A 144,179-nucleotide genomic window follows, 5' to 3' on the forward strand; every position below is an offset into this window, starting at 1 on the left:
ATCTAAAATCACGGTTAGATTTGGCATATCAAAGAACCCCAATAATTCAATTTTTGATGAAATCAAACAAAGTTTAATTTTGGACCCTTTTGACCTCAATATGAACCAATTTGATAGCGGGCCCACAAAATAAAAAATCTAAATACATGGTAAGATTCAGCATATCAAAGAACCCCATATATTCAATTTTTGTTGAAATCAAACAAAGTTTAATTTTGGACCCCAATTTGGACCAACTTGAAAACTGGGCCAAAAATCTAAAATCTAAATACATGTTTAGATTCAGCATATCAAAGAACCCCATATATTCAATTTTTGTTGAAATCAAACAAAGTTTAATTTTGGACCCCAACTTGGACCAACTTGAAAACTGGTCCCATAATAAAAAATCTAAACACATGTTTAGATTCAGCATATCAAAGAACCCCAAAAATTCAATTTTTGTTAAAATCAAACTAAGTTTAATTTTGGACCCTTTGGACCTTAATGTAGACCAATTTAAAAAACGGGACCCAAAATAAAAAATCTAAATACACAGTTAGATTTGGCATATCAAAGAACCCCAATAATTAAATTTTTGATGAAATCAAACAAAGTTTAATTTTGGACCCTTTTGACCTCAATATGAACCAATTTGATAGCGGGCCCACAAATAAAAAATCTAAATACATGGTAAGATTCAGCATATCAAAGAACCCCATATATTCAATTTTTGTTGAAATCAAACAAAGTTTAATTTTGGACCCCAATTTGGACCAACTTGAAAACTGGGCCAAAAATCTAAAATCTAAATACATGTTTAGATTCAGCATATCAAAGAACCCCATATATTCAATTTTTGTTGAAATCAAACAAAGTTTAATTTTGGACCCCAACTTGGACCAACTTGAAAACTGGGCCCATAATCAAAAATCTAAACACATGTTTAGATTCAGCATATCAAAGAACCCCAAGAATTCAATTTTTGTTAAAATCAAACTAAGTTTAATTTTGGACCCTTTGGACCTTAATGTAGACCAATTTAAAAACGGGACCCAAAATTAAAAATCTAAATACACGGTTAGATTTGGCATATCAAAGAACCCCAATAATTCAATTTTTGATGAAATCAAACAAAGTTTAATTTTGGACCCTTTTGACCTCAATATGAACCAATTTGATAGCGGGTCCACAAATAAAAAATCTAAATACATGGTTAGATTCAGCATATCAAAGAACCCCAAGAATTCAATTTTTGATGAAATCAAACAAAGTTTAATTTTGGACCCTTTTGACCTCAATGTGGACAAAGTTGATAACGGGGCCCAAAAATCAAAAATCTAAATACATGGTTAGATTCAGCATATCAAAGAACCCCATATATTCAATTTTTGTTGAAATCAAACAAAGTTTAATTTTGGACCCCGATTTGGACCAACTTGAAAACTGGGCCCATAATCAAAAATCTAAATACATGTTTAGATTCAGCATATCAAAGTACCCTAAAGATTCAATTTTTGTTAAAATCAAACTAAGTTTAATTTTGGACCCTTTGGACCTTAATGTAGACCAATTTGAAAACAGAACCAAAAATTAAGAATCTAAATACACGGTTAGATTCGGCATATCAAAGAACCCCAATAATTCAATTTTTGATGAAATCAAACAAAGTTAAATTTTGGACCCTTTGGACCTCAATGTGGACCAATTTAAAAACGGGGCCCAAAATCCAAAAACTTAATACACGGTTAGATTCAGCATATTAAAGAACCCCAAGAATTCAAGAATAAAACCCCATTGAAATTGATCAAGAAATAAGCAATTTATACGAAGTATCTTCTTTTGCACAATACTGTAAAATTGAATATTTCTGGCTATTGTGCAATACTGTACAATTGACAATTTCTTGCTATTGCGCAATATTGTACTATTGGATATTTCTTGCTATTGCGCAATACTGTGCAATTGAAGATTTCTTGCTATTGCGCAATACTGTGCAATTGAAGATTTCTTGCAATTGTGCAATACTGTGCAATTGAAAATTTCTTGCTATTGCACAATACTTATTATATAATAATTTACACATCCTGTTTGGTGTGTATCTCCTACCATATCATTATTATTTGCTTTTAAATATTAATCAGAAATAACCAACTTAAAATGGAAAATTTTAAAAGAAAAATAAAAAGGAAAAAAAGAAAAAAAAGAAAAAAAAAGAAAAAAAAAAAAATTCCCCCCCCAAATTTTTTGAACCCCCTTATGATTCATCACCCCCAAACTCAATCCCAGCCTTCCCTTTGTGGTATGGTACCTTGCAGTACAATTTCAGAGAGATCCATACACTTGAACACAAGTTATTGTCTGGAAACTAGAAAAATGCTTATTTTTGGCCCCTTTTTGGCCCCCAATTCCTAAACGTTTCGGGCAATTACCCCCAAACTCAATTCCAGCTTTCCCTTTGTGATATGGAACCTTGTAGTACAATTTCAGAAATATCCAAACACTTACACACAAGTTATTGTCATGAAACTAGAAAAATGCTTGTTTTTTGCCCCTTTTTTGGCCCCTAATTCCTAAAATTTTGAGGCAATTACCCCCAAAATCAATTACAGCCTTCCCTTTGTGATATGGAACCTTGTGGTACAATGTCAGAGAGATCCATACACTTACACACAAGTTATTGTCTGGAAGTTACAAAAATGCTTATTTTTGGCCCCTTTTTGGCCCCTAATTCCTTAACTGTTGGTACCATAACCCCCAAAATCAATCCCCACCTTCCTTTCGTGGTATTGAACCTTATGGTAAAATTTCATGGAGATCCATTCACTTAAACTAAAGTTAGAGTGCGAAAACCAATGTGTCTTCGGACGACGCCAGACGACGACGACGACGACGACGACGACGACGACGACGACAACGACGACGACGACGACGACGACGACGCCAACGTCATACCAATATACGACCAAAAAATTTTCAATTTTTGCGGTCGTATAAAAATTACAAGTTAAAACCGTACATGCAATATTTTGACTCTGAAGGATTAACAATTTGACCTGCATTTTAATTGTGTATTAAAAACAAAAGTTATATAGTTTCCTGGTTCTTTTCATTGAAATGTGTAGTGCAACATATGTGTGTGGAGGAGGGGCAAGAAATGTGAGGAACAAGAACTTTTTTTTTTTGTAATAATTCAAAAAGAAATAAGTTGTAAAATAAATACGTTACGATGAGGCAGATTTCAGGGAATTTTGAAAAGGATTTTTTTTTTTAACTCTCTTTCAGGAATTTATTGCTTGAAGGATTTTGGAATGGACATTGTCCCTTTCGTCCCTCTGTTGTTTCAATCACAGGTTTTCGCGACACCTTATCTAGCTTTATTCTACAAAAACATCATGAAAATAAGTATTACATATGGAAGACTACAGCTATTTTTGAAAAAATTATTTTTATGATAGTTTTTTAAGGGAAACCCAATTTCATCTCTGCATACAAAATTCGAGGTTAAAATTCAAGAAATTTCAAAAATTACAAAAATAAAAAATTGTTTTACTTGTTAATCCTTCATACATTAAAAAAATAAATAACGAAATTTCCTGAATGAAAACTGACTATTTCCTATAGCTTACTAAAACCAGCAGTCCAATTGAAAAAAAATGCTATCTATTTTGCTAATTAAGCTTTATATATGCTGTAAATTCAATGAATAGGTCAATTGACGCTCAAATATATCTATAAAAAATCTCTTTATGTAGAGTAAATTTTCTGTATACTAAAAAATCCAACAAAGGCAATAGGGGAAAAAACAGGAAAAATAGTTGACCTTTTATAAAATATTGCATATGTATATGTTCTAAATTGAAACAACCTTCATAGGCAGTTCTTAAAAATTTTACAATAATTTGATAACATTACTAAAGAGCAAGTTAAATAAATTATCTGTTTCTCATCATAGCTAATACTTTCAAATCTACAGGGATGTGTAGATGTTTAAATAATGTTTGTGTGGGTTTTTCAGTTTGTATTTTTTTTGCTGTTGATTTTTTAAGTTGGAGGGGTTTTGGATGGATATTTTTTAAACAACTTAATTCCGTTTAAGATTGTCATAAAACTCAAACTGACCATAATTTTAGACTGAAATATCTTCCTCTAACAAAAGTTAAAACTGAATGGAAATCCAACTACTGTGAATTCAGTAATTATTGAGATGTTTTTATTAATGCAAAAAAATGCAACAGTATCAAGTTGTAATAATAAAAACTTGCATTCATAATTTCAGTTGTGATTTTCATTAATAAAATTTTTGCAATCACAATAACTAGATTTTGCAATTTGCCAGAGGTCAAGAATTTGCAATATTAAATGCCAAATTAATTTCTGAATTTCAGTACTTAAATGAATTTAGATTAACATGTTTATCTCCTACATCAATATTATAATACACACTGACAGCAGCTGATTTTTTCTATTTTTTCCATGCCAAACAACTAAAACAATTATTCTAAAGGCCTGAAAAAATAAATCCTTTTTGAAGTAGGCACTGTATTCACAGTAAGACAATGTAGTTTGTTTCATAATTTGTATTCTCAATGTAGTGTGTTTCATAATTTGTATTCTCAATATATTTGACATCTTACATATAATTTGCTATTTTCCTTCTTCATATATATATACTATTGTCAGCTAACAATCCTATAAATACAACCAAAAAAAATATTGAACACATTTTGAAGATTCAAAGTACAAAACTATAAGATACCATATTTCTAAACGTAATTTTGAGATCAACATGTACTGTGCAGAGGGGAAATATTTTGCTGTAGACATAATTCAAAATTTGCACCAATCAAATTAAAAGAAATTCTTCACTTCACGCCATAGCTTCTGTTTCTTCATCTGGATGTTTGTTGTCATGGTAATGATAGTCTGTACAAGTTTCAGTGTTTACATATGTACTTTGAATGTCTGTTGTATGCTGTCCCTGCTTCATTTGTTGTTCCAATACATTAATCATTTCATTTATTTCATGGACAAGTTCTGAAAATTTGGGACGATCATTTGGGTTAAATGACCAACACTTTGACATCATTTTATATCTGCAAAAAATAATTGGTTGATGATTACCACATAAGTACATATTCTTCTTGAAGTTAATAAACAATAATATTATTCTAATAAAACGTATTTATACTGATGCCGCAAAACAGTCAATGACATTGCTGTATACTTTAAAAACTAATAGGAAAGCAGTAAAAAAGTACCAATAGCCCTTTGAATATTCTGACTATAGTTATCATTTCATAGTCACAGACTTTTCAATATTTTTTAGTAATAATTTTTTATCCTTGGCCACTTCTCAATAGAACAGGTATATACTGTAAACCAACTAATTTTCGCGAGTAGAAAAATTATGCAAATATAAATCGTCGCGAATATGTAAAACTTGGATTTTTCCTTATTTATCTACATCAAGTTAATTTGAGAATTGCGAAATTAAATCGCCGCAAAATGGGTTAGAAAGGGTTAAACGTGAAATAAAGCAGCTGCGAAAATAAGTTTGTTTACAGTATTCTATGAAAAGTTATCTCATTTAATATATAGTCTGTTCATATTGTTATCGCTGATGCTCAGGATAAAATTAGAATATGATTTCCAACAAATCTATGGTTTCCATGAATTATTTCTTAAATAGCTTTACATGAGTTTTACCAAAACTACTCAAGTTTTTATATGCATTAGTTGTTACCTTCCATACCTGTTAGAATTGCAATCAGAGAAGAGGTTGTATGAATTCATAAAGTAAACATGAACCATCTTTGAAGTGATTTGTTCCTTCCATCCCCCACCCCCAGGACAATAAATAAACATCAGCAACTATAAACAATAGCTTTTGCCAGATGTAGGCCTATATTTATAGAAATTCAAGAGTTGGCTGACATAAAAAACCCTATAATTCATATAACTTAATAAAAGGTTATTTCTGTGTAATGTTCACTAGTTCCTATTACATGTAATTTCAATCTGAAATGCTGGTTTGTCTGGTTTCATGCAAAAAAGTGAAACAAAGTGTAATTTTCTTCAACACAATTTTTCTAGCACATATCTCTCTCCCCTTTTAAAGATTTGCTTTTAATGAAGTGTTTTGTAGACCGTTGTTTGTCTTTTTGGTTATTTTTGGCTGTTGGTTTCTCTTTAAGTAATGAATTTTATCTTCCCCATCTCTTTTTTTGGTCATCAAATTTCTTTTGCTTGTGAGGCTTCTTTTCAGAATTGTTAATGCCCCCAGCAACAACATTTTTACTGGCCTTGGCTGTAGGTAGGACTTCTGATTAATCATGAAGTATCATGGTTGCATAAACAATATTTAAGAATGAACAATTTACTTTAAAAAAAAAAGCAAATCAAAGGTAATACTTACAAGATATCAGGACAAAACGGTGGTTGTGGCATTCGTCTACCCTTCTTTATGTATCGTAGAACATCCCAGTTATCTACCTCTGGGTATGGGTTAACTCCCCTTGTCATTAACTCCCACAGTACAACACCAAAGGACCACTGAAATGGTACAGGTCTTATTAACTGTTATTAATAGCAAAAATCATTAACAAAGTATATAACAGATAATGGAGTGAATGATTTTACCTTAACAGACTTGGTCATGTGTTCTGTTCACAGTTCTATACAATATGATTAAGATATCTATGGAGTTCGTTCAGATCTTGTGTCTTTTATTTGTATTCTAATGATGATAAAGGATGGATTGTAAAATACAGTATTTACTATTGAGACTCATTTGGAAACTTTTAAATAAATAACCAAAAAATCTTGCAAAAATCACTTAGAAAAAGATAGGATATAAAACAAGCTAACATTTAAAAAAAAATTAATGTTCAAAAGGTCAGACAGACTATAATACTGATGAATAATGACTCAGTGTTCTCCCCAGGATTTTTTGATAGCGCTGTGGTAAGCGCTTGATTTTTGACTATTCTCAGTAACTTTGTCACAGTGCGCGGTTTGTTTGTAATGGGTTTGTTATGATGTTTTTATAGAACATGCTGCTGATGTTTGCTCTTGTCATGTTGTTCTGATGAAGTTGCCCATTTGTTTGTAAATGCTACTGTTTGAAAATAGATGAAGAATCATTTTTTTATTTCAATTGTAAATTCAGATAATCCATAGGACTTTGAAATCTTAGCAATAAAGGTCTATAAATATACCTTTAGCAGGTCAATAAATATACCTTTAGCAGGTCTATAATTATACCTTTAGCAGGTCTATAAATATACCTTTAGCAGGTCTATAAATAAACCTTTAGCAGGTCTATAAATAAACCTTTAGCAGGTCTATAAATACACCTTTAGCAGGTCAATAAATATACCTTTATTGACAAGATATCAAAGTCCAGCTGTAGATAATCGAACAAAAATAAATACAGAAATAAATTTTATTCATTATCATGTTTTAACTGTGGCATACATTTACCATTCTCATTGTCTGTGTACAAAACCCAAGGAAAAGTATTTTTCCATGAAGGGTTAACACCAGACTAGCAATGTGAAGATTTTTTAATAGGTGAACCTGTAGAAGTAGAACATGTAGGACCCACAACCACGTCATTGTCAGTTTCTGTGTTGGGTTTTGTAACACACTGGAGCAGTGTACTATTAACCTTACGACGTTTGACAGGAGTTGACATTTTGGAACATTGTGATTTCTCATTTTTCTGATCACCATGTTATTACATTCGTATGGCTTCACCGAAATTGGACATTTAGAAAAGAGAATTTCTCAAGTCTAGTATCAGCTTAGGGTTTGTTTTTCTAAACATATCCTCCTAATTGTTTTCAAATGGTAAAATTCATTACAGTAGTTTTGCTGATTAAACAATTATTAGTTGGATTAGGTGATAATACTTCAAACATGTGCACATTGAAGCCAATTTGATCGGTCTTTAAAAAAATTGTTTAATCAAAGTTCGTAAAACAAGTCTGTGAGTGTTGTCAGTAAATGCGGTCAATTTATTTCATATTATTCCATACATATTGGCTTCTTTAGATTCTTTTTAAAAAAAAAAATGGATGACAATGTTGATTTCTTTGTTTATATGCGCTCAGTTCAATAGAACAGCGGAGATTTGCGATAGTGCTGAATATCTCAGCGCTAAAACAGCCTGGGGAGAACAATGATGACTGTTAAAAGTACTTTTCTAACAAATGGAAATTTTCTTTTCTGAAAACTCACCACATCAGACTGAGAACTATAATGTCCTTTCTCCAAACATTCTGGAGCCATCCATTTTACTGGCAATTTAGTTTTCTTGTTCTCACTAGCATAATAATCCTTAGCATAGATATCACGAGACAAACCAAAATCTCCTACCACAGCACGAAAATTTTCATCCAGCCTACAATGCCAAATATTCATTTCATTAAAAACAATAATTCACATTATGTAAATTGAAATGTCAAACTTGGAGTTCTCATGCATAAATTCCCATTGATGTTTTGGTAGCTGTTGATACAATTTGTCGTTTGTTTGCTGTCTCATTTAACTAAGAATCAAAGGCATATGCATCAAAATCCCATCCTGCTTTCTTTTTATGCTGAGAAAAACAGATTGAAAATTTTATTAAACCTGTACCTTGGAGAGAGCACCCAAAATATGTTGAATGTAATACATTTAATAACTTTTTTACCACTATTTGATAAACTTTAAGTCAACAAGGGTAACATCCATCCAATAGTAAATTCTTTAAAATTGACAAATTCCAAATGATAAATTTTGAGTGAATTACCAGATCATGAAAATTAGTAGGTTGTACTAAAGTTGAGGTTACAACTCCCTCGGGCAAAGTTGAAATTAGTTGGTTTTGGAGGTTCAGTTTAGGATTCAAATGTTTGTGCAAGCAAATGTTTCAATTTGCCTTCCACAATTTTGTTTTGTTTTCAAGCAAAATTTCTTCAGAAACATGTATAGAAACCATGAAAATAGATTCGTATTGTTTTCATTGCTGTCAAAATTATCACAGTAACAGTGTCTGTTTCATAATTTATTAGACTAGAAAAAACTGCATCTTTTTCCAGAGGCAGTCCAAATTTCACCCTGGTAAACATAAACTAATTAATTGAACATTTATAATGCTTCTTGTCAGTACGTACATTCAAAAGGGAAGAAATATATGTTACACAAGTTATAGATAATTTGAGACACATGACCTAAAAGCCTGTTTACCAGATTCTAGATCACCCTGTATCTAATTAGAAGGAAAGCATTCAATCTGATCCCCATGTTTTGACAGTGCCACACTCTCTGCAAGAAGAAGAGCCCTTAAAATATCTTCTTTTGAGAACTGTAAACCAAACTCTCTGCCAAAACCCAATATATTCTCTTTTTATAGTGGCAGTCCAAATTGTCTACCCTTCATGCAGATCAATGCTGAACCTACCTTCTTGTAAATTTTTAATTTATTTTCATTTAAGTTAACATGAAATATTTCCCAATGGACATTAAGTAAACATAATCAATAAATCTAAACATCTCATTGGTTATCATACCACATCTTCTTATTTTTAAAAAGATGTATCTAAAAATAAGAAGATGTTGTATGATTGCCAATGAGACAACTTCACCAGAGACCAAATGACGTAGAAGCAGGCAACTATAGGTCACTGTACAGCCTGCGACAATGAGCAAAACCCATACCGCATTGCAAATATTTGTCTACTTACATACAATTTCTAGCAGCCAGATCTCTGTGTACAAACTTACACCCTGATAGGTACTCCATACCTCTAGCTATATCTATTCCAAACAGGATCAGATCTTTAATAGTTGGATTCTATAAAAGAGGAGACATTAATAAAATCAATGAGCAGAAATTATCCAATAATAATAAAATTACATTGTAATATGGATTAGGTAAATTATTAGTTTTGAAAAGAAATAAGGGTGCCCTCTACAATTACAATAACAAACATGGTGGAACATAAACAAACATCGTGAAACCAGATAAAGAGGGCAAAATGACTCAACGGTGAGCTGAATGCAGGAAGACTTTGAAATTGCAAAAGTGCAAATTTAAGATTTTAACAAATCATTTTTGAAACTTGGATACATTTTGTAAGTAACAATTGAATCTTATAATAAAATAGTGTAAAAGAATATAGGTTGTTTTGTCAGTAAAAATGTTCACAGTATTTTGGTTTAATGTGCTTAATAAGTGTGCATGTGGTCCATTATGATATGTCCAGGTATTTATGAGTGATTGATCATGTGGTCAGTTATGGTACAATTTCCTTGAGCCCTATACTTACATTTTCTTCCTTTCTGATGTATGATAACAAATCTCCATGCGTCATAAATGGTAAAATAACCAGAGGCATGTCATCCATGCCAAAACATATCCCTGTTAAAGTCAACACATTGGGATTGTGGAAATCTTTCATTCTTAAAGCCTCCTCAATAAAGCTATCTACATCTAACTGTCTTGGGTCATCTTCTGTTACAGATTAAAAATGAAAAAGTGAAACACTAGTCAAGTAAAATGAACAAGTGTCATTCATAAGAAAGTTTGTATCATATCAAAAATATTTACACAAAATCTTCATAATATTACACAAATATGTACAGAACTTGTTTTTAGCAATAAAAATGCATCAATTTCATCTTCACACACAATGCTCATCCAAATTACCTGGCAAGTATTCTATTTTCTTTCATATCAAAGGTAACTACTTACAAAAAATAAAGAAACATCTGAAGAGGACTTAGTTTTCTAATAAATTTCTTTTTTTTGTGTAATAAAGTTAGAAAATAGTGTATGGACTCCTCAACAGAAAAATTTTGGCAAAAGTACAGAAACAAATTCAATATAAGGTGAAAATTTTGTCAAACTGTGCACCAATTTAACCTCATTTGCAGTTATATGTTATGACTGAAAGAAAATCTTACGATGAAGTGTTTTCACTGCTACTAGCTGTGATCCTTTGACATTAGGTACTTCTAAGTAGCCTCGATATACACAACCAAAATGTCCTAAAAAATGAATAAAAATACAAAATACAAAAATATATTTCACATTACACTTATATCAATGTTTCTGGTATAAAAAAGCTTTCAAGAATAATGCCATTATTTCTTGATTTCTTTTTTTAAGATTTTTTAGGATTTGAGCATGTAATAGGGTTTTTCTTTTTATAATAGCTTCAATCCCTTTATTATTGTTCTCTTTAATGATAAGAAGTTTTAACAATATACATCAATAAAACAAACAAAGGTAAAAGAAGACAACAGTAGCGGTCATATAATTTTCTTAGAGAACAGGAGAAGATTTACGCTGCATACTTCTCAAAATTCATGTATAAAATAATGCACATTTTGTGTGTATGTTTTTGTGTCTCTCAATCTTCGTGTGTTGCTGTGTCACTATCATATAATTCTAATGATGTATGTTATTTGGGTTATAGATCTATAAACTTGTTTCATGATGTCACAACTGTTAATTCCTACACTGGTAAAAAAAACTTCTGTAAGTGTGGATGACATTTTTATCGTGACATAATTCAAAGTGCATTTAATTACAATCATAACTACATTGTAATAAAGGTTAATTCAACAGAGTTTATTTGCCATCAACTCAAAATGAAAGCCTAATTAAACAGATACATGAAGGTAAATACCTTTTCCAATGATTTCACCAAGTGTCAACCATTCTCTCTCTATGAGAAGATTTTTATCCTTTAATACCAACAGTGTGTCATCATCCAACAAAATGGGATTTCTACCCTCAGCTCCATTTGGTAATTCTCCTGACATTCTCTGTTCAGCATAAGCTGTTATTACAAACAAGTAAAATTAAGTTGCAAACATATTTATGTACATCAAATTAGTCAATTAAACATTCACTCATTTATATTTTTGAATTTAGTGATGCATCTTTGCTTTTAGACCTTCAAATTTACAGAAAAACTGTAAAAACTGCCAAAATAGCCATGTTTTGAGATCTCATTATTAACACTTACATATGACCAACAGCCTTACCCTGTAACACATTTGGCTACTTAACATGTATGTTGATGTAAGTTAAATATATTTTTGCGTAAAGTTGTTGCACAAATTTAATTTCATCAAAACTTATACTCAGCTCAGGTTCTAACTACCTCAAGCAAAGTTGACTTTTAATAATTCTGGCTATTCTTTTTAGATTTGTTTTGGTCAAATAGCTCCCAAAGTATATAGGCATTTATACATCCTCTGCTTTAAAATATTTGCCTTTGGGCATTACTTAAGAAGGTACACCAGAAAAGTGCTTCAGAAACACAAAATTTGGTGTTATTTTCACTATGACATCACAATGATATAATAAATAATATTTCTTCCCTTTTGTGACCAGACAATATAATCCTTTATTTTTTCAGGATTTTTTTTCCTTGTTTCTTGTTCATTCAAACATGTCATACAGAAAGAGTGTTGTACACTGTCCCAGGTTGAGGGCTCATAAACATGTTTAACCCTGTCACATTCTATATTTTCCTGTTATAAGTCAGGAGCCTGTAATTCAGTGGTTGCTGTTGGTTCATGTTTGCCATAGTCGTTTTTCTTAAATTGAATTGTTATAAATTAGGCCATTAGTTTTCTCATTTGAATTGTTTCACATTTTTCATGTCAGGGCTTTTAATAGCGGACTATACTGCATGGATTTTTCTCATTGTTGAAGGTCATAGGGTGGCCTACAATTGCTTATATCCACTTCATTTGAACTCTGGGGGATAGTTGTCTCAATGGCAATCATACCACATCTCCTTATTTTTATATTACCCTTTACAATGAATATCATATCATCAAATATAAATTATTCTATTACTGAATTTTAATACATGTACATAAATTTCAAAGTAAAGCATACTCATAAAAAATATTCCATATAATAGAAAATTTATGAAAATTGTCAATATTCTTTTTAATTAGTTTGTTTAATCATCTGTTACAAATTATTACCTCAATAGCTTGACAGAGGAGAAGAAAAATATTTCTCTAATTCTTACATGATTTATCATTTTCCTGACCTGTTGATTATTTTTATTTTTAATCAACGTGTGGTACGTTTGATCTCAATTCTTCATTGGTCAAAATTTGATTATGACATCAAATTTCCTTGCTTTCCTCTGAATTTTTTATTGTGATGTCATGAAAAAAGGCAACTATGCCTGATGATGTCACATAGAAAGAACACATCATTTTTGCAGATCATTTGAAAAGAAGGATTGAGTTTGTCTGCATATCGTTAATAATCATTAAGAGAAAGAGATTCCACCACCAAATCTTGTGCAATATAATATTTATACACTTTCGACAGTTAGATTTTAAATATCTAAAATGCTTGTTAAGCCTCGCGTTTTAAATTTGAAAATTTAACTGTCTCGAGAGGATAAATATCATATCACACTTGATACAGTGGTAGAATCTATATATATACATTTCTGTATTAGTATCTTTTTCATATTTTTTTAATGAATTAGTAATACTTATTAGTTTAAATCCATTTGAAATTTAAAATAAAAAATAAAGGCCAGTAACCTAGAAAATATTGCATGCATTTGTAAATTAATTCATAGAAGGAAAGACAAGAATTTGATATTAGAAAGGGGGATAACTGTACCTTTATTTTCAGACAAACTGTCTATATCATCAGTTACTTTAATTTTAACATCAGATATTTTTTCCGATACTTTTATCTTAGTGGTTTCTGAAAACATCATGATTTTGATTTAAAGTTTATATTTTATTTTTTTTTTATTTCAATCATTTAGCAGGGATCATATAATCTACTACTGTGTATTCATTATTATTCATGGGATACCAGTTTTTGTGGATTCACTATTATTCAAGGGATACCATTTTTTGTGGATTCATTATTATTCATGGGATACCAGTTTTTGTGGATTCATTTTAATAAAGTAAAAAATTTCATATAGGCTTGTGTACAGGCTTTGGCAAATTAGAAAAGAAAATATCCACGAAATATAATTTTTCCTCAATCCACAATAAATTGGTACCCATGAAAAGAAATGAATCTACAGTATCTTAATTTTGGAGGACATTTTTTTAAAGTGAAATTGAACAGTGTCAAGACATAATTTTGATACAAAACTATAAAACCTACAATTTTTTTTTCAAAGAGATACAAATGCCAAATTCAATAATGTAAAATGTGTTTTTCAAATTCTTCTTCAAGTTATTGCTTTTAAATTCTTTTTTTGTACTTTTAATCCTCTATCAAATTAATAAATCAACTGTACTTTTTGTTGAAATTAAAATATATTCTTCAATGAAACTTTTTGGAATAGAAATCAGATATAAAAAAATTGTGAATATTTATTCATATAAATCTGCAATTTACTTCTTTTATTTTTTCAACATGAGATATAATTTTGTTTTTAAAGGCATTAAAAACTGACCATTTTGGGCATTTTCCATATCAAACACTCTTTGTCCTGCAGAGTCCAGTCCAGTAAATGCCACTTCTCGTCCTGCAGCATATTGAGCCCCATGTTTATCTGGAGACTGTTTAAAAGGTCCAATTTCATTGCGTTTCAATATATATACAAGAACTATAATGCAGAGAACGACTAACGCTAAAATTACAGCCATGGCGATGATTCCTGGTGACATGGCTGAGGATATTTCCTGCTTGTAAATTAATTCTCCTATGTCATAAGTCATGTACCCAACTTTTACCTAATGATAAAAACAAACAAATGTCATATATCAAATGTTATTTTCATTCAGAGTTACATGTCAAAAATCCATTCTTTAATATTTTGCTAGATTTTCAAAATTTGTCATACCTCTCACATCCATTGTCTTGAGAACATCAACAATAAGTAATGGATTTTGTAATTTTTCAAATTAAAACCACAAACCTTCAGATGGAATACTGTGGATTCATTATTATTCGTGGGATACTAATTTTAGTGGATTTCATGGGTAAAGATGAACAAAGTACAAATTTTCTATATGCATGTATGCACTTTGCAAAACCACAAATTCAAAGATCCACAAAAATACAAGTTTTCCTCAATCCAGGAAAATTGGTACCTACGAAAAATAAATGAATCAGTTTCAAATGTTTTATAGGAAATCAAATTTTTCTCAGTATTTAAAACAAAGATTAAAATCTTTTCACCATTTCTTTACCTTATACAAAATAATTCTAAAAATTACATTTAAAGTTTTTGCATGGTTAGTGTGACACATGGTCATAATATCCAATGAAAGAATTCCCCTTCAAGTGATTTACCTACCTTGAGCACTGCAACCACAGTCTACATGTGGACTAAAATAATTTAATGATCTTTTGGAAATCAGTACATGTACTTCTGACCTCAGACTCAAAGTACATACTCGTACTGTTACCCACATTCTTTATTTCAGACAAAGAATAGTTAAATTTGGCATACAGTACTATATATGAACCATAATAGGTAAATCTCTGCAACCAGTACTACTGTTTTCTTACTACCTACCTCTACTCTTTCCTTATAACAAACAAATAATGGTATATCTTTGGGTACACAGTACAATCTACCACATCCTTCAATCCTCTACATGAATTGACAATGGGTCATCTACTACTGACCTCAGACTACCTACCTCTACTGTTCTCCTGGGTTCATTATCACCAACTGATGATGGTTTATCTTTGGGTGTACAGTACAATACAGTTGCCCTCATAACAGTCACTTCACATACACTGTTACCAATGGTAACAGTCACATCTTTTGTTGTCACACCATAATGCAAGTGTTCACCCTGTAATTTAACAATGGCATTAATTTCACATACCACAAGTTTATGCAACAAAAGGCTAAGTTTTTGCATTTTTATAATAAATAAAATGTTTTGGCTGTTTTACTTAGTTTTATCATACCTGTTAACTGTCAAATTTAACTATTTATATTTAGAATTGAACTTATTTTTAATTTAATGATTTTTCTGTATTTAAAGACTAATATACCTTAATTTCCAGCCTCTCCTCTGTAATCAAAAAGTATCTGATATGTTCATCTTCAGTGAATGGAAGAAACACAGGATTAAGGAAATATTGCATGTATGACATGGACAGAGGTAGTTGTTTGACTGACTGAATGCCATCCATTATGAAACTTAAATAGACTGATTTGTAGCCACAACAGGGCAAATTGGTCTCCAGGACATCTTTTATACTTGGTGCAGGACATAACAAAGTTGTCCCATCTCGAGAAGAGTTGTAACAAGCCTGAAAAATATTTTAAATGTATTAAAAAGAGTCTGAAATGGTCACCTTTTGCATTTAACTGTGATGGATATTAGTAGACATGTCTGAACAAGAAATGAGCTGTCATATTGACAGCAAACCAGGTTTTCTGTATTTTGAAGATAACAATCATTGAATGTTTTCTAATGTATGGCATTACAGGCTTGTTTGACCTGCCGCTTTTTGTGTCTATTTCCATTCTATCAAGGTTCATATGTCCTGAACAGTAAAAGTGAAAATAATCAATATTCAACTTGACCTCTATTTTGTCATTCATAACCACATATTAATATTTGGAAAGCATTGGCTGAAAAGTTCAAGAGTTATTACATGGAAACGACATCAAGTGTAATTTTCCAATCTATCCAATCTATCAAGGAACATAACTCCTGAACTGTAAAAATTGTAAATCGTCAATATCAAACATGACCTCCATTTTATCATCAGTAACAACATTTAAAATTTTAAAAGCGTTTGTTGAATGGTTTATAAATTATTGCACAGAAATTGCCATCTATCAAGGACTGTAACTCTTGTTGAAAAGTTCATAAACAGGAAAATGACATAAAGTGCTATTTTCTGATCTATCAAGGACCATATTACTCCTGAATGGTAAAACCCAAATCATAATTATCAAACTTACCCTCTGTAATAACATATTAAAATTTCAAAAGGATTGGTTGAATGGTTGATAAGTAATTCAGTGTTCCATCCTGCACAAAATAGAGGACAACACATCCTTAATACCTATTCCCATGCCATTCTGTTCTTTAAAGCCAAAAATGCACCCTTCTGCAGATTCAAAATTATACTTTTCAAATTGTCTTACAGCTTTTCTAGTAAAACTGTTACCTGATTGTGTAAACACTACAATCAACTGACATTGATATAAAAATACAAATAAAGATAGAATTTAGCAGTTTATCACCTGTGTTGATGATTGGCTTTTACTTATAAGGTGATTAATGATAATTGAAAATATACTACATATTTAATACAAGATGAAAATATCCACTTGTGTTCCTTTCATAACTACATATTAAATCATACCTAGGTGATCAAACAACTTTAAATTAAGCATTTTTGACAAAATTTTACATCAATGGGCTGTTGATGCATTACGAAATTTTGTTTTCAGACAAAATAATTTAATGGGTTAATGACCCATTAATATAAAATTTATCAAAAATGCTTAAAATTGTTAAATTATATAGGTACAATTTCTGTGGTAAGAACATATATCAGGTCATTTACAATAACCAACAATGCCCTAATTATTTGGTTGATTGCGACAAAGTGCCTTATCAGTCAACTAGACCTTACTGCCTCGAGATTCAAGCTTGAACATTGCTATTGAATGGAAACTGTTGGTAGCGAACCATCACTGTCCCCTACCCCCCATACTTCCCTTTTTAAAAAAATTAAAACCTATGGAAAACTGTTTAAAAATCAACTTTTAAATGACAAGAAGACATTTATAGTTTTTAATTGTATAATATATTTACCACTGGAACAGTTTGCTTGTTGTTATTATTAACTACTAGTGTAGCTATGATCATTGGTTCTGATATAATGTGAAGATTAGTTCCAGTTACTGTCACAGTTGTTCCTCCACTGAAAAAAGAAAGATCTCATAAGTTTGTCATTTGTTATTGTATATGTTCCTGCCCATATGAGTATTTGGACCATACACGTATGGTCGACCATACACGTATGGTCATGACGTAATATAGGTATAAGCATATACTCATATGGTCCGGTTAATTAATACGATGAACTTTTAAAAGATACTTTTACTGTAAATTGCATAAGTATGACCCTTCAAGGTGTCACAAATTAAGAGTCTTTAAAATGAAATTATGACTCTTTTATTCATATGTTAATTTATTGTTTCGTATACATGTACATGATTAAAGAAATAAAGGGAATTTTACTCACAAGTTAAATTTATAGTTAATTCATTTTTACATCATCAAAATCGATTGTTCTCTACGAAACACTATATGTCGACTTAGAAAATATCTAAATCTATAACTGTTAAACAATAAGTAAACTGTTTTACTCATAGGCAATTTGGGCATTGAACTTCTTGTTTTAATTATTATTTTGGTGTTTAACTTTGTTTTTAGTTAAATTTAATTTCTTAAATATTTCAAATTATTTTTAGTGCTACGTGCATTTGTGAATTAATATGTTGTTCGGTCACTCGTTGAATAAAATATATGTGTGATTCCAATTACAATCTGAAAAATAGAAATAGGGTCAGTAGGCCAGCATTTTAAAAAAAAATAATTTTAAATCGGGAAAAAAATTGTGTATTCACAGAGCCCAACTCCGGTATTATACATGTCCCTACTGGAGGTTCACCATTTTCTATATGTTTGGTTTTAAAATAAACAGACATGTTATGTTTTAGTTAATTTTGTTGAATTCTGTTACGAATTTTTTGCATTTTTAGCCGTAGTGGATACTTCTAATGGAAATTCAGATGACAGGAGTATGTGAATTTGATTATTAAAATTCACCTTCCACAAAATGGGATCTTTCAAAATTTATTTTTCAGAATTGGAAAAAAAAGTTCTAGATTTTGGTGGTTTACACAAGGATCGGTCGGGTCCACACATATATTTTTATTTGGCCTTAAGAAATGAAACCACTGGAAATAAACTGGATATGCCGTACCCCTGTATAGATTTATGTGGTCCAATTGATGTGACAGTTGAGTCTTCCATGAATCGGTAACTTTTATTAAACTGGTATGTAAATCCATCTATGTCCAATCTTATTGACACATCATACACTGGACTTGGACTGTTGGTCTCCCTCTTCCTCCTACGTTTGCTGTACACTAACTTAGGTGTCAGACATGTCAAACTGGTACCCTGTGATCCTCCACTGCAAGCATAAAATATAACCTTTAAAGGGGTTGTAAAGTCATTGCGAAAAAAGAACTTTTTGTTTATTCAAATTGAACTTGGCTACAGCCTTGGATATTCATTAATATATAACATTGCTTTTCTCTGTTACCAATATAATCTTGTTAGTCTATGTCAACATTATCCACAACTTTATTTAGACCTGATTGATTTATAGCTTGACACATTGCAGACACATGTTGAAGACTACAGTTGACCTCTAGTGTGTAGTTGGGTTGCTGTGTCATTAAAATTAATATAGAGCAAACACATCCCCTTTATTCATAATCAAGATACTAAAATAACCTTGAGGAATATCCCATCGTCATGACTGTTAAGTTATCAAGTGATGATATATTCAATATGATGTCATAATTTATTATTATCTAAATGTACTGCAAATTCAGAATTGATTGATTCACACACAAAAAAACTTGCAGTTTAAGTTGTGATAACATTATTTTCATGCAACATTTCTGAAATCGCAATAATCAGCCTAGCATTTTTGTCCAAGCAAATATTCCGAATCTACAGTGGTTAATTATATTTGAAATATCAACAAGTTTAAATAGGCATAATTCTCTACCGAGTCCAACCTAGTATTTTTCTGTTGATGTTAACTGCATGAAGTTCAGACCAGCCATCGTATAACACATAGAATTGAACCATCGTCATAAATCTGAACATGTTTTAATTTACATCAGTGGCACCTGATATGGGTTATACTTTATCAGCAAAACGTACAAAATGAATTTATATCTAGTTTTAAAGCTTATTATAGGGTATAGATTTGCTCATTGTTAAAAGCCATACAGTGAGTTGTTCATATTCTTGTTTTTTTTCTTTTTGGTGATATTTTCTTTATCAGAAATCATATCACATCTTCTTATTTTCATATCAACATGTGGCATATTTGTCTTGGCCATTCCTTACAGGAATATAGGCATAATGGTTTAATAGATATCTTGCAATCAGTCCTCAGTCACTATGCTGTACAGACCTTGGTTCAATGACACATTTTTGTCCCGCCACCTGAACAGAATGTTTTGCTCCGACATTCAGATTCTTTCCAGATATCACTAACTTGGTCCCTCCAGATAAAGGCCCATACTTTGGTGTGAAATCAAGGACTTCTGGAGACTGCAAAATAAATTTCAAAATCACACATCATACATCATTTATTTCATACTCATAGGAGTAAGTTCGGTATGGGACTTTTTTTGCCTTCAATATTAAGTCCATTTTTTCAAGATAAAAAAAGTTTCAAGTTGATAAAAAGACATGTAAGAATGGAATATAGAACTATTCTTTTCGACTATTTTCATAAGGCTTTGACATTTTCACCCAAATAGACCAAAAACCCAAGATTTTGGTGAAATTTAAATCTAGGCTTCAGAAATATAATGGGCAAGGTTTTGACAAACAAAATATTCAGGTCAGATATGTAATTTTTTATAATGAACAAAATGTCAAAAGATCTTAATTGTCAATCATTTGCCCTGTAGGTTTCTGGTCGCAAAACTTCATGAATGATTTTGGCACATCAACGTCAATGTGGCGTCATACAAAATGAAAACTTTCGAACTGAAGTTATAACAATATTTCAACTGTGGATTTGACAGTAAATTTTAGCAAATGAAAACATTGTTCCACAAAATTGCTGGTTTGAAAAAAAGAATAATTTTTCAATCTTTATTACTTGATTTACAATAACATTTCATGTATACAATGGGAAGTGCGATATAGTACAAGCAATTTGATTGGATGATGGAAAAAATACTCTTGTCTAATCAGATTCTACAATAGATTGGATCTAACTGGCTGTCTATGAACTAAGTGTAGTAGTCAGCAGAGAACCAGCTTAATTCCTATCATATAAGAAAACACATCACTGAATCCAAAATATAACATTTAAATATAAATCAAAGTTATCAGACAATTCAAGAATTAATTCCAAATTAAATTTATTCACATTATAATGCAGTTGATTCATTATATTATATTGGAACATAGAAAATGACAGAATTTTGTAAGTATATCTTCTTTAATTATATTTCTAAATAGTTATTTAAAAGTAAAGATCAATGATCATGTTTTCAAGCCAGAGATAACACAATTTATATCTATCTATATCTGTTTTGTTTGTATCTGTTGTTTCAAGAATGAAACATCAGTTTGTGTGAGCACGTTTTATGTAACTAGAAAATCAAATGAAAGCAGGCAGTCAACTGTTCACTGGCATAAGATAAATACCAAATCAAATGTAAGCAGGCAGTCAACTGATCACTGGAATAATGGTTCATACCAAATCAAATGTAAGTAGGCAGTAAACTGATCACTGGAATAAAGTTCATACCCAATAATATGTAGGCAGGCAGCCAACTGATCACTGGCATAAGGTAAATACCCAATCAAATGTAAACAGGCAGTCAACTGATCACTGGAATAAGGTTCATACCCAATAATATGTAGGCAGGCAGCCAACTGATCACTGGCATAAGGTTAATACCCAATCAAATGTAAACAGGCAGTCAACTGATCACTGGAATAAGGTTCATACCCAATAATATGTAGGCAGGCAGCCAACTGATCACTGGCATAAGGTTAATACCCAATCAAATGTAAACAGGCAGTCAACTGATCACTGGAATAAGGTTCATACCCAATAATATGTAGGCAGGCAGCCAACTGATCACTGGCATAAGGTTAATACCCAATCAAATGTAAACAGGCAGTCAACTGATCACTGGAATAAGGTTCATACCCAATAATATGTAGGCAGGCAGCCAACTGATCACTGGCATAAGGTTAATACCCAATCAAATGTAAACAGGCAGTCAACTGATCACTGGCATAAGGATAAATGTAAGCAGAAAAGCAATGGATTAGTGCTGGACCAAGAACCTTATTACCTTTACCATGCAAAAATGACTTAAAATGATCATTTTAAAATGTTAAAAATCTTACATAATATAATTATGTAAGAAAAAATAGATGTATAATAACAACTTTTATCCAAGATATATTACCATATAAGAGAATATCAAATCAGGTGATGTGTATTCTCCATTTATCTGATAGGGTCTGTTGTTGCTATCATTAACTATAACCTTGACTTGTCCTTCACCTTCAACAGCCATCTTCTGAGTAGTACATGTAATTCTGAATTCACAAAGTAATATTTTAAGTATATAAAGAAAAAAAATCATCATTATATTCTTAAAAACCAAAACGGAATTGATTATTAGTGATTAGTATTAGCTGATGAAAGCATGAAGCTAAAACTCAAATCTTAATCATTTGATAGGTTTGACTAGGTTAATCCAGAAAAGAACTTCGAAGGCATGAAATTTTAACGTGTTGTTTTAATTTTTTCTCACACTCTGCTGAAGGCCATACAAACAAGACAAAATAACAAAGACTGTAAACTTACATCTTATTTGATTACCACATACTGAAAAGTGTTGAAAAAATAATAATTTTTGTCCGAAAATGAATTCAGGGTTGATAACAGATCTTTTAAGTCTATGTTAAACTAAACCACAAAGTGTCTATATTTATGATCTAAATCTTGACATACAGTTTAGACATTTATCTACTATTTAAAGACTGTATGTTAACCTCTAGATGCCCTTTTCTGTTTATTCACATGTGTTGTTTGAATGCTGTTTTATTGATATAAATCCTAAATCTTTTCATCAACTCGTAATTATATATAATGTCTTTGTAAAACATTGTTGATATTAAAAAAATATATGAGAATCAAATAATGTTAAAGCAGAAAATTTGGCCAGATATATATTAAAATGTTTGTCCCTGTTTGAAATATTCTACAGATTTAAAAATAATAAAATTCTGTCATATTATTTCCAGTGCTTAATGAATTATCCTAAGTTCATATATTTTTTTTGCTTCAATCATGACTTTAAAACCAATTTGACCCTCATAAAATTAAAAGTTACTATAATAAAAAGCTTTGCTTTACTTCCCTCAAGTTTTTGTCAATGTCTTGAAACTTACTTTGTTGATGTTATTGTTGTTGTTGTAACCTGGCAGATATCTTTTCCAATAGTTATTTCCCTTACTTCAGCAAACATCGTACCAAAATTTTGTCCTTCCAATGTCAGCAGTGTTCCACCATTAGTAGGTCCAGAAATGGGGGAAATCTGAGAAAAAAAAAGTATAGATAAATTTATAAGCCATATACATATACAGGAAAAAAATAGACAGATTCAAACTGAATATAGATATGCAGCATTTCTAACAGCTTGTTTATAGTCTAAGGTAATATATTTTACTTTTATATTTCAAGTCTTGACTTTCTCCTTTGGCATCTGTATTTTGCATAATTATGGAAAGACAGACAACTATCAGGAAAGGTAAAACTTGGGAGTGTTACCATCAAAATTTCATAGAATGTATCCATTGTATATACAGAGTTCTCACTATTAAAGGTGAGTCCATGAGTCCTGGTCTTATGAAAATCTGTCTGGACTCATCATTTTCAAAACTGGTGAGACTAAAGATGCATCAAGATTGTAAAATGTTTTATCAACAGAGCACAAATATCATTTTTTGACAAAAGTTTAAAAATAATCAAAACTTGATGTTTTTTCCTAGCTAGGGGACTGACAAAATAAATGATATAGCAATAACATTTCATCTTCTCACTGTTGGTCTTGACGTATACTCTACATATCTTTTTATTCATAAATACTTCATCTACAAAGGTGGACAATTATATTCTTACTTAATCTTTGCTGTGAAGCACACCATTTGCCACACCCATCATAAGGTTCAAAGTTCAAAACCATTAAAGTGCTAAAATTTAAGGATACTTATTTTATCTATAAGAAGAGGAAATCAGCTTTGTTATTTGTTACTTTAACTCTTACATCAACCACAGCTCTTGAGGGTCAAAACAAATACACTTCTAACAGGTCATATGAACTTACTTTATTTATTATTGGAGGACAACTTTGTCCTGACCATTCAGAGCTACAACTTTGTTGTGAGGTACACTTGTTTCCACACCAGCCACAACCTAGAGGATCAACACCAACACACTGCTCACAGGTTGTATGTACTTCACATGCATCTAGCGGAAACTTTGTCACCTGTAATTATATTACAGGTCAATGTGATATACTAATTTGCATTCAATCGATGAACTTTATATACAGGTTTTTCGCAATTTGTCGCTACCTAATCGTGGCATCTGCACTAACACTGTAACAAATGTTTAGGACTTTTTTCCTGAGATACCTTTGAGATAAAGAAGGAACTGTGTTAGAAAAAGTTCTAAAGCAAAAGCATCTTGCTAAATAATAAATACCCAGTGAAATTCTACACAATAAAATAATCTATCTAATAGAAAAGATATGGAAGATTCTAAACTCATTAATCAAAGGGAAAGGCCATGGCAAAAAAAAGAACACAAAACACTGCAGAGAACAAGAATGTGTCCATAGTACACGGATGCCCCACTCGCACTAACATTTTCTATGTTCAGTGGACCGTGAAACTGGGGTCAAAACTCTAATTTGGCATTAAAATTAGAAAGATCATATCATAGGGAACATGTGTACTAAGTTTCAAGTTGATTGGACTTCAACTTCATCAAAAACTACCTTGACCAAAAACTTTAACCTGAAGCGGGACAGACGGACGGACGGACGAACGTACGAACCAACATACGCACAGACCAGAAAACATAATACCCCTACTACTATCCTAGGTGGGGCATAAAAAGACTGAACAACATTAACTCCAACAAAAACTGGTAGTGATCTCAAGTGCTCTGGAAGGGGGAAACAGATCCTGTTCCAAACGAAAACAATCTGTTATTAAGAATTTACAATCATAATGTTCATCCATATATTTGACAAAATCCCATGTATTAAACAATTAATTACCATTCAATAGTTATTAGAAGATTTAGTTAAGCATCTTCTACAGAGGTCTCTATGACTCACTCATTGCTAATATCAAAGCCTACTGTGGAATAGAACCTTGACAATATTAGTGATTTAGATCGAGGCCTCATAAAATTAAAGGAAAAACAAATACAATGGCATGATTCAATAGATATAATTGATCAACCAGCAATGCTAACCATTAATGGGGAATAGGATACCGATAATAAACTTATCTTTAATTAAAGAACCTTAGTGAGCGCGCTCACATACCCCACGTCCCCACATTGTCACTGGAGAAATAAAATAACTGTAAGAAAAAAAAATTGAATCATAATTTCCTGTCGATATGCACATCTACATAGTATGTCCTTATTATCTACAAAGTTTCATGAAATTCTGTTGTGTGGTTTCAGAGGAGTTGCAATGACAAACTGTTGCAGAGGTATATTGAAGCAAATAAGTTCAAAGGGGTGTAACTCCTAGAAAAAAAATTGAATCATAATTTCCTGTCTATATGCACATCTACCTAGTATGTCCTTATTATCTACAAAGTTTCATGAAATTCTGTAGTGTGGTTTCAGAGGAGTTGCGATGACAAACTGTTGCAGAGGTATATTGAAGCAAATAAGTTCAAAGGGGCGTAACTCCTGGAAAAACAATTGAATCGTAATTTCCTGTCGATATGCACATCTACGTAGTATGTCCTTATTATCTACAAAGTTTCATGAAATTTTGTTGTGTGGTTTCAGAGGAGTTGAGATGACAAACTGTTGCAGTAGTACATTAAAGTAAATAAGTTCAAAGGGGCGTAACTCCTAGAAAAAAAAAATTGAATCGTAATTTCCAGTCGATATGCACAACTACATAGTATGTCCTTATTATCTAAAAAGGTTTCGTGAAATTCTGTTGTGTGGTTTGAGAGGAGTTGCGATGACAAGAAACAGGACTGACGGACTGACAGACTGACGGACGGACAGACGGACTGACGGACAGACAGACGGACGGACGGATGGATGGACAGACAGACGGTCGGGTCAAAAACATTATACCCTCTGCAACTCGTTGCGTGGGGTATAATAAACATTGCTTGTATTATCTTCAATAAGCTGTTATTCACCTCCTTCATTATTTTATGTATTACCTGAACAAAATACATTTCACCTACATAAAATGTGTTCCCCCTTTTTTTAACACGATACACATTAAAACTCTACATGGGATTATTAAGCAATATGACCTGTGTTTTATCAAAAGCTGTAAGACCACGAACAGTTGAAAATTCCAAAATAACTATCGGTATACAACAGTGCTTGTATTTGCCCTTTTTTTCTTGAATGCACTCTTGAAATTAATTTGAATTGAGCTTTTAAAGACATATCCGGTATTTACCTGAGTATTTGACAATAAATAAACACTGGTCCCTGACGAATCAGTCTGTGATCCAGGCTCAATCTTAACTTTTCTGTCCTTTGTTATATCATATGTCATGTATGGAGATGGAAGGCTTGCTGCTGCTTTCTTCACTAAAACCTACAAAGGTCATAATGAACAAGCATTCTGAGAGTATTGCATGGCAATACATAGTCCCCTACCGGGTAAAAATTCATTATACTGGAACAAAATGCTAACTTGTTCTATAACTTGTCATGGTGTAAACAAAAAGTAAATATCATGCCAATATCTTCAAGCATGACTAAAAACAGTGTTGAAAACTGATTATATGAGTGAATTTTTCAAGTCCAAGGACCATAACTCTGCACAAAATTATTAGACTGAAACAAAAATTTGAACTTGATCTGTAACTTGTCATGATAAAACTATATACCAATTATCAATCAATATCTTATAAGCATGATGAAAAAAACATTAGATATGATTAATAGTTCTTTAGAGTTAGATATGATGTAATACAGTGTATATCTATTTTCAAATTATAATCAGATTTTATTAATAGTTCCAAATATTTTTTTCTTTCATTTGTCACAAACTAATATAGATTTATAACTTATCTATAAAATGACAACAACTTTTATCTACACAATGTAATGTATTGAAATATATACATTAAAAAAAATAGATTATTATCTAATTAAAGGATTTCTCTTCATAATTTTTTTTATATATATAGCATTCAGAAAATTAGTTAATACTAAATAACAAACAAACCTGTCAAATAATTCCTCAAATAATTTAACAAAGAATTACTTTTAAAAAATGAGTTATCTCCCTTTGTACAGAAATATGGTTTAACATAGTATTCTAACATTAGATATGGTCCAGAGTTATGGTCCATAACTCTGGACTAAATCATCAAACCTGAACAAAATTTCGAACTTGATCTATAACTTGTCATGATAAAACTATATACCAAATATCAAATCAATATCTTCAACAACGAAGAAAAAAAGTGGGGAAAGCTGATTTGCCGGACTGACGGATGGACAGACAAACGGACAGACGGATGGCATGCAAACCTAAAGTCCCCTTCGACTTCATCGGTAGGGGACGAATAATGAACATTGCTTGTAGTGTATGCCCTTATATTTTACAGATATGGGTTTTTTGCTTGTAAGAGAACAAACATGCTTAACCCCACCACATTCTTCATGTGCCTGTCCCAAGTCAGGAGCCTGTAGTTCAGTGGTTGTTGGTTCATATCTGTCACATTTGTTTTTCTTAAACGTTTTTTGATAAATTAGGCCGTTAGTTTTCTCAATTGAATTGTTTTATATTTTTCATGTTGGGGCCTTTTATAGTTGACTATACAGTATGGGGTTTTCTCATTGTTGAAGGCTATGGTTGCCTATAATTGCTTACATCCACTTCATTTGAACTTAGGTGGATAGTTGTCTCATTGGCAATCATACCAAATCTCCTTATTTTTATATTGAATAATCAAACCATTACAGTTTCTTCCATTTGATGTTCTTTCTCTGAAAATAATTTTAGGAGGACAAAATGATATTGATATTACCAAAACATATGGATATTGACAAATAAAGCACACTAATATGGACAAAGCATATCAATATTGACAGAAGAACAAAACTAAAATAAATCAGTTTTTGATCATTCCTACCTTTAACCTTAAACATTTCTAATATAGTTGATATATTGTAATCATACTTTAAGTTGGGTTCTAACTAGCACCATAGTTCCAGATTAAAGGTAGCAACTCTTTAAACACAGAACTTCTTTTTTTCAAATATAAGAAAAAATAAAAAATCATTTTAAAATTCAAAGAGTTCACTCAACAAATAGAACCATATATATCCTAGTTAGGAGGTTATGCAATCTACATGCAAATACTTGTTTTAAGTTTAATTTGTTGGTCTAAATTCTTTCTTTTCTGCATTTTATTATAACCACTTTGTTTTCAATAGCAAACACTATTTGTTATATAATTAATTCAATCTCTACATTTAGAAATGATGCTTTGCGATAAATACCTTCATGAGATAACCTTCATCAGTACCTAGTACTGCTATATTCTGTACATTCTGTTGTATTACATTTACAGTAGACAGGATAGACTTTGCCTCATGGTAAATGGCTGAATATTTCAAGGTTTGTCTGCCTCTGACATCTAAATTGGTACTTTCCTGAATACCATTCAAATTCTTTTTTCCTCCACAAAAGTTACTCAGATCTTGTCCAGTCTAAATCATTCAAGAATTGATAATATAATTACAAGTTACTTAGTCAATTTATAACAAATAAAAAAACAGAGTTCCAATGTCCCCCGCGTTGCACATATTTTATCTATCCAAAGCAATAACTAAAAAAAGTACTTTTTTTTTTGGTTCTTTAAAAGAATTTATAAATATCTTTAATATATTAGAGAAATGAAGGCTTCAGAGCATAAAAGCCTTGTTCATTGATAAATTATTTATTTTTACTATGTACATTGTATTGTGTGCGATTTTGTCCCATGTACATTTACTCCATATCCTTTCATTTTCTTTTCAGAGCAAATGCAATATGATTTCTATTATAATTAATTTTTCCAAGGGGCATAACTCGTTAAAAATATTTGATCAGCACTAATTTCGAAAGTGTCAAAGACATTGCTGATATAAACCTATGATATAAGTTTCATAAAATTCTGCTAAGAATTGTACATATGAGAGCACTAAAAATGCAATTTTCCGTATAATCAATATTTCTAAGGGGCATAACTCTTTTAAAAATAATTGATTGGCACTGATTTTCCAACTCAACAAAAACATTGGTGATATAAACCTATAATATAAGTTTCATAAAAATCTGGCAAGTATTGTACACATAAGAGTGCTCATAAGGTAATTTTCCATATAATTAATATTTCCAAGGGGCATAACTTTTTCAAAAATAATTGATCAGCACTGATTCTCGAACTCATCAAAGACATCGCTGATATAAACCTATGACAACATGTATGATATAAGTTTCATAAAATTCTGGCAAGAATTGTAAACATTAGAGCGCTAACGATGCAATTTTCCATTTAATCTATATTTCCAAGGGACATATCGCACAAACGGACGGACGGAGGGACGCCCGGTATTTTCATGTCCCCCGCAACACGTTTTGCGGGTAACAAAAAAAAACAACCTTATATGGTGGCATCTGACCTACATGTAAGTGACTTTATCACTGACATTTACTTGCTGTGAGCAACACAATAGTGTCACTAATGGAACAGGATCTGCCTACCCTCCCATAAATGACACCTGAGTTCATCCCCCTCCCCAGTTTTTGGTGGGGTAACTGTTGTTCAATCCTAAGTTTACTGTGTAGTGATTTGTAGACTGCTGTTTGTCTTTTCATCATTTCTAATTATTGACCATGCTTAATACATGTATGTTCTATGGTCCAGGGTTTTCACTAATACGAGTCCACATTTTTATGGTGGGTCCAAAGATGCATCAAGATTGTAAAATGTTGTATCATATAACCATGTACATATATCATCATTTTAAAGCATTAGTTTAAAAATAATCTAAATCTCATGTCATGTCCTTGCTGTATTTTGTCATGGAGACTGAAATAATATATTATATAGCAATAAAATTTCTTCTTTGCACTGTTGGACTTGCCATGGCCATAAATGATGAGTCCCTGGACCTGTCTTCAAAAATTTCTAGTGAGAACCCTGAGTTCTGCCTCTATTTAAGTTTAAGTAATGGAAACAGTTGTTGATGGGTTTTTGCTCTCCATACTTACATCTCTTGCACATGATCTTGCCTCTGTCAGACTTTTTCCAACAAACCAAGCAACCTCATTCCCAAGTCCACTGGTAAAACAGTCTTTTTGTAACTGTTCAAATAGCTCTGTAATTTTGTTAAAGTCAAAAGTACACAAAACTGACCCTTGACTTTTATCAGGAGAAGGATTAAGTTCATCCTGTTTTCCAAAAGTTATGTATAAATACTTTTCGAATGGCAAATATCCATAATCAGAAAGTATTGCACTGGTTGCTATGTGATAAGTTTTGTCTCCATGGTTACACTCAATTGGGAGTTCTGTGTAGGAAGAATATTTTGTGTCATCTTGGCAAATTTTTATTATTTTTGTTACAAATTTATTGTTCTCAACTTCAAAGGCTGTTGGATCATTCATCTGAACTGAGATGAAATATGTGTAGCCACTATTTTCAAATCCATAGATATAGTAGGAACGAAATTTATACTGTAGTGATGGGTCAACATTCATAAATGAAGAGGATGTAGTAGAATTTAGAAAATAATCCATATTCCATGGGTTCGAGGAATATTTTACCTCTCGACTTGAAATTATTGCTGGTGTAAACTGTAAGGACTGATTGGCTGTCCCCATGGCAACATAGAGTAAACGATTGTCGGAACTTTCCAACTTACTATGAGTTGACCCAAAAAAGGCATAAGAATTTGAGTAAGAACTACCACTGACACTTCCGACAATATTATTTGTTGCTTTCATCGGGTTCAATGTTTTGTTCATTGCCCCAATGTCACTTAATGAGTATGCCGAACATAAGCCATGGTTTGCAGTCCCACAAGCTAAAATGTATTCCTTTGGTTCATTGATAGCCAGAACATGTATTTTATTATCAGTTAACTCCCTTTGATAGCTACATGGAGCAGGCAGTGGGTAACACATTGAATTGTCCAAAATTGGTCCAACTGCTACTTCACTAATCACAGATAAATTACTGTAAAGCTGAAGAAGAATATTGTTTCCGCCTACATACAAATATCCTGATCTTTTATCGATTGTAATTTTCCCGAGAGGTCCATTATTCTGATCGACATTGTATGTCTGGAATATACCCGTAACAACTAAAAATGAGCAAAAAAGCGGTAAGAATACTGTAATCAGTTTCTCAAACATGGCTAGAACTATGAGGTCTTGACATCAGAAACAGCAGTTGGTGGCTACATGACGGTTATTTGTGATACCTGTAATTAAAATAAAAGATTTAATATCTAACCTACAGTACATAAAAGTATGTGATTCAGTTGAAAATCACTATAGCAACCTGGTGTTGACTTTGAGACATGGCTGTTGCTAATGTTTTTGTATTGCAATAACATCGGTTAATAACCCTATTATAATACCTATTGGATATACAGAGATTTTTCAGTGAAACACCAGCAATCACCAGCATCCACAGTGTGGGGTACTTATATACACAGCCATGTCTGATTGGAATAATGTGATTAAATCTGATGCATAGTGTAGGTTAAGTTCTATGCTTTCTGGAAGTTAAAGAACCCTTGTTACAACTCTCTGAGAGGTCCATATATAGGTGGCCTACTAAAAGGCAAATTTCTGTGCCTATCAAACCTACTTTCATTTACCATGTTGAGTGGTACAGTACTACATTTTCAAATAAAGAAAAGACCATCATACCTTATCCTAGACAAAAAACCTCAGCATCAAAACAGACATGCATGATATTGTGAAATGGTCTATTCTAATTTTGGATTTTTATGCATATCTATCGATACACCAAATCTTGATGGCTGAAACAGGGCACAACAGAAAAGATAACAGAAGGGGTAATAGGGTGATCTAACTGAATTATATTTTATATACTTTTATACAAGCAGTCAAGACTGCATTACATACTCCAACAAAACCTATTTTAATAATTTTTGACACATTTTTATACAGTCGTATCTCTTAGACTACATAAATTCTATAATAGGATAGATGGCCTGTCTCTTGTTTTTCAATGGAAGCACAGCCAATTAAAACTAACTGTAAATTACTCCTTGTAAAAAATAATGTAAAACAGATATAAATTTCATACCAATTTATATCATTTGAAATAATTAAAATGACAAATAATTTGTTTAAAGAAAATTTCATGCATTTCCAGTTAGATCTTCTACAAAAAAAAATGTACTACTGGTTAGACAAAGAAGATTTTTTTCTATTTTTTGTATATACCATGCTACTGCATAAATTTAGTACATTTCCCTTTCAAACTATATTCAAACTTAGAGTATTAGGTTAATTGTAATAAATGTTGAAGTTGAAATTTCAAAGAAATCTAGATTCAACTTATAATTTAAAATTTACTTATAAATGGCAAAAAAAAAATGTTTTTTTCTTTTCTTACCTCATATTAAGCCCTTGTAATTATGATTATGTCACAGTTTATCCTAAGACATTCCTTTACGTATATGTCAAGGGGTTCAAGTGCCTCGTCACACTGAATCGGAAGCTTAACAATTATCCTTTTATTTACTTATGTACAGATTTATATTATTACTTTTGTGTTTGATTGCTTGTTTCCTTTGTTTAGTACTTATTTTCAAGCCGACTGAAGCAACTTAAAAGATAAAGGAGTAAAAGTTTATCTGAGATGGGGTTCTTGTTGTGAAAAAATTCTAAATTATTAGAATAAATTTATATTTAAGTTGAACTAATTAATTACATCAGTTAAAATAAATTGATATCCTTTTTAACTTTGTTGAACTTATCAAATTAGGTTTGGATATTATTTTAAATTCACATAATATTACATTTATTATTATTTTTTCCATTTGAAAACTTTAATTGCAAATTAGATTCAATTAGAAATTTGACTAAAATGAGTCGTCTCATAGGGGTCTCATAAATGACATCTGTTTAAGTATAAAGTCTTTGGGTCTTACAATTAATTCAATCAGAACAGTTTTCTAACAAGGTTTTTTTGTCAATTTTGACCACACATGACCTCACTTAGAAGTACTGTGGATTCATTTATTTTTGTGGATACCAATTCTTCGTGGATAGAGAAAATTGAAGTTCGTGTATATTTGATTTCGTGGTTCTGCCAAAGTCTCTATACAGACCCATAATTTTTTTTAACTTCGTTGGACATTTAAAATCGGTGTTTACCTGTATACCCGCGAAATCCACAAAAATTGGTGTACCACGAATAATAATGAATCCACAGTATAAACTTACTCCATGGTTATATAAAATATATCCAAAAGTTATTTTATAAAAGTTTGTCATTTCTAGTGAGTAAAAAATAAAACAAATTTATTTGATACCATGAAAACCACAGCCAGACTCACTAATTTTGTTTACATGTATACCTATATACCATTAATAATACAAGGAGTTAATGATATATATAGGTAAAAAAAAATCAGAAACATGTGGTGGTGATGAAAACACTCAGTTAGTTTAATAGTCTCATATCTATAATTTATTAGCGACCAACATTTTTCATATATAGTGGTGCATTGTGAATTAATTGTGTATTGTAGCTTAAATTGCCTCTTATGATTTGCTGATTTTGTGTACTGATAAATGATCATAATGATGGGAGATCACTAATCAAAAAAAAAATTAAAGTCAGAAATTTTATATTAAAATCAATATTGTAGAAATTCAGAAATTTTGGCAATACATTTTTATTATTGTAAAAAATTTTGACAGCTTAGGTTTTTGTATGCAGCATTTCATTTAAATTTCAATAATTAATTTCATTTTCATTGTTCAACAATCGAAAAAAAAACATATAAATGCAAAAATTTCTCAAAATTACAATATTTATATTCAGTTTTCATGCTGATTTAGTTTTTAATTTTTGTCCGTGGTTATATCAACAAAAAAGAGGTGAAAGATACCAAAGGGACATTCAAACTCATAAGTGGAAAATAAACTGAAAACGCCAAGGCTAAAAAAGAAAAAACATTCAGACAAACAACAATACACAAAACACATTATAGAAATCTAAAGACTGAGCAACATTATGAGCCCACCAAAAACTGGGGGTGATTTCAGGTGCTCCTAAATAAATAAGAATATTCTGTAAAAAAAATCATCAAATCAAGGTTGTATAGTAAGAACCTTCTTACTATACAAAACCTTGATCAAATTAATTTATTATGAAAGTGTACAAGAGGATTATCTAGTCATAACTATAAATCACTGTTTGTAAAGTGTCAAATCTTAATCACTATCAACCATAAAATTTCATATGACCAAACTCTGTGTCCAGATGATGTTCACACCTAAAATTGCTTGTAATAAATAACAAATCATAACTGCCATTAATCGATAATATAAGACATACATGTATCAGTATGTCATGTGCAGAGTGTTGCCCCTCCTTTTGCCAATTGCATGGCAAATACTGATACTACAAATAAATTCATTTCAAATTGTTCATTTTAATGAGGCTTATAACATTTACTTTTTTTTAAATAAGTTACTACATGTACAGTATATTATTGAAATAACCATCTCCTTTTCTCTGATACATTGAAAAACCTTAACTTTAAGGGACAAAAACAGAGTCCTTAATTGCCACTCATTCTCTTTCAAAATAAGTTCCTATTGCTACAGTAAACATCAAAGCTAATTAACAAATATACAAGTCAAAAGTTCACATCAAAGTTAATTTAAGAAGTATTCTATATATATACATGTATAAGATGAAAAAAATTACCTGTTCTCTGTACGTGTTATTATTAAATTGTCCATTAACATTATGAAATTTAATGATAAATAATAGATTCCTCATATTTTTCAATTATGCATGTTTTTGTACAACTGTCTTGTGACTGTTTACATGCATAGTCCATTTCAAGTACGAGAAAATGATTAATTTAAAAATTTTCTCCATATTTTAGACATGTCAATCTATGCCTCATAAAACAACGCCTTCAGGTATAAATAAAACGATTACATGGTCAATCACGTATATTAAATAAGCATTTTTACCTGAGCAGGTAATCGTTACACATATAAACATCTTCAATTTCTGATAAATGATTATTATCATTTAAGAATTAAACAAACATTCTAGCCAATATTCAGTTGACTTTTCCAAGTCTAAATATATAACTGATCATAACTGTAACCTTTGTTTCATAGGTTATAATAATTGCTATATTCAATGTTGAAAAGCAGCATATTTATAACTGCATAAAATTTCATGATTAAAGTTAAAGTTTATTTTGAAAATCAAATATGTCAAACATGTTTTAATCCCCAGGATACATGTATATTGCACTTAACCTGTCACAATATAGCTGTTTTTGCGCTGACCAGATGTTAAACAATCATCAATTATAAATCAATCATTGTACTTAAATTTGCATGTGTATTTATGAAGATCACTGATTCTTACTATGTTTTATCTTATGTTTGTAACTATATTGTCCTCTTGTACCCCTGTATGTGCATATCTGAGGTTATGAATAAAATCTTGAATCTTGATTATAAGATTTCATAATTATCTAACTCTTGTCATCTGCATTTTCAATATGACCTGCAGTGTAGTACCTATAAGCATGAAAAGTGACTATTTCCTGATTTTATACAAGTGTATGATTCATCCCAAAATTTTGCTTTTTTTCTTTACACAATTGAGTGGCAAAACCATGTGAAGGTTAACTGCTAAATTTTCAAAAGTCATGATCTTCATCAGGGGTGGATCCAGGATTTTAGGTTAGGGGGGTGCAAACTTAAATTTTCGCAGAGCGGAGCAAGGCGGAAATTTTTTTGAGGTAAAATTATCGAAATATTCTTCTAGAGTGGGTGGACAACCCATGCTTTGCAAATTTATGGGGGTGCCCCCGCCTGTATCCACCCCTATTCATATACCTAAGATTTGAAAAGTTACAATACATATTCTTCTTATGACTTAAATTAGTATTATTTGACAATTATTTTAAAAGCATTTACAAAATACTTTAGTAATGTTCATTTCTCCCTATTAGCAATTCTTATCTAAACATTAAATAAAGGGTAAATTCTAACATTTACGTATTTCCCCTTTTTTATATAATCATTGAAGAAAATGAGTATCTTCAAGAGAACCTCAGAATAAAATGTCATGAATATGAATAAATTGAAAATCAAGAGTTATAAAAAAAGAAATGTGTGATCAACTTCAATGATACAGCAATGCAACAATGCAACAATACAAAGAGGCAAGTGAATCAACAATATGTCAAGCTTTAATTCACCTGGAATGTTGAAAAAATGTGAATAAATTAAACAGAGATAATCAAAGATTGGTCATCAACACTAAATCCCCTTATTGACAAGAACATTTAGATTTCACCAAAGACAACTGATGAGGTTCCTGACCTGGAGGCAGGCACAGATGGTAGTACATATTGTTCACATAAAAAATACTAAATCATATGATATCACTGTATTCCCTGATAGGGTGAAAACAAAGCTGTCAACTTAAGGTTTTAAAAATTTTATAAGAATGTAACTTAAAAAATTCATAATCTATGTCTCAATAAGGCAAATTAAGGTATTTACTATTAAGGGGGTGAATGACAACCTTGACTACCAATGAGGGCCTCCCACATTAGGTAAAGCTAATACTGAACAGAGAGATCAAAATCAAGGAGATTTGATACTAGGTTTATATATTACATGTATATGGCAAGCTTAAGGTAATGATTTGACCTGATAAAGATGTTTGTGCTCTTTAAATAATGTGCCCTTTTTTAAGTGTTAAAACCTGTATTTGTACATATAATTATATGTCAAGCCAAGAACCCCAAAAAGAATCTTTTCCTGTCTGTCCTACATTTTAACTTCAAAGGGCATACCTATAAAATAGTAAAAACAATTTGAACTTTAATCTGTTCTACCTTTGAACCCTTTTTTATTTGTTAAGCAGACTTGTAACATTTCAAAAAATTTTATATCAAACTTTTGCATGAACAATTCAAAGTTACTATCTTCAAATTAAAAAAATTTCCACTTAGTATTTAAGTCTTTAAAAATAAAGTAAAATTGCAAAGAAAAAATCAAACTCAATGAATTTTCTATAGGTATAATATTATAATATATGTACTTATGTCAATGTCATTATAGCTTTATATCGCCACAAAATAAAGATACATGTACTTGAAACTTGCTTTTATCTATATAAAAATAAGGAGATGTGGTATGATTACCAATGAGACAACTATCCACCCATGTCAATTATAAAAGTTATTGTATTAAACTGATGTTTAAATCATGCCTTCCTTGTAAAATCAAATCAGCCTGCTAAACTTTTAAATTTAATGAAGCATTGAAATTTGAAAGCGTTAACTTGCATAGCTTGCACACATACGTTAATAAAAATTAAACAAGAGATTTACCATTTTGAACTGCAATTATAGTCCATTAGAGTGATATGCAGACCTACAGACTTTTCATAACTAAAACTAAAACAATAGAAATTTACCTCAATTAAAATGCTATTATAGTCCATTTAAGCCAAATACACACTTATGAATTTTTTCTCCAACAAAATACAACAAATTTGATGTCATTTAAGTATGATTATAGTCCATTAGACATGTTAGAGTGATTCAGCCTTGTTTCAGTGTGGTACACAGGAAATCTTCTGTAATAATCCTCAACATCACAATAATTATATGTTACTATCACATACATCCACTAAATAGTCTGAACTTAGACTGACTTTTTTAATGGCCTCTTCATTGCGTTTAGGTTGCTCAATGATTTTAGATGTGGTGTGCACTAACCGATAGACTGAATTTTTCAATTGCCTTACTCTTTATTTTTCAAGGTGATGCTAAATGGTTTAGATGAGCTACATGTATGAATGTAAAGATTTCACTAATGGTCACTTTTTCCTCTATAATTGGCCTTTTTCATGAAAAAGTTTATAAACTTTTCAACAACTACTAATTTCTGGAATTTAGTATATGTATAATCCAGCCGTTATTCAAAAATACATACAAGAAGATAAAGTTTACACTAAAAAAATTTCTGAAGATTCTTAGTTTTCTTTATGCTGTTTAAACTGGAGCAGGCTAAACTTGTATTTAACTGTTGACTGTTTTGGCACAGTAAAATGAACCTTTTTAAAACTCATGATTCAAGTGGGGTGTAAAATAGTTTTTTCTTTGAAAAGGAAAGAATATGTAAAATTGAAAAAAAAATAAAGGCTTTGGTGAATGAATATAGGGAAGGAAGGAAAGAAAGACTTGGAATATTTTTATAATGGCCTTATATTTAAAATTCTGAATGTTACAGTAAAATAATGTTACATAATGGTTGAACATGATTTTTTATTGCTGAACCAATACTTTTGGAGATGTATATAGCTATTTGTCCTACTGGTATATTGATTTTGTTTCAAAATGAACTATGTTTGTATAAAATAATTACATCATTATCACATTACCATGTGTAATTATGATAATCTAAACAATGTTATTTCATATAACAGCAGTTATTACATGGGACTGAACTTATTTTTGAAGTTTTGTTTACATGTTTCATATTACGTATACATGTACAAAAATGCACTACAACACCATGATAAAACTTACAACCACAAAAATATAAGTGTTTATTAAAGGAGTATGTATGTTAATAATTGCCCCTACTTCTAACTGAAATTTCAAATTTCATTTCAAATCGTTAATAAAATGCTTCGCTGGGCGCAGCTTGATACGACCGCAGAGGTCAAACCCTGAACAGTTGGGGCAAGTATGGACACAACATTTAAGCTTGATACAGCTCTGAATTTAGATTGTGATTAAATATTTGACACAGCATAGGTTTCTGACACAGAAAGAATGTGGTCTAAGAACTTCAATTTTTTTAATTTACCTATTATGGTCCAATGTCCAAAATCAAAATACATGGTTAGATTCAGCATATCAAAGAACCCCATATATTCAATTTTTGTTGAAATCAAACAAAGTTTAATTCTGGACCCCAACTTTGACAAACTTGAAAACTGGTCCCATAATCAAAAATCTAAACACATGTTTAGTTTCAGCATATCAAAGTACCCCAAGAATTCAATTTTTGTTAAAATCAAACTTTGTTTAATTTTGGACCCTTTGGACCTTAATGTAGACCAATTTAAAAAACGGGACCCAAAATTAAAAATCTAAAAACACGGTTAGATTTGGCATATCAAAGAACCCCAATAATTCAATTTTTTATGAAATCAAACAAAGTTTAATTTTGGACCCTTTTGACCTCAATATGAACCAATTTGATAGCGGGCCCACAAATAAAAAATCTAAATACATGGTAAGATTCAGCATATCATAGAACCCCATATATTCAATTTTTGTTGAAATCAAACAAAAAAAGTTTAATTTTGGACCCCAATTTGGACCAACTTGAAAACTGGGCCAAAAATCTAAAATCTAAATACATGTTTAGATTCAGCATATCAAAGAACCCCATAAATTTAATTTTTGTTGAAATCAAACAAAGTTTAATTTTGGACCCCAACTTGGACCAACTTGAAAACTGGGCCCATTATCAAAAATCTAAATACATGTTTAGATTCAGCATATCAAAGAACCCCAAGAATTCAATTTTTGTTAAAATCAAACTAAGTTTAATTTTGGACCCTTTTGACCTCAATGTGGACAAAGTTGATAACGGGGCCCAAAAATCAAAAATCTAAATACATGGTTAGATTCAGCATATCAAAGAACCCCATATATTCAATTTTTGTTGAAATCAAACAAAATTTTATTTTGGACCCTTTTGACCTCAATATGAACCAATTTGATAGCGGGGTCCACAAATAAAAAATCTAAATACATGGTTAGATTCAGCATATCAAAGAACCCCATAAATTCAATTTTTGTTGAAATCAAACAAAGTTTAATTTTGGACCCCAACTTGGACCAACATGAAAACTGGGCCCATTATCAAAAATCTAAATACATGTTTAGATTCAGCATATCAAAGAACCCCAAGAATTCAATTTTTGTTAAAATCAAACTAAGTTTAATTTTGGACCCTTTTGACCTCAATGTGGACAAAGTTGATAACGGGGCCCAAAAATCAAAAATCTAAATACATGGTTAGATTCAGCATATCAAAGAACCCCATATATTCAATTTTTGTTGAAATCAAACAAAGTTTAATTTTGGACCCTTTTGACCTCAATATGAACCAATTTGATAGTGGGGTCCACAAATAAAAAATCTAAATACATGGTTAGATTCAGCATATCAAAGAACCCCATATATTCAATTTTTGTTGAAATCAAACAAAGTTTAATTTTGGACCCCAATTTGGACCTACTTGAAAACTGGGCCAAAAATCTAAAATCTAAATACATGTTTAGATTCAGCATATCAAAGAACCCCATATATTCAATTTTTGTTAAAATCAAACAAAGTTTAATTTTGGACCCTTTGGACCTTAATGTAGACCAATTTGAAAACTGGACCCAAAATTAAAAATCTAAATACACGGTTAGATTCGGCATAACAAATAAATAAATGTGGTCAAAGATTTTACAAATCTAATGCGCCATACTGTGCAATTAAAGATTACTTCTTGAAATTTTTCAATATTTGAAATTTGAAAAAAAAATAATATTTGAAGAATAATTCTTTTTAATTTCTGAAATCTGAAATGAGAAAAAATTGACCCCCCACAATTTTTTTTTAAACCCCCCCCCCCCCCCCCCCCCCCTCTCCCCCTTTTTTCCCCCAAAAAAATTCTTTCCCTCAAGATATGGTCATAATCTCAATTCAAATTTCCAATGGAGTTTGCAACCATAATTACCCATTTAAATTTACCATAGTCCTAACTTAATCTATTTTATAATAGAATTTAAAATATAGTGTCAAATCTTTCATATGGATTTTTTTGTAAAAAAAAAAGATGCAACATTTGCAGATTTTTTTACTGGTCTTCCTTTATAAATATGCATTTCTTTAAACATAATTTAAAAGCAATGTAAGGGAAGTAACCAAAACGTTGTATTTGGATTACCTCCCTTACACTGTTTTAAATTATCTTAATTGTTCATTAACCATTACTTTATACATAATTTAAAAGCAGTGTAAGGGAGATAATTTCAATGATGTATTTGATTTATCTCCCTTACACTGCTTTAAATTATGTTTTGTACTAAAGTATTTGTCCATTAACCAGGACAACCTTGTTTTTCCCCCTTTTTTGCCCCTAATTCTTAAACGATTTGAGCCATAACCCCCCAAAGCAAATCCTAACCATCCCTTTGTGGTATGGAAACTTGTAGTATAATTTCAGAGAGATCCATACACCGTTCCACAGTTATTGTCTGGAAACTAGAAAATGCTTATTTTTTGCCCCTTTTTGACCCCTAATTCCTTAACTGTTGGTTCCATAACCCCCAAAATCAATCCCCACCTTCCTTTTGTGGTATTGAACCTTATGGCAAAATTTCATAGAGATCCATTTACTTAAACTAAAGTTAGAGTGCGAGTGTTTATATTTTCTATGTATATACAAATATCGTGATTTTCCATTCAAAGAAAAAATTGATAAATTAATTTCACTATTTGATTTCATACAAAAGTGATACATGTGATACTTCACTCATGTCCAATGGGAGTTATTTGGTCGCTCGTTGATTATTTTTCTATATTTGAATTCTTGGATAATGTATCGTGGTTAAGACAATAACTAGATAGCAAAAAGATCTTAGTTTCAAATTAACATCTTAAATGATGGATGTTAAAATTAATTCAAATTTAATTTTTCAACCTGGCAATTTGTTCAAATTTTATTTACAGTATCAAAATAAGAAGATGTTGTATGATTGCCAATGAGACAACTATTCAACAGTTTGATGAGGATGCCAATTTCCTTGGTTTTAGGATTGAAAAAAAAACATTGTGCAGGTGCTCAGAAAAAAATAAGTGGGTTGTTTTTTATAACAAATTACCTGTCTGGCTTTTATATGTAGTTAATGTCAAACACTGCACGCTAAGATGCCTAAATATGGTTGAAATTCAGAAGATTTAAACAACTTTCACCAAATTCTCTATTTTTGGCCTATTTAAAAAAGAAACTGTCAAAGCTTTTACCTATTAAATCATGGTATTTAAATGGTCTATTTACATGATTTAGGGTCATTTAAAATCTAGGCATTTCCTTTTCCTTTTTTAATCTTTTAAGTTTAAGATATTCAAGATTCAATCATTTTGATTCTTTAATGAAATTTATAATTTGTTAGGAAAATGTGTATGAACAAGTTACAAGCAGACATACAAATGTATAATTAAGTACAAAATGTACTTGTGACCTGAAGCCTTTCAAATCTTTTTCTTGAAATCTGATGTTTTAAATATCTAAATCTGCAAGATAAATGTATGCTGTAATTGACAAAAATAAATAAGATAATGTTTTACACCAAATAGACAGCAACCTAACAATACAGAAATATCAAAAGGCATCTTTCATTTCATCAATTGCTGTTAATAAAATCTAAAACTCTAAAGAAACTTTAAAAGGTCTATTGAAAAAAATGGACAGAGATATGATTTTGATTTAAGACAAATGTACATGTATGGTCATTGCATATAGTGCTCAAACTTTCTGTATTCATATATATATGCATTGTCGCAGTCTGTACGTATTCATTGATTAAATCTTAATATTTTCCAAATCCTACATGGACATTTCTAGAGAAAATAAATGTGGATAGTGTCCACATGTGGACACAGATGATGCCCCCGCTTGCATATCATATAGTTATAAAGGAACATAACTGAAGAACAGTAAAAGTGACGCTACCCAAATTTGAACTTGATCTGAGTTTTGTGGTAATAAGCATTGTGTGTAAGTCTCATAACATTTGGTTGAGGCAAACTTAAGTACAGAAACTAAAAATTCAGCAATTTTTCTATTTGTAAACACGCATAACTCTAGAACGGTTGTGTATAAGTTTTATAACATTTGGTTGAGACAAACTAAAAAATTCAGCAATTTTTATGTTTATTAAGGGACATAACTCAAGAATGGTAAAAGTGTCGCCACCAAATTTCGTACTTAATCTGTATTATGTAGTAATAAGCATTGTGTATAAGTTTCATAACATTTGGTTGAGTCAAACTAAAGTTGGAAAACGGAAACAAAAAATTTGTACTTGATCTTAGTTTTGTGGTAATGAATATTGTGTATAGGTTTCATAATGTTTGGTTTGGGCAAACTTAAGTTACAAAATGGAAACTAAAAATTTTGCAATCTTTCGATTTATAAAGGGGCATAACTCAATAATGATTAAAGTGACACTACCCAAATTCAACTTGATCTGTGTTTCATCAGTGGAAGTCAAAATTAAACATTGCATTGTATAAAGCATTGATTGTAGTTGATTCAACTATAATCATGGACAAAGGAAGATAACTCCAAAATAAAAATTACTTGATATTTAGAAGAAAATAAAAATTTTGTAATTTTTCCATTTATAAAGGGGGCATAACTCTAGAACGGTATAAGTGACGCAACCAAAATTCAAACTTGATCTGTGTTTTGTGGTAATAAGCATTGTGTATAAGTTTCATAACATTTGGTTGAAACAAACTTAAGTTACAGAACGGTAACTAAAAATTTTGTAATTTTTCCATTTATAAAGGGGCATAACTCTAGAACGGTTTAAATGACGCCACCAAAATTCAACCTTGATCTGTGTTTTATGGTAATAAGCATTGTGTATAAGTTTCATAACATTTGGTTGAGGCAAACTCAAGTTAGAGAACGGAAACCAATTTTGGGACGTACGGACGGACGTACGGACGTACGTACGTACGTAAGGTACGTTCAGACGGACAAGGGTAAAACTTAATGCCCCCACCGCTACGGCGGGGGCATAAAAATAGTAATTTGCATTTTTAAACATTCAGGTTATGATATTAAAGGTTTCCCATTTGCCTTGGACAAGTGAAAGTCGTTCTCGGGCAAATAAAAGCTGCAGTGTACTAGTCCTATGTCAGAGCTAGTAATAAATAAAAGTTGAAAACACAGAAAAAAAGGTCATCAGCCTCACTTATTTCTCTTTTTATCAATTAATCATCATCCCAATCAGCCCTGACAATACTGAAATTCATGGTTTTTTTTTTTAGAAGACCCTGTATTCCCTTTTCTATCTTAGCTAATTCAATAATATTTGCCAATCAAAGTATGAATCAGTCATGTCAGTTGTTCACTTATTTTGATGGACCAATCATATGACATCTAGCTATTTTAGGAAAACGAGTAAGGAATGGGAGAAACAATAATATTAGTCCCAAATCACCTTCATCTACCAGTAATCAATTTTCAAATCTCAAACAAATGTAAAATTAAGGTAATAGAAAAAACATATAAACAAATTTAATGATGTCTCTCTAGTTCAGCATGTGTTCTGTCGCTAATTTACTGTTTTTTGGGGATAAAAAAATATGTCCATTTTTCATTTATTCATACACAATATTATGCATATCAAAACAGAATCAGTATTGTGCTGTACTTGAGAACATGGCAGCTTTCGCTGGACAACTTTTTAGTGGTATTTCTGTGATGTGTCCGCTTATCCCCCAAAAGGGTTTAGGTTTCCTTCATATTACTCACAAGAGATCAAAAGTGAATTCATTGCTCTAATAACATAATATTGTTCAATTATTTGAAACAAATGAAGTGATATAAAAATGTTTTATCTTTAATAAGACATTTTAACAAAAACAAAAGATTTCCAGGTCTGACAATACAGAATTTCATACAAATCATTTGATTAAACTAAAAACTGACATTTTCTTGAAATCTGATGTTTTCAAAATCTAAATTTCCTTGATAATTTTTTTTTATAATCAACAAAAGCTACTAGTGTCTTTGATGAGTGTATATTTAGTGAGATAGAAGGTATCCTTGGTTATGTTAACTTAATAGACCACTTTCGAGTTCGTTGCATTTCCATCAAAACTTTGGTTTTAGTGAACATCATTCGTGCAATTAGGGGCATCGTCACTTCCTTCCCATGTTGACCGAGCGGTTGAAAAATATGATGCTATATTGCACGAATTATTTGGCAATAAATTCTTATAACAGCACGGCTGTCATAAGGGAATTGTGATTAAGTACCTACGGAACAAACATTATTTCTAGTTTATCCTGCATAACGATGATCACGAAGAGGCTTGATGAACTTTAATAGTGCAGGGATACAGGCGATCCCCTCTATCTCGTAAATGACGTAATAAAGGCACACATAATTGACGAACTTTTTCGGTGAAGGACATAACTTGAAAGTGGCCTATTATATAAATTACTGAACAGTTGTACCAGTTAAGTCTACCAGGAGTGTACCACTCCAAGTCTGCTCTATCATAAGTAATGAGGTGGAAATGTAGCCCTGTTGGGAGAGTGGCAGACACTGGCTCATGTTACCTTCTCCATACATGTGATGGACTGTGAAACTCAAATCAGGAGATTGGGAAATTTTGGTCAGGAGATTAGGACTCAGATCAGGAGGTTTTTTGTCGACATAAATTTTGTCGTAAATGTAACCGTGTGATGTAGAAATTGTCTTTTAAAGTGTTTTATTCTTCAACTTTCCATCCGAAAGGTAATATGTTTATAGTACCCTTGTACTATTAAATTTTCTTTTTAACTTTATTCAATCTAACATTCTGTTTTTCATACATTCTTTAATTTCATTTTTTTTTCTTTTGTTTTGTCTTTGTTCTATACAACAATCACTGCAGAAGGAACATTCCTTCTTGCTATTTAACATGCTTATACCGGTGACTGGTATAGAATATGGAGGATTTTAACAACCTCAATTGGCTATCCAGCTCTTATACGGTCGGCAAAAACTATTGTAAAACGTCATACTTATTAAATAAATTTCAATTTAAGCCTTGAAAAGAAGTATAGAACCCTCAAATAATTTTCAAATTATTATTTTTTTATTTGTCCAAAGACATTTAAAATCATTTTATTACCATCCTTTTATGATTATTTTGTTCAATTTATATTTCATTCATATTCTTTTAACAATTTACATTATTTAAAGAAAAATAACTTTAAACAGAATAAAACAAGGGAAGTAGCCCAAAATTTATTTCAAATACTTTTAAATACACAGTTTTTATTACACAACGGCAGTTAGCCTGAGGTAAAAATCGCTGATTACCAGTATGTTTGACACCCAAGCTGGCAAGTGAAGCCATATAATTATGCATGTTTTTTGATTTACAGGTAAAATTTAACCTCAGGTAATGTCAGTTACACCGGATATGGCGGCTGAAAGTTTTCATACATGAAATATTTCATACACTGGATTTTTTTCTCTTCAACGGGAGGAGACCCCTGAAAACAGGATTATTGTACTCCCGTCGGGAGGTTTACATGTATGCTTCTCTATCAACAGATCAAGTCTATGGTCAGAACATGTAATTACAACGCAAATAAATTAATAAGGTACAGCTTGCAAACTCTTATATTCCACCAGACCAACAGAGAAAAAACAATATTCTTCATGTGTACTTTCACTTTGAAAATAAAAACGTTTGACGTATTTTCACACATTTTATAACTACGGACTAATGTTCAGTTACGTTTTTGCGTTTCACCTTTTGTACTGACTCCAAACAAACTGTCAATATTTTACCTTTTTTCGTTTTTGAAGGTGTCTTAGAACTTTTTTTAGTTTTGGAGATGATTGCGGTTTGTTTACATGTGTTACTCATACCGGAAATTCCAGTCGAGAAAAGTTACATGTTTGTGTAAGGTTTGGCACTATTTTTACCTGTTAATTATGATTGTATTTGAGTTTACTGTATTTTCTTTTCTTCGGAATTTAGATGGTTACTTTGTATCAGGTCTAAATCTTCAAAAACTTGCTGTCACTGAAAAATGCAGATCTATGTCAGGTGTGTTGCATACCTGAAGAATTCTAATAAACGAAAAAGTACGGTGACAGTATAAATTTCCGTCTTCAGTCAAAAGTAAAATAACAAAAATACCGAAGTCACTGAACTCAAAGGAAAATTTATAAAACGGAAAGTCCCCTTTCAAATGGTAAAATCAAAAGCTCAAACACATCAAACGAATGGAAAACAACTGTCATATTCCTGACTTGGTATAGGCATTTCCGTATGTAGAACATTGTGGATTAAACCTGGTTTTAAGCTAGTTAAACCTTTCACTTGTATGACAGTCGCATAAAATTCCATTATATTGACAACAATGTGTGAACAAACTTGACAAACAGACCTAATAGGTAAAAATGTCAAAAATAGGAGTACAGCAGTCAACATTGTGTAATAATCTTAATCACTAGTAAAAAAAAACCAAACAAACATGTCAACAAAGAAAAACAAAATGACATATATATAACGTTAGACAAAGCTTATAAGCAAAACGAAAGACAGGAATACAAAAAATGACAATAGCACAACAACACAAAGTCAATGGCGGGATGTATGAGTACCGAGCCACGCCAAAAGCATATTACCAAAAATGGACTAAACAGTAATAGTAAATAATTTACAAAGACAAATAAAAGAACACTATAACACGTAATTAAGATGAAAACAACTTCAGTACCAAGAATCTATTCTTCACAGAGGCGGATTCAGGGGGGGCAGGGTGCCCGCCCCCCTTTTGTGGGAAAAAAATGGCTGATTATTAAGGGAGCACTGAAGCATGACTAGAGCGGGCCACTCTTATGGCAGTCAGTTCTCTCCCCCCCCCCCCCCCCCCCCCTTTATGAAAATTTCGAGATCCGCCCCTGCTTCAATATGAAAATAAGAAGATGTGGTATGATTGTCAATGAGACAACTATCCACAAGAGACCAAATGACACAGAAATTAACAACTATAGGTCACCGCACGGCCTTCAACAATGAGCAAAGCCCATACCGCATAGTCAGCTATAAAAGGCCCCGAAATGACAAATGTAAAACAATTCAAACGAGAAAACTAACGGCTTAATTCATGTACATAATTATGAACGAAAACAAATATGTTTCACAGCAAAAAACGACAACCACTGAATTACAGGCTCCTGACTTGGCCGGACAGGCACATAAAAAATGTGGTGGGGTTAAACTAGTTTGTTGGCGCCAAACCCTCCCCTAACCTGGGACAGTGGTGTAACAGTACAACATAAGAACAAACTATAAAAATCAGTTGAAAAAGGCTTAACTCATTAGATGGATACAAATAGAAATACATCTAACGAAAACACAGAGTGGACGTGGACGTGCAATGCCAAGATACGGGTATCGACAGATTGTAGAGCCATGAATGTGCATAAAAAAATTATGCATATAAAAATAAAATTTAGTTTGATTTTAATTTACTGATAACAAAATCAATATTAATACCAATAAAAACAATATTCAAAGATCTAATTACAGTGTTGAATTGGTAACCTTTTAGGATAAGTTTATATAATTCTTATATGATTTGCATATTAGAGAAAACGTTGATATGATTGGTCGAGAGAACTTCGGGTAGTTGTTCTTGACGTTGTTTATTTTTCGATAGACGACGTTGACCGAACTTCTTTTTGTAACCAATGTAAACAAGATGGCGGCGATAATAACACAAATCTGTCTCGACGTTAAAACATTTATTTTCATTTCGCATTAATCGTTAAATTGAATAATAACACAAAACATTCATTTGAATGATAATAAGAGTTTTAATTGTTATTTTTTTTTCAGATTGCAAATTTCAAGTAGTACATATTTTTGCGTTAACCAACAAATATATTCATGCGCTAGGCCAATTCAATGACACAAATATACAATTTACGTGTGATAGAGGTTACGAGTGTGGAAAAATAAATTCCTTATCTCCGATTTTAAAGAATTATAAGGATTAAACGCATTTTTAAAGGAATTTATTGGTGTATAAACTGGACCAAATCACTCACAAACATATCATAAAAGTCCTTCGGACTTTTATTTGATTGTGAGTGAATTGGTCGAGTTTATACACCAATAAATTCCTTTAAAAAGGCGTTTAATCCTATATTAAAGGATCGATAAGTTTACCCGGATCGTTTCCAAATTTCCGGGCTCGGTAAACAACATCTCCGTAAAATGAGGATGTGTTATCCCGTTTGAAATAAGTTTTCTACAGGTACAACCAAACTTCAAAAAACCAAATCTTTATATCTATGGAAGAATTTAGTAAAGGTTTTAAGTAATTTGTGGTAACGAAATCCCTGCCTTCATAATTTACCAGTAATACATGCATAGATTACGTTCTTTGAAATCCGAAACGTTACAACAGACACGGACATAGCGAACGAGTTGTGATATATAAACACCGTAAGATGGTGCCAAAGGAACATCACGACCATCATGTATTATTTGTGAAGTTGATACGGAATATTTAAGGTCTTGGTATCTTCTAATGAACTTTTTTAGAAAAAGAACGAGACGTTCTTTGACATAACCCTGGTTCATCAGCTTTCTGCTCAGACACTGGTGACGTTTTATACAGTCTGAGTAGCTCTTGAATACCGAATGAGTTGGGACATGTATATCCCATATGCAGGTGAAGTTGGTATATTGCTACTAAGGTGAGGGAAATTGATAATTTCAAAATAAAAATCATCTCGTTTGTCATAGATTCTGGTACTGAGATGACCGCTTATGTCTAATTCGAGATATTTCGTATTTCTTCTCTCTGCGTTTTTATATGCAGCAATGTCCAGTTGGAATGGGGACGTTGATCTCGATGTGTCGTGTGGAGAGAGTGTCATGGAACAGAAGTTTCTTCATAATATCAGTTACAAGTGATATAGATATTCCCGAATATTATTTCTACTGGAACAAATATTACAGTATTTGTTCCTAACGGAATAAAGGGTATAGAATATTTGTTCCTAACGGAATAAAGGGTATAAAATATTTATTCCAACAGGAACAGATATAATGGCATTGTGTATGACAAAGTTTCCGGGGGCGGAACAAATGTAAACGTTCGGTGACACCACATTCTGTGCAAATTACAGAACCCTTGCAACAACTCTTCAGTACGGGTCCAGGAGGACTATAAATGAGGTTCTGGTGGGGTTTACAGAATAGAGAATTTTTATTTCATTAATGAAATGCACATTTATACCCCGAGGGGTTGGTGGCATATAAACAATACAATACAAATATATACACAGTTATAAAATATTAAACATCATATATACCGGTAAAGTAAACAAAATTGTAATGATACTTATGCAGGTGTTGTGTCCACTCTCCTCAGTGCACATGACTTTTTAATGAACAGAACGGCAGTAAGCTGCATATTATCAAATAAAGATAGAAGTAATTGTAATCTCTCTTTTTCCGATAATTTTAAAAATCCTGGAAAGATATCAATTATGTCTTTTTCTAGCTGTTTTCGAAAATATTCACAATGCTACAACTGAAGTGTAGTCATTTTTGTCTCAACTGACATTTGCTGTCAACTTCTAGTTCAAAGTTAAGGTGCATGTGAAAGATAAACCAACTACATCTGTAATATCCTGTATTTTAACTTCAATAAGATAGATGCGATCACCATAGTCACCAAACTGAGATTTGTATTGTTAGAATCAATATATTATCATATTAAATATATCGCATAGAATAAAACTAGCTTAATTCTTGTTATTGCAACACCCAATCCGTATAGTCAGCCACAAAAGACCCTAACATAATAATTCAAAATGTGAAACAATCCGAACGACAAACAACAGCCTGATTTATGACCAAAAAAAATCAACGAAGACCAAGTATGACAGATAGTCTGAAGGATTTATTCCCCGAATGAGTTAAAAATCATTTACTGAGTAAACATTTGACAGTGCTAAAACAAAATTATATTAGCTGAGTCTTTTTACTTAAAATGGCACAAATTTATAGAAAAACGGAACAACCGTTCTTTCCAAAGAACAATACTATTATTTTTGAGTTTTAGAAAAGTTAGTAGGCTTGAAAAAAAGGTTTTCATTGCCTACTAACTTCTCAGCAAATCAGGTTAGGGTTGTTTTGGTTAAAAAATTTGCTGCATTTTTCATGAATCTGTGCTATGTATAAAATGTGTATTACAATTTTGTTAACACTAGAAAAGTATCACTTATTTGGGGAACTATTCCCCATTTGATGGGTTGTCCACAACCTGTTAAACTTCGATTAAACTTCAAGTTCTGGAAAATACGACAATTCGAAGATTTTTTACCAAAAGTAAACGAAATGACTCCAACTGAAAACAACATGGGTTCACAAGAAAAAATAATTTGCTACTTTATTCTACAATTTATGGAATAATGTGTCTAAAATATACTCTTGATTGTCGTTACAATAGTAATTTACGATTATCTAAATTTTGTGTCAAAACAATCTCACTCTTTAACTTCGAATATCTCGAATGTTTACTTTGGATGACCTTTATATTTGTGTGACAGATTACCGTGGATAAGTTAAGTTTGTCGATGTTACAATAATGTTTTAATAGACTGATCTTATCAATGGATTAAACGTACGTTACACAACGCTTACGCTCTGGTTTTCCCCCTACTTATCTATGTAAGAAGATAGCTATGACAAACTCTAAACTTAATAGATAGCCAATTCGAAGTGCAAGAATATACAGCTTTGACAAACTCTCAACAAAAATGACAGCCAATGCAAAGTGTAAGAACATAGCTTTGGCAAACTCTTAACTTAATAGACAGCCAATTACTAGTAACAGGAAGCGTAAGCAAACAGCTTTGGCAAATCTTTCAACTTAATAGACCGACAATACAAAGTGTAAGCTTTGACAAAACTGTCAACGTAAAAGACAGCCAATACGAATTGTGAGAAGACAGTTTTGAGAAACTCGTAACTTAATAGACAGCCAATACAAAGTGTAAGAAGACAGTTTTGACAAACTCGTAACTTAATAGACAGCCAATAAGAAGTGTAAGAAGACAGCTTTGACAAACTCGTAACTTAATAGACAGCCAATACGAAGTGTAAGAAGACAGTATTGACATACACATAACTTAATAGACAACCAATACGAAGTGTAAGAAGACAGTTTTGACAAACTCGTAACTTAATAGACAGCCAATACGAAGTGTAAGAAGACAGTATTAACAAACTCGTAACTTAGTAGACAGCCAATACGACGTGTAAGAAGACAGCTTTGAAAAACTCGTAACTAAATGCACATCCAATACGAAGTGCAAGAAGACAGCTTTGACAAAAATCTCAACTTAATAGACAGCCAATACGAAGTGTAAGAAAACAGCTTTGATAAAAATCCCAACTAAATAGACATCCAATACAAAGTGTAAGAAGACAGCTTTGCCAAAGCTCTCAATTTAATAGACAGTCAATACGAAGTGTAAGATAGAAGACAGCTTTGAAAATTCTTAACTGAACAGACGGCCACTAGCTTACATCTATTTCACTTTCAGACTTTACATATACTTACTCTTATTTCGAATTCAGTGTGCAACATATTACAAATTAATTAATGACTCACCAATTTCACAAGTTCTTCAATAGCAATAGAAAAAAAATAGAATGTATAACTAGGGTCCAAAATAGTCTTAGAACCGGTCAGCTGCAGATATTTTACAGTCAATGAATAGATTTTAAAAATTTCAGTTGTTGACAAAAATCCTCTGCAGCAAAATCTAATTAATGCAATTGCAAAAATTTTATGAACTAAAATTACTACTTTTAATGCGAGTTTTTATCATTGTGAACCTGATGCTGTTGCATTTTTAACATTAATCAAAACATAGCAATTATTTCTAAATTTACGGTATTTATTTGATAATATGAGAAAGGGACCTTGGTGGCTGACTTGTGGATGTAGCTGGTTGTCTTCTATAGATCACTGTACCCTTTCACTGGTTTAGGGTGATTTTGAACACGGCTTTGTGAAGCACAAAAAAGGTGCACTTGACTTGAAGCTGTATGTTATAAAGATAGATACCTGCCAAAGGCACAGTTTCCTTCAAACAGCAATGAAATTATAAAATTGACATGTATAGAAGACAGTTGTATTAAACAACTATCAATCATTTAAAAAAAGAGAAAACAAGATTTACAAACTCATAACAATTTATTAAAATAATATACATGTATAAATAAAACTTCTCTAAACAATTTTATGACAATACATATGATTTTATCACATGTGCTTTAAAAAAAATTAAAACAAAGTATCATAAACTCAACAATTATATAGTTTTTTTTTTAATTGTTTAAAAACTAACTGACACCTCTAGGCCAGAATTCAAATATTAGATTTTCTGTATTTTTTTAATGTTCCCTTTTGCCTTCTTCAACAGCTGGTACATCTTACCCTTTACAGACACATAGTTCAACTCTGTTTTCTTTAATTATCCACTGACACCAGAAAAAAGTCAAATGAAAGACAAAAAGGAAGACCTCCTTATGAAAAGGAAATTGAAAATTAAATCTAAAAAGTTTGATTAAAATCTAAAAATTGTATAATTTTGACCTTAATTAGGTGTTATGAAAGTATTCTTTCCTTTGATTACACATCTACCCTTCACAACAGTGAAAAACTTTTAACTTATAAATACAAATGTATTTATGTAACTTAAGTTTCAGTATTCAATACTGAAATCTTACCACAAAGATAAAACAAGCATGCCACAAATCAGAATTAAAAAGTAACAAACTGAAAACGGTTTTCTGCCAGCATTACTCCCAAAGCCATAACATTTAAGCACTTTTATTTTGATTGAATCATTCACAAAAAACTCTTTACTGACAGACAAATCAACAAACTTGATCACAATCTCTAAAACAGATATCTGAATTATTCCTTTAAATAAACTTCTAACTCAAATATCTTGATTTTTTAACAATCACCAATGCAAAGATGATAACCAGCTTGATACACCACTTTTGAAAATATGATTGAAAAAGTTCATTATGCTTTATCTGATTAACTACCTGAACTGTTCTCCTGGATTGCCACTAATGTCTGTTGTCAGATATTTTATTGAGCCACATAAAATCAAGCTTTATAAAATATATTTCAATCACTAAAAACAATAGGCAATTATTCAAATTTTACCATTTAGATGAGATGTTAAAAAGTGCAATCCCAAACTTTAATCTGAAATAAGATAATGAACTTTCAATGGTATTTTTCAGTGATGTGTATATGAAGAAGTTTACCATCCAGCGTATAGAACTGCAGTAATGCAAGAATAACAATCCTCCCTTTTGGGTCAATATATATAGATTGTCTTCATTGATGACAAAATGATAAAATGTAAGCGATACAATTTTCGTAATAAATCAAACCTGTGTGCATTAAGAAACTATAGGTATTATGAAAACCTAAATATATGTCATATATTATTAAATCTTCAGTCCTTTCAATCTTACAAAACAACTAAAATGCAAAATTTTAAGAGATATGGTTAATGGTAGACTATACTTTTTTCAAATTTAATATATTTTCTTTACGTTGGGAAGTGGATACCCGATGGATGTTTAATTGCCAGTAAGAATCAAGCTGGGGTCACTTTAGATTAATGGTTTGGATACAGAATATTCCTTCACATAGATTAATTTTGAATGTAAGTACAGTTGACTATCTTCTCCAACTCACCTAAATTGGGAGTCGAATTTTTTTAGTGGTCCTGTGTTAAAACACAATAATTTACTCCGTTGGAGTCAATTTCAATGAAACTTTGCTTCACTATAAATAAAGTCATACAGTATAACAAGCAATGTAAATTGTAGCTGTATTTTTGTTATTGTTCTGGTACAGGTGAAATGAAGAATGTAAAAGATATTGTGATCCCATTGTAATTCATTATTGATCCAACTTTTAATGTGGGGAAAGACTATACCGGTATATAGATTTAAAACTGAAGATAAAGGTATTCTATAACGAATAACAGTTCAGGCTGTGCTAATTTTGAGCGTGGAATATAAAAATAAATCATTTATCATAGCAATAAAGTTTAAAATATGAAATAATATTGAAAATTTCAAAAGTGTGTAGGATTTTATACAGTGACTTTAAATATAGTATAGTCAACAAAATTCTGTAATATTCAGCAGCAAAACATAGCACCACTCAAATTATCACAAAAGAGTTCAAAATGCAATTAAAAATCAGTGTCTAATAATGAAAAAAATTCAAAAAACAAAGCTTTGATTTTTGGTTAAAACTGACCAAAAATAGGAAAACTTTATACTGATGTTTTTTTTTTATATTTTGTCAGTTGTAATGGCAAAAAAAAAAATCACAAAATATAATGCTTTAACAACAGTAAAGGAATTGATTTTTTTTTATAACAGTGCAAAAAAACCAGAATTTTATTGGAAAAAAAAAGGTGAATACCTTGCAAGTTGGGAGTAATTATCTGAATACAATTAAATTAAAGTTAGTTGTGCCCCCCACAAATTTATTCCATACTTCACATTTCATATAAAAAGTTTCAAAAGAGTTATTTCCCATCTTAGTAGAGATTTTAAAATGGTTTGAATAGCTATTTTTTTACATTTAATTTTTTTAAACTTTATTTACTTAATTTTATGTAACTTCTGAAAGGCTTTTTGATACATTTTTCATCACATGCCTAAAGTACTGATTTCCCCATAGAAACTATGCATGGTGCATTCCTTCCACCCTTGGTATCTCTTGATTTTTTTCGGGGAGTCAACTCACATCTTATGAAAAGTAGGAATGCGGACAGTAAAAACATGTAACAAAATCACACAGTGATAATAAAACTGAACAAAGCAGATAACAAATAAACAGTAAAAATAAAATTTCAATGCCACAGTAACAAGAAAACCATTGTCATATTCTAATATTAAGACCTAACATCAATGGTTCTAAACATGAGTTTAAAGTCAGTGATGCATGAAATATAGGTCATAGTGATCAATTCATTAAATATGATCCTACACCAAATACCAAGTTTGTATAATTTTCATCACACACAGTGGCATGCTTTATCATTGAAGCATAGTACAATACCAAAAACAATCATATTTTTTAGTAAAATAACCCAAAGATATATCTCCATAAGAGTAAGTGTTTTGAACATCTGAGCATTCTTCCATTAAATGGCTATCTGCTCCATAACAGCAGGTAGCTTGGAATTTAAAATAATATTTGTAAAATAAAATAAGACACAATTGAAAAGGCAACTTCTTAAACACTGACATCATATATGTTTTATGTTTAAAATTTTGGGTAAAAGTTTCAATACAGGTACCAGAAATTTAATTAAACAGTCAAGGTAAAATGGTGAACAAAATTTACTTTCCTTACTAAAATTATTTTAGGATTTAACATTTATCCGATCTTTGATAAATATTGCAGTCAAGTTTTATTTGTGAGGGCCTGACGAAAAACTTACCTGCTATAGAAACTTCCTGACATACACATTTTTTGTCAATCGAAATTTACCATCAAGTAATGATGGGATCTAGTGAAAATTTCCTAATAAAATTCTGATTTTTAGGTACCGGTACTGCCAGGAGACAGTTTGTAACTGGAAAAAGCAAGTCACTGACCTAAGTTAATTTCTTTTAGTTTTCATTATACTACTGGCAAATGAATTCTTCGAGAACAAAAACATGTGGAAGAAATTTGCCCTCTTGACTTGTTGGTCTTTATTTGCTGCAGAGTCCAAATATTGTAAACATGGTGATAAATTCCTACAAATTTATTTAACCTGTTGAGATATATCTTATATTGAATAAAAGGAGGATATCCATCAAAGAGACAGCAGCCCAACAACACAAGCTAAGGTTTTCAACAATTAGATATATAATAGTTACAGTGTATAGATAAACATATCAAAAGGAACCTCTACAACAAATAAAACAATGAGCAGAAAAAATGTTTGGCACAAATCATAACATATTGATATATGGGTCATAAAATGTCCTTCACATATTTTTTTCTTGATATGAACATTGTTAAAATTGACCCTTTTAATAATAAATGCAGATATGGCCAGTTATAAGTAAGCGAGGATAATATAAACATTTTTTTTGAAATATTTCAATATATCTTAAATATGAAATTAACAAAGCACTTTTTAATTGGTCTAAACAACTTTAAAACATGGAATAAACATAGACCTCATAATTTCTTTGAAGTTTTGATAGGAAAAAAATTTCATTCTGCAAATCTAAATTAAAGAGGCATAAAAATGTTTGATAAACATATGAAGGCACGTTACTAATTTATCATTTTTTTTTTGTATTTTAAAAAAGGTTCATAAATTTCCAACTTCCAAATTTTTGCTAGTATGCCAAACACCCTAAATCCATCCCTTCTTTGTGTAAGACGACATAAAAGCAGGAGAAGAGAAACAATCAGAACCAATGGAAAGCAATATGGATCTCAATTTTATTTCTTGGCACAATACAGTTTTCTGAGATCATCTTAGCCTGAGGTAACTTAAATCACAGACATTTTATGACAAAAATAAAAATCTCTCTGGAATTCTCACTGAAACGTATACCATTACAAAATTATATTTTAAATCTTCAATGCCATACAAAGATATTACAAAATTGAATACAAAAATCCTTCATCTTTTCTTTCAAACACTGATCGCATAGTTACAGAAACATGATAGCTGGGATCAATTAGATACAAAATGTATACACTTATAGGGCTATTCCTACTTAACTTAAGAAACAAATTATTTCTTTGAAAACATGTTAAAACAGTTCTTAAAGTTGATTAGATCTGTACAAAACTTTCCGTTTATAAAAGAAGGCAATAAAGCACTCTTTCAAAATTGAACTTGCTTAAATCATATAAACAAACATTTGTTTAACTGTTCTTATTACATTTAAAAAAAACTTTTATGAGAAAAAATCTGTGACTAGCAATGACTTATCACATAAGAAAAAACACAATTCACTTGTGAACCTTCATTTCAAAACAAGTGCAGTTCATACTTATTATCGGTTCACTTGTGAACCTTCAGTTCATGAAAAGGGAGACCATTCATACTGGTTTCCTATATCATCTGTTCCCTATACCGTGTGATATAATGGATAATGGATTACGAATCTGAGATGTGTCAATGTATATAGATGAAGTTGAAGGATACCCAGAAGATAGTTCATGACAAGGCATAGTTCGACGACCAATATACCGTCTTACAATTTTTGGAAGTGGACTACCACCAACATATAACTGTGGTGAATTAGGTCTCTGAATTCCTCCATCTGTATAGCGCAATAAGGTCTTATCATTACGAGCAGAAGTAATAGCAAGATTAGAAGCAGACCCACGTCCGCTAACTGAGTTACCACTAGCTGGACGTGAAGTGTAGCTACTTTTTGGTCTCTTTGGATGAAAGCCTCTTACACTACCAGTAGGAGATTTTGAAGATGGAAAATACACACTGTCTTGCCGACATTTACAATTAGGATCATAGTTTTCTAGACGTAAATTCATTCCACCTCCACATTGAGAACATGTCCTAGCCCAGCTACCATCGATGAAGGGATTTAAACCTGTTGAGAAAATGATGCTGTTAGTTATTGCTGGCACAAAGGTTAAATCAATCAATGGTTAGACAATCATATATCAATTCTAAAACTGTCAAGAAAGTAAAAAAAATTCTAAACACATTTTCTAAATTTTTCTATTCTTAGTTTTGCCTGATAACTGATTCATATATTTGTTTTCATTATTTAATCATTTTGTTTTATAAAATATGATTATTTTTTTTATTATCTTTTTGCAAAAATGTCTTGACAGTCTTAAAACTTTAGTATTATATTTTGAGCTGAGATATCTGTTACTGTGTTACAATTTAAAAAATACAGGACTGAACTTCAATGTTAAACACACTTTATTTTGTGTATAAATATACAGGCTAAGCTATACACTCACTGTCAGCAGTCACATGGTTTGAAGTCCCATAAGCAAAACAACAAATTGAGAAGGACATCTAGGTTTAGTATATACTTTAACTTATAGAGATTCTTTAATGTCAAGCATACAATCACTGTGAATCATCACCACCGGATATAGTTTCCATTGGGCTGGTTCTCTGTTCATTGTCTAAGAAAAACAACATTACTGTACAAATACCAGTGTATAGCTACCTGGGTATCTATATGTTGGTATACGTACAGTAACGAAGTTTTTCTTAGACAATGAACAGAGAACCAGGCCAACGGTACCTATATCCGGTGGTGATGATATACAGTGACAATATGCCAAAGGAACCAAGCCTTACCAAATAATTTCTTTTCATAAACGGAAGTTTACCATATACTTTGAATACGATAAGGGTTCTAAGAGTTTCAGATTCTTTAAATATTTTTCATGCATAGTACAATATTCATCACTCCTAAAGTACCATAAAATGAATATTGCCTTGTTGTCCTTCTCCATTCTCTATCTTTTACATGGGATTCAAAAACTTCAAACCACAGGTATCCTACCGCAAGATATATATTTTACCAGGAAAGATATCAACACACTTCCTTCCATCTTTTACGGATAAAATTTCTTTAATTTTTCCAAGATGAAATGTGGGTAACAAATCATAAGTTCATGCCACTACCCCTTGTACACCTAAAGACCTATCAATGTGGAAATTTTATTAGACCATTTTGAGGATAAGAAACAGTGCAAATTCTTCACCAAATATATCTTTTACTGCAAATCAATTGTAATGACAAAAAGAGGTTCTGGTGCAGATTTTTATCTTGCGTATGTATAACAAGTGAATGAGTTGGATTAAATATTCAATGGTTAAATAAGAGATAGAAGAACTTGGACCAAAGTTTAAGAATCTAAAATAGAAATCAAAGGAAGATGGTTATACAATGATAAGTCATTTGAAATATTATTAACGAAATACAGATCTCCCTTTCGAGGATATTTAATGCTGATGGCGGATTCAGGATTTTCAAGAAGGTGGCACAGAGGAATCCATGAAAAATGTGGTGGGCAGGTAGTTAAAATTCTGAAAAATATACTTAAAAAAACAGGTAGGTACTTTGACTTGGATAACAGTGTCATTTAACAAATGAGGCCACTACTTACAGAATTTTGTTGATTCATCATATAGTTTTTGTTTAAGTGCCAGTCTTTGTAAGAATCGGGCAATTTAAAAAGAAATCAAAACATGGCCGAAAAAAAACCTAACCAACCTATTTTGAAGGAACCCTCATCCTGAGTTAGAAATGTTAGATCTTTCGTTTCTGCGTGTATGGTAATTCGAGATATATCTAGATAAATTTTGGTTAGAATGATAGCAAATTATGGAGTTATCTCCCCTTAATTGTTGATTTCTAGTGCATTTCAACCAAATTATATCTTGAATTACCAAAACTGTGAAAGGAAACAAATGTTATACTCATGCACCATTATACATTCTGAACTCAAATTAATGTAAAGCTGAATGGGTTTTTGCTTGTCATGTTTTCACCACTGCCTGATTCTTAGGCAGATTGGCACTTAATTTTTTTCCTTCTTTCACTTATGACCACCAAATTGGTTGGTAGACAGGGAGGATTAAAAAAGTTTTGACAAAATGTACCGTAACAGAATTTTGGGAGTAATAAATAAATGGACTTTACATCCCTGGTTTGCTAAATGAGAAGTACCTGTATATCATTCCTCCAAACATGACTTTAAAAGTTGGTTAAAAAGGCTATTTGTACCAAACATAATTCAATCAAATATGGCCAAATTTAACATAATCAACCTATAGCCTTGTTCAGTTTAGTGTAAGCTTGCCTGTATCCTTAGTTGTTAAATACATGTAAGCATTTCTTTTTTCTTTGCATACATATATATAAGTGTTCTTCTTTTCTTCAAAGCATTGTAAAAAAAGTAAAATTTTCTTTTTTTTTCTGTGGGTATGAAATATGTAATTCCAAAGCTGGTATTAATCAGAGAATGTAGATAAAGTAAACAGTCCTACATGCATTATAATCCTTTTTTTTTTCATAGAAATATGTAATAATTCACTTCCTAATTACACAAATATCAAGTAACACTCGTTCATATCTATAATTCTTAATAATACAAATTGAACATATCATTGATGTCAAAATATAATGAATATCATTTAAAACTATATAAAGTACTTACAATTTTTTTTTGTCCAACTTGGGGAGAAAAGATCTTAAGTTTAAGAAACAAAAACAAATGGAAGAAAAAGACACTAATAGAAAAAAAGTCTCCTCTAGAGGTTCCTTTTCAAAATACCAACAAATCACTGAAGAAACAAAACTTATGACAAGATTGGAATGAACATATCAACCAAACACTAAGGTATCTGAAACTTAATCAAAATAGCAAACAAATGTATGTTTTGGAAAATGAATTAAACCTTTAAGCCATTATACAAAAATCCTAGATTTCTTATACAAATTTGTTGAACAATTGCTATATTTTGTGTACTGTAGAAAAAAAAAAACAGAAAATCCAACTGAAATTTTTTATTTTTTTTGGATAAAGAAAACATCTTGGTTGGGGATGAGAAATGTGGCCTTAGTTATTAAATTTGTCCAGATACCTTAGTTAAAATGTTAAAATAGAGAAAATGTGTTTAAAATGCTTAAGAAATGAACATGACATGAAATTGATACTCTGTCATGGAAATGATTTTCTTCGGGTTAAGTATTATTAACTGGTTAAAAAAGCTTGAATTGAAAAAATAAAGGGAAAAAAATCCCACAATTAAATTTAGATAACTGTGCAAATTATTGAGACTTTCAAAATCAATGGTTACCTAGAAACAATAAATTTTCTATTTTTCTCTTTTAAACTGTTGAGTTATTCCCAGCATTTGCGTGCATACCATTTGAATGATATATATTTAATGAAAACTAACAACTTCTAATGTTAAGCCTCAAAATTTTTGCTGATAAAACTGATCTAAAACATCATGTAGTATGTGTGAGCCTTCAATTTAAAAAAACAAATCCCCCTTTTCATGGGAGTATCATCAGTAAGTATTAAAGTTAAAATTGATGTTGACAAAGTATTTATAATTAGTAATAATCGTGCCACAGCAGAATGATGAATAAAGGTCAATTTTGTCAAAATCAAGGAAATAAATAAGAGATGAGTGGAAATAAAATATGTTAATATGCACAGATATGGAAATAACTTTAACATCTAATTTTCTTTCAGATTATAATCAATGCCAACAAAATTTAATTTAGGACATTAAATAAAGCTAAATCACATATTAATATCAACTTTTAAAAATAAAAAAAATATAAAAACTTTGTTTGTTACCTTGAGAATAGTGGTTTTTTTTGGTGATTGGTGCAGGTTACAGTATAACTGGGAGAAAAACAGGTGAAAAATAGAACAGAAACATTCTTAGGTCCTAGTATCATAAAATTTAACCTCAGACATCTGTGTAGTAATAAACAAAGCCACAGCTTCAAAGTAGAATGTAGGGACAAAAATGATGACAAGATATCAATTAATTTTGACATGGGGACTCGGGACTCAAGAGTGAACCTTAAAATATATGCACATACATGTATATATGTTCAAGTAAAAATTCAAACATAAAACATGGTCCTTGAAAAATGAACCTTTGGATCATGCATAGCAATCTTACACAGATACCAAAAGGGGAACCCATTATGAGCATCAACAATATAGTTTGTATCCCTCACCAAACTATCCCATCAGGCTTGATATATATATATATGTTTTTTGGAAATAATACAGTGTTTCAGGTATATTACAAACACTATAAAATTAAAAAAAAAATCTGGTATTGAAACAAAAGAACTAAAATATTGTATGCACTGGACTCTTCTATATACAGGAACAATTTCAGTTGTCAGGCATTCTTAAATCAGGATACCAACACAGATCTTGACCATTCAGTCAAAAAGGCCCCTGAACTTAAATGTTACTTGATATTTGTTTTCATTTGCTGTTTATACTTATCATTTTGAATACCAAATATTTAAGTACTACATGTAGTTGCATTGATGTAGAGTGTATATAGGCAGACAACAACAAACAATATACAGTTAGAAACACTGAAAATGGAAATGTTGGTTTAAAGGTTAATACAAATAATGCATATATAGATGTTAATAAAATGAACACCAATATTTGTGTATAGATGTAATTATAACTCTCATTCATTTTTTCAAGTCATAATGTGTTTAGATTCTAAGATGATAAAAGAATAGCCAAATTTTGAATGATGGGAAATTCATCCAGTTGGAAGTACAATGTAGATAAAATTACTTATTGTGTACACCATACATGTGTTAACCAATTTTCTTGCAAATCTAAATTCAAATATTGGTGTTCTTTTCAAGCTAAAAGGTGAAAGCAATAATTAGATTTGCTTCAGAGTTGTTATATAACTGCTTATTAACTAATAAATTCGTCAGTATGAAAAATGTTGAAGCTTTGGAAAAAAAATCAATTTGGAGGCATCTCCAAAGAAGTCAATCATTTTAAATTTGAATTAAAAGGAATTTGGAAACAAAAAGAATGAAATTTTTTTTTTTTGCAGTAAAAAACTTGTCTGAGGCATAAAACAACAAAACTGGCAGCTTTTCCTCTGGTTAATAAGACAAGAATGTTACAATGAGATAAAGGTTAAAAGTTTAAAAGGTCAAAGGTTACATCAAGCTAAAGGTATAGTTCTTTGAACAGGTATTTTTCCCTTCAGAGTCTAAATACCCTTCACCAAGGTCATCTATAACTTTGCTAAAATCTACTAGCTTATAAATCACTAGGCAAAGAAATGTTGCAAAGAACATGCATAAATATGTATATCAACCAAATGTGTTTCCAAGTTGAAGATTTATATGTTGTCTTTTAACAAGGTAAAATGTTTGTTTGTGAGCAGTGTGAAAACTGTTATTGTTATTCACCAAGGCCTAAGTCAGAGATTCTTATCTCCTTAACATGACAGAAAAAAGGTTTACTTACAGAACAGACGAAGAATCAGAAGTAGAAGGATATGCAGACCATGGACCAATAAATATAAAAAAGCACTAAGAAACTATACATCCAATATTCCTATAGGGACAATTCAAATACTTGTCATGTAATAATACAACTGATATAGAAATGACAGACAACATTAAAGATTTACAGACATTTATATAAAATGTACCACATGTAACATCTTACCAAGTCACAACTTCAGAATTTAGAGCACTCTGGGTAATATTTTAAAAAGTATCTAAAATGGTTGATTGGTTAACAATGTCCAAAACAATGGATATTCAACTAATGGCTAAACATTGTTATCATTTGGGAGTCTAAATAATGAAATAACTGATAGTCCTTTAAATTCTTAAAGAGGCACAGAGAACAAATGGACAACTGTTCCAAACTAACTAAAGGTCCTTTGTAAAATTAATTGGTAAAAGTACATGCATTTACCAAAGGATGTATGAATTTCTAATTTAAGAAAATTGTTCATTAAACTGATAATTGTATTAGCTTTATATGCTTTTGATGTTCTTATGAGGGTATTACATGCACATGAATTAAGTTAATATGGTAAATATTTGCAGCTTTTTTCTCATGGTAAGTCAATTTAATTGCACAAAATGAAAATAAGTGCTTTATTAAAGGAGCTCAAAATTATAAGTGACCTTTTAGAAGCAAATACAGATGATGAGAAAAAGACATGAAATGAAAGAAAATAAGAAAAAACAACAGAAGAAACAAAGATTGGAATGACAATAATTGATCGCTAACTAGCAAGCACCATCACCTCAATGCAGAAATAAAGCATGCACCGACCTCTAAAAATATACCACCATGCAATTCCACAATATTAATATTAGCTGAGAAATGTTGTGATGATAACATGCCAGAAATGTGCCATAAACCTACACCACATGCGATATATTTATATTGACTATATAAAGTGCCACTTGGGTGTGTAAACGTGGTCATAAGCCAAAAGTCAGTATACCAGAGGTTAATATTTATACCTTCACCATTAAAACTCAACACTTGGACTACCGTGGTTAACAATATGGACCTTAATGACTGGAAGTTTTGGGATATAAGCTTTCGTTAGATGTAATTTGATTGGATGACGTGGAAACTGCTGAAATGTATAGTAACTGCTCCCCGATGACTGTCCTTTCTTACGTCGACGTTTGCCTTCAAATAAACAATTCTTGACATCAAAGTCAGTACATAATGTCTAATTTAAATGTATTATACAAACTTCTGTTTCCTGTTTGGCTTTTCATCACATAGTGTTTCAATGAACACACTTGTATTTTCCACTCTTGCCCAGTTCTGTTTTCCTTCATTATATTTTGAGAAGTCAAAACAATTTTTGCTTAGTTATTATATTCTTAAGTTGTTATATAATTCTGGTTAAAACCCTACAATGCTAGATGGAATTTGTTTCAAAATGAACATTTTACTTAGATGAATAGAAACTCTGATAATAATATTTTGTATTGAAAATATGTTATCTGTCCAGTTTCATTAGAGATGGATATCATTTTTGTTGTAATTTTAGTAACAGATTAAAATTTAAAGATGAAAAAAAAAAATTGCTTCTATAAATTTCAGTTTCGAATTTTTCTTTTATACCTTTCCCTCTTTTTTCATTTTTTTAAAATATCTATGAAAAGGCTTTAAAGTGTAGCGTTCATTAAAATTTTCTGAAATTTTCTGTATAGTTATTCAAAGAAATCTCACAATAGGCATTTTTTATTTTTCACAGCATATAAATTTGAGTGTGTACAAAGGACAATGAAGTTAAGTTTACTTGTTTACTAGGTGGACCATAAACTCAACATCTTTTTGTTAAATGTCCTTTAAAAGAGCCTTCATAATCATCATTGGCCAATTAAATCATTGAACATGTAAAAACAAAATGCCCCCTAAAACCAAGTTAGTTTCTACATTTTACAAATAACAAGCAAGCAAATTTTATGCACTATATACACACTCGAAGTTCAAGTATTTTAGCTGTAAAATGGGTAGCAATGTTTTTCTTAACATTTATCCATAACTGAAATCTCAATTCAAATTTTTGATTCCAAGGTTTATCCCTTTTAAACCCATTCTATCAAGTTAACTTGGGGATGGAAGGATTTTGTGTCATTCCCACACCAAAGTCAGTGCACTCCAAACAGTAATATGACACCAAAGTGTTTTCTAGCAAAAGTGGTGATATAATGTCTTAGATGATGTTATGTAAAAGAATAGTTAAGAAAAATAGATGATGAAGGGAGTGAACTCTTAACAGGGGAGTGAACTCTAATCAGGGGAGTGAATTCTACTCTAGCACTGTAGGGTTAAATAACCTGTTATAAATGGTAGAAAAGCCAAACTATTAATTAATTTATCCTACTGTTATATAGTCTGAAGCTTTGTATTAACATAAAAAATCTACAGAAAAAAGTCTGCGATAATAAATGTAAAATTATAAGAAATATATAAAGTATTTGAATTCAGTCAACTATCAATCATTTTTCAGTAACTCCTGATCAAATACATAAAAAAGTGACTGAATTGTATCAATATAAGAATAAATCATTAAAATGTTGAATTTACACAACAAATGTTTTAGCATTCATCATACAAATGAAAAATTTCTGTTTATATAAACACTTATCCTTTTCACCAAAATGAAATATATTACATTGAATGATTTTTGCCTAAAACTGGATCCAAACAAAATGACTCCCTGAATCAATAGTATCATGAATCAAACAGTTTTCACTCTGAAAAGAAATTAGGGTATTGATACTGGTGTTAAGTCAGATCGATATATATCTTCACTTTCTCTCCTCAAATTGAAATACTTCAATCTAGGTGAAGACAAACCCTTGATACTGACATTAACACTAGCATAAGGAACTTTGGGAAATGTGATCATAACCTCTGGCCTCTTAAATATTTCTTTTGGTTTACGTATCTGATGTCCTAAAGGACGATGTTGATGTATCCTTTTTCTGGTTCTTGGCGGCTTATTTGGAGGAAAAGCAGCCAGTTTGTAAACCATATCTATTTCTGCGTTACCTTTAGATGTGATTGTACTCGACGATAATGCTGGTTTGATTGTCTTTAAGTCTGTAGACTCAACGTTGTTTACGGTAAGGTTTGGCCTATTGTCACCTAAGTTTGGAATGGAGTAATTTGTTGTTGAACAAGACGTATTAGAAACCATTCTGGTTGGAGTATAATGCATAATGCTAGCAGTTGGAATAGCCGCAGACTTCTCCAGTTTTGGCACAGGTGGGGAAGGAGGTATATTCTGTTCCTTTGCTTTGACATTGACAACATCCGAGTGGCTACTGGAACGTATTGTGTAACTGGATGACTTCTCTGGTCTGGAAGATTTTTCTGTGTTGTTGACAATAGGTTTAGTCTGTTGTTGTGATGATTGTTTAGACTGACTGACACGATTTTCAGTTGCTGACTTACCAAGTTTGACAGGAGCAGAGTTGGACCCATGCTTGTTACTGCTCTGGTCCAAATTTTCACTCTGGGGACGTCTACTAAACGTCACAGCATTAGATGGCTGTCTACGTGGAGTACAGTTTGCATTGGTGGACGCAGACTCATTATTACCATGGTTACTGTCCTGTATGCTTCGCCTTATGAAGCTTGGTTTCTTAATGGCTTGTCCCTCTGCTGCCAGACTCATCCCTATGTATGGGGGCACTGTTACCAGGGGCTGCTTATATGCCAATTCAAATCTCCCAATATCACAATTCCTGTCAAACTTTCTATCAATCACAACTGTAAAGATAAAAATATTAATTATCAACGTGAGAATAAAATGCCTTCCTGTCAATTACTGATTCAAAATTTCCAATGGGATTGCTAAAGATACAGAATATCAAAATTTCCAATAGGATTGCTTAAAATACACTAAATGTAAGTATAAAATCATTAAGATAATTTGAGTAAACTTTGAATTTCCTAAGAAAACTTGGGGAAAAAACAGAAAAATAGAAAATTTCAAGGGCATCTATATTGGTATCATATTTTAGTGTACAAAACTCTGATACATGTACAGTGAAATCTGTAACCCTATGGTAAACAAAAAGTCCATAGTGAACTCTTGTACAGAGAATTCTAAAATTTAATAATATTTAAATAGTACTGTTTGAAGAGATGCCACTGTCAAATCTGAAATTGATGTGGGCAACTCATCCAACACAGTAATGTTATTCCTATTCTTATGCAATACCAGTGAAATAATCAAAATAGATGTTTGAAATGTTATGAAAACATCCCTGTGATTGTGCAATATCTCTGACCATCAATCATGGAAATGACACCAGGCATCATCATAATGCATTAGAATTATAAAATAAAAATTTTTAAGAAATTTATTGTACTTCAGTTCAAAAACATTTAGCTCAAGATATAACCCCTAAAAATTGTTGCTACAAATACTATGTGAAACATAACAAAACTATAACATAAAAGCCTCCATAAAATAATAAACCAAAAAGATTCTTCCACCAAGGTGTAATAAATATTTACTAAAAAGAGTACATTTTGTTATATTTAGTTTAAATATCTGTACAGATATCTCAAAATTCAAGTGAAACATTATTTCTTAATAAAATAAAGGAGGACCACTGTCAAAGCACACATTTAACATATGGGTTTACTTGATCATTTAAGTTATTATTGTTAAAAGTGATGAAAAGGTATAACACTGAATAATTGGGATAAGAAAACTACTTACATATATTATAAATAAGAGTAAAGAGACATAATAATAATAATTTTATAAAAACATTTTACCTACATATACAAAATATGGTTACATAAATAAGTGAAGATCTGTTGTATCTAAATATTATGAAGATATACAAATATGAATTTGATGTGAGGTGTAAATCCAATGACAAATGTAACCAAATGAAATCTAAGTTTTAATTTCATTTATAATATGATTTCCTTTTCTATAAAAAGCTAATAGAAAATCTTATTTCATTTATTTTTCACTGATTTGTATCAAATAAATAGTGTACAAACTTATACATTTATTCTAATGGTGTGCTATAAAAAAAAATGACAACAAATGAACGTAACATGCATGTCACATGCAAAGCTAAAGCATTTTTTTTTTATGTAAAAGAAAGGGAACTCAGGCAAAAGTTCCTTTCATCATACCTATCTGAGTATGTACAAAGGACAATTAAGTGGAAAGTTTGGTTTTTTTTTGGCTAGGTGTACTATGAAATAACTATATCGTTGTTTTTAAAACTAAGTACATACTCAATATTGAGCTGTAAAACAACAGATAGACTAAAAATAATAAAGAATTCAATTTTAATTTTTTTTTGTCCTTTTGGTTCTTAATTTGTTATTTGAAGAAAAATGTTGGGCTTAGCAGGTACTAAACTCCTTAAATTTTAAAATTGTTATTGGTAAACCAACTTTCGATGAAGAATATTTTATATAAAGAATATTTTATATCCTAGAGACAGATGTGTTCAATACGTCTGGAGTATATCAGTGACAAGATAATAAATACTACAATAGGGTAATATTATAAGTGACAAGAGACAAGTTATATGAAGCATATATCTACCATTACCCATCATGCCATAGTGTTACTTACTGTACATCTGATAAACATCTCATTAATTATACAACAACATAAAACATGTAATGTAAAATTACCTCCCTTGCACAAAAACCCAACTTAAAAAATAAAATAAAAACAAGAGCAAAAAAAAAACCAAACAAACTAACAAATTTTAATACATTTAAAAGCTTATATTTTCATAAAAATGTTGTTAAAACAAAGATAAGTTCTGTGTCTTTTTCTCATTTTGTAAATAAAATAAATACTGAATTATCTCCCCTGTCAAAATCAAATGCTATTAATTACAAGCTGTAACAAGCTTTCGGTAATATCTACATTGATAATATGAATATTAAATCTTTTTCATAACACTGATTCGAAAACAGTACAAACTATTTAGCAAAAAATCCTTAAAATCTAGCCAAACAAACAATAACAAATAGCAATTATATCTATGAACATATAATATTAATACTGAAGCATTAACTGTGGACATAGCCTTATGTAAAAATGAAATAGAAATTTAGATCTAATCAGAATAAGAAATATATGAACTTGTTAACATCTCATGATATTAGTATTTTTTAAGACCTTATCCTATATGTAAATTCATAAATGTTCGAACATTTCCCTTCCAGTCAACTCAGACCTATTCAGTAATTTCAAAGCATATTAGTATTTATCATTTAGTAAAGTTAATAAGTATATCTATTAAACAAAGAAAAGATAAACTGAGCAGACCTTGATTTAATACCAGCAAATTGAAATGTGAAATGTTTAATAACTGTTTAACAGACAGGAAAGTTCAGATATTTCTCCTCGTTTCCAGATCAAAAAAGCTTGAAATCTGTTTTCCTATGACAAATAGAATTCTCTTTAATTGCATTAGGCCAAACCAGGGCTTCCAAAATTATTTTTAGCCAGCCGGACATTTTATATATTATCCCGATTTTAATCCCTTAAGACTAAATAAACAAAAGGCAATTATGGTAATCAGTTGCCGAGTTTGCCATCCCAATGATTGATATTTAAAAAAAACGATATTAAACTTTCTTTGATTCAAATTCGAAGTTCTGACGTAAACTGTTAAATTGGCAGTGCACCATCCGAAGTGTGCAACATCAGCATACTTATATTTGCCTTAGACTCTTTATTTGTGCAAAATAACGTTGTCAAAAACTTTACTTTCGTTTTTCAAATCTGAAACCGGATGTTATCTTGACAATGGTAAAACATGGACCAGAGACGGATACGTAAATTCCGTGTCATTGCAAAGCATGAATGAGTGTAAGTAGCTCATTCTACGTTATTTCTTCAAGAAAATATTCGAAATAAATGTGAGATAAAGGTATCAATGACAATTTAAGCATTTTTTTAAGAAATTAGGATGCATAATTAAATTTCACACCTGTGCACATGCACATGCGCACACATGTACTAGTTCAAACAGAAACATGTCTCTGGTTCAAACAACGTGGTTATGACGATTTTTCATTTTCACCTCTTTAATTTTTTCATCAAATCTGATTTGTAAATGTAATTCTGATAATTTAAATCTTTTTGACTAAATTAATTAGATGCAAACCGGTGAAATGTAAGAAAATAACTATGAATAGACAGATCAATGTCCGGTTCAAAATAGTTTACCTGTCACCTGAACAGGTAAATTTCAGCTGTTCGACAACTAATTAGCCTTGATTAAAATGAGAAGGTATTAAAGCAGAGGTTGTTTTGATAGTACTTAATGATCATGTCACTTTAATGACCGGAAATGTGTGGCTGTTAAAGGCAAAAGGTTGGGTCAAAAAGATCGCGAATTATGTTAAAATGACCGTCTCTTAAGAAAGCCTTGAAAAATAAAAAGTAGATGACCGTTTCGTGCTTTGCCCAGCTGGACTTTTACCGGACATTATACAAATGTCCGGAATATATGACCGTTTTGGAAGCCTTGGGCCAAACATTATTTTTTTTGACAACCACAATTTTTTAAAAAGATTTACACAAGGCAAATATCCACTGATACTGCTTTATTCAGGACAACAGACAAATACTGCACCTTTCATCGTGTCCTCCATTACATTAGCACAGAGTCTCGACGTAATTGCTGTACTGCTTTCCATGCTTGGACTAGAATTTATCTCTATCAACCAGGGCTGGTAATCTTCTGTCAGCATAAAATCAGCACCATACAATTCAAAAGAGGACTGAAAAAATAGTATGGAATCTACATTATTAACAAAGTGTTCCCCTGTTAGTGTTTCACAATCAAATGTGTTGAGGTGCAAGGCAACCATTATAAAGTATATATCTGCTTCTGGAAAGTAATTCCATTATGAATGGAAAGAAATTTATCCATGAGTGTTATCATGCTTTCTATTTACATAATGAAGCACAGGAATTGATACTATAAGAATAAAAGCATGAATTTGTATACAGGCTTTTAAAAATATTTGAATACCAATGTCTTAATGGCCATTTGAAGTTTGATTGTTCAGATGTAAAAAAATCTATTGTATGATTCTAGAGTTTGTCTCTAGTGCTGTGTGGAGGCAGTAGAACGTTTCCCCGTGCTTGAGGTGTATGCTCTTATATAATATTTACAGTTATGGTGTGATTGTTCATGTGAGAATTTCTCATATTAATACACCGTCAAAATTTCATGTTTAGTTTCTTCAAAATACTGGTCTGGTCATCTGTTTTGTATATTGCCCTTTCATACTATTTTAAACTGCTAGGTTTTCTTACATATATTTCAATGTGCCCCGTGCTGTCTATCATTTGTTGTTTAGTTTTATATATATTGTCTATCATTTGTTGTTTCGAAATTATTGGTCTTTTGTTGGGCAATGTATGACAAATATATGTTGAAAAACCTCGCCCGTAATTATAAATTATGTAATTCATTGACCGCTCCCGACATGTGTAACTTCAAGGCATATTTTAGCGGCGATCGATGTCTTTCAAAATTACTGCACTTTTCTTGTATCCCTTGTGCTTTCGACTGGAGAACCGTCGTACACAAGCATCGCACAGGTTGGCACTCTGAGGTGGGTGGGGAGCAAGAAGGTGAACTGTGGTTTATTTTTATCAATAGTACCGCTTAAGTCGACGCAAGGGGCCGTCTTGACCTTGTTGTAGGGTATGAATGATTCGTTCATTGTTGAAGACCCTACATCAACTGTCAAGATGCAGAACACTGAACAGGAATAAAAGCCCTGTTCATTGATCAATTTCTATTTTTTCTATGTATTGTGTGCGATTTTGTCCCATGTACATTTACTCCATATCCTTTCATTTTCTATGAACAAGAGTGCACACGCTGAAATGTCTCGCCTTCTTTACTAACCATTGATATTATGCTGATAGTCCTAAATGAAAGCTTTACTACAACTATTACATAAACTTAACATGATCCAAGAAAATGAAGTCAAGGTCATATAAACCAAACGAGAAATACATGTACACCTTACAATCATTCAATACACTAAATATAGTTGACCTATTGCTTATAGTTTCTAAGAAACAGACTTAACCAAGAAAACTAAACATTGACCAATGAATCGTGAAAATGAGGTCAAGGTCAGATGAACCATGCCAGGCAGACATGAACAGCTTACAATCCTATCATACAACAAATATAGCTGACCTATTGCTTATAGTTTAAGAAAAACAGACTGAAACACATAAACTTAACACTGAGCAATGAACCGTGAAAATGAGGTCAAGGTCAAATAAAACCTGCGAGACTGACATGTACATCATAGAATATTTCCATACACCAAATAAAGTTGACTTATTGCATATAGTATAAGAAAAAAGACCAAAACTCAAAAACTTAACTATAACCACTGAACCATGAAAATGAGGTCAAGGTCAGATGACACCTGCTAGCTAGACATGTACACCTTACAATCATTCCATACACCAAATATAGTAGTCCTATTGCATAAAGTATAAGAAAAACGGACCAAAACACAAAAACTTAACTATAACCACTGAACCATGAAAATGAGGTCAAGGTCAGATGACACCTGCCAGCTAGACATGTACACCTTACAATCATTCCATACACCAAATATAGTAGACCTATTGCATACAGTATAAGAAAAACAGACCAAAACACAAAAACTTAACTATAACCACTGAACCATGAAAATGAGGTCAAGGTCAGATGACACCTGCCAGTTGGACATGTACACCTTACAGTCCTTCCATACTCTGAATATACTAGACCTATTGCTTATAGTATCTGAGATATGGACTTGACCACCAAAACTTAACCTTGTTCACTGATCCATGAAATGAGGTCGAGGTCAAGTGAAAACTGTCTGACAGGCATGAGGACCATGCAAGGTACGCACATACCAAATATAGTTATCCTATTACTTATAATAAGAGAGAATTTAACATTACAAAAAATCTGAACTTTTTTTTCAAGTAGTCACTGAACCATGAAAATGAGGTCAAGGACATTGGACATGTGACTGACAGAAACTTCGTAACATGAGGCATCCATATACAAAGTATGAAGCATCCAGGTCTTCCACCTTCTAAAATATAAAGCTTTTAAGAAGTTAGCTAATGCCGCCGCCGCCGGATCACTATCCCTATGTCGAGCTTTTTGCGACAAAAGTCGCAGGCTCTACAAAAACCTTAAAGAAATAATTGTTGTAGAAAAAAAAAAAAAAAAATTTTTGGAGATTAAATTATCTTTTGAAGATGAACTTGAAATGAAAATTATCATCATTAGTGAAATGTATGAAACTTTTTACTTGTAATAATAAACCTTAAGAAAACACTAATTGGTTTCTTTTTCTATTTACCTTTCTATATTCTATAATATCTTGAGTACACAACAGAGCACATACAATAGCATTCTTCATTCCAGGATATATCACATCATCCCATAGATTGCCTAATTTTCTTGACCTAAAAATTATAAAAAAAATCCTATGTAATGACAATAAGATGATCTACTGGAAGAAAAATAGGGTATTTAACTGATCATAATTCTATCTTCTTAAGGACTGTTTCAAAAATACTCGGTCATATAGAGAGTAGTGAAAGATAGATCCATAATTACTATATGAAATAATGATTGATTGATTGATTGGTTGTTGGTTGCTCAACATCCAGTGGCAAATATTTCATGCATATTCAGGACGAGAACAAATTAACAATAAATACAATAGGTAGGTTCTGTAATAGAGGCGTCCAGGATTAAGGTCGGAGAAATTTGGACTGCCACAGGAAATGAGGGTATATTAGATAGGGACAGAAATTTAGCCTTGCAACAGGTCACCTACGAACCCCTCAAAGAGTTGTTGCAAGGGTTCTTAACGTGCAAAGAGTGTGGCACTCTCTTTACACGAGGCATGGGATTTATCGTTCCCATTCTGACCGGACGTGGCTGCAAATTTGTACATCCCACACAGCCAAACGGATGCCCCACTTTGGCAAGGGTTTAACTGCCGGTTGGTGGAAGACCAATGGTGACCATACTTCTATTCCCCAGTCACCCTTGGGGGGTATGAAATAATGCAAGTGCAATCCATTCATATAATACAAACTTGTATTGACATTTGTTGAAGATAGTATATTGATATCTAGATGTCTTAATTATTTGTTTGTGTGGCTGGTATAAATCCAAGATATTCCTTTTATTTATACACAACATATGCCTAAGTGTGTAGTTTGGACTTTGTTCACAAAATAACTAATTGCAATCCAATTTCACATATGAAAATATATCTTATCTCCTTATATATTATAATTGCCATCAATATCATATCATAGTTTAAAATTATAAACAATAAAAAAAAATCAGGAATATTTATCCAAAAGAACATTTTAACAATAAGAAACAATTTAACAATGGCTTGATATTATCTCCTATATTTTGGGTACCTTTTTTGGGGTACTACACATTCTTAAATCGAATAGCAAATAAAAATGCTTCCTTTTATTACCTTATGTTGAATAGAACAGCCCAAAAATCAAAACTTACTTTATATAATCTTTAAACTGGTCATGTGTCCACATATTATCATTTGGCAGTTTACTACTTCTTGGTCCATTTTTATAATTTTTTTGTATTGCATTATTAGATAAATGTATAGCTTCATCAAAATTGTCTAATGTGTATTGTTGTGAACAGAATCGTAAATAACTATCCCGATAAAACCAGATCGTTAATGGATTCCAATCGGTCACTAAAAACCACTGACGAATGTCAAATTTTGTATTGTATATTAATAATGGTCTCTCTGAAAATATAAAAAACAAAACATATAACCAGTGCATAAATAATACACTTCATTATTTATTTTTCTATTTTAGGCTTATGTTTTATGTACTGGTATTATACTATATATTTGGTTAATGTCATGTGTGTCTAAAATTTGCAATGGAAAAAAAAATTGCTGAAATATCACATTGAGAAAAAATTTCTTATATAGTTAATGTAATTGAGATACTGTAGCGTTTTGAGGACTTGTTTGTCTTTTCATCAGTCTTTTGTTTTTGCAATGGCATTTCAAGTTTTTCTTCAACAAGTTTTTAATTGTAACTTTGGTGTCTTTCACCTCTTTTTTCAAAAGCAAAAATTTAAGAAAGCAGAAATTTATCTTTTCCATGAGTGCTGCCTACATGGTCTCATGGAGTGTTCTAGCCTCAAGTGCTGAAGGAATTGGTTTTCTATCCCTGGAAGGATCAAACCAAAGACTTGTAAATTGGAATTTGTTGTTTCTCTGCAAAGCATGCTGCATTTAGGAGTAACACTTATTTTCATAGCTCACTTATACCCATGAAATCTAAGAAACTTATCCCCCCAATTTTTTTTTTTTTCACCCCTTGTATTTGATTTCCTAGGTTTACGGAGTATAAACTTACCCATATATTTCTGTACTACATATTTATTGTCTTTTCTCACAACTTGACTACTGACCAACTTTGTCATATCTTCCAATTTGTTGTAACAAACAATACCTAAAAAATACGTTCAAGTGGTTACCTTTTGGTATAATTCATTCTTCTAATGACTACATTGCTCAATGTATTATTTTTATTTTCAATAAGAAATAAACTGTTTGATTGATTCTTGTTATCTTGTCTTTGCGGTCATTAAAATTTTGAGCACAATTGTCATACTCAGACTCAGAAACCAACCAATCAAAACACTGGAATGAGTGTTTCAAGAACAAATTTTGTACTCCCGGACACTGAGTAAATTTTTATGACCGAGTGCTCTGGTCTCTTTTCTGCAAGTCTAAAACTCACACATCAAACACAAGAGACTTGCCTTTTTTAATCAGTGTTTTTTTTTAATATAAAAGATCAGGTTTCACTTAGAAATCTTAAGTGCCATCACAGAAACTTTCAAATTCCAAAGTATGCAGCTAGATTTATCAGGAAAAATGTGTGAAATAATTTTTTTTTCATAAACTCTCTATGCTACCAAATTGATCTGCGAGCATTTTAAGGAAGAAAAATAAATTAATTGCATATTAATAAATTAAAAGTCATTCTTACAACAATTTCATTAGGTCCATATAATCAGGCTCCAATAGGTGTGATTCATTTGCCATGCATTTTTGAAAATTGAAAATTTTGGGCACTTTATTTATATTCATGTAAATAGATGAAGTTTAATTTAACTAAAATGCAAAATTATTAAAGCAACTCACATAAATTGATTATTAAAACAATTATGATTAAAATAAAAATGATAATTTTAAATAATGCAATCTTCACCAATTATCATTTGTTCCATTATAAATGAAAACATCACATTAATTTATGAATATAAAGATTATCATATTCAAATCTATTAACATATGCAAATTATACCTCTGCCTCTTGATTTAGCACCAGGTTTTACAATCCATACATTCTTAATTCCATCAAGTTCAAACTGGGGTTTTTTAATTTTGATTTGGTTCAACATTTGTTCCACTTCATTGAGCATATTTTGTGGGATGTTAGGAATAACTGCCTCATCACTGAAAAATAAATAAATTGATAAAACTAAAAATCTGTGCAGCACATAATATACATGTATTATTATGTCAATTTATATGCTTTTCTTTGCCACATTGGCTATTTCTTAGAAATCAGCTTAATTCCAGGCTCTGGCTGCCTTTATTATAGACAATCACAAAATCTTTATACTTATTAAAGAAACAGTAAAATTTCTATAAAATTATTAGTTAAATTGTCCATTTATGGTTATTTCTTATAGCTTTTCCAACTGACATTTGGCTATATTCAAGAGTAACCAACATACCCAATTCTAACTGTTTAATTCTGTTTAAAATGACAAACTCTTACCGTATACTGGGTTTTTTCACGTCGGCTTTTTTTCGCAATTTGATGAGAAAATGGAGAAGTTAAATTTTCGCTGTGTATAATTTTTGCTGAGAGTGAGTGGGAAAATACACTCGAACAAATCACCATATTGTATTGATAAAGACGTAAAAAAAAAAAAAAATTCATTGACTGACAGATAATCGATTACAAATAAATATGTGTACTACAAACTTAAATACACATATTCAGAGATCTTTCAATAATCGTTTAAATCAAGTTCATTGCGGCATGGTAAAAATGAAGGTTTTGATCAAGTTTGTGCTGGTATAGCAGAGCATTTTGAAAGCATATTTGGGCAAATATTCGATAAAATGTTATTTATTTTAATTTAATTTTTACACTAAATGCAGAATGTTCGGGTTATGACAACAATCATCAGACGTAGGTAATGTTTGAACATGTCACTGACTGCTGTGTTGTCAAAAGGTATGACATGTATGATTAGCCAATTCAATCATTATAAAAACAAATATCTTCAATAATTATAAACACTCTTGTGATCTACCGATCGACACAAAAGACTGATTTTATATATAATGTAATTTCACCTTTAGGGTGAAATGAGTTTACATATAAATTTTATGTAAACTTAATAATTTGTTGTTTTGTGTATGAAACGTTTGAACAGCTGTAAATCAAGAAATAGGCAAAGAAATTTACCCGGGGTCAAATTTTCGCGTTTCTGTATGTGCTGCGAACAAAGTGAAAATTAAACACATGCGAAAAAACCCGATATGCGGTATTCATAATTAATATCAATTCTGTGAAAGATGTACATTTGGTTTTTTTAAATTCTTCAACTTTAATACCAAAAATACTACAATAATATTTAATGAGTTATGACAAAGTGTCAACAATAGAATTATTACAATGAATGAAATAAGAGAATAAAAAAATTCATAATCAATGATCAGTTTAATTTCATGCTGTACATTTAAATCTTGTACATGATTGATTGTTGGTGTTAAACACCACTTTCAGCACTAATGCCACTATTTTCTATATCAGCGTGGTCAATTTTGTTGGAGGAGGAAGCTAGAGTGCCCCGAGAGGACCACAACCTTCAGTAGGAAGACTGACAATCCTGGTCAATCAAGATTGGAGTCGAACACACTTGCAATGTGCGGGGTTCAAACTCACAACCTTAGTGTTGACAGACATGATAGTGTTATGGGTTTTTCAATAAAAAAGGAATGTTTTAAGCAAATAAAAGGAATTAGCAACTTTTTCCAAACAATAACAAACCAAAGTTTAAAGTTACATATTCAAAATATTTCCAACCAACCAAGTTTAAAAAATGACAGGGCAATGTAAACAGTTGATTGATTGTTGTTTGAGTAATGTCCAGTGGCAAATATTTCATGCATTTTCAAGTGATCAACAACTATCATATTAATCTATAAATTCATTTGCAACATGCATAAAAGTGATATGGTAATCAAAACAGATATTTACAAATATGACACAATGATAATCAGGAGAGAACAAAACACACATGATACAATGTTAATTAATAATATTTGTTACTCACACAAGTTGATAGTACCATTTCAACAGTTCATCCCACTGCTGTTGGGTTAGTTCATATTTCTGAAATATAATAAGGTGTTTTAAAATAAATAATAATAAATATTTTAAAAATCTGATATGATTACCAATGCAAGGCCTGACCCTTATAATGTAGATTTCTTTAAACCTTTTTTTATGCCAAAAATTATACTTTTTTTATTGGTAAATTTAGCGGCAGAAAGTTCATTTTTTGTATAACAGCATTTCATGAAGATTATTAATTCATTTCATATTTTGTTCTTTGATTGACAATCACATTAATAAATGCACACAAAAATTTCTGAATTTCAAGTAAACAAAAGGTAACATGTTGATGAAGAGGCTATCCAGCAAGTCAGGAGTTTGTATCCTTATACTGGTAAGTTTATTACACCACAACAGTAGAATAACAAAACAAATGTGTTTAAAGATAGCTTGGGCAACAAATATTACTTACAAAAGTTCCTGAGAGATCTATATCATCATGTTCTCGTTCTATCAGCAACCACTCACATTGAACCATGGCACGTTCTAGACATTGAATTGGTACTGAAATCTTCTTTTTCTTATTATTATTTTTATTCAGTATTTTAGGTAATGGTGGTTGTGGAGGCATTCTTGGCACTAAAATAGAAAAAAATATAAAAATGACTGGCTGTAAGACATCTCCAAGAGAAAAGCACTTTTTGTCAAATTTACATTTTGGAGCACACGAACTAATAAAATGCTCTGCAGGGCGCAGCTTGATACGACCGCAGAGGTCGAACCCTGAACAGTTGGGGCAAGTATGGACACAACATTCAAGCTTGATACAGCTTTGCATTTGGATTGTGATTAAATATTTGACACAGCATAGGTTTCTGACACAGAATGAATGTGGTCTAAGAACTTAAAAAATTTAAATTGGACATTCACCTATTATGGTCCAATATCCAAAATCTAAATACATGGTTAGATTTAGCATATCAAAGAACCCCAAGAATTCAATTTTTGATGAAATCAAACAAAGTTTAATTTTGGACCCTTTTGACCTCAATGTGGACAAAGTTGATAACGGGGCCCAAAAATCAAAAATCTAAATACATGGTTAGATTCAGCATATCAAAGAACCCCATATATTCAATTTTTGTTGAAATCAAACAAAGTTTAATTTTGGACCTCGATTTGGACCAACTTGAAAACTGGGCCCATAATCAAAAATCTAAATACATGTTTAGATTTAGCATATCAAAGAACCCTAAGAATTCTATTTTTGTTAAAATCAAACTAAGTTTAATTTTGGACCCTTTGGACCTTAATGTAGACCAATTTGAAAACGGTACCAAAAATTAAGAATCTAAATACACGGTTAGATTTGGCATATCAAAGAACCCCAATAATTCAATTTTTGTTGAAATCAAACAAAGTTTAATTTTGGACCCTTTGGACCTCAATGTGGACCAATTTAAAAACGGGGCCCAAAATCCAAAAACTAAATACACAGTTAGATTCAGCATATTAAAGAACCCCAAGAATTCAAGAATAAAACCCCATTGAAATTGGTCAAGAAATAAGCAATTTATACGAAGTATCTTCTTTTGCACAACACTGTGCAATTAAATATTTCTTGCTATTGCGCAATACTGTACAATTGACAATTTCTTGCTATTGCACAATATTGTGCTATTGGATATTTCTTGCTATTGCGCAATACTGTGCAATTGAAGATTTCTTGCTATTGCGCAATACTGTGCAATTGAAGATTTCTTGCTATTGTGCAATACTGTGCAATTGAAAATTTCTTGCTATTGCACAATACTTATTATATAATAATTTACACATCCTGTTTGGTGTGTATCTCCTACCATACCATTATTATTTGCTTTTAAATATAAATCAAAAATAACCAACATAAAATGGAAAATTTTAAAAGAAAAAAAAAAGGAAAAAAAGAAAAAAAAGGAAAAATAAAAAAATCCCCCCCCAAATTTTTTGAACCCCCTTATGATTCATCACCCCCAAACTCAAACCCAGCCTTCCCTTTGGGGTATGGTACCTTGCAGTACAATTTCAGAGAGATCCATACACTTGAACACAAGTTATTGTCTGGAAACTAGAAAAATGTGTTTTAAGGCCCCTTTTTGGCCCTAAATTCCTAAACGTTTAGGGCAATTACCCCCAAACTCAAACCCAGCTTTCCCTTTGTGATATGGAACCTTGTAGTACAATTTCAGAAAGATCCATACACTTACACACAAGTTATTGTCCTGAAACTAGAAAAATGCTTGTTTTTTGCCCCTTTTTGGCCCCTAATTCCTAAAATATTGAGGCAATTACCCCCATCATCAATCCCAGCCTTCCCTTTGTGGTATGGTACCTTGCAGTACAATTTCAGAGAGATCCATATACTTGAACACAAGTTAATGTCTGGAAACTAGAAAAATGCTTATTTTTGGCCCCTTTTTGGCCCTCAATTCCTAAACGTTTTGGCAATTACCCCAAAACTCAATTCCAGCTTTCCCTTTGTGATATGGAACCTTGTATTACAATTTCAGAAAGATCCATATACTTACACACAAGTTATTGTCATGAAACTAGAAAAATGCTGTTTTTTGCCCCTTTTTTGGCCCCCAATTCCTAAAATTTTGAGGCAATTACCCCCAAAATCAATCCCAGCATTCCTTTTGTGATATGGAACCTTGTGGTACAATGTCAGAGAGATCCATACACTAACACACAAGTTATGTCTGGAAGTTACAAAAATGCTTATTTTTGACCCCTTTTTGGCCCCTAATTCCTTTACTGTTGGTACCATGACCCCCAAAATCAATCCCAACCTTCCTTTCGTGGTATTGAACCTTGTGGTAAAATTTCATAGAGATCCATTCACTTAAACTAAAGTTAGAGTGCGAAAACCAATGTGTCTTCGGACGACAACGACGACGACGACGACAACGTCATACCAATATACGACCACAAAAATTTTTTTGCGGTCGTATAAAAACAAAATTCCTTATCATAAGGCTCAACTGGCTGAAATATTTTCCAATTTAGTCAATATTTGTAGGCCTTTAACATTGTTTACAAGCAAGAAATATAGATTTCACCACTGCAACAAGTGTGTTACGATATTTCTCCACTCGAGACAGTTAAATTTTAATATTTAAAGCGTGAGGCTTGCCGAGCTTTTTAAATACATTAAATTTAACTGTTGAGAGTGGAGAAATATCTTAATACACGAGTTATAGTGGTGGAATCTGTTTCTCTAATGATTCTTTTCCTTCCTTTTCAAAGATTTGCAGAAAGTTGTGTTCTTTATATATGTGACGTCATCAGGCATGGTCGCCTTTTTTCATGACGTCACAATAGGAAAATTCAGAAGAAACCAAGAAAATTTGACGTCATTATTAAATTTCGACCAATCATTTGCAGAGAACAAATTTTTCACTAGTGAGGAGAAACATTTTTCTCACACCGGTCAAGAAATGTGAAAATAGCACAAAAATTAGAGAAATACTATTTATTTATTAATGCACAATAACTTCCAATATGTAATGACTGAGGATTAGAATTGTTCAAATGTATAGAAAATTGTAATAAACTCAAACATACAAACTATTTTTAATCTGTGAATTGAGTGGTTTCCAAGACAACATACATTCTATAACTTTACACTGACTGGTATTTGTGGCTGTATACATATTTAGTAATGAATGACTGGTACCCATGACTACTAACCTGCAGGAGTTTTAGGTTTATCTACAGGAGGTTGGGGTTGTACATGTACACAGACATTCTCTGAAGTAGTACCAGGTCGAGATCTAGTACATTCTGGATTACTACAGACTGTGCCAGCTGGTTCCTTTGTCTCTGTGGCAGGATCAGTAGACTTTGGGGTTTGTGGAGCATCCTTTTCTTCAGAAGGATTTTGTTCATTATTATTAACTTCTTCTACAGTATTCATACTATTTTGACTAGATATTATCTTAAGTATATTCACACAGGCAGTTTCTCTGAAGTCATCTGAAAATAAAAATAAAAAATACCCTTAATACTTCCAAAATGATAAAAAACTTTGATTAGACAAATAAAGGAATCAAACCAAAGCCTTCCAACTTGGGAGTACAGTAACACAAAACCCTGTGTGGTAACGTCAGGGATGTAAGTCAAGAAAACAAACAGATTCTTGCAAAATTTAATAACCATGGAATCTTTTTAGATGAACTTGTACCGATGCAAGTTTTAATCATGAAGGAAATTTTCAACTTCATAATTAATAAAACAAGAGTGCACACGCTGAAATGTCTCACCTACTATACTGACCATTGATTTTATGTTGATAGTCCTACATATAAAGTTTTATTGCATAGCAATATAGTATTTCCCACAGAAAGTAACCAAAAGTTAGCGTGCAATAAATTCTAATATTGCACTAGTGCAATAAATCTTCAAAATTTATGACGTCATCAACGACAAAATCTTAGTTTAAACCAATTTTTACTTTCAAATATTATATTGCTAAACAATAAAATTGTTATTGCATGAATATTGGGGAATATTGTCCCTCGTAGAACATATATTGCACTCGCAAGCTCGTGCAATATAAAATTCTACTCGGGACAATATTCATGCAATAACCCTATATTACTACAAGTATCACATTAACATTTATGATCCAAGAAAATGAGGTCAAGGTCAGATAAACCAAGCCGGAAATACATGTACACCTTTAATACAATCCCTCCATACACAGAATATAAATGAACTATTGTTTATAGTATAAAAGAAACAGACCAAACCATGGAAATTCTATATTGACCAATGAACCATGAAAATGACATCAAGGTCATTTGAACCCTGCCAGACAGACATGTACACATTAAAATCATTCCAAATATAGTTGACCTATTGCTTAAGGTATCTAAGAAAAAAAGTTAACCAGGAAAACTGAACATTGACCAATCAACCATGAAAATGAGGTGAAGGTCAGATGATACCTGCCAGACAGACATATACACCTTACAATCATTCCATACACCAAATATAGTTGACCTATTGCTTAAGTGTAAGAAAAACAGACCAAAACACAAAAACTTAACATAAGCAATGAACCATGAAAATGAGGTCAAGGTCAAATTAAACCTGCCAGACTGACAAGTACATCATTAAATATTTCCATACACCAAATATAGTTGACCTACTGCATACAGTATTAGAAAAACAGACCAAAACACAAAAACTTAACATTGAGCAATGAACCGTGAAAATGAGGTCAAGGTCAAATAAAACTTGCCAGACTGACATGAACATCGTAAAATATTTCCATACACCAAATACAGTTGACCTATTGCATACAGTATTAGAAAAACAGACCAAAACACAAAAACTAAACTATGACCACTGAACCATGAAAATGAGGTCAAGGTCATATGACACCTTTCAGTTGGACATGTACACCTTACTATCATTACATACACCAAATATAGTAGACCTATTGCTTATAGTATCTCAGATATGGACTTGACCACGAAAACTTAACCTTGTTCACTGATCCATGAAATGAGGTCGAGGTCAAGTGAAAACTGTCTGACGGGCATGAGGACCTTGCAAGGTACGCACATACCAAATATAGTTATCCTATTACTTATAATAAGAGAGAATTTAACATTCCAAAAAATCTGAACTTTTTTTCAAGTAGTCACTGAACCATGAAAATGAGGTCAAGGACATTGGACATGTGACTGACGGAAACTTCGTAACATGAGGCATCTATATACAAAGTATGAAGCATCCAGGTCTTCCACCTCCTAAAATATAAAGCTTTTAAGAAGTTAGCTAACGCCGCCGCCAGATCACTATCCCTATGTCGAGCTTTCTGCGACAAAAGTCGCAGGCTCGACAAAAATTGGTTCTAAGATACATCTGAGTAATTCTTTTGTAAATTATTTCTTTACATTAGATCAGGTGTCTTTTTCTGAGCATCCCTTATGGGCAAGTTGCAAAAATACTCTTTTGGCTTAAAAATATTTAAAAAGTATCATTCAATAAATAACAGAAATATCTAAGACTTCAAATTTTAAGATTATACTATCAAAATATAAAGTACTGTTAATTGAATTTAAAGTTTTCAGAAAAATACTTTTAAAATCAAGGGCAGATAATACCGGGGTAATATTGAATTTAATAGGACAATTTGTGTTTTTTCTTTTTTTCAAGAAAATAAGGCCCGTTTTTTTTTATATTTGGAAAGTATTTATGAAAGCAATTTTCTCATAGAATATTAACCAATTCTATCATTTAATGTTTCCTCAACAAGGAAAAAATAGGTTTCCCCTGTATAATCCATATAATTAAAACAACTGTGATATCGTTAATTTCAATGGATATTTGGTCTGTGACCCCAGTTTTTATATTGAAATTTGAAAATACATTGCACCAGAAGTCTTTTACAGTAGTTTATGAAAAATCTATGGTGGAACATTTAGACACCCACTAGCTACCTTAAACATAAAATAAATACTGGTATTTTTTTTTTAATTCTACAGAACCTTTTGTTTTTATCAATAATTGCTTATTATCTAATTAGAGAAAAAGGTTAATATACACAACTGATCTTCTTTTGAAAATAAACAATAAGGTAACAAGTTTAGATTGTTTCCATTTAAATATGTAATATTTTTTTATTGTACAGGAAACAATGGACAAAATATTTGCATTGTTCATGTATGGATACTAATAATTCGCTGTATATGTATTATGAAATGTCAAAAGATAATGAAATATATGTCAAGTTGATTATATAAGTGCAACGAAGTACAACAATGTCAGTATAAACAAAAGTATCTACTATCAGTTTAAATTTTGTGAGATTGTGTTTATATATATTTCCTTTAAACATTTAAATACACACACTAAAATACCATTATAAAATTCATAGGTAAAATTTAACTTGAAGTACATATATGTGTACACATGCACTGAAGGACATATTCAAGACAATGATGCATAAAGTTTATTCTGCAAGTATTCTGTTTCCAGAATTTCCTCATTAAAAATATGGTAAATGTTAAAGTTTGTAAATGTTAATGTGGATAAGGAAATATTTATGTAAGTTTATACTTGGATAGTTTATTGGAAAGGTACCAAATTTTAATTATTTGTGCATTGATTATACTATAACCTGTCATAACTTCATTGATATTCTAATTATAATATTTGGAATTGTTAGTTCTATAATAAGTATTTATGACATATACATAAATTGTGACATAAAAGATATAAATAAAAATATAATCAAGTTTCAAAGGGAGGTTATACCTTACTCTTCTTATGCTTTAAATTTCCTGATACTTATTTTATGTATAAAAGTTATTGAGTAAGGCTATTTCTTATATGAATATTTTCATCCAATGATAAAAATGAGGAATTCACATCAAATTTCGCTTCTACTTTTAAACTTCCTTATCATAATGACAGGAAAGTTCACACACGGAAAGCATGAAAAGTTAATTTTTTTAAGATTTTATAAGATACTTCCTGATGCCTTTGTTGGCCTGTTAAATGTATAAAATAGACCTTATCTGCTCTTTTTTAATGTTTCTTTAATCAGCCAAAACATTCATTCAAACAAAGGAAAAGAGTTCAACACCATAAATGATTAATTTATCAAAATTTGGGGCAAATTTCAACAGGTCTGGATTCAGATAATGTGACTGTCTAGAATATTAAACACTACCAAAAACTTTGAATCTGTTATATCATTGGAATAAAATTAATTTTTTACAGATCTGCAAAGAAACTTTTGAAATTAATATTATGTTACAGAAGCAGTACAATATTTTAAAACATAGTTTTGACAAAACATATACTGGTATAGATATGAGTTTGTTAGAAATTACAATGAACTAAGCTGAGTAAGCAACCGGCAAATGATGAAGGCTTCTAGAGATTTACAAAATATCGATATACAAAATGTAACGCATAAATATCTTTTTTTAGAATAGAAAAGGATCAACATTCATAGTCAATGCAACTCTTTTTTCTTGTTGGTTTATATTGGTTTTTCTCTTACAATAGGTGTTTAGTCATACTCTACAAAATCATTGATGCATTAGGTCCAAGGACACAGTTATCGTCCTTTGATTTTCGTTGTCTACAAATATAGTCCCTAGTATGAACAGTGTATAACTTGCTTTTTTTTTTGATACACTTTCCCATTTTATTTCTTGATATTTTATGCATGAAATATTAAGTAAGGGGATGAAATTACATGTTAAAAAAAATTGGGTGCTGAATCTTTATGTTAAGTAGTGATTTGGTCCAGTTAAAAAAGGTCAAAAATTAGAATGTCTGAAGCTGTCAAACTGAATTTTAGCCCCCCTTAACACAGAATTGTCAATATTTTGAGTTAGAGCTGGTAGAAGTTTCTATAATTTTGATATTATTTGTATCAATAGTAGTACACTACACTGTAAAAATCTTTTTGAGATAGAGCAGGTGCGATTTTTTTAATTTGTATTTATTGTCTAAAAGAAATGCACTACGAAATAACTGTGTTCTCAAGCCATTATGTAAACAACATATAGCTAAATCAAACAGTGATCAAAACAAGAAATGATTAAATCTTTATTATTAACAGCAATATGAATTATCATGATGAACATAAACTAAATTTAAACAAACAAACATTCATTTATGAAAGGATCATAAAATAAATATAATCCACTTGTAAATATGCATGAGTCAATTTCCACACACAGATGCAGGATTCACGTTGTTAAGACCGTTTTGTGATTATAAAATCTATATGTTTATAACGGGGCATAACTCATGAACGGTAAAAGTGAAGCCACCCAATTTCGAACTTGATCTGTGTTTTGTGGTTATAAGCATTGTGTATAAGTTTTATAACATTTGGTTGAGGCAAACTAAAGTTAGAGAACGGAAATGAAAAATTCAGCAATTTTTATGTTTATTAAGGGGCATAACTCATGAACGATAAAAGTGACGCCACCCAATTTCGAACTTGATCTGAGTTTTGTGGTAATAAGCATTGTGCATAAGTTTTATAGCATTTGGTTGAGGCAAACTAAATTTAGAGAACGGAAATTAAAAATTCAGCAATTTTTATGTTTATAAAGGGGCATAACTCATGAAGGTTAAAAGTGACGCCACCCAATTTCGAACTTGATCTGTGTTTTGTGGTAATAAGCATTGTGTATAAGTTATATAACATTTGGTTGAGGAAAACTAAAGTTAGAGAACAGAAACCAATTTTGGGGATGTACACGACAGACGGGACAGACGGGACAGACGGGACAGACAAGGGTAACACTTAATGTCACTCTAGCTGCGGGGGCATAATAAAAATGCCCAAATTCTGACCGACTTATATGAGGGTCAAGACTGACTCCTTAGATTTTGAACATGAAAAGGGCATCGGACTTATAGTCAGATCGACTTTTACTTGAGTACCAACAGTATATACATAAAAAAAATATATGATGTTATGTAATGAAAACAAATGGTGATGATTCAGTAATATCATAAATGTTTCTGTATGGCAGTATAGAATAATAGCGTCATAGAAGTCTGAAAACAAAAGATATATAAAATTGAAAAAAAGAGGAATATATTCAAGGTCATAATATTTAATTCGGAAGTTTTTTTTTTTTAAAATGTCTAAATTAATTAAGTAATTGTAACATAGGCCAAGAAAAAAATCATGTTGTGGTCCAAATTTAAAACTTGAAATTGGATTGGATTAGTTAACTTTTTTGTCAGTAACGAAATTATCATAATCCTTAAAGTCTGTAGTTGAATGGTTCACAACCTATTGCACATAAACAACATAAAGTGACATTTCCAAATCAATCAAGGACCATATACCTCCAGGGGAAAAAAAAGTGAAAATTGTCACTATCAATATCAAACTTGAGCTCAATTTTGTCATCAGTAACAACATAATACAATTCAAAAGCATTGGTTAAACTATTCTCAAGTTATTGCAAGGAAATAGCTGTAGCTGCGGTACTACCCCAAATTAATCCAAAATTGCCATCATTCTCTGTTAAGGGTTGTCGAAGAACGAAGTATTATATAAGCATTCTTATAATAAACCTAAACCAAAACTCTTTATCAGAAGTAAATCTTGAGCACTCCTGAATTAAGTGACCAAACATTCTTGGAAGCTACCTGCATAAGCTTATTTCAAATAGCTTAGAGAGGCGAAAGATACCAAACGGACATGTATTTGTTCACAAAACAGGCCCTTTAATTGGATTTAATAAAGTATTTGTATTTGTATCCACAGATGTTTCCATAAATTTCACAAGACAAATTAGGTTTGATGCCAATATAACAGGAGTGGTTGTTGTATAAAGAAACTTGTAAAGAGGGCACATATCTAAAAAAATATTGGTTCAAGTGTCACAAGAATACTTATTTTGGTAAGATTCCAAGTGGTGAAGTTGAAATCATCTCTTCGTAAATTTTATAGGCGCCATCACAAGTTGGTTGACCATTATGGAATATCTGTTTTAGAGATGACAAGGGATATGTTCCAATTGTCGTAACTATAATACGGTCCCCTTTTCCCAGAATGTGACCTACCGAATTAGACTTATCACCGGGTTTGTACTAACATGAGCAACAGGACGGGTGCCACATGTAGAGCAGGATTTGCTTACCCTTCTAGAGCACCTGAGATCACCCCGAGTTTTTGATGGGGTTTGTGTTGCTCAGTCTTTAGTTTTCTATGTTGTGTTTTGTGTACTGTTGGTCTTTTTCCATTTTTAGCCATGGTGTTGTCAGTTTTTTTTTCGACTTATGAGTTTGAATGTCTCTTTGGCATCTTTCATCTCTTTAATTAAGTCATTAAAAAAAATGGTGATATTCAGTACTGAGTTTATCATAAACTTATACAATATTAGTAAATTACTCTGGACAATCTGATTACTTCCACTAGCATAAAGCGGATTCACAAGTACAGAAAAGGAGAGTGCAGTTGCTGAAATGTCTTGCCTGCTTTACTTATGATTGAATTATGTTGAAAGTCTGCAATATAAAGGTTTTACTACAAGTATCACATGAACTGTACATTATCAATGATCCATAACAATGAGATCAAGATCATAGGGACTCTGCCAGACAGACTTATACACATTACAATCATTCCACACATCAAATACAGTTGACCTATTACTAATAGTATCTGATAAATTGGCAAAATCATGAAAACTTAGCATTGACTAATGAACAATGAAAATTCGTAAGGGTTCCGCGGAACCCAGTGTCTCGCCTACTTTTTGCTGTTAATCACAGGCTCAGCAAAAATGAGGAAAAAAATTAATAAAAATATTCCTCTCTATACTATCTTTTGATTGTAAGTAGCTTCTGTCCAAGTTTGGTAAAAATCCAGGATAGTTTATGAATCTAATAAATGTTTTAAAAACTTAAACTGCAGACTGTATGTAATGTTAACTGGAAGAAAAACTAAGTCCATTTATAAGTAAAATACGGAAAAAATGGAACAAAATTTCCTTCTAGATACTAGCTTTTAATCATAAACAAGCTTCTGTCTAAGTTTGGTTCAAATCCAGGATAGTTTAAGAAAGTTGTTAAAATTTTAAAAACTTTAACCACAGAGTGAATGTAATGTTAACTGGCAGAAAAACTAAGTCCATTTATAAGTAAAATACGGAAAAAATGGAATTTTTTTTTTACAAAATTTACTTCTGGATACTAGCTTTTAATCATAAACAAGCTTCTGTCCAAGTTTGGTACAAATCCAGGATAGTTTAAGAAAGTTGTTAAAATTTTAAAAACTTTAACCACAGAGTGAATGTAATGTTAACTGGCAGAAAAACTAAGTCCATTTATAAGTAAAATACGGAAAAAATGGAATTTTTTTTTTACAAAATTTACTTCTGGATACTATCTTATGATCATAAACAAGCTTCTTTCTAAGTTTGGTAGAAATCCAGGATAGTTTAAGAAAGTTATTAAAATTTCAAAAACTTTAACCACAGAGTGAATGTAATGTTTCCTGGCAGAAAAACTAAGTCCATTTATAAGTAAAATACGGAAAAAATGGAATTTTTTTTTTACAAAATTTACTTTTGAATATTATCTTATGATCATAAACAAGCTTCTGTCCAAGTTTGGTAGAAATCCAGGATAGTTTAAGAAAGTTATTAAAATTTCAAAAACTTTAACCACAGAGTGAATATTTGTGGACGCCGCCGACGACGAGGACGCCGACGGAATGTAGGATCGCTATGTCTCGCTTTTTCGACAAAAGTCGAAGGCTCGACAAAAATGAGGTCATGGTCATATGAAAAACAATCATTCAATACACAAAACATAGTGACCCTATTGCTTATAGTATCTGAGAAATAGACCAAACCACAAAAATTAAACATTGTCCAATGAACCATGAAAATGAGGTCAAGGGCATATGAAACCTATCAGTCAGACATGTACACCTTAAAATCATTCCATTAACCAAATATTGTTGACTTATTGCTTATAGTATCTAAGATACAGACTTCCCCAGGTAAACTTAACCTTGAAATGAGTCCAGGTGAACCCTGTCTGACAGACATGTGGACTTTGCAAGGAACCAATATACCAAATATAGTTATCCTTTTATTCATAATAAGTGGGTATTTCACCTGACAAAAAAACTTTTAATTCTTTTTCAAGAAGTAACTGAACCTTGAAAATGAGGTAAAGGACAATCGACATGTGACAGACAGAAACTTCATAACATAATGTATCTGCATACAAGGTATAAAGTGTTCAGGTCTTCTACCTTCTGAAATATAAAGCTTTATACAAATAGTTTACAACACCAGATTGTTAAAATTCATGATCTATTCACATTAAATGTTTACATCAGAATAAATAGTAACTAAATTCTAAAAGTGTTAATCTTTTCTGTATATGAATAGATTTTGTTAATATTTTTTTTTATGAACTTCTTCATACATATATGAACAATTGGCATGTTCCAGAGAGGTATACAGTCAGTAGAAAAATAAATTGAAGTTAGTACTCATGGAATTAATTCAAACAGCAACATTCTAAACCAATTTTTCACAAAGCTCCTTTTGTCTGCTTAACTTACTGTTTGATATATATGGAGGGTATGATAACATAGAATAAAAATTTTTGTTTTTATTTCAAATTATTTCCATTGTTACAATTTACCAGAAAGTTTTCAGTGTTTGCAAGGGAGATAATTTTTTTTACACTAGATTTCCCATTGTTATTTGCTATATATTTCTTCAATTAAATAGCCATGATCATAGTTATACATCTCAAAAATCTAGTTGTACAATTTGGTATCATTTTAACAATCTAGAGTTGTACAATTTGGTATCATTTTAACAATCTAGAGTTGTACAATTTGGTATCATTTTAACAATCTAGAGTTGTACAATTTGGTATCATTTTAACAATCTAGAGTTGTACAATTTGGTATCATTATAATTCATGTATTCATGGGGTTTTAACTTTTGTGGATTCTCTGGGTATAAGAACTATGAATTTAAGTGTTAAACAAAAAACAAATTTCCTATTTGTAAAAGCTTATGCACAGAATTGTCAACCGCAAGAAACAAAGTTCACATAAAGACAATTTTACTTCAATCCATGAAAACTGAAAATCACAACAACATAAAATCTACATTATTGGTATATGTAATTTATAAATATCTTAGTAAGAGCTTCCTCTAAAAATCTATTTATGAGTATATATTCCTGTGAGCAAAATCAATACTTTACCTATAAATGCATTTTTTTCTTCTTCATGACTAAGTCTATAACATCGTGGATAAAATTGGTCTGGATTTGCATCTTCAAACCATGGAACATTTCTCATGTTTACACATAAACCAACCTATCATAGTAAACAAGAATAAAAGTACTATTTATCAACATAACATTGATGCCTATTCTTCAGCATTAACACTGATGCCTTAATATAATCAAGTACTTTGCCTTATCTTCAAACAGTAATTTCTGCATTAAAGGGACTTGATATTGATTTTGTGTCACCTTAAAAATAACTGAAAATTTAATGAGAAAATATTTTGATTATCTCCCTTATTTGCAGTGACATAATTTTCAGTTTATTTCATGGTAGAAATCTTTAAAAGCTCATCTTGAATTAGAATAATTGAAGAGTTACCTGCATCAATTTAAGGAATGGAAGTGGGAACTTTTCTACAGTATTGTTATTCTTAAATCTACCGCAGAATATCTATCTATGTTAGAGTCAAAATGAGAGGCTAAAATTAATCAAATCAGACACTGAATATTAATATTGTTTTAAGTTCAATATAAATCTGTTTTACAAATTACCTTAGTAGTGAATGAGCCAGCTTTGCAATAATGATTCACCATCTGTTCTTTTGTCAGAAATCTATAGTCAATTATATCTCTCTTCAACACCCATATAAAGGTTGGGTTTACATTCCGTACAATACGAGACTGAAAAGAGACAAAACATTCTGTAATAAAATCAGGTTAAAATCATAAACATCGCATGTGAAACAAATGGGATAAATCAGCTATTTCACTCCTCTGACTTCATACAATAAACAGCTGCGCCATGAGCGCATGATATGCCCGTCGTCTTGTGTGTGAATTTTTATGCAATAGGCATAAACAGTTTCTGACATACGGCGTGACATGCGAAAACCCCCTTTTTTTTTTACAAAAAAAACAATATCTCTAAAATAAAATTTTGAATCAAAACCAAAAAGTATACAGATCTTTAGATTAATATAACTAAGAAGTGTGTAAAATTTTAAGCAATAATCATTAATCGCTTTTGAGATACGGCGCGACATGTGAAAACCCCTCCCCCTTTTTTTACAAAATACTCAATAACTCAAAAAAAAATTTTGAATCATCACCAAAAAGTATACAGATCTTAAGGTTAATATAACTAAGAAGTGTGTAAAGTTTTAAGCAATAATCATAAACTGTTTTTGAGATACGGCACGACATGTGAAAAACCCCTCCCCCTTTTTTAACAAAATACTCAATATCTCTAAGATAAAATTTTGAATCATCACCAAACAGTATACAGATCTTAAGATTAATATAACTAAGAAGTGTGTAAAGTTTTAAGCAATAATCATAAATTGTTTTTGAGATACGGCGCGACATGTGAAAAAAAACACACACCTGTTTTAGTTACTAAGTCCAGTAACTCAAAAAGTTTTAATCTTATTTTCACCAAAAAGTATACAGATTGTTTGACCATCATAAGAAACAACTATGTTAAGTTTCATGAAATTTGGATAAGTAATTCTCAAGTTACGGTGCGACATGTTTACGCCGGACAGACAGACAGACAGACAGACAGACGGACGGACACCGGACATTTGTATACCATAATACGTCCCGTCAAAATTTGACGGGCGTATAAAAATTGGTGCTGTTTGGACATTGTCATTGAAACGAATTGAGAATGCGTAGGATAAATTATAGTTACTTGCATTTTTCTACTTTATTTCCATTAAAAAGTCCATAGTCAATGTAATAAAAAGAATAAGTAATCCAAGAATTGTGATATTGAAAAATATTAACTTGTTAGTGAACAAAACAAATAATTATTTCATGAGCTAAGCACATTCATGAATTAATGTGTTGCTTGGTTACAAGTTTAATATTTTTCTATATACATCTGAATTCTTTGATTAGTTATTATAAAGGTAATTGAACATTTTATAACTTGCACTATAAGGATGTAGTTAGGTGAAATAAAAAGATCTAGAATTTAAAATTGATACTATAACTCAGATGAGCATTAGTTAAGGAACAAAATAAGCTAAAAATAATGATAGGTTATCAAACTCCTTTTCGAGATATTTGATTTTTTTAAAATGGCAGTAAAAAGGCTGACTCAGACTTTTATCTTATATTTAGCATTGGCATGATTTGGGTCTCAAATCATAAGAAAAAAATCTAGAATCTGCTTAAATTTTGTTAATGACCTTTTTATGAGATGTTGAAGCCTTCTATGAAAATTTTTTTTTACCCTGTATCATAGGAAAAACCCCAAGGAGTCTGAACATTTGACAAAAATTCATAAACCTGACCTGAATACATCCTTAACTTTATTTTAAAAATTGATAGTTGATGGTTAGTTTGTTCTGTTGTACTGTCCATTTTTAAGGGGTAATTCCTGTTACTATTTATATATTATCTAACTTTATTTCAATCCTCTAAAATTCATAGTTATAATTTCCTAAGTTTTTGTCAAGGTAAAAACCAATTAGAGGCAATAAAAAATCTTTCATCCTTATGTTCTATGACCAGAACACTTGATAATTAAATATACCTGTATTTGCTCAATATTCAGTGTCAAATAATTAAAATAAAGAAATACTGTGGATTTATTATTATTTGTTGGGTACCAAATTTTGTGGATTAAATGGGTATAAATGAACCAGGAATTTAAATGTTCAATGTAGTATACATTTCTCATAGAAGACAAACTTTGGCAAAACCATGAAATCAAGGATCATGGAAAATGTATTTTTTTTCTTCAATCCACATAAATTGGTACCCACGAAAATAAATGAATCTACAGTAAGAAGATGTCACTTATCATTTATTTGGTAAGGTTAGAAATTTTGCATTACGACAGGACATCTATGGACTTTGTATTGTGTTGTTCTGGCTGTTAACTTTTCGGAAGAAGCATTCTCTCAACAAATGCATTAAATCTATTGTCCAGGTTTAGGTACAATGTGTTTATTTATACATCCCGCTCAGGCATGTGTACATCTACAAGTCTTGCTTGCAGGACAGAAAGGAATTCCCAATAGCTATTTGATGATTAGTTAAATATGTAAAATTTAAAACATACCATTATACCATAGATACCATCATCTTCTTCCCATGGTGGAATTTTTGGCTGATCATCTGTAATAAATAATTACATAAATTACCAACATTACTCATAGTTTCTTAACTTGATAAATTAGATTCTGTTAATGACTTTATATCTGCAAATAGATTTACCAGAAATTTTCCAGTACACAAAAATACAAGTTATTCTGAAAAAATAAATTCTGTTTTTCATTATTGAATAAACATTGACAGGTTTAAAATATAACTAATAAGAAATTTTCTGCCAGAAAAAGGGTCCACCAATTGCAATAACACATGCTTTTTACCACAGACCAATAGACCACTTTCGAGTTATGTCCTTCACCAGAAAAGTTCGTCAATTTTTTGCGCCTTATGACATCATTTACCAGATAGAGGGGATCGCCTGTATCCCTGCTCTATTAAAGTTCATCAAGCGTCTTTGTGATCATCATTATACAGGATAAACTAGAAATAATGTTTGTTCCATAAGTATTTAATAACAATTCCCTAATGACAGCAGTACTGATTATCAATTATAAGAATTTAATTTGCTGAATGATTTGTGCAATATAGCATCACATTTTTTCAACCACTCGCTCAACATGGGAAGGAAGTCATGATGCCCCTAAATGCACGAATGATGTTCACTAAAACCAAAGTTTTTGGCGGAAATGCAATGAACTCGAAAGTTGTCTATTGATATTAAATTGTCATTCCTGGAAACATTCAGGCCCCCAAAAAATCCTGGAAACAATCAGGACTCTAAAAAGAGAAAATACATTCTTACTATCACTGTCATCATCATCATCGTCATCATCATCATCATCGTCATCATCATCATCGTCGTCATCATCATCTGCATCGTCTCCAACTTTCTTCCGTTTCTTCCTAGGAGTCTTTTTAGGTGGGCCTGGCAGTTTATAAAATTTTTCTACCCATCCTCTCTTCCTCAGACTATGTCTAACAGTAGAATAACCTCCTTGTATGGTAAATACTTTACGATTCTGAAACCACAAGTGAAAAAGTAATTGATTTTACTGAAGCAACTGTGAATGACAATGCTCAAAACTTGTTTTGCGGAAATCCAACCATTTCTCTCTAAAAAAAAAACCTACTGATGATTTTACTAAAGCAATGACAAAACTTTTCATTTTATTTGAGGAAATCTTATGATTTTCTCTGATATAATCCTCTTTAATTCCATCTTCTTTTCATTTTTATGATTGATTGTTGATTGCTTAATGCCCAGTGTCATTAATCTTTATTTTTAAATATATAGTAACAGTAAAAGTTTGTTTGGTCAATTTTTTAAAGTACTAACCTTTATTGCCCTTTCGGCTATTTCTTTGGCATGGCGAAGACGCTCTGCATTACCATCCACATGTGAATGGGACAGTTTTTTAGAGAGTTTTGGCCGACTAAGTGATGGCATGGTCTTACTTCTTGACAAAGAACTATGTACATCTGCATCAAGATCTAAAATTAATAATGAAATAGAATTATAACTTCTAATATAGGTAAAAACCAATACAGATGTGAATAAGCAATTCTAAATATCTTAGACAACAATCTTGAAATGTCAAAAAATAATAAAAACATTAATCAAATTCTTTATGAACAAATACATGTGTTAAAAATAAAATTTATTGCATTTGAAATGAGCTAATAATACTTAATATGTGTTTATATAGTACTTGAGATATTATATATCACTCTGACAAATACAATGAAACCAGTCTAAACCAATACATTAACTGGAACCCTGTCTTAACTGAAACAATGAACCAGGACATACACTGAATATGATTTAGAAATCAAAATTTAAAAAAAAAGAAAACTTGTCTAATCTGAACAAAAGTTTTACTGTATATGAAAATAAAGATATTTTTTAAAATGAAGGAAAAAGGACATGTACAATGTCAACAATCACAACAACCAAAAAACTTTTTCTATACTAACATAGCCACTTTCCTACACAAACACACCTCAGTAAGTTCTAATGAGAAATGTTTGGATGTGATTCCAAAGCTCAAAATTAGGATAGTGTCCATCATTCATTATGACATTTAGAATCGACCTGAGACAAGAACATGTCTTTACAACTTACAAAATTTCATGCAATGAGACTATCATAATTGTGGACTCTACAATCAATACAAAGGTAATTTTAACATTACTCTTGAATATCTGAGGTCAGTTGAATGTACAAATGTGAATATATTAGCATAGAAAACACCAGACACATACAAAGGTTGCAACTGTTACCCCATTCAAACACATACACAACAGTTGCTACTGTTGTCCCATCCAAACACATACACAACAAGGAGCAGGGAGAAAAATCATTCCCCAATTAATTTGTAATGGTGTTAAAAATTTAAAATTTAAAATTTTCTTCATTATCAAAATTACCAAACTATTCCCCCCCCCCCCTTTTTTCAAACCTTTACATTTCACATTTTCCATAAAGTAACTTTTTCAATAAATAATGATTAAAGCCTAAAATGACATGGCGAACCAACATCTGTTCTGCAGGTATTATACTTATACACAAAATGACAATATACAAACACACACAACATGCAAAATAAAGTGTGTCCTATCTATTTTATAAATGTGTTATATTGGTGGCTGGTATACCAAATAAGCAAAATATTCTTACTTAAATATTTAATCTTAGCTGTCATTCTCTCTGTGAAAAATAAAAGTAACTCTTACGAAAAATTTATTACAGATACACATTAACACTTATTACAGATACACACTGACACTTATCTTAAACTACATTTTTTTATTTATTGTAGAAAAGTCAATTAAGAAATTATTGTGTGCAGAGATTATTGTAATACTGTGGATTCATTATTATTCATGGGATACCATTGCATTTCATTTTAGGGTACAGGTAAACCACAAAATCAAATATCTAGGAAAATACAATTTTTTCCATATAAATCCATGTCAATTTGAACCCAGGAAAATAAATGAATCCACAGTAGCTGATCAATTAATTACATTTAGTAATTAGTTAATGCAATTGCAGGAATGTGATAAGAATTCAAAATGTAAATTTTATCTTATATGATTCTCAGTGCCGTCCTATTTTCCCACTAATAAATATTTCATGACAAAAAGTAAAATAACAAAAATACAGAACTCCAAGGGAAATCCAAAACGGAAAGTCCTTTACAAAATGACACAAGAGTGCACACGCTGAAATGTCTCGCCTTCTTTACTAACCATTGATTTTATGTTGATAGTCCTAAATACAAAGCTTTACTACAAGTAACACATAAACTTAACATGATCCAAGAAAATGAGGTCAAGGTCAAATAAACCAAACGAGAAATACATGTACACCTTACAATCATTCAATAAACCAAACATAGTTGACCTATTGCTTATTGTTTCTAAGAAACAGTCTTAAACAAGAAAACTTAACATTGACCAATGAACCATGAAAATGAGGTCAAGGTCAGATGAACCATGCCAGACAGACATGTACACCTTACAATCAATTTAGGCATTAAATATAGTTGACCTATTGCTTATAGTATTTAAGAAACAAACTTAACCATGAAAACTTAACATTGACCAATGAACCATGAAAATGAGGTCAAGGTCAGATGATACCTGCCAGACAGACATATACACCTTACAATCCTTACAATCCTGCTTATACTTGAAGAAAAACAGACCATAACACAAAAACTTAACACTGAGAAATGAACCGTGAAAATGAGGTCAAGGTCAAATAAAACCTGTGAGACTGACATGTACATCATAAAATATTTCCATACACCATTTATAGTTGACCTATTGCATATAGTATTAGAAAAAAAGACCAAAACTCAAAAACTTAACTTTGACCACTGAACCATGAAAATGAGGTCAAGGTCAGATGACACCTACCAGTTGGACATGTACACTTTACAATCATTCCATGTACCAAATATAGTAGACCTACTGCTTATAGTATCTGATATATGGACTAGACCAAGAAAACTTAACCTTGTTCACTGATCCATGAAATGAGGTCGAGGTCAAATGAAAATTGTCTGACGGGCATGAGGACCTTGCAAGGTACGCACATACTAAATATAGTTATCCTATTACTCATAATAAGAAAGAAATTAACAGTACAAAAAATGTTGACTTTTTTCAAGTAGTCACTGAACCATGAAAATGAGGTCAAGGACAATGGACATATGACAGACGGAAACTTCTTAACATAAGGCATCTATATACAAAGTATGAAGCATCCAGGTCTTCTAGCTTCTAAAATACAAAGCTTTTAAGAAGTTAGACGGAACACTATCCCTATGTCGAGCTTTCTTCGACTAAAGTTGCAGGCTCAACAAAAACCAAAAGCTCATACACATCGAATGGAAAACAACTGTCATATTCAGTTATTTACAGAAATCAAAACCACTGGAAAAATTATTAGTACTTTTACAATCAAAATTTGTACAGCTAAAAATTGAAACAGTGTTTTAATTAACAATTTCACTTTCTCCCACCCATATTAGATAATTAACTTCTTGTAGACTTCTTGTAGAATCAAAATGCACATTATATACATAAAATTGAGAATGGAAATGGGGAATGTGTCAAAGAGACAACAACCCGACCATAGAACAGACAACAGCAGAAGGTCACCAACAGGTCTTCAATGCAGCGAGAAATTCCCGCACCCGGAGGCGTCCTTCAGCTGGCCCCTAAACTAATATATATACTAGTTCAGTGACAATGAACGCCATACTAAACTCCAAATTGTACACAAGAAACTAAAATTAAAAATAATACAAGACTAACAAAGGCTAGAGGCTCCTGACTTGGGACAGGCGCAAAAATGCGGCGGGGTTAAACATGTTTATGAGATCTCAACCCTCCCCCTATACCTCTAGCCAATGTAGAAAAGTAAATGCATAACAATATGCACATTAAAATTCAGTTCAAGAGAAGTCCGAGTCTGATGTCAGAAGATGTAACCAAAGAAAATAAACAAAATGACAATAATACATAAATAACAACAGACTACTAGCAGTTAACTGACATGCCAGCTTAGTCATGAATGCTTAGTCATATTCTCTCAACATAAGCCAGATAATTTCCAGCAAAATCAATTTCTATACTTTATTATAATCTATTCCTCTCGGACTTCAGTTCTCCCTATCCATGTCAGTCAACTACCTGTAGAAAAAACATCAACACTGTTTTCTCTAAGTCTGGACTTAATTTATCAAAATCTTTCAAAAATAAATGGAGAATGTGTCCATGGGACACAGATGATGCCCCAACTTGCATATAACGTTATAAAGGGACATAAATCAAGAACGGTAAAAGTGACTCCACCCAAATTCGAACTTGATCTGTGTTTTGTAGTAATAAGAATTGTGCATAAGTTTCATAACATTTATTTGAAGCAAACTTAAGTTAGAGAACGCAAAAGAAAAATTCAGCAATTTTTCCATTTGTAAAGGTGCATAACTCTAGAACAGTAAAAGTGACATCACCCAAATTCAAACTCGATCTATGTTTTGTGGTAATAAGCATTGTGTACAAGTTTCATAACATTTGGTTGAGGGAAAATAAAGTAAGAGAATAGAAACCAATTTCGGGACGTACGTACAGACATACAGACGGACATACTTACAGATGACAAGGGTAACACTTAATGCCCCCTTAGCTGTGGCAAGAAATAAAAAAATTACTAATAGAAGCAACTTCATCTCTATACCCTGCAAACATTTACCTATGTTCTGCTGAAGCAGAATAGATAACTGTCAACAAAGCACAGTGACACACCCACAACTTCTACATCTAAACAAGAAAATTACCTGCAGAATCCACATCCACACTGTCCCCTCCAGACTTTGACTTCAGTTGATGTTGTTTTAATTTTATATGTTGTCTTTTCAGGACCATGTCTGGATTACCAGCGGCATAGGGACCTATATGATATCAAATTGTAGAACGTTGATTATAGAAACCAATAAAAAGATTACAGTTATGATAATTAATGACTATATGTAAGACAAACCTTGGTTAGTTCTGTCACTTTTGCAATTTTCTGATCCAATATAATCTCATATTAATTTTAAAAAGCTGAACCAATTTAATTTATTTTTAAATTCAATCAAAATGTTAAAAGCAAAAACAAGCTCTTTCCTGGAAAAGTATAGAATTGTTATGTTCATAATTATTTATATTCTGTAATGATAACTATCTTCAAACTGTTTTGGCTATACACAAATATAAGTTATAACATGATACAATGTAATCAAAAGCATGGTCAATACAATTCAATATAACAGTCATTCTGCCACCAAGAAAGTAATGGTCAGTGCAAACTTGTGCAACCAATGGAAAAACAGGAATTTACAATGTTTAAAATGTCTCACCTGCTGTAATTTTAAGGTATATTATATGAAATCTGAATGTTAAAAACTCATATTCATGTTTGACCCACCATTTTCTTTATGCGCCTCTCCAAGACCAGAAGTATGTGTTTTAAAGTGATCATTTTTGGCTGCTTTTTGACATAATTGTTTTTTGTTCAATGCTATTTGCTTAAATTAGACTGTTTGTTTTATCTATAGAATTGCTTTACAATTTGTTGTCCTGGGGCTTTTCTTGTGTGGTCTAAGATTTACTTCATCCTAAAGGGCCTGAACTTTTTGCCACTGGATGTTAAGCAACCAACAATCAACCAATCTAAGATTTGATTATTGTTGAAGGCTGTATGGTGTTCTGTTGTTGTAAGGGCTCTTGTCTTTTGGTCTTTGGTGTATAGTTGTCGCATTGGCAATCATACCACATCTCCTTATGTGTATATAAAGATGTAAGGTCTGAACAAATAGGTTATAAACAAATTTTGATTTGCCTCGTGCTTTCTTAACCGTATTTTGAAAAAATAGTAGATAAAAATACAGGCCTGGGAAAGAGGCAAAAGGTGGGCGTTTGCATCCAACTCTGACTTAGTGACACACCTGAAACACATTGAAAGTATTAGGCTGTACCATGTATGTTACGAACATTGTAAAATTGTGCACTATGAAATGTAAGGTGAAAATAACTGTATGCAATACACTCCAAAGGTTAGAAATCCATTATGTTTATCTAAACATGAATCATATGGTATAATTTAATGCATTGCATTAAGCCCTTACAACAATATGTTGAATTTTTAAGTTGTTAACTTCTATATTATTTGGTTTTACAGTGAAGAGTTGTCTCATTGGCAACCATACTACATCATTAAATTGAGATCTGTTGTCTATACTCTATATTTAATGAAAAGGAGCATAGTATTTCTTATTTTCTTGTTAATGCTTTAAAAAAATAAAGGATATCTTAAATGAATTGTGAAATTTCATAGAACTCATGAACATTATGTTATCTTTTCAAACAATCTTTGTAAAAAAGGTTTCAAAACACTGACACTTATTGCATAACTTAACTTAATCAAGTCAGAATAAAACTATCAGTAGCAATGCTTAAATCCATTCCCATTAAAGATATGACATGTGTGATGCTCTGCATTGCACAATTTCCAAATTCCCATGAAAATGACTAAAATTACATTGTTAATATTATGCTGTTATCCATTCCCATAAAAGATATAAAAGTGATTGATGTTATGCATTGATTTAAAAATAAAATCCCCATTAAAATAACAGGAATGTAATGATGTCTGTCATAAAGAAAGTGTTGTGTATTGTTAAAAAGGTATTCTTACCAATATTTATACAACTTGCTAAAAATCAAAGTCAAATATTTTATTGCTAAAAATTGTAATATATATTTTTTTTTCAAAAATAAATCAGCTATAAAGAATTAAAAATAATCAAGAAATAGGTGTGTAAGAACACATGAAGTACAATTTACATGTATTACAAAACCCTCTCAATTCAAACAGGTCTGTGCAGGGCTGTAGAATCTTTCAAACCCTTTATTACACCTTGTCCTTTTGTCTCAGAATCGTTTCGGAAAAAAGACCTGCAGATAATTTGAAGTTTGCTTAAAAAAACTTTGCGCAAGTGCTTATGTGAATTTCATCTCAATTTTAAGTGTCAAAAGTAATATATGTTTGCTACGTACCTACATTTGTATTGCAACCTACTTCTAGTATTATATTATACTGGTTTTAATTTTTATATGTAAAGAGGTTTGATAAAACCAAAGAATTTTTCTATTCTAAGTATATTAAAACTGCATAAAAACTGTCACCAACTACTGTTAGATAAGGATTATCTGGAGCTAGATTTTTTTATTCAACCTATATAATTATACCGGATTTCATGATTTTGAACATGCATGGACTTTAAAATCAAAATATGATGATGCATCATAAGCCTATTTGGCTAGCTGAAAATCATCATTCTTATACAACTGACAGTACATTGTTTATATCCAGGTTGCACTCTAATAATCATTCATTCATTCCTTTGTTCGTTCATTTGTTTATTCATTCGCTGTTTGGTTGGTTCTTTCCATTATTTTGTTTGTTCGTTTGTTCATTCATTCTGAATTCATTCATATTAGATTATCTTTGGTTCTAAAACAATAGAGTTTTTTTTCTACAATCTCATAGAACGGCAACAAACTTCCTGAAGCTCACTGAATAAAAGACCATAAATAATCAGTTTCTCGCTATTTTCCAAGGCACCAACAGTAACGTTAGCATTTGCATTTTCACTTTACACCACAAAGATAAACTTATCTTAATTGAGTAGCTTGGATGGAAAATTATCACACAGAAAGATCAAATGAAAATAGCAATAACTATAGTTATCTTCTTCATAGCACTTAAAAATGACAAACAGACTGCAGCATGAAAGGCAGCACTGTCATAAGTGATGCAGATACAAAATTGAGATTTGACACTAACACCTGATTCTATGAACCACAGAAAAAAAGTCAATTTGGCCCTTTTAGCCCCTTGTAACATTAAATTGTAAAAGATGTAAAATATGTACTGCCTACTCCTAAAAGCTTTAATCAAGTAGAATTTAAGGAAAAAAATTATCCAAATTGGATGATAACTAAATATTCTATATACCCTATTAAAGTGCAAATTTGTCCTTTTGCTTTCTTATAACTATGAAACCTTAAGAACTGAGCTACCACAGCTGAACCCCTGTAATGTCATAAAAAGGTACAAAATGTGGACTTTAAGCTATTCCCATTTTTAATTCTAAACACATTTAAATTTTTCCTAAATTTTTGTGATGTACCCACTTTTAAAATATATTGTCATCATGTTGCCTTACAAATATGTTTGAGGGTTCATATATAATAACTTTGAAAACTATGGGTGAAAATTTCATGAAAATATGAAAGATATTGAATTGAAAATATCTTTAAAATTTGAACAAAATAAGAAATGAATAACTTTTGTCCACACACCATACATGTGCTTTATTGAGATACAATTTATAATAATTAAAATTTCAAGAAATTTAGAATTAATTCTATTTACTAGTATACAAACAAAAATAAGCACCTATCTAAAAAGCTATAATATTTTATAAAAGAATAACTAACCATTTGGCTTATCTACCAGGTAGGACTGGACTATTTTTTCAGGGTATCAAATTAACTTGATTACAAATTTGTAAAACCGGTAGTAATTAATTATGATGTGCAATATGTACTTACACCTAGAAGACTTTTTAGTTGGAGCTATAAAAAATTTATACTTATATCCTGTGCTTTTGTATATGCTCTTGTTATTTCAAAAATGTACCAGTAATATGACTAAAGATTTGTCATGATTGTTTTTACATTTAATGGAATACAATTGTAACTTGCCTATTCAACATTTTCATGTAACTTGTAGACTGGTATTTTACCATCAACCAGGCCAACAGATGAGCAGGAAAGTTGGTATTATAATTTTTAAATTAATCAAACTTGCCAAAAATAAAGACTAATATACTAAGGCAAATTTGCTTGTTGTAAAAATAAATGAAATATAAAACATTGCATTTAAACAAATCGCAAACATATTGATCACCTTTTGGCAAGAGGAAATGGAGAAGAGTAATTGCTGTTCTTTCATATATATAACGTACTGTAAATTCAGCATTCAAATCATTCATATTTTATTTAATACCTTGTATATTAATAAACATGATTTCTGTATCTCATGGCATATTATTACTATGGAAATCTGATTAAAGTACAAATCCTGTGTCCACACTTGGCTTCAAAAACCTGACAAAGCTTAGTTCTTCAACCAATGAAATTTCTGACTTCAAAAGTCTAATGCTTAGCTCAAAAAGATGTTAACAAAGAAAGTGTGTTTTGTTAAAATCTACACACTGGTAAACACAAGTATTTGGGTAAAGCATTTTTTTTTTAAATTTCGACAAAAGTTAGTAAAATTAGCCTATTCTTCTAAAATATTGAGAAATCTTCCTTCACTAACTCCATTTTACGGACATTACAGTTAAATTGTGCCTTTACACCTTAACTAATACTTACACTTTCTGAAAGCTTTTAATCAAATTGTTATTCTGAAGTTCAAAAAAGTGCAATAAATACTGTTGTTATTGAATTTTTTGGGGGTAAATTTGCACAGCCAAATAACCCAAAACATCTACCTTTTCCTGTCTGAATTTACAGTACTGTATATGTTATTCAATGTAAGTTAATGCTAATCGTTTAAAACCATACTGTGAGTTTCATTTCAATTTCTCTTCAAAATTCCCATGTATTGACTTGTATATCTTTGATTCCCTTATATCTTTTCAGAATCATCCTTATATACATTATAACCAAGACTTATATCTTTTATTAATTAAAAATAAACTGATTGTACTGGATTCCATAAAATAACCCTTCCCATGATGAATGGAGGTTGAATGTTGATATACATATGTACCTATCTGTTGAGATAAACATAGACATCAATTCCATGAATAGTACACCTCGTCCTGTACCAGTTAAGTCCAACAAATATTTTGATATAATATTCATTAATAAATCACATCATGGTTAAGTAAAAAACGTTTTGTAAAAAAATGCAAATCTTTTTTCAACAGGAAATGGCATGCCATGTTTCAAGTTAGCAGTTTAGTTAGTGATGGGAGACAACTCACCATTTAGTAAACGTTGAAGGTTAGGAGAAACAGTGGTTTTAGTACGATTCAACATGAAAGGCATGTTGTTGTCACCTTCAGATTCTTCCTCTTTTACTTTTTCTGTGTTTTCATTTTCTATACTTGTTTCTGAGGTTGAATTCAAATTTTCATTTTCTTCATTCTGGAAAAGTTCACAACAATTAGATTTAGCTTCTATATACTTGTAACACTTTCTGCTGCCAAGTGTAAATTTTGGAACCTGGAAATCATCAAATAATTGAACACATATTCTATTAACTTATCACCATTACTCTTCACCATGTTCACTACAGCAATCAGTATAAATAACAGTATATACTTCCCAGCAAGGGAAATAACTCATATTCGGTTGAAATTTTAAAATCAGATTCAGGCTTTCAGAGGTGAGTTTCAAGAAAGTCCTTTACTAGATACTATACTGATCATAAGCCTAAGTTGGTTGAAATTGGTCCAGTGGTGTCAAGAGCAGTAGATTTATGAAAAAGATCACAATGACAGATGATTGCAACAAAGCTCCATATGGCAATGAGAGCTACAAAGACACCTAGCAATGTCTACTAGTTTTTATTCAGAAGCTGAAGGTATAAAAATTGTGACTGCTATTGGTAACAGTTATGTTAACATTTATTCATTCCCGATGAATTTGTAAGGCCAGATGAACCTTTCAATGTACCTTTCCTTTTTTCATTTTAAACAATAATGTTTACCTCTTTATTCTTCTTTAGCTTCCTTACTGATTTATTTACTGGAGATAGACGACCACTTGAATATGAAGTTGGTATAGAGTTAGCTTGTTCCAACTAAAAAAATAATTAATTTATCAGAAATTATAACTTAGCTAAAGTCATTTTTTAAATTTTTTTTACAGGTTAAAAATAAAAAGTACTCATTTACAAATGTTTCATACCAGAATACTGACAAAGAATAATATAATTAAGTATACAGCATGTACATACACATGTAAACTATGCCTATGGCATTCAATCAACACATTTTTCTGTAGAATTACACTTAATTAAATCTTATACATTATAATCTAAGCGTACAAAATGTGCACATGTTGGTATGTCTTTAAACTCTAAAAAATATAACTTATATAAGAAAAAGTGTTAAAAGTAAAATTCTCCTGAAATGAATTAGTGTACTGTACAATTATTACTCTACTGGCATATATATATAACTGGTTATGCATTCTTATATATCAGACAGTTCCTTCTGAGTAGCTTTTCTCAAACATGCTTTATTTTATTCAAGATACGTTATATTGGTCTGATGGTGTTAGATGCTAAAGTGTGATGGTTGTTTGTTTTTTAAGTGTAATCAGATAACATGCTAAAGTGCGATGGTATGATATGCTAAAGTCCAATGGTGTAACAGGAATGTGGTTCAGGCAATGGTTTTCGTTCATTGCTGAGTTCCTATTACTTTTTCGTTCATTTTTTTATTTATATATGAAGCCGTAATCTTTCTCTTTTGAATTGTTTTACACTGATTATTGTTTAACCCCATATAGCTTGTTATGTGGCAAGGGCCAAGGCTTTAAGTTGAAGGCCCGTATGATTATTAGTTGCATACATGAACGACATTTGGGGTTGGATGGATAGTTCATGCTACATCTTCTTATTTTTATTTAAATTACGATAGTTGCCCAAAAAGTGTAATGGTTACATTGCAGTAGTTAGTATATCTGGAATCTATTGGTAGTCGTTTGTTGGTATATTTCATATCTGCTGTTCGTCTATTGTTTTGATTTTGAATCAGGTTGTTATTTTTCTTGTTCGAATTATTTTACACTCAGTCTGGTTGTTTTGAGGCCCTTTTGGTCTTAATAGAATACTATGCAATGTAAGCCAATGCTCCGCGCTAACAGTTATACTATAACCTAAAGTTGCATACATTAATGACATTAGGTCTTGGATAGAGAGTTGTCTTATTGGCAATCATATGATGATACTTCACATCTGTTCGTTAGGTTGCTGTCTAGTTGACGTATATTCATTATTTAACAGAAATAACATACCACATTGTAATATTTTTTTATCGAATTATTCAATTAGAAAGTAAAAAAGAAGACTTTTTTTGGCACCCCCAGCTGTTTTGATTAAATTTCTTTTTACAATTTTACAAATTAAGATAACCTCTTCCAGCAACGACCAAAAGTGCTCCAGATTGTGATTTTTTTATCTTTTCTTTCTCTTCTTGTGTAATAAAAACCCTTAATCTGGACAAACATTCTCGTCATAACTCATAATGTTGTTTAACGTTGCTAACGTCGATAATTTTGCGGAAAAACGCACTTTAGCATATCAAACCATCGCACTTTCGCGTAACCATAGCATTTAAGCATCCCCATCACACTTTAGAGTCCTGCATATATATATATACATTGTACATGTACATGTATGTGTGCAATGATCTTAAATAAAATTAGAAAAACATTGTAGATGAGTACTGTGGATTCATTTATTTTCGTGGTTACCAATTTTCGTGGTTTGAGGTAAACTTGCAATTTCGTGGATATTTGATTTCGTGATTTTGCCAAAGTCTGCATATGTTCTTATAGAAAATTTTGAGTTCGTTGAACTTTTAAATTCGTGGTTCCCCTGTACCCACGAAATCCAGGAAAATTGGTATCCTACGAATAATAATGATTCCACAGTAGTTATCTTTCAGGAGAAGTGTTTTATTGGTGTCCTAATTAAGCAATTGGTTGGAGAATATAAACATGAAAATTACCTGACAGCTGATCATGTGTTGTATACATGGACCTTGCAATCAAAACGATCTGCCAGCTGGCATGACTGTTCTTTACCTTTATTTTATCAATTAAGACAAGAACAGACAGAAACCGTTGTAAGACCCCACCTAATCCCTTGACCCACAGAATATGTAAAATTGTCACTAACTAATTGAAAATATAAATATAAACAGTCTGACAGCTGATTGTAACATCCAATGCTTCCTTGCTTGATAAAAATATAACTCAAAAAGACCATCTTGTTTCCCTTCAATTGTATATACATTTGAAAATTTTCAGAGGTACAGTCAGGGTTGTCTTAACTTAACCCCATGTAATAATCAACAGTATTTGTACTCAGTCGCTTAAAAATGTTCAAACATATTTGTATCATGAAATTAAAAAAAAATGCAAGCTATTAATCTAAATTATGATTGCATCCAAAGGGAAATAAATCAACCAGTGTTACTAAAATTGAATCACAGTACAGATCATAAATTAACATGATTAAGGTAGGGTGCTATAAGATACAATGGAAAAGGGCAGGGTACAGAGCCCTTCCAAAACCTCTTGTACATGTTGTATGAAACACTTTGATCAATAGCATCTCTTTACTCAAATAGACTTAAAAGTTTCTTCTTTTTATGATGTTTAGTGATTAAGACAATAAATAAGTAATTTGTAATTTATTTGTGTCAGTTATTTTAGTGCACACATTTAATGAATTTCATGAATATCAATATGATTTAGCCTCTATCTGAAAAATCAAGTACTGATTAGCGACTAGTTATTGACTAGGAGTCTAGGTCTAGTAAAGTATTGTTTCCAGAATCGATATTCCAACCTGTAGAAACTATGTAAGTTTGTACCACTGGATATTATCTATAATAAATCAGAGCTGTCAGTGAGAACTTGAAAAGAATACATGTAGAAAAGACCAAGATAAATATTGACACTGTCACACAGAGATATGCAGAAGAGTGGACCAGGATAACATATAAGCTATAGCCAAGGCTCCGTGTTGAAGGCAATACTTTGACCTACAAATGTATAATTGTTAACTTATTTGTGACTTGGATGGAGAGTTGTCTCATACCACATCTTCTAATTTATATATACACAACATACATGTAGCAATGAAGACGAGTACATTTAACACCAGCTGTACAACCCACTCTGTCAACCGCTAATAAAGATATAAAGGAACACGTAAATAGACCTTTAATTCAAGGCCAGATAAATATCCAAAAAGCAGAAACTCACATTACGTCTTTGCCTTTCTAAGTGTTGCTGCTGTCTAGCCATAAAATCTGTGCCAAGATTTTCTACAATTTTGGCACTAGCAATGCTAACTTTAGGCTTAAAGGTGAAAACGTTATCATCTAAATTAACATCTGCTTTCCCAGACATAGTGTTAGAATCTGGATTTGAAACTGAATCAGTTTTGTCCTTGAATATTTTATCTCTTTGATTTGGTGACTGTTGTTCGAATGTACGCTTGCTCACTGAATCATTAGAAGTCACAGATTCTCCTTTGCTGCCATTAAGGCTTAATGGTTGATTTGTAGGGATTGGGGCAAGCGGTTCTCTTCCACTAGTTTTTGTGTGTAACATAAAATGTGGTACCCCTCCCGTATCTAAGCTTTCCAATCTTCTCGCAGCTAGTTTTCTGCTAGCGCTGCTTATCTTCGGGAAAAAATTGTTCTGTTCATGTTTTATCTTTTTATGTTTCCCCATCTGCACATGATGTCGTTGCAATCGATAAACATTTCTAAAAGAAAAGGCCTAAATTATTAGCTGAACCCAGTTTTCCACACAATTTCCGTAACTATGGGTCGCCATCTTTGTTTTTGTTGGAGAACTTACTCTTTAAACAAAGCTATTTTTTTTTGTTCTTAATATCAAGATTAAAAATTATCTATTATTTTTTAATTTAGAAATAAACAATCGAATAATTGAAATTCTGCATAAATATTATCTTAAATATGAAAGTAGAGATTATAAGTAACAGGGGAGATAATAAACAGATAAAATGGTTCTTAAAATTTTGAAAGCAGAATTTTGTTTTAAGAAATTAGGGTTTGGGGATGTTCATCCTGGCAGATTTGTATATTCTCAGGTATTTATATGCACATTGATTTTAACAACTATTTCCGTCAATTTTAATGTATTTCATAAAATGACAATATCATTAAGTCGCTTGAACATGTACAGCCATGACAGGTTGGGGAAGATCATCATATAAAATGAGAATTATACATCTTGGTCTGTTTTGGTAGAGTGCCACACTCAGAGTGTATTAAAGGATTCAAACAACTCTAAAAGGTCTCTAAGTGACCTGTTGTAAGTGATATGTTCTTCTCCCATCCAACAAAGTTACATGTCCATTGACATTGTGACATACCCATGGCGGAAGCAAGTTAACTCGTACCATTGTAAACTCGTACCACGTAAACTCGTACCAAAAAAGTTAACTCGTACCAACGTAAACTCGTACCACTGGGAAGTCGTACCAATCAGAACTCGTACCACTGCAAACTCGTACCATTAAAAATATATTAAAAAATACGAATGTTTTATGATTTTGTTTTGGTATCACCAGCCCAGTAGTCAGCACTTCTGTGCTGACATGAATTATCATTGATATGGTCATATTTATAAATTAACTGTTTACAAAACTTTTGCAATTTTGAAATACTAAGGCTTTTCTAGCTCAGGAATAGAATCACCTTAGCTGTATTTGGCAAAACTTTTAGGAATTTTGGTCCTCAATGCTCTTCAACTTCGTGCTTTATTTGGCTTTTTTAACTTGTTTGGATTCGAGCGTCACTGATGAGTCTTTTGTAGACGAAACGCGCGTCTGGCGTAAATACAAAATTTAATCCTGGTATCTATGATGAGTTTATTTAAAACACAATAAATAAATTCTTTCGTTAAATAAAAATTCCTTTTAGAAACAAAAGAAAAATACACAAATCTATTCAATGATACTGATTTGGAATGATTAAAAATTAAATCAAATAGTTGTCAGTAAAAGTTTAAAAAAAGAGTCTACTCAAGGGAGACAACAAAGCCAATCTGCCACGGTTTTCTCTATCTAATTAGACAAGGAAAATTAGCTACAAATTGGTCATTGTAATTTCAAATTATATACACTTTACAGATTTACGAGGTATTGAGGGAAATTAAAGTATATATTCATCATTAAACACCATTTGAATGCATTTAAATAAGTTGGTACGAGTTTACAATGGTATGAATTTACCGTGGTACGAGTTAGCAGTGGTACGAGTTTGCATTGGTACGAGTTTTTTTTTAGTGGTACGAGTTGACATTGGTACGAGTTTACAATGGTACGAGATAACTATAATTCCCCATGGCCATGTCATCCTGTCGTAGATGGACCCATATTACAGGATCTACCTCTTTGTCCTGCAGTGCTCTCCCCAGGCAGATATGACGCTGCGGTCTTGCAGCACCTTCCAAATATTTTCGTTGTTCCTGCAGCGCCTACATTGGCACGCAATGCCTTACAAAAGAATCCTGCATATATTTGATATTTAATAACGAACTGTCGATAACTTTTATAAAGTTTTAAGATTGCCGCTGAGAAGAAAATCGATATAACAGTACACCATATTACGCAATTATCGATGACTCCAGTCTATCCTTTACCATGTTTACCTGTAAATTATTGCATTGATTATCATCGAATAGATAAATAAATTTCTTGGATACTTTTTCCAGATTTCAGGGTTAGATTTAAGGGAAAAGATTGAAACACAAATAGTAAATAATTTTGTTGGACTTTACTTTGAAGAATTTGTCAGGTTTCTACCTGCCATAGAAAAGGTTGGGACAAATACGCACGGAAACGATCTCGAAATGTCAAACTGTGGAAATTGGTCAGCTGTTCGTTTTAATTCTTTTGTTTAAAAAAGTTGTATTCCAAAAATTACAAACTGCTTAATAATACAATATATATCTTTAGACGGAGCAGATGTACAAGATATGGACATATCTAAAGCTGTCCGGCACTGGAAGGCTCAAAGGAAAAGGAGAATACTCTCTTGATTTACTTAATTTGAACTCTTAAATTGAATTTTAACTCTATAAATGGACTGTGATATCAACATGATCAGTGTGTTTTATATACCTGTGTGTAAATTGATTATATTTTATTTTATGATGATTTATAAATAGTTTACATAATTAAACACCTAGCCTGACTGTCAAAAGCTTGCACTTTCCACTATATTGTATTATTTTAAATACAGTTGTTAATATTTGATTTATACCTTGTACATGTAATATGGAGAGAACTTTTATAGGCTGTGCCTGTTGCTCAATCCTTTTCATATCTTTATGAATAAAATATGTTTAAAATCAAATCAAAAGCTTTTAAATTCATATTGTATTTCTAAAGGATTGTTTTGCGTCACAATAATTCACTACAAAAAAAGGGTTACACGATACAAATTTTTGCGGCAAGTGAATTAGCACTTGTTCTAATTTTTGTGAGAAGTGATTTCTCATATTTTGATATATTAAAGCTTAGGTAAGTTTTTAAGTCAAATGATGAGTAAATTTTACTATAGAATATAATCAACCAATAAAAATAGTTGTGACAGATGTCTTATCATACTTATGCATACAGATCATGCAGATGCGCAGTTGTTTATTTCAATTTTACTATTTATAAACTAGCACATTTTTTGTAATACTGTGGATTATTCATGGGATATCAAATTTCATGGATTTCTTAGGTAAATGTGAACCACAAATTTAAATGTACAACAAAGCAAAATTTTTTAAAGGTTTGTCTGCAAAACAATGAAGTCAAAGATTCACAAAAATACAAATTTCCCTCAATCCACGGTAATTGTTACCCACAAAAATAAATGAATCCTCCTTGTACATTTACATGAACAGGAGTTGATTGGCTTCAGCAACCCCCATTTATTAGAACCCACATCCTTCTTCAGATTCAAATATCTACAAATGTTTGCCAGCTTTGCTGTTAAATGGATATTATATTTTTAAACACAAAATATGTATTTTAGAAATGTATATTGAAACTTTATTCTAACTTAAGTTTTGTTTATTATTTCAGTGGCGATTACCTCCCTTGATTTATCTAATCTATCGACTAGCACTTGCAGCCTATGCAGATTACTGGATAATTGAAACAGGTACTATGATGGAGAATATGAGATGGCAGAATATGTCAAATGGTAGCAGTCATATGTTCATTGAATATTCCTTTCCTGTCTATCTGACAAACTGGACCTACCTAATGCTTTGTTTATATTTGACTCTACATTTTTTGTTTGCATTATTTCATTACTGCATTAAGTTTAGGACTTCAAATATGCTCTCTAGACCCCATGCTGAAGGACATCGTGCATTGTTCAATGAATTGACCTTGACTCCAACTTTTTGGGATGAAGATCGTAATTCAGAGGAGACAGAAGATGCTATTGTTAAATTGTATTCCTTGCCATGGTACTTTAAACTGACATGGATTTTTTATACCATTGCTACTACAGCTTCTGTCATGGTGACATTCATGTTTTTTGCATTTTTGTGGCCACAATTTGACCACAGTAAAGGAATTGACATGATAAACTTACAGCTACATGGCATAAATTCTGTGATCGTTTTCGTAGATCTTCTTATCAACGCAGTACCAGTTAGATTATTACATGCAGTATATGCAATAATTTATGGCCTGATTTATATCATATTTACTGCCATATTTTATGGTGTGGGTAATCACAGTCCAATATATCCACATGTATTGGATTGGAGACGACCTGCAATTACAATTGGTGTGGTCGTTGGTGTAGCAATAATTGCTGTCCCAATTGTTCATTTAGTCTTGTTTGGTATTCACAGATTGAAAGTTCAAATTTATCATAAAATTACACCTTGGTCTACCTTATGAGTTTCATTCATAAAAATTATAAAGAAAAATGTGAAATATCTTGTCATACAATGTACATGTTACTATATTGGGAAATTTTCCTGCCATTTTGTTCTAATGGTTTTAGCCTTAGAAGGAGCAGCTTAATATTTCCTGTGTTCATCGTTCACATTTGACAGCTTTGTACATGTATGTACAAAGCATTTGAAAGGACAGTGAAGTGTATGCTAAAGATAAATTGCAGTGCTCTCGAAAACTGGTGTTCTTGATAAACAACTTAAAGTTTGTAATGGTTTGACTTCTATTCTTTTTTTAAATTAGGCTTTCTGGTATTTAGTATAGATCTTAATTACAATGTATATAAATATTTGATATGGAAGATTTGCACAACAATTATATGACTATTGTGAAAATCTTATTAATTTTAATCTGTGGAAATAGAATTGTTTTTTACTGCAAACACAGGACCACCAGAGAACTCTAAAATAATGGGGTAATTTACCTTCTATGGAAGATTAGACAAACAGGAAAATTTCTCGATATACAAATGTAAGGACAGGTATATAGTCATGATAGTTCTACATCTATAGTGATAGTACTATGTATTTATAATCAGGTCCTAACTAAATTGTTTTTATCATAATGTGTTATGAATTATCTCTAATTTCCAATATTTGAACTTTACTTTTGTATTTTGTAAAAAGGATTCAGAAGGAAAACAGGCATTTAACATTAAAATATATTTATGACTAGACATATGCTTGATACATACATGACATATGCATGTATTTGAACTAATGGATGGACCTAGATAATAGATTATACTTATTTTTCCTTGTATTACATATTCTAACAAACTATAAGCATGATATACAATGTATAGGATATTTATGTACAATACTGGCATGCAAATGTACACCCTTACAATTCGGACATGTCCATTCAGTAAACCTATTACCAACAACCTAGTATTGGATACTCTTTGATGGGTTAACATTTAGGCCAAACAAATTTGTGCAAAAATAATATCCCCTGGCAAAATCTCAAATTCTCTGAATAGTCATATATCTTAATGGCTTTTGGAAATATATATACATAATTGATAATCTTTTAATAATCAGAACTTAGTAATCAAAGTCTTGTTTTTATTTTTTTTTTTCTCAACAACATGTCATGCATGTGGAACTTGTTTATGATTTGTCGTAGATTACCATACATTTTTGTAATTACTGATCATTATTGTGACCAATTCAGTGGTTTCATTCAAATTGTTTTTTTTTGTGGCTGTGGACCCTATTAGAATTTTTGTGGTCTACATGTATGTTTACAAAAAAATGTAAATCATTACATTGTAATACATTTGTACATGTTTTCATATTATTGATATATATTTTGAGATCTATATTATTTAAATTTATATTTATTAATTATTAATGTACCTAACATTTGGCAATTGTAACTTTTTAAATGTGTTTGTAATTGCATAATGTGTGGCATTGCCTATATGAAGTTTTTTTGTAAACTGTATTTAATTGTGTGATTTTGGTAAGACAAATATTATTTTATTTTAACATAATACATAGAGGTGCAGAATCAGATGTGGCCTTTTCAATCTTAACTCCACTTACCATTGCAAAAGAAGGTGGATCTTCACCATTGCTAACTCATGCTTCAATTACTTTGAGAATATGCTTTTGGTGGTGAATAATTTTTAGACAGATTTAACTTTTGTTTAAAAATATTGTTTCTTATCATGCTTATATCCATTTTATTTTGTATTAGTCAATGTTTTATTACTTCAATTAATGAACAAAGATGCAATTATTTGTACATGTAAGGGATTAAAATCATAATGATGAATATTTCTCGGAAAAGTTTTGGTACTGTATTTGGCAAAACCTTTTTGTCGAGCCTTCGACTTTAGTCGAAAAAGCGAGACATAGTGATCCTACATTCCGTCGGCAGCGTCCACAAATATTCACTCTGTGGTTAGAGTTTTTGAAATTTTAATAACATTTTTAAACTATCCTGGATTTCTACCAAACTTGGACAGAAGCTTATTTATGATCATAAGATAGTATCCAGAAGTAAATTTTGTAAAAATAAAATTCCATTTTTTCCGTATTTTACTTATAAATGGACTTAGTTTTTCTGCTGGGAAATATTACATTCACTCTGTGGTTAAAGTTTTTTAAATTTTAATAACTTTCTTAAACTATCCTGGGTTTGTACCAAACTTGGACAGAAGCTTGTTTATGATCATAAGATAGTATCTAGAAGTAAATATTGTAAAAAAATAAATCTATTTTTTCCGTATTTTACTTTTAAATGGACTTAGATTTTCTGCCAGGAAACAACACATTAACTCTGTGGTTAAAGTTTTTAAAATTTTAATAACTTTCTTATACTATTTTGGATTTGTACGAAACTTGGACAGAAGTTTGTTTATGATCAAAAGCTTGTATCTAGAAGTAAATTTTGTAAAAAAATAAATCCATTTTTTCTGTATTTTACTTTAAAATGGACTTTGATTTTCTGCCAGGAAACAACATATTCACTCTGCGGTTAAAGTTTTTAAAATTTTAATGACTTTCTTATACTATTTTGGATTTGTACGAAACTTGGACAGAAGTTTGTTTATGATCAAATGCTAGTATCTAGAAGGAAATTTTGTTTTCTTCCAGTTAACATTACATTCAGTCTGCAGTTAAAGTTTTTAAACATTTATTAGATTCATAAACTATCCTGGATTTTTACCAAACTTGGACAGAAGCTTCTTACAATCAAAAGATAGTATCAAGAGGAATATTTTTATTGATTTACTTCCTCATTTTTGTCGAGCCTGCGATTAACAGAAAAAGTAGGCGAGACACTGGGTTCCGCGGAACCCTTACAAATTTTTTGATTTTTGGGCACTAAGTAAAAGCTCCTTAACTTCAAACTTTATTTTGCCTTTTAACTTTTTTTTCAATCGAGCGTCACTGATGGGACTTTTGTAGAGGAAACGCATGTCTGGTGTACAAACTGATTAGCCTGGTATCTTATATCAAACAAAAAAGTTCCGATTTAATTTTTAGACAATTGATGTTTCAGCATGTTCAACCAGGTTATTCTCATGTTTAAATACAATTGCAATTTTTTTTGAGGTAACAATCTGCTCTTTCACCAACTCAGCTTTGAGATATTTATATAATATGTTTTCATTCAAGAAAGGATGACCATCAATTTTAATGGTTCAATAAACACTGGGACACGGTAATCAGCAAACCTTATGAAACATATTAATTTATAGTTTGTCATAATATCATTATAGAATCTGGGAAAATTAAATGTCATAATAATTAATAATAATATATTTTTTTTTCATTTCACCCAAAGGACATTTTTTGTTATTTATGTTCATCATGAAACTGCTTAAATTCAGCTTTTATTTTCTACCTACCCCCTAATTGAAATAATCTTTGATTTTTTTTTGCTCATTTTAATCAGCTATTTATCTCATATTACTGGCCTACAAATGAATATGTATACATTTAATTAGAGATCTGTGGCTTTTTCTGTGCACAAGGCCAAATAAAAATATGTATGTTTATAGTTTCTTACTTTAGAAAATAAGAGACTTTTTTCTATTTTGCTCAAATGTGATACCATGAGTATGTGGGGACCACCAGCAATTTTGTCACAATTCGTTAACAAAAAAGCCAATAAAAACTACACATTAAAAAAAAATAGTAAGTAGGAAAATCCTTATCTATTATGATATATTTTGGCCTAAGTCATCCTTGATACTTGGTTCTAGAGTACATTATTTTAAATAAAATATATTTACTCAGTAACTTTTTTTTAGCATGTTTAAAAGATTGTATACTCATTGTTTTATATATTGTATCTGTTAATGTTTTGTATACAAAATCAGAATAAAATATGAATTAGATATTTACTGTTATGTTATACTATTTACACAATAAGTTGGCTTCAATTATTTATTTGACAAAATACTGTAAATTCAGAATTGTGAATCTTCAACAATGGACAAAAATGTGAAGTTAATTTATGGGATTCCAGTACATATTGTTTAATAAACATATTTACACTTTTGGTATTTAGCTATATTTTGCCTTCGAATGACCTTAGATCTACTCCGAATCACCTTTTGACGTCAGGCAACAATCACTTTTTAATTGTGACGTCAAATGTTTTGAATTATGATGTCAAAGTTTACGGGAACCTGTTTGATTTTACGTAATGGCGGACAAATTTGCATACAAGTGTAAATACGTCTATACACATAACACTGTTGAAAATTTAAAAAAAAAGGATATTCATCCCTCACATTTATGTATGAACATGATGAATAAAAACATCCCATTTGATAGGTTAAATTCTGATTAAAAAAATCATACTAATTTGATGAGCTATGTGATCTAGATTCTTGCACAGATCATGATCAGACCTATTACCACAAAGACATTCAGTCTCATAGTTGGTCTGGTTATTTAGCAGAATGGCACAAATGCTCAAGGTATAGTGTGATCCAATAATAACTGCTATTTAAGAATGTGGTGTACCACTTTCAATGAGTGTCACTCCAGTTTCCTCAAATAATTGTGACAACAATACAAAATTAGAATATACTAAAAATAGTTTGTTTCACCATAGGCACATTTCAAAAATTGTTGGTGGCCTTCGGCTGTTGTCTGCTCTATGGTCGGGTTGTTGTCTCTTTGACACATTCCCCTTTTCCATTCTCAATTTTATTATCAGTGGTATGTACTTGAAACAAAATATAAAAAAAATCAGAACAATAAGGTTTATTTAGCCCAAAATTGTACCAAAAAGGACATCCAGACCAGCTAAGGAACATTTGTACATCAGGAATTTAATGGGACAGACTTTGGTTAAGGGAGCTAACTCTTGAAATCAGTAATGCATTTCTCATTCAATGGATTCAGCCATTTTCATTGGTACCAATTTTCGTGGATAAGGAAAATTTGCATTTTTGTGGATATTTGGTGTCATGGTTCAGCTAAAGTCTGTGAACAAGCCTATTGAAAATTTGAACTATTAATTTGTGTTTCATTTCTACCAATAAAATCCAAGAAAATTGGTATTCCAAAAATAACAATAAATCCACAGCAGTCTGTTCAACAATACATACAGATAGTCTTAAATTCTTAGTATATATGTATGGATTGATTTTTGATTGTTTGGTATTTAATGCCACTTTCAGCACTATTGTGCTAGTTCATGGCGGTCAGTTTTTATTGGTGGAGGAAGCCTGAGAGAACCACGACCTTTGGTAGGAAAACTAACAATCCTAGTCAATTAAGATTGGTGTAGAGCTCTACTGCCACATGCTGGATTCTAACTCACAACCTTAGTGTTGACAGGCTAGTAGTTCTGTATTTGACTACTCGGACCACTCGGCCACCAAGGGCCCTGAAAAAAAATGTATGGAAATGGTTGACACAAACATACCAGTGAGTGTAAAAGTCTACCTCCTCATGTAATTAAAATTTACCACAAAAAAGTGCTTAAATATATAGCTCAAATGATTAGTACAAAATGTAGTTGATTGCATCATTATTTACTGTCATGTTGTTTATAGAGCCCATAAATTTAGATGCAATCCATGTTGACTTATTAATCATTTGAATAAACCTATTCTTAAAAGTTATTCACTTGAAACTGTTGTAAGATAACTTGAGTGAGTATCCCTTGCTTGATTGGAATTAAACTTATACAGATGGAAGATATAGGGACGGGTAAGAAGTCTATTGATTCTAGGGTCAAAAGTCAAGGTAACTGTTGTAAGATAACTTGCGTGAGTACCCCTTGCTTGATTCGAATTAAACCTATACAGATGGAAGATATAGGGAAGGGTAAGAAGTCTATTGATTCTAGGGTCAAAAGTCAAGGTAACTGCAACTAGAAAAAGGGGGAAAATGGTTTCCAGATTGTTACTGGAGTTTCGCTTACTTGATTGAGAAGGAACTTGTACAGATGGATGATATTGGAAAGAGTGAAAATCTGATTGATTTGGGGGTCACTGTTACTAAAAAAAATTGTAAAATTTTGGAAAATGGTTCAACTTGAATTTCTCCTTGCTTGATTGGGATGAATCTTATACAGTTGGAAGATATAGGGAAGGGGAAGAAGCCTTTCAGTTTTTTTGAATAGGTCAGATGATGAGATAACAGATAAAAGCAGAAAAAAAATGGAAACATTTTTTAACTTTAGTTTATCTTGTTTGAATGGAATGAAACTCATACAGATGGACGACAAAGAAGCGTATAATTTTTGGGGTCAACAGGTCACGATCAATATCACTGTCGCCAAAAGAAAATTTGATTTAAGTTGGTTTCAGGATGGTATCCCACTAAAAATTGCAACACATTAATGGTGAAACAAGAGCAGTAATAGTACATGTTACTTTGTCCCTTTAAGCATACGTGTATCTGAAGCCTTGAAATAAAAATGTGAAGCGTCAGTTGACAGTGCCAATTTTTTACTTGTCTATCTTTTTCTATTCTAAAACACTGATTATTTGAACCAAACTTGGACTAGATAATTTGACTTTTTTGCTAAAAGCATTATTCATACTAAAAATTACTTTTTCAACCTTTTGTCTGGTTGTCAAAATGACCAGTTTTATAAATATAATTGGTATAAAGCAGTAATGGAAGGTTTGTGATAATACGGTGAACACAACAAAAGTCGTTTGAGTTCCTCAAAGTAGAGTCTGCAAGGCCAACAACATATTTACAAAACCAAGTGCTATAAATAGAGAATAAATAGTAAAATAACAACTCCAAGGAAAATTCAGATCGGAAAGTCCCTTATCAAATGGCAAAATCAAAAGCTCAAACACATCAAACGAAATGAAAACAACTGTCATATTCCTGACTTGGTACAGGCATTTCCTTGTGTAGAAAATGGTGGATTAAACCTGATTGTATAGCTAGCTAAACCTCTCACTTGTATGACAGTCGCATAAAATTCCATTATATTGACAACAATGTGTGAACAAAACAAACAGACATAATAGGTAAAAATGTCAAAAATAGAGGTACAGCAGACAACATTGTGCTATAATCTTAATCACTATAAAACAAACAAATATGTCAACAAAGAAAACAAAATGGCATATAGACAAAGCACACAAGCAAAATATGTTTTGAAATCGTTTGCTAGGGTTGTTATAACTCAGCCTTGATAGGGTATTCCTAATAATTTGCTTTCGCAGTAAGTTGTAGCTTACGTTACTACATACTCTTTATCTTTGTTTGGTTAGAATGGGTTTTTTTTACCATCTAAGCAGTTCTTTTTCGCAATATGTTGTATTAAAACCAAAGCAGCTTACGTTTTACATTCCCTTTATGTTTGTTTGCTATCTGAGCAATTCTTGAGATATTTGTTAAAACAAATAATCATCATATTATTTTAATATAGGGCTAAACTTAAAGATACACGACAAGTCACCCCTCAAGTCACCCCTCAAGGACAACCTTACTGAACCGTATAACTTGGTATTTAATCATTAAGCAAATATGCAGTACCTATATTTGTTTTTCTTAAGTCTTTAGTGCTAGTGAAGTGATAACTCAATATATGAATAATAATGATAGGGGTTTTGAATATCATATCTTCACCAACTCTTATTGATTGAATATTATGTTTTTTAAAATCCAGAGACAAATATTAAATTATTGAGTTACAAGATATGCACTGTTTGAAACCAGATTACACAGAGAACTGAGAGATTTGATTGTCATTAGGACTTTGGGCATAATCAGAAGTGTAAAAGATTATATTAAAAAAAGACCTCTAACACAAAAATAAACTGACAAAGCATAGTGAGTCTTCAAAATTGATTTCATCTGCAACTGTTAAGTCTTTGTAATAAACTAATAAGTCTAGGCATTTCCAACTTACAGATAACACTGAATTGTCAGCATTTTAGGAGGGGAAATACACCTTAAAATATCAACTTATTTTCCTCATCCATTTCCAATTTTCAATTGGTAAAACGGCAGTTTTTATCGGGGCGAACCTTCGTTACGATGTGAAATAATAAAAAATCTGAATGGAAAGCAATCTTCACTTGCAACAAATCACCTGAAAAGAACATACATGAAAAACATTTTGGAAGTCGTAAATTCCGTTATACCGCCGAGAAAGCAAAATTGATAACGACTATCTGCTCCTTTTAAGCCAAGCACGAAGCATTTAATAACTATACAACTCGAAGTCAGTATATTATGTCTGGATTGAAATAATATGTCATATTGCAGACGTTCATCTTGGAAGCTACCTCGCAAGTTGACAATACTATACACATCGCACAAAGCATGTTGCACATTAACTTTTGTTTTCGTTACTAGAATTACTATAATGGTATGCTGCTTACTCGCTGGACTGTTAAGATCAATACATCTGATATCTTAAGGTCTTTCTCCATTTTTTTTAATAGTACAATATAAACCCGCATTTTCAATAATATCTGTATAATAGTAGAATATGACAATTTCTAATTTTATTCATCACTGACCATTGTTTTTCGTTAATTGTAGAAAAATATATTAAAGTAATTCGGGTTTCTTTTTCTGAGCATATCTTTTGTGCATGTTGCAAAAATGATTTTTTTCTAAATATCTTACCAAGTGTCATTCAATATACACAGACACATCTAAAACTTGAAATTTAAAGATTAAACTATGGAAAAATAGTAGTCGTTGAGTGTATTTAATTTTTCAGAAAAAATCTTTTAACATCAAGGGCAGATAATTATATTGAATTTGATAGGTCAATTTGTGTTATGTGATTTTTCAAGAAAACAATCCCCGTGCCCCACCCCTCCCCCCCCTATTTTAGTTTGGTATTTCGGAAGTATTTATAAAAAGCATTTCTCTAATTGAATTTTAACCAATTATATCCTTTAATGTTTCCCGAATGAGGAAAAATTACGTTTCCACTATATATTTACTAGTAACCCATATAGAAAAACTGTGATTTTGTTAATTTCAACGTATTTTAACGCAAAAACAAGGTCCATGACCCCAGTGTTTGTATTGAAGTTTGAAAGTACATTGACCCAGAAGTTGAAGAAATATTTAGACATCACAGCTACATTAATCATCAGACAAACGGGACGTTTCTGCACTGCAAATAATGTACCTACACCGAACAATAGAACTGAAGGTTTCCATTGACAACGTCGTCGTCACATTATTGCTCCTGTTCAGCAGAGAGTAGCAAGAAGGAGCAATATGCCGCGCTTCAATTTTGAGTCTTACATTTCCAAGAACTCGTTGAATAATTTTAGTCCATTGCATGATCTAGATCCGCAAGCAGATTGGGAAGATAAACGCAAGACAGAGATCGCAGATGGAGAGCAACCTGTTGAACCTAAGGCATCTTCAACATCGTCTGACATTGACAGGCAGCTAGTAACAGAAATCAATGCTTTGACAGGAGGTGAATATACATTAGAAGATCTAGGCCTACTGCCAGCATATCATGAGGAGGAAAACGATACATTTGAAGAAAAAGGAGAAGGATTCAATAATAAAGAAAATATTGATGTGGAAATTACAGAACAAACAAGTAAAGATTCCATTGAGACTAACCAATCAGCAAATCAACAAAAAGGAAAGCTTGAAAGTCCTAAGCCTGCAAGAAAGATGACAACTAGTGCGGCCGTCGCAGCGCCACTAACACTTAAGATGGCAGATAACACAGCTAGTTTTGATATCAAACACTCCAATACTATTAAAACGGAACCAGAAACCCATATAGGACACACATACGATGGTGGCATGTTTCATATAACCGATGGTGGTATGTTTCATAGAACCGATAGTGGTAAGTTTCAATTTCATTTTAAAATTATAATCGTGCAATCTGTTCATTTTGTCAAATATAATTTTAGTTGAGTACAAAAACGAGACAAAACAATGGCAAGCCGTTTTACCATTTATTCTAACTTCAAGATATCTCATAAACTTTATAAGAAATCTTATATACTTTATAAGATATCTTATATAATTTATGAGATATCTTATATAGTTAATGAGAAATCTTATATGGTTTATGAGATATCTAATATAGTTAATGAGATATCTTATATAGTTTATAAGATATCTCATATAATTTTCTTTATAAGATATCTTATAAATTATATAAGATATCTCATAAACTATTTGAGATATCTTATAAAGTATATAAGATATCTTATATAAAAAATATTTATAAGATATCTCATAAACTTTAGGAGATATCTTATAAAGTATATAAGATATCTTATAAACTATATAAGATATCTTATTTACTATATAAGATATATTTATAAAAAACAGATTATATAAGATATCGTATATATCATATATGATATCTTATATAATTTATAAGATATCTTGTATAGTTTATAAGATATCTAATAAAGTTTATAAGATATCTTATATAAGTATATGAGATATCTTATAAAGTATATGATATCTTAAATAGTTTATAAGATATCTCATATAATTTTCTTTATAAGATATCTTATTAATTATATACGATATATCATATACTTTATAAGATATCTTATATACTTTATAAGATACCTCCTAAAGTTTATAAGATATTTTATAAATATTTTTTTATATAAGATATCTTATATGCTTATATTTAGTTTATGAGATATCTTATATAATTAATAAGATATCTTATAAACTATAGAAGATATCTTATAAACTTTATAAGATATCTTATAAACTATATAAGATATCTTATAAACTATATAAGAAATCTTATGAAGTATATGATATCTTATATAAAAAATATTATAAGATATCTCATATACTTTATTAGATATCTTATAAACTTTAGAAGATATCTTATAAAGTATATAAGATATCTTATAAAGTATATAAGATATCTTATAAAGTATATAAGATATCTTATAAAGTATATAAGATATCTTATAAAGTATATGAGATATCGTATATAGTTTTCACAGATGATATCGGATATGTTCCTTATGTTGTAACTGCAATACCCTTCCCTTTTCACGAATGTGACTTACCGAATTAGACTATTTACCGGAATATAAGCAACACGACGGGTGCCACATGTGGAGCAGGATCTGCTTACCCTTCCGGAGCACCTGAGATCACCCCCAGTTTTTGGTGGGGTTCGTGTTGCTTAGTCTTTAGTTTTCTATGTTGTGTCATCTGTACTATTATTTGTCTGTTTGTCTTTTTATTTTTGGCCATGGCGTTGTCAGTTTGTTTTCGATCTATGAGTTTGAATGTCCCTCTGGTATCTTTCGTCCCTCTTTTATAAGATATCTCATATAATTTTCTTTATAAGATATCTTATTAATTATATAAGATATCTCGTAAACTATATATAAGTATATTAGATATCTTATATAAAAAATATTTATAAGATATCTTATAAACTTTAGGAGATATCTTATAAAGTATATAAGATATCTTATAAACTATATAAGATAGCTTATATACTATATAAGATATCTTATAAAAAACAGATTATTATATAAGATATCGTATATATCATATAAGTTATCGTATATATTATATAAGATATCTTATATAATTTATAAGATATCTTATATAGTTTATAAGATATCTTATATAGTTTATAAGATATCTTATAAAGTTTATAAGATAAACTTAGTTTATAAGATATCTTATATAGTTTATAAGATATCTGATATAATTTATAAGATATCTACTATAATTTTCTTTATAAGATATCTCATAAATTATATGAGATATCTTATAAACTATTTAAGATATCTTATAAATTATATTAGATGTCTTATAAACTATATAAAATATCTTATAAAGTATATAAAATATCTTATAAAGTATATAAGATATCTTATATTAAAAATATTATAAGAATTCTCATATACTTTATAAGATATCTTATAAACTTTAGAAGATATATGTTATAAAGTATATAAGATATCTTATAAAGTATATAAGATGTCTTATAAACTATATGAGATATCTTATATAATATAAGATATCTTATAAATTATATGAGATATATAAAATTAAATTCGAATAAATAGTAAAACAGCTTGCCATACAAAACCAGTGTATGTATACAATGTATTTCACTCTGCACATATTAATATGTATCGACAGATGGTACTCAATATGTTTATATATTCATCATTTACTCCCTCGAAATTGTGGTAGAGGATAGAACTTATTACAATGTTTATTTGAACATGTCTTTCTGTCCCTCTATGCTAACAAACCTTGTAAACATCATACAGAATTTATGAACGAAACACTTGAAAAACACGCAGCTTACTATAAGGTATAGGTTTTGCTCATCATTGAAGGCAATATGGTTGTAGTTGCTCATAAACTCATCCCTGTCCTTTTATCTTCGATTCATAGTTGTCACATTTGGAAATCATACCACATTTCCTTATTACATTATATGTTTGAAGACAGGATGGACACGGATATCTCTAAAATATGTAGAAAATTGTTCATTACTTCATACTGCCATCTGAAAACTTGAAACTAAATGAATGAAATGTCCCTGCTGATTAATGCGTTCGAAGACTTTTACCGGATTTCACTTCCATCAAAAAAAAAGAAACCATTGAAGAGCTACATGACCAACATGTACCTTTAGAGAATAGCCAAAAACACCATCTAAGCAATCTTAGAATTGAATCATACAAAGGTATGACGGTTTATTATACATATATTTATTCAAGATAAAAGGCATAAAATTGACAGACACAATACAGTAAAATGACATACAAATATAGCACTCGGCATGAATAGGATTTTACTGTTACAGACACTAAAATGATTTACAATAATTATGATCACTAAAAATAATAATTTAAAAGATAAAATTATAGAAATTTTCATTATTTTAATATTTGACTAGACTGTAAATAATTAATTAAATGGGCTAGATTTCCACTGCAGCCTAATACCTTAGGATTACCCACAAAAGTTAAAGAAACTTATTACCAGTGGTGTCCTTTTAAGAAGAGACTACCAGTTCACACCAAGCTTGACACATATAAATAACAAAAAATCATTTAAAACTATCACAGTAAATGCTCAAAGCTTCAATAAAATAAATTTAAAAAAAAAAAAAAAATCCATATTAAAGATGGATTTAAATTTATCCATCACATATTTTTTTACTTGTACTTTAAAATTATATTTCTTTGAGCAACTTTTAACTATTTTTGGTAGCGAATTCCAATCTTTTATTCCATTATAGAAAAAAGTGGTAGATTCACACCCTTTAATTCCAGGTATATAAAAATTCATGTTACTAGATCTTGTGTTAAAAGATGTTTCATTTCTAAAAAGATTAGTATGCAAATAATTTGGGTGTATATTGTTAAAAATATTGAAGACATGATTGAGTCTCAGTTGTTTGACTCTATTACTAATATTTAAAAGAAAACTAGTGTTTCAACTTCAATATATATCACACTTTTTTAGGATGTAATTGCAGAATAAATCTCACAATCTTATTTTGTGCCACTTGAAGTTTATTCTTCATTTGTTTACCTTCATTCATATGCATAATCAAAATGACATTGAATCAGAGAAGAACGCACTGTTCTCCTAGATTGAAAATTTAGACACTCTTTATTTCTATATAAAAACTTAAGCCTTTGATTAACTTTTTTCACTATAGAATTGACAATAAAATCACCAGTCAGATACTGATCAATTAAAATTCCTAAATATTTTACAATTTTTGGATTCAATATTAATACCATAATAAGAGATAGCAAAATCACCAGGTATTAGAGACCGAAGTTTTCGACCAGAACCAACAATTATACTCTCCGTCTTTCCAAAATGTAGGGACAATTTATTGTCAGTTTAATAACCATTCATGGCATGACTCCAACATTCTGGATAATTTATGGGAGATGACCCCAGGGTCTATATTGGAAAATAAAATTGCAGTATCATCTGCATATATCAATACTTTACAATCTGAGTCAATGCTAGTTTGAACGTCATTGACATAGACCAAAAACAACAGTGGACCCAGTAAGCTCCCTTGAGGGACTCCACATGTAATATTACACATTTCTGAAGTTACCCCATTTACACTTACAACCTGTTTTCTGTTTGTCAAATATGACTCAAACCAAGGTATAGATCTAACCCCAATAACTTCTAATTTTTCACATAATATCTTATGATCTACTGTGTCAAACGCCTTCTGTAGGTTTAATAGGACCATGCCCGTAAAAAACCCTTTGGCTGTCTAAGTTTTAATGAATGAAGCAAGAATCAGTTGAATAAAAACTTCTAAATCCTGATAGAATTTTTTGAAGTTGCTCTAGAATTTTTTTGGTATCCCAAATTTTATAAATTATTCCAAAATTGTTTTAAATTATTTTTATTTTCTTCAACTGATTTCACTACATATAGTTCAGGCATAGTACAAGCAATATACCGTGACTATATTTTTTTGCCTAGTTGCCTTTTCTCTTGTAGCCTTGTATTGTTGTCTTTCAATGCCTTAAATTTAATATGAAGTCTGAGACTACTATAGTCTCAGGTGAAGTCTACTGAAATAACTGGTCATATTTGCCTGGATTAAGGGAGCTACCATTAGATTTTTATGGGGGGGGGGGGGGGGGGGGCTAGGATGAAATTTGAAAAAAAATAGGCAGGACAGGAGTTTTGAGTAAAAAAAAAAACAGGATGAAACACTTGTAAAAAAAAAGTCAGGCTGACAATTTAAGTAAAAAAAAAGTCAGGATAAACTAAAAAAAAAAGGCAGGACCGAATAGAGTGGAAAATAAAAACACAGGACAGAGGTTACAACCAAAAAAAAATGCAGGACAAAATTTTTCATCCTAGCCCCCCATAAAAATCAAATGGTAGCTCCCTAATATTTTCATATGTTAACTGATTAAATATCAGTTTGTAAATTCTTGTTTATCAATGCTGTGTTCAGTTTGCTTAATTAGAATTATTAACTATTCTTCAGAAAAGTATGCAAATCCAAATCTTAAACTTAAGGCCGAACAACACGCAACATCTTTAATCTATACCGATGACAGGAATTTCCTTCACCCTGTAAGAAATACGAATGAGATCAAGAATTTAATTTCTGTATCGAAACCGGAAGTTATGTCTCCTTTACCAAATGAAGTGGAAGAAGCATTAGGCAGATTAAAGAATATACCCGCCCAACAAGTTTCGCATTTTGCACACCTTGGAGACTACGTCCGCCATCTGCAGGCCAATGAAAGAATATGCGATGTAACCGTTCACATCGGTACTGTAAAGTATGCTGCACATCGCATATGTCTTGCATGTTACAGCGATTACTTCGCCGATATTTTTTACAGCAGAGGTGAGAAACAGCGTGTCCCACTTACTGTCCGACTTAAAGGTATTAAACCAATTGCGTTCGAAATCTTACTCAAATACATTTACACCGGGATATTAGATGTCTATCCAGATGTCGTTGGTGATTTGATGACGATGGCAGAAAGTCTACGAATCCCGATGGTGAAAACTCGTGTCATTGATCATTTAGAATGCCTACCATTAGCAAACGCACTCGCCCTCCTGATGAAGGAAAAGATTTTCGGACCATTGTACGAAAGAGTAATGATCGCTGTCTGCGATCAGTTTAATACATTCAGACACGAATCGGTGTTTCTAGAAATAGACATTGAAACATTAATCACCATTCTGAGCAGTGATAATCTTAACATCAGCACAGAGTTAGATGTCTTCGGAGCAGCTATACGCTGGATTGCACATAACCTAATGAACAGAAAGCAGTACCTTATAAGGCTGATGCAATGTGTGCGCTTTGCTTACATGGACACGACAGAACTCTTCCACTGTAACGAAAGAACAGATATATTGAAAGGAGATACCCTTTGCAAACAGATGTTACTGGAAGCTCTTTGGTATGTATATTTTGATTCGTCATGAAACATTTTTTTTACAAGAATTGTTTTGACGAAAGTTTTGTTCGCTTTGACGCATGACTTTTTTCGTAACTGATAATTCATGGAAACAAAACGCAACTCTTTAATATAAACAAGCAAGTTTTTATCTCGAGAAATATTGCTGTAAATTGTGCATTTCTAAATTAAAAAAAAAATAATTTAATTTCCATGCCCACAAGTGTTATAGAAAAAGCCATCCTCGGTTACGCTCGAGAGCAAAAGTTTCGAAAGCCAAAAAAAACCCATAAAAACGCTTAAGGGTATAAAACCCCAAAAGGGCATAAACTGATCACATAGATGTTGTCTCATAGGCAATTATAATACCACATCTTATTTATAGACAATACTGATTAAGGTCAACATTGCCTGGATTGGATTAGCATATATAATAACAAATTGCGAATTTTATGAACTGTAAATTTGTAAGTCTAATGAAATTTACAGGATTGCAACTGCCAAGATGTTATGTAAAGAAGACCCATACAACTTTGTGGTCCCAAAACAACGTATAGCTACTATGAATAAACCATTAGCTAATCGACCTGCACAACAGCAAGAAATGTATCATGTAAGTTAATACAGAAAACTCTTTTTTGCTAATTTGCAAACCACTTAGAATATCGTGTTAGAAATCCCCGAAGCTCGTTCTTAAACTTGCGTAACTTTTATTTAGAGAACTAAGAAGTATTTACAACCCCAAAAAATATGTTACTACCTTCATCATACCATTTCTGAAGCAATAATGAATTCTTAGCCTTATACTTAGTTTTCCTGTCTTTTTTCAAAGCTATAAAATACCTGCCTTTTTTCGAATCTTTTACTTCTGACAAAAATAAGGGGTGTACAATATATCTTGTATCAAGCTTTTATAAATCCGTAGTCAATGCAGCCGTGGCCTTGCGGTCATGAATTTCTTGAGTACCATCATTTGTTGTTTCGAGCATACATTTTGTACTCCGAGTACTGAGTACAGTGTTATGACCGAAATGCCATGCCTCAGCGAATTAATTGCAGTTTTGTTTTGCTATTTGCTCCTGTCACAGACACTTACAGCAGAATAAAGCAGAGATAGAAATAAGTCACTGGGGCCAGGGCTGGACCAGTATAACACCCCACGGTCGGCTTCTCTTCTGTGGTGTAAAAAAGATTTTTTATTGGCGGACCATAAATATATGTGTATATATTATGTTTCTATTGGCACACATATATGTTTAAGTAACTGACTTTTTGTATTCAAAAGTGCTGAAGAGAAATGGTTTTTGTTTTGTTTTGTTTTGTTTCCCCATTTTTAATAGGAGCTCGGGGTCCGCAACTTTGTACCTTGTTCAAGAAAAATGTCTATGCAAAAAACGAAAACATTGCAGACAATTACCACTGCCTTATTCATACTTCTTTATTTTTTATTTCATTTCATCATTCTTCAGTCAGAAATCCCTATGCACACCCCCAAAAAACAGAGTGCTGGTGGTTCACGGAAAGTAGACGTAGAGGTTCAGTCCCCAATTATGACACCACGTTTCCAACGTTCTGAACCACAAGACGATACACAGCAAACATTACAAGATGTCATTGTGATCGGAGGATTTAACCCATCTTCAAGCAGAGCAGCCGTTTCTGGTATATATTTTATTATATATTACTAAAAATTAGCATATATTTTGAAATTCAACAGCTAATGTAATGTATATTTTCATTTTATTTACATTCTGGTCTGTTTTCTAGCCCCTATTGCCATTTACATGAAAAAGCAATAGATGTTCATTTTGATGATAAGAAAACTGGTATTGTTCAGTATATACATGGAAACAATATTTAATCATTTCCTTTAAAATAATGGTTTCATTTTCGACAGAATTATATATAAGAACTTGAACATGTAGACACAGGCACTTGTCTCTGAAAAAAGGGCATAGCTTTAGAGTTAACATTGAATTATTATTAATTTTTCAGCTAAGTCTATCGAAAGATACGATAAGAGTAACAACGCATGGAAACATTACTCTGAGTTACCGGAGCCTCGTCTTCATTATGCTGTAACAATATTGAATGGAAAGATTTACGTAACAGGCAAGTAGAATAAACTAATATGCAGTTAGTAGCATTGCTATTGTTAACAATTAAAACCTTGTTCCTTTTAAGGAAGCACAATACAAAGTTTTTTCGACCTCAATTAGACATCTTTAAACTGGTGTTAATACCTTCATACAGCTCTAAAATTCGTAAATGATGATTCAGTAGCAAGAAGATAGATTTATCTTCAAATGGTAATAATTCCTTACATAGTAATAACATAATTGATTATTATATGTAATTAATTTCTAGATTGCAATGCACACATTTGAATGAAATTATCTTCTTGCTATTCTTGTTAAGAGTTACATCATCGGTATTCCATACCCTTCTGTTTTTAATACTACTTCGTACATGTAGTATTCCCTTTGATTTTACCAACACACCACTTGTGCATTTCCAACATTTTAAAATAAAAATAAACTGAAGACTTTGTATTATTGTCAATGAGACAATTTTCTACCAGAGCCCAAAATGACGTAGAAGTTAAGAATATAATTAAAGGGAATATTAGAAGTATTTCAGATATCTGTAAAATTTTAAACATTACTAAGATTAAAAAAAATAAATAAGCAGATTCGGTATGAATTGCCGATGGGACAACAATCCGCCAGAGAATAAAGGGCGAGGATGTAATAATCTACATAACACAGTACGCCCTTCAACAATAAACAAAACCCTTACCGTACAGTTAGTATAAATGGTCCCTACACAAGCCAATTGTAGGGAGACAAACTTTATTCACATGTGCATTTGTTCTACATGACAGGTGGGATTGATCCAAGAATGAAAATAAAACTCCCAATACCATCAACGGATTCCTTTGTATACGACATCAAATGCAATGCCTGGATTAAAATCATGTCCATGAATACGGCTAGGATGTACCACTCATTGTGCTCTCTGTGTGGAATGGTGTACGCCATTGGTGGACAGGATGGCGATAACAGGTAATGTACATAAATATTAGGGATCATTATTCTTTACTTGTAAGTCTTTTTTGTTTATTATACTGGTATTATAAAGTAATGTGTCTGTTTTAATTTTAATTTTACGTTTTGATCAAGTTAAAAAGAGGAACGGTTTAAAAATAAACATGTTCATGTGTTTGATCTAAGTCAGGAACCTTAATGTTTTATCCTTTTGGGGATTTAGTGCTGATTACAGATCTTTTATTGTCGCTGTAAGATCTGTTCTTTAAAATTCTGTACCCGGGACGATGTACACATGTAACTTGTGTAGACGATCTCTGAATTTCATCTGAAATTTTGTATCGTTTGGTAGTTGTCTTATTGACGTTTGCTCTACACAACAATGTATTAAAATATTATTTAATTATACACAAGACAACAAAGGAAACATGATTATCTTATGCCAAAAAACACTTTTTTGATATGCGTATTTTCGGGCTACCGTATATATGGTTTTCATTTTCATTTGTTTACCTTATCAATGGGAATAATATTAGATTTGAGGAATACCTTATAATTTAACCAGAAATCTATTGACAGTCCCTAATTGATTGTCGGTATGTTTCTAGTAGACTAACAAATTTATATATAAGCAGACCTCTGCTTAGCTAACTTAATTGCCTTTTATTTTTAGTGTATTGAATACAGTGGAATGTTATAATCCAATGACCGATAACTGGTTCTTTGTCAAGTCAATGCCAACAGCGAGGCTGGGTGCTGCAGTTGGAAACCTTGATGGTATAATGTTTGTTACTGGAGGTTATGGAGAAAATATCAGCAGAAGGTCTGGAATGCCTGTTCTTGACACCGTAGAAAGCTTCGATCCAAGAAAAAACATGTAGGTTAAAATAATAAAAGGGTTTTCTTATGTTGATTATTAGTGCTGTTCGGTTGCTGCCTTTTTGACATATATCAAACATCTTTTGTTATTCATATTTGAAATAAAAACTAATTGGATTAGATAAATTACACAGGAATATTTACTAAACTATTGCCATTGTATTGTGCTTAATCATCGATATTTGTTATTCCTTGATATTTGTCCGTTGTATTTTTCTTGGAAAAAAATCTTGAAACCTTACCATCTTTTCAGTTTAATTGAATATTCACTTTTTAAAATAAAATGTTTTATACACAAAAAATCATATCATAAGGTTTTTATACTGTCAACATTGCATTACTTTTCGATTTCAGATGGACCGTTCATAACAATCTTCGGTTTCCTCGTTGCCATGGTAATATCGTCACTATCAACGGCATAATGTATCTTTGCGGTGGAGCAACCCGATCTTATACAAGCATGGATTCTGTGATCAGCAGTGTGTCTAGTATCGATGTATACAACAAAGAACATGATGTCTGGGAATTTTGCTCTGATATGGTAGTATCCAGACATGATGCTGCCGTTGCCTCAGTTGGTAAGTCATAAAACATCTCAAAAGTATAATCGTCCACTATTACATTGCGAAATCAAAAAGATGTAGGGATTAGAGTGGTTTGTGATTTAAAAAACATGCAACTCAAAATATAAGTCTTGATATTTGGAGATGAGGTGAGCTATATAAAAAGATAAAATAAACAAACAAAAAAAGATTTATCTTACCTTTTCATTTAAGTACATATTAAAACAAAAGAAAGTATAAGAAACACCATTTTCTGGTTTCGAACGAATTAACGACTGCATACAACGACTTGTATACGTTATTTAAAAAAGATTTTCGCTGAAAATGGTTTCCCACCCCCAAGACTCCACTCTCCACTAGACCAGCCATTGTAACAGAGTCAGTTGATTTTCCATTTTGTGACATGCAGAGAGATAGACAATCATTTATAATTATCCCCGATGCAAAGCTACGGAAGAGTAAAATCAACCAGGTGAACTATAGAGTTTCTAATAATATATTATAGCCTGAATTATTGACATTCCATTATAACATGATAAAGTTCAGCATCAAAAAGTCATCCACCAAGTTAAGCAAAGCAAACAAGCCATATTAAAAACATTTTGACTTACCAGTCGCCCATTTCGTTTCTGTCTTAGATTTCTTGCGTATTTGTTTAATGCTAGGGTCCTGTTATTTGACATTTTTTACTTATATCTATAAATCATTACTGTTGCCGTGCACGACATAATATTTCGATTTTCTGTAATTGTTGTCACGCATCATTGACATAGTCGATTTAATATTGAAAATTTTAATAATATCCAGTTCTTGTTTAAATGGTTGGAAAGTATATTATGATAAAAGCTTTACTTTTATGAGCCTAATTGAGTTATTTAGAATACTCGTCAAGGTATACAAAAATTCTTACGATCGAATATTTTGAAGGAGAGAAAGGAGTTTTGAACTTTATATTTGTTTAATTCTATAGCGGTAATATAATAGTTATATATGTCTGATATTGTATAATGCTCTTTGTGGGTACTTTTAATTCTTATAGAAGATGATTATTTCTTATAAAGTAGAATATATAATAAATCTCGTTTTTTATCCCTTTCAAGAGGATTATTTGCAAATATGTTTTTTTCGGGTTTTTTTTTTTACAGAAAAGTAATGTTCTATAGTAGAATTTATCACTATTCCTAAGTAATAACAAGTGTACACCCGTTATTTTAACGTCAGCATGTATGTAGAGACAGTTTTCAAATCCGGAACTTTGAAATTCAACCATACAGTATTTTTAAGAGCATTTTCCTGTCAAACTTTCGAACAAATGTTGCATATTTTTCAGTCATTTTTGGGGAAAATATAGCTTTTTGTCCTGAGCCATATACTTTTATCTCGTCATGTCTATACAAAATGTATATTTACAAGATTGGATCTACTTCAACCAAAGCACGGAGAAAAGGGAGAGTGATAAATTTCTTAGCTTTCTGTAACTGCGAGTACTCTCAGATCTGTACTTTGTGTCTTTTGTATTTTTGTAAGTGTTTTTGATGTGCTGTGAATCGATCTGATGAGGTAAGCCCTTTTCAACTAATTTTAATAGTCTGTTCTTTTGTCGTAATGTCACATCCTAGTCAAGAGCCTGCAATTCAGTGGTATATGATTTGTTTTCGTTTATTGTTTCGTACTTAATCAGGTCGTTAATTTTCTCGTTTGAATTGTTTAACATTTGTCATTTCGGTGCGTTTTATCGCTTACTATGAGGTATGGGTTTTGCTCATTGTTGAAGGCCTTACGATGACCTATAGTTGTTAACTTCTATGTCATATAGTCTTTGGTGGAAAGTTGTCTCATTGGCAATCATACCACATCTTCTTATTTTATAATACATGATCTATTCAACTTTGATCGTGTTGTCCCTAGGCCAACAAACTTTTACTACAAGAAGGTAGTTGGACATAAGTTTTACACTCGTTAATAATTTCAACTCTTACATGTACATATAAATCAGTTTTACTATCCGGAACTTTGAAATTTAAACTTGAAATCAATCTGTTCTTGATTTTCTAGCAAACTTCTTCGTTTAGACTCTATTTGCATTGTTACTATGTATTGCGAATTCTGGATTTATAATTTATATGATTTTGTTGTTTCCTTACGAATACACCGTTAATATCATTTATCAAATCAAATTATATTTGTATATGTCCGTAACTAGAGGTTAGTGATAAACCCATATTAGCTGATGGCTGTAATTCTTCTTCTCAATATTCCATATTGAGAAGTGTAGTGCTTTAATTAAAAAAAAAACTTCTTTGACCCGCAAGTTTGCTCTCTCACGAAACTGTGAAATAAGATTAATACATGACTATTATGTTTGTAGGTGACCTTATATACATAATTGGAGGTGCATCCACACAGTCTAACCGAATTTTGAGATCAGTCGAATGTTTTGATACTTCAACAAAATCATGGGTTCCTGGGGTTCAAGATCTGCCTTATCCATCGAAGTGGATACGAAGCCTGTCCATTGTTAGCAAGTAAAGGGAAGAGTTAATGTCGATGTCCAAAGAAGAGGTTATAGAAACTGAACTGAATGATTTCTTAATAAGCATTGTTAATGATATAACAATAAATATATATGCATTCTTAATTGTATTTATTTCAAAAGATGCGCTTTAACCTTGCGAATATGCACACTCAAAAGATCAGTGGACTTTTGATGTCACTGCATACAAGGCTTATCGTGTTTCTCTACGTTTATACCATCTTGCTCAATCTCCGTAATTCCGCTTTGTGACGTACGAGCAGGACGTCACAATGTGAGAGGAGAACTTATTAGCCACGAAACAATGGTACTGCATCACTTACTTCCGGTAGAACAACAAAATGTTAAAAAAAACTAATGAAGGTCAAAATAGTGACCAGCATATTAGTACCATGGACAGATTATGCGAATTGTAAAAAATCGATCAGCCGCTCGACACATTGGTTCACATTGTGACTGACATTGTTCGATATCAATGCGTAGAACTGCTATAATCTATAAATATCTCATATGCCACAGTGTTTACCGCTTTTGTCATTGTCCTGGATAGACAATAAAGCCGTGTTTTGGTTTTTATTTTTTGTCAAGTCAAATGTTCAAAATCATTCAGCACGGTAAAAAAACTCATAGAAGCAAAAGCACTAACATCAACTAAATTACGCCATACATTATGACACCATTTTGTAAAATCCAATCCAAAGCATTCCGTGAAATAACTTTGTCTAGCAAACAATACATCAGTATACCGGACGTATGCCATAAATTATTTATTATTTAGTTCGAAATAGACCTAATTAATAAATTATTTATAGCAAACATTTGAGTAATGATCAAATGTCCCTTCACAGACTATTAATAATCTACAAGCAATACAAATAATAACTCTACCTTGACTTGACCTCTCAGTTGATATAGATTCCGCAAAAGTATGACATGTTTTGCTGAATACATGGTAGGATATTGCTATGCTTACAATGGCGGTGCACGTAGTTTCACACTATTTGGAGTACATTCGATCTTTTTCATTTCCTGTTTGCCCATATTTGTACCTGGACTTGTAATATATTGGCTTTATATTTTCAACTATATGCTTTTCTTCATAAGGAAACAGTTCACAAGAATAAAGACATATCATCCTACTGTGACACAGCTCAGTATTATGACTTGAGTTGGGAAAACTTTGTATGCTCATAGATATGCGTTTATTTTTGTGAAAAAGTAGTATTACAAAATTCTTATAAATCTTTTTTTATTTCTTGTATTCATGCAGAACTACAGCAACAGATATGTTTCAGTTATCTTCCTGTCAATTTTTACAACTTTTTAGCTGTAACCATTTCAGTATCCTCCAAAATATTTAATAGGAAAATAAAAATCCGCCAAAATAAAAACCGCCAAAATTGTTCGTATACTTTGTTGCCCCTAAATCGCGAAATTTTACATGGGTGAAAAAACGAGCTCCATGGTACTACCAGTTGTTATGTGAATACTTCAACAAAATAAAAGCAAGTATTTTCAAGTACATTTGATTCGATCATAAGACGTTAAATAACAGAGATTCATCACTAAAGTCATTGCATAAAAGTAACAGATCACGTTGTTTGTCGTAGTAAAGACACCTCGGACGCTCGATGCCATCTGTTTTTCCTTTTAATTCCTTGTGCTCTTTTCCATCACATGACATAACCATGACATTGTTGGATTCGTACCACGTGATATAGAGGCAACCCTTGCCGTCTGATCTTATGCTGAGAGGCATTTTGTAATGTTCATCTCTGAATGTCCATAGCTGATTTCCTAACAAGTCACAACAGTAGATCATACTTGTTTTGGTCCTTGTGTAATAAATTGTATCCCCCTCAATATCAAGGCGAGTAGATATTTCAATATCAACTGGTATCTTGTTCTCTATTTCTCCGTTAATTGTTGCTACCAATATCCCTCCTCCGTCGACGCAAATATACAGTCTTTTTTTATACCATTTTATACCGTAACAAAACTTTTGAAATTCAATATCTTGGAATTTCTTCAATGAAATATCAATGATCTGGAAGTGATTTGTAAATGGATAAGTAACAGCGACTATGTTGCCATCGATTGGCGTAAGATCAAATGGCTCATTTTTGACGGTCATCGTGCCTATAAATGATCCATCGGCTCTGTGTAGGAATAAACCTTTATTGTTCCATTCTATATACACTAGTCTATCGTCTAATATAAGACAAGCCTTTATTTCTAGTCGTACAACGCCGATGCGTTTATTTCGGAAAGCCTTCTTGAGCCCGAGTTTTATTTTGCCTATATCTCTTTTGTTTTGTGTATTCATATTTCTTTCTTTCTTTGAGATCAATCAATTTCGACCCCTGTATGTCTCTTCAAACCTCTGTAACTGGTGTTTTTTTTGTTGGTAATTGATTTACTGGGCATCTGCATCATTTTTGCACAAACTTCGTTACTTGAAAAAGAAACAAAATTTATAAATGTGGAAACACTTGCAAGTTGTTCTGAGCATAGAAATTTATAAACGAATCTTAGTTTTCTCAGATTCAAGTTCTCTGAATATGCTTGTTCAAATTAAAAGCATTATTAGATAATAAAAAGGAGTGGATAATTAAGATAAAACTCATATACGTTAATCTCAGTCATACAACGTGCAGTAATAACTAAAAAAACTATTATCATTATGTTGTCCTTTGCAATAAAGAATTATATAAGTAATATGCAAATCAAAATGATTAATGCATAGGACCAAAAGAACAGGAAACAACTATACTTTTGATCGTAGGAACTTAATATTAAACGAATTAAATATTTACATTTACAAAGCTTCAACGTGTCACTATAAACGCCTTTAATTATACTGAGTAGTCTTGCTTTCAATACACACACACATATATATATATACCTGTCAAACAATACTTCACCGCCAGAAAAATATAAAAATATATCTTATACTTACATTTTTGATCCTTTTTACTGTGTTGTTTAAACTTACTTCCTAGTTTGTCCATAAATAGGCATTATACTGTGACATTGTTAAATGTTATGAAAAACCCAAGAATGATTGATCAGTTATTACTTTTGGTTTGAATATACTTTATATATCAATTATACATCAAAGTAAAGACATAACAATTTCCTTGACAGTTGTAAGAGCACTAATCAATGGAACAGAAATATTTGAAGTTTAAAATCAATCGATTGAAGATCTACACAGATATTTCTTATTTAATTTAGGAACCCAGTCGTTGTTGAAACTTATTCCTTTATTTACGATTTTTTTTTAGAAGAGGTAAACTAGTCAGCATGAACATACTTTGATGACTCAGTTTCACAGTATCTACGTCAAACAACAACAGTTCGCTTGTACAGACGAGAAACATTCTCCGAGAGAATCGAGAATTTTTCAAGAACATAATAGTAAAGCTTTCAAGATTTATGAACTTTATAAGAAAGAATAGTTTTATAAACAGTCTCCCGTACCAAAATCCGAAGTAAGAAAAAAGAGATTCGCTGATGACTTTGCGTTTTTCTCTCCAGTTATGTATAGAAATTGGACGATATTTCGGTCCCTTTTCAAATAAAATTCATAACGTCTTGATCTGTAACATCATAGCCACAAGAATCCTATCCTAACCATTGAATGGTCATAGTTTACAGAAATTGGAGTGTTGTATTCAGTATCAAAGTAGGAAGTAATGAGTTTAATTTAGCTTAAATCATGTAATAAGATTCATCGCAGCAACGAAACAAATCCATGAATACCACATTGGTATAATGTGTCTCCATCGAAATACCGACAGATAAAGTACCAAAATGATTGAAACTGAACTCTTTCAATTCATTTATTGCACATCGAAATCATTGTAATTCTGATTACCGAAAAGGGTTATATAATATTGTAACGATTTTGAAATGCACTTAAATTTGTCGAAAGACCACATTATCTAATATGAAAACTGTGTTTTATTTGATTATGTGTGCTTATGTTGTGTTTAAACAATAACAAACTTCACACATTCAAATTCATTGACAAGAAAGAAGCACAATAGGTACCCATTTGAATGATAAATGCATAGTAAATAGCATGTCAACATACACAGTAAGTATGTTTTCATATTTCAGAGAATGAGATAAAATCAAAGACTGTGTAACTAACTATTGCTCCCTCATTTTAAAAAAAAGTTACGTTCGTTGTACGTTAATAAGCAGACCAATAAGTTCACTAAATTGCTGAACTAAGGTGAGGTAACTAATTAATAGCAGTTTGTGTGAGAACGAACTACTTCGTTTACTTTTAAGAACAAAATATTTATTATTTATGTTTTATGTTATGTACTCAGGACTCAAGCTTCAGTTAACCTGTAATTGTGGTTATATATTATAGATATATATATATTCTTTGTGAAAGAATACATAAACTGAGCAATCGTAACACGCATTTTTTGGTTGGCATTTGTTCTTTTTTTTTATAATAGAAAATTTAATCAAAAAAGTTTTTACAATAAAGTAAACATTTTGCCAAATTTCAATGGACAATAAAACTGCATTCGTGTACATTGTAAAGCATAATGTATAAATTAGATTTAAAATGCGTGTTAAAGGTTCTCATCAAATTTTAATGTTGAATAGTATGTAATAAGATACTTGAATGATATATGTCAATATAAATTTTACAATCAATTTCGGACAAATATTTTATGAAAGTTAATGGTTTTATAAAGCAAACACTTTGTCCTGAGCTCGGTAAACC

The 144,179-nt window shown here is 31.3% G+C and overlaps 4 protein-coding genes and 1 long non-coding RNA gene across 8 annotated transcripts; 2 read left to right on the forward strand and 3 right to left on the reverse strand.

Annotated features, from left to right (window-relative positions):
- Positions 1-2,978: 2,978 nt before the first annotated feature.
- Positions 2,979-47,245, reverse strand: LOC127719562 (hepatocyte growth factor receptor-like). Its single transcript, XM_052225784.1, has 20 exons — positions 47,104-47,245; positions 30,315-31,528; positions 28,559-28,768; positions 26,499-26,639; positions 24,147-24,308; positions 23,212-23,357; positions 22,221-22,353; positions 20,192-20,331; positions 18,959-19,171; positions 17,782-17,890; positions 15,998-16,258; positions 15,634-15,792; positions 14,439-14,718; positions 11,661-11,813; positions 10,933-11,016; positions 10,296-10,480; positions 9,711-9,820; positions 8,224-8,386; positions 6,398-6,534; positions 2,979-5,075 (listed from the first exon to the last, which is right to left on the reverse strand). Exons 2-20 carry the CDS (start codon positions 31,458-31,460, stop codon positions 4,850-4,852), a joined length of 4,158 nt encoding a protein of 1,385 aa, XP_052081744.1. The 5' UTR covers positions 31,461-31,528; positions 47,104-47,245; the 3' UTR covers positions 2,979-4,849.
- Positions 47,246-53,392: 6,147 nt separating this feature from the next.
- Positions 53,393-112,370, reverse strand: LOC127719571 (tubulin glycylase 3C-like). 4 transcript variants are annotated; one of them, XM_052225795.1, is made up of 21 exons: positions 111,787-112,370; positions 108,494-108,586; positions 107,766-107,928; positions 104,399-104,416; positions 102,498-102,611; positions 99,323-99,352; positions 97,982-98,136; positions 97,448-97,664; positions 96,656-96,711; positions 94,135-94,263; positions 93,556-93,670; positions 83,506-83,790; positions 80,246-80,412; positions 79,772-79,830; positions 77,722-77,873; positions 76,765-76,860; positions 75,881-76,139; positions 74,697-74,802; positions 71,930-72,077; positions 67,341-68,063; positions 53,393-58,834 (listed from the first exon to the last, which is right to left on the reverse strand). In XM_052225795.1, the coding sequence occupies exons 1-21, from the start codon at positions 112,258-112,260 to the stop codon at positions 58,338-58,340; spliced, it is 4,056 nt and encodes a 1,351-aa protein (XP_052081755.1). In that variant the 5' UTR covers positions 112,261-112,370; the 3' UTR covers positions 53,393-58,337. The 4 variants fall into 4 exon arrangements, with proteins under 4 accessions (XP_052081755.1, XP_052081767.1, XP_052081761.1 ...); XM_052225807.1 differs by lacking the exon at positions 104,399-104,416 and having other exon boundaries at positions 107,841-107,928; XM_052225801.1 differs by lacking the exon at positions 104,399-104,416.
- Positions 112,371-112,536: 166 nt separating this feature from the next.
- LOC127719637 (protein rolling stone-like) lies at positions 112,537-120,547 on the forward strand. The gene is made up of 2 exons (XM_052225865.1): positions 112,537-112,642; positions 115,637-120,547. Exons 1-2 carry the CDS (start codon positions 112,556-112,558, stop codon positions 116,468-116,470), a joined length of 921 nt encoding a protein of 306 aa, XP_052081825.1. The 5' UTR covers positions 112,537-112,555; the 3' UTR covers positions 116,471-120,547.
- A 5,152-nt stretch (positions 120,548-125,699) lies between these two features.
- On the forward strand, positions 125,700-139,531 carry LOC127719600 (kelch-like protein 2). Its single transcript, XM_052225832.1, has 9 exons — positions 125,700-126,313; positions 131,471-132,407; positions 132,894-133,017; positions 133,874-134,066; positions 134,400-134,516; positions 135,289-135,469; positions 136,125-136,328; positions 136,685-136,908; positions 139,262-139,531. Exons 1-9 carry the CDS (start codon positions 125,719-125,721, stop codon positions 139,420-139,422), a joined length of 2,736 nt encoding a protein of 911 aa, XP_052081792.1. The 5' UTR covers positions 125,700-125,718; the 3' UTR covers positions 139,423-139,531.
- A 1,124-nt stretch (positions 139,532-140,655) lies between these two features.
- Positions 140,656-142,592, reverse strand: LOC127719707 (uncharacterized). The gene is made up of 2 exons (XR_007990460.1): positions 142,386-142,592; positions 140,656-141,881 (listed from the first exon to the last, which is right to left on the reverse strand). It is a non-coding gene; the product is annotated as an uncharacterized LOC127719707 (long non-coding RNA).
- Between the last annotated feature and the right edge of the window lie 1,587 nt (positions 142,593-144,179).

This window comes from Mytilus californianus, unplaced genomic scaffold (assembly GCF_021869535.1).
Source record: "Mytilus californianus isolate M0D057914Y unplaced genomic scaffold, xbMytCali1.0.p SCAF_1, whole genome shotgun sequence".
Taxonomy (NCBI): Eukaryota; Metazoa; Mollusca; class Bivalvia; order Mytilida; family Mytilidae; genus Mytilus; species Mytilus californianus.

Excerpts from the sequence above, each read along its gene's own strand:
- LOC127719637 (XM_052225865.1), top strand. The coding sequence starts at position 112,556 with ATGGTTCTTAAAATTTTGAAAGCAGAATTTTGTTTTAAGAAATTAGGG. Across the intron at positions 112,643-115,636 it reads GCAGATTTGTATATTCTCAG|TGGCGATTACCTCCCTTGAT; the intron begins GTATTTATATGC and ends TTATTATTTCAG.
- LOC127719562 (XM_052225784.1), bottom strand. The coding sequence starts at position 31,460 with ATGTTTGAGAAACTGATTACAGTATTCTTACCGCTTTTTTGCTCATTT. Across the intron at positions 22,354-23,211 it reads ACAACAATAACATCAACAAA|AATTACATGTACTACTCAGA; the intron begins GTAAGTTTCAAG and ends TTGTGAATTCAG. Across the intron at positions 19,172-20,191 it reads AAATGTGTCATTGAACCAAG|TGGAGGATCACAGGGTACCA; the intron begins GTCTGTACAGCA and ends TTATGCTTGCAG.
- LOC127719571 (XM_052225795.1), bottom strand. The coding sequence starts at position 112,260 with ATGGGGAAACATAAAAAGATAAAACATGAACAGAACAATTTTTTCCCG. Across the intron at positions 107,929-108,493 it reads AGCTAAAGAAGAATAAAGAG|AATGAAGAAAATGAAAATTT; the intron begins GTAAACATTATT and ends GAACTTTTCCAG. Across the intron at positions 72,078-74,696 it reads ATATTATAGAATATAGAAAG|TCCTCTTTTGAATTGTATGG; the intron begins GTAAATAGAAAA and ends CTATTTTTTCAG.
- LOC127719600 (XM_052225832.1), top strand. The coding sequence starts at position 125,719 with ATGCCGCGCTTCAATTTTGAGTCTTACATTTCCAAGAACTCGTTGAAT. Across the intron at positions 134,067-134,399 it reads AAGCAGAGCAGCCGTTTCTG|CTAAGTCTATCGAAAGATAC; the intron begins GTATATATTTTA and ends TTAATTTTTCAG. Across the intron at positions 136,329-136,684 it reads TTCGATCCAAGAAAAAACAT|ATGGACCGTTCATAACAATC; the intron begins GTAGGTTAAAAT and ends TTTCGATTTCAG.